The sequence below is a fragment of the Eublepharis macularius genome, chromosome 15 (assembly GCF_028583425.1).
Source record: "Eublepharis macularius isolate TG4126 chromosome 15, MPM_Emac_v1.0, whole genome shotgun sequence".
In the NCBI taxonomy this organism is placed as follows: Eukaryota; Metazoa; Chordata; class Lepidosauria; order Squamata; family Eublepharidae; genus Eublepharis; species Eublepharis macularius.
In genome coordinates, this window is record NC_072804.1 from 32,143,910 (window position 1) to 32,287,699 (window position 143,790).

Consider the following 143,790-nt stretch of genomic DNA (forward strand, 5'->3'; position numbering starts at 1 on the left):
AGTCCAGGAGCACCTTAAAGACCAACTAGATTTCCAGGGTATGAGCTTTCGAGAGTCAGAGCTCCCTTTGTCAGAAACGAAGCGAGCTCATTTTGACCCTTGAAAGCTCATACTCTAGAAATCTAGCTGGTCTTTAAGGTGCTCCTGGACCTGCCTATGGAATGAGAGGCGTGTCCAGTGAGAGAACGATGCAGTGTGTGTGTGTGCGTGTTGTTGTTTTTTAATGATGAGAAACTTTCTGGACCTAGACACTGATAGAAGGAAAAACCGTTTTTGAAAATGATGCAGGCATGGCAGGGACATCACAGGCACTTACCACTAGGTGCCCTGGCCTTGACGTTCCCCAACTACAGTAGGCAGGATCCCTGGCAGCACTCAGTGGGGCAATTCTCATGATTCACATACAGGTCTGGTTACTGAGCGATGCCATCTTTGCAACGGGCATCCCTCTCTATCGGATGGAAAGATGCTTACTGCGCCATATCCTAAGCCAAGTTACACCCTTTCTAATTCCACTATGAGCTTAGAAGGGGTGTACCATGGCTTAGGAAGGCACTGCAAGATTCCCTTGAAACACATATGAGCTAGGGCAGGGGGTGTTTCATAATTTGGAACATTGCAGGCGGCTTCCCATTCCATGCACAAAGGAAACCATTCCTCTCCCAATCGTTTTGAACCTACTCCAGAGCCAAAAGAGAGACAACTGAAGGTCAATTGATATATTATGATCGATTGGTTAGTTGCAGAACTTGCTCACAGAAGTTACAAATGGACCATTAGGCCAGTAACCACCTTCCTGCTTGGGTGGCTAAGTTTGGGCCTTTCATTACAAAGAAAGGGCTGAATTTACCAAATGGCAGACATAAGAAGAATGAGACAAGTTTACAAGGGCTGAACAGGAAAATTATATTTACTGGCCCTAAACTGCTGAACAATAACATTCAATTTATATACCACCCTTCAGAACAACTTAATGCCACACTCAGAGCAGTTAACAAAGTGTGTTATTATCCTCACGACAATCACTCTGTGAGTTGGATGGGGCTGAGAGAGTTCCGAGAAGCTGTGACTGTCCCAAGGTCACCCAGCTGGCTTCAAGTGGAGGAGTGGGGAATCAAGCCTGCCTCTCCAGATTAGAGTCCTGCCGCTCTGGCTCCCAATAGAGACCCAACGAAACATCTAATGTCCAGAGGGTCTTCAATTCCATATCCATCTCGGGCCAGGGAGATCTAGAAAGGGGCCCATTCTATTAAAAATTAATTAATTTTTACCCTTGATGCCTAACTCAATGGAATCTAGCTGCCTCAATGGTGCTCCTGGGACCACAGCATTAGGTGGTCTGATATCTACTAATGATGCCTTCTGACAACAGGAGCTGTGGCACCCCAAGAATCCAAGGAAGGTAAGCATCAGGACACCCATCAGTAGAACAATCCTCCTGCAGAGCAGCTGTACTTTGCATCTCCAGCAGAAGCTGAGCATGCATTTACTCCTCTTACAGTGATGGTCACACAGGCAAAAGCCCCTGTCCTTCCTTTAACCTGTCAACAGGACCTGAAGGGTGGTATGTTGGGCGAGTGTTGTTGTTGTTATTAATATTTATTTATTTATTTCCTTTCTCCCCAATGGGGATCCAAATCAGCTTACATCATTTTCCGCTCCTCTTATTTTATCCTCACAGCAATCCTGTGAGGTAGGTTAGGCTGAAAGTATGCAAGTGGCTGGTCCAAAGTTGCCCAGCGAGGATCCATGGCAGATTTGGGATGTGAACCTACTCCTAGATCTTGGCTTGACACTCTAACCCCTATACTACACTTGTTGGATTATTGCTATGCCTTTCTCTTGATGATATGATGGGAAAAACAGGCTTTATTGGGTATTGTATGAAAATTATAATACAGAATAACTGAAGAAAGGCAGGCCACATCACGTCATTATCAAAGACAGATTTTTCAAAAAAAAATTGTCCTGAACACACTCACGGATAATTTAGACATTGCTCTAAAGCTGCCATACCATACAGATTGGCCAGTGCAGCACCTTGGTGCCGCTGAATCACCTGCCGGCACGGGCGGCTGGCTCTGGCCAGCTCCACTAAGACGCCTTGGAAAGCAGTGACCAGTTCCAAGTCCACAGATGTTGCGGCCACGCGGCCCAGTATTCCCAAAAGCTCCTGTAGCCAGGCAGAGTGCAGGACAATCTCTGGCAGCCACGGGAAGAGTGGCACGCAACTCGCAAAGGCCTGCATCCCCAGAAACCACAGTTCGCCAATGGCTGGCCACACTGCCTCGTAGGCTGGTGCAAGTCGCAGGACCGTGTTGTTGCTGATGGGATCAGGTTGTGCGATGTGTGCTTCTGCCAGGAAAGTAACAGTGGCAGCAAAGAATCCCTCGGCTTCTGCAGTGCTCTGAAAACCTACAAGTGGAAAATGAAATAATGAAGAGAAGGAATGTACCAACGATGTCTATTTCCATCAGGTAAACATCCAGCCTGACAAAGAGCCCTGGTCGTCTCAAAAACTTGCACAAAATCTTGTGCCAATTTGGCTAGTCCTAATGAAAGGCATTGTATGGGTTTTGTTCTTGCTTGGGGATTTTGTGTGGCCAATATGCCTGCACGACTTTTCCCACATTCATCAAGGTCTGGAGAGGGACATCTCTCTCCCACTGTTGTTTAGGGTGCAAATCTTACAGATATAACTGTAATAAATACAACTCAAATGATATGAAGCAGACCAAAGTCTGCATGCCCAACAGGATAAACCTGCTGTCGCAAGCCCTGATCTTCAGCCGAGACCTATCAAACTCAATGAGGACTAAGCTGCTGCCAAGTCATTCACTTCCTGTACTGAGTGCCGTCAGCTTTAAAAGTGGAGTTCTTTCTTGCCTGGGTGAGCAGACTGCTTCCTTGCCATCATGAGCCCCAGTGTCGCCATGCTGGCCACAAGGCCAAGGTGTTCTCCCTGCGGCCGCAAAGAAGGAAGAGACTTCAGCAACTTGTCCATCAAGGCTGCGAAACAATCTTCCCGACTACAGATGGAGAGAAGGGAAAAAACAGAACAAAACAAAATGGGGAGGGATGGCTTGCGAGTTTGAACAAGCACAGTTTCATTCTGGCCCTCAGGAGCTTATGTGGATTTCTTGCATTTTTAAATTCTTGCTGCAGCCCTCCAGAGCAGGTAAGGTTCTGGAAGAGGGCCTTGACTCGGAACCACTCACCCAGTTTGCTTTGTAGCCAAGACGGAATTTGAGCCCCCGTCTCCCCAGTCCAAGGGCAACTTCACACACTGCATTTTTAGACGTATGCTTAAGATGGACATGCTCCTAAAGATATAATGTGTGGATGAAACAGATTGTCAGGCTATGGATGACAGGCTATGGCAGATAGATCCCTGTACCACTGCAGCAAGAAATCCAGGCTCTTGGTTAAATGGCTTTATTCAGAAATCAAATCATTTCCACAGATATGTCCATAGGATTACTCAGAAGCAAGGTAAGCATCTAAGCAGTAAGAACAGTTTGACAGGAATAATGACCTGCGGGAAAATCCTTCCTCTTAACCCACACGTTTGCTCCTTCCCCCTCCCAACAGTAAAACAGGACTTTTGGCATGAACTTGTCCTGAGCACGTCTCACATATCTGTATTATCCAGTCGAGACACTGAGAAAGCAAGAGATCAAAGTTGAGACATAGCAGTGCATGCGAGTGAGCAGTATACAAGGTCAGAAGCACTGAAAGTTTCTACAGTCTGTTAGATAAGGCACCTGGGGCTTCAATAAGCCCGTGAAAGGAAACAGTTACGGCATTGGTAATATGACATCAAGTTATAGCATGAAATATTGGTTCAGAAATAACAGGTCAGCAAAACAACAGGTCAGCATTAAGTATTGGCATGGATGGGGCACAGACATGACACAGATTTGTGTTTGGAAATAGGCCTATCCTACAAGAACTCTCCTCGAGGAGTAACCTGGAGGTGCACGTACTTGTTGAATGTATGCTTTGGGGCAAAAGTCTGTTTCTGTGCATTATGGTGCTATCCCAGGGATGCCAGAGTGAGCATGCAGGGGAAAACAAGCACCCACAGCAAGTTGCCTGGAGGGTAATGGGTGGCCAGAAGTTTTGATTAGGCTCCAAAGGGTGGTAGTTCTGTCCTGGGATGGGCCCTGAAAGGTAGAGATTCTGTATCCAGTCTATTCCACCATAACCCTACAAATTTGCTCACCATATCTCAAAAAGGACATCACAGAACTGGAAAAAGTATAGAAGAGGGCAACCTAGATGATTACAGAGTTAGAGCACATTTCTTAAAAGGAAAGGCTGAAGAGTCTGGGACCTTTCAGTTTAGAAAAGAGACAAAGGGGAGGGACACGATAGAGGCTTATAAAATTATGCAGGAGTCGAGAGAAAGGACAGAGAGAACCTTTTATCCCTCTCCCCAAATACTAGAACTCATGCGCATCCAATGAAGCTGATGGACAGTAGATTCAAGACAGACAAAAGAAAATACTTCTTTATACAACAAGTGATTAAAATGTGGAATATACTGCCAGAGGATGTACTGATAGCCATACGCATAAACACTTTTAAAAGAGGCTAGACAGGTCCATGGAGGACAGGCCCATCAGTGGCTACTAGCCATATGGACTAAAGGGAACCTCCATATCCAAAGGCAGTCAGCCTCTGAATATCAGTGCCAGGGGGCAACATCAGGTGAAGGCCTTGGCTTCTATCCCATTGTAGGCCCTCCAGAGTAACTGGCTGGCCACTGCGTGAGGCAGGATGCTGGACTAGATGCGCCACTGGTCTGATCTGCCAGGGCTCTTCTGTTCTTAAGGCATTTGGGGATAGGCAGAGCATCTGTTTGGCACGCAGGAGGCCCCAGGATCAACAGCCAGCGTTTCCAGTCAAAAGGATCAGGTAATGAGTGATGCGTTAGACCTCTACCTGAGACCCTGGATGCAGGAGGCAAGACTGGCCTTTGCAGGCCAAGGGCCTAGTTTGGTATAAGGCATCTTCACAAGTCCATGTGTGTGTTTCCCCATACCACAAGGCAGTGAACTGCTGGGCTCTCCCTGGTCTGAATTAACCTCCAACTCTACCTTCCTTCCCTGTAATGAGGGAAAAAAGAGGCTGTTCTCCATTTCTGCCCTTCTGGCTCCTCCCCTTAGCCTGCCCCCTCTTTCCTTCCGGAGGCCTTTCTCCCAGCTCATTCCTTTCTCCTGTTTGCTGCCATCCCTCAGAATCTCTCCTGGCTCCAAGTGGGTAATGAGCCGCCTGTGAGCTGAAGGACACCACTCTGTGGTGACTCTGTTCTTCCAGAGGCCTTTACCACCGGCTGCAGCCACCACATAGTCCTACCTTATTCACCTGCTACCTGACAGGAGCAGGTGGGCTTTGTCTCTTCTGGCTGCAGCCCAGGGGCATGGTGCTACACAAAATGCTTCTCTGTGGAATGCATGGGAAGTCCAATGCTCTCTAGCCACTTGCTAGACCAAAAGACTAAACCGGACAGAGAGACTTAGGACAGCCTGCTTACAAACCCAGGTTATATTCAAATGCTAAGGGCCTAAATCCAGAGGAGTTAGCTGTGTTAGTCTGCAGTAGCAAAACACCAACTTTATTGTAGCATAAGCTTTCGAGAGCCACAGCTCTCTTCATCAGATGCATGTTCTAACGAAGGTCTCAGATCATGCATCTGACAAAGAGAGCTACGGCTCTCGAAAGCTTATGCTACAATAAAGTTGCTTAGTCTTAAAGGTGCTACTGGACTCTTTGCTATTTTGCTAAGGGCATAAAAGTTCCCTTAGGTTTTGAACAAACAAAACAAGGTAATTACAAAACAAAATGTTACAGGAACTAAAGATCAGAAAACAAGGTAATAGCTACAACTTGTATCTGTAAAAAACCAGACGAGGTGAGATGAGGAGTTACTGACAAAAAAGCATCCAGGCGTTGGTGAGAGCAGCACACGAGGGGCCAGAGGATACACGCCTACAAATTTTTACAGCCAACTTCCTTCCCTTCAATGTATTCCTTCCTCCTCCCCAAGCCCTTTCCTCCTTGCTGATCTGTTAACAGTAAGGTTGTTAAGTGAAAGTCTCTTACCTCCTCTTTATCAAACTTCTCGAGTAATCTGTTTCTATGAGTCAGTTTAAAATCAATTCCTCTTTCATGAAAAGGAAGATTCAATTAGATCTCAAAGTAGTCATGTATCCTAACCACTGCAGTATATTGTCTCTGATAACTTCAGGAAGTTCTTAACCCCCACCCTCCACTGGTTATGTAATGGGCTATTTCCCACCCTCCTTCTCACTGCTGCCATTCCTTCCCAGCAGTTCCTTCCCAGCAGCTCATATCGATCTCTTCTCCTCCATTTTATCCTTACAACAACCCTATGAGGTTGGTAAGGCTGCCAAGTGTGTGACTGGCACAAGATCATCCAGGAAGCTTCCACGGAAGAGGAGGGAGTGAACCCAATTTGACATCCTAATTACACTGTCTCTATTTTTATCCTTACAACAATCCTGTGAGGTAGGTAAGGATGAAAGGGCTGAAATTACAAAAGGGTGCATAGAGCACCATTGTGTGGTATAAACAGAAATTATACTATCACATGGTAAGAAAGGGGGGGGGGAAACCTCAATATAAATCAATGAGAAATCAAAGAGGATCCCTCTTTTGAAAGAGGAAAAGAGAGTAAGAGGAACCAGTTGCTATATCTAAAAAAGAAAATTTCAGAAAAGGAAATCCCATCCCCCTATAACAACCCCACAGCCAGTGGTTAGTGAAAGCATATAAGAAAGAGTGTTTTAAAATGGGCAGAGTAGATACTTCACAGTTGAGGTGTGGTACAGATGGGCACAAGCTCTCCTCTGCACCCTCTCGATGTGGACAAAATCGAGAGGGTGCAGAGGAGAGCGACAAGGATGATCAGGGGTCTGGAGACTGAGCCCTACGAGGAAAGGCTGAGGACCTTGGGAATGTATTGTTGAAGGCTTTGGGACCTTGGGAATGTTTAGTTTGGAGAAGAGGAGATTGAGGGGGGTACATGATTGCTCTCTTTAAATATTTGAAAGGCTGTCATTTGGAGGACGGCAAGGAGATGTTCCAGTTGGCAGCAGAGGATAGGACCCGAAGCAGTGGGCTTAAATTACATGCACAAAGGTACTGGCTGGATATTAGGAAAAACTTTTTCATGGTCAGAGTAGTTCAAAAGTGGAATCAGCTGCCTAGGGAGGTGGTGAGCTCCCCCTCACTGGCAGTTTTCAAGAAGAGGCTAGATGAATACTTGTCAGAGATGCTTTAGGCTGATCCTGCACTGGGCAGGGGGTTGGACTAGATGGTCTGTATGGCCCCTTCCAACTCTATGATTCTAAGACTGGGGCAAGAGGTATGACTTAGTGGGGAAATACGTTTGTGTGTGTGCTTAGGAAAGGCTGGTTCATGCATGCGTATACATCCTTAAATTTCTAGTGGGTGACTAGCAGTTGAACATGTTGAACGCAACTGTATTAAAAAAGCATCTTGCCCAAGGTGGTACAGTCTCTGCTCGTCAATCTTGAGACTGCCCATGCATGCTCTACTTGCAATGACTAATATCATGTGCAAATCTGCCAGCAGAAATCTAAAATCCATTCTCTCTCTGTACTGATAATGAATAGATGACTTCCACTTGTGCCACAGGCTAGCAAGAGCTCCATCCCTGAGTCAATTTCTCTGTGGGGCTGTTAAACCTTAAAAGTGTCAACTCCTTCCGTGCACATTACCTGATCAGCTCTGGAACAGCCACAACCAAATTCAGAAAGATCGCACAAGCCGTTTGTAGAGTGGATTCTACAGCACCTGACGCAAACGGGGCTTCCAAGTCTGAAACAAACATCTCCCACTGGTGTGAGAAATACTGGCACAAGAGATCCGGTGCCCCCTCGGAAAAGAGGATTGCCCGGGGTCGATCCTCTGCTGTCAAGTGGCTTAAGCCAGGCAACAGAAACCTGGAAGAAGGAAGAAGAATAATCAGAAGTGAGAGAGTTTAATGGGCTGCGCCTACCTGTTCCTCTTCATTTCCTCCAAAGGATGCTCAATTGCCCTCGATATGCTGCCTCCAGAAGAGCCATGAGCATCCTCAAATCCTTGTTTAGAGGTTTTGCATTTAATTTACAACTAAATATGCTCCTGCATACTCATAGATAGATAGATGCAATCTCTTGCCTGCAAGTGATCCTATTTTGCTGCCCTTCAGGATGAGGACGGGACAATCAAGTTTACTATTATTATTAGGGAGAGTTTCCTAAAATGCAGTAGCGTGTAGTTTTGCCCCCACATTATTGCAGGGAGTGGGGCTGAGACCATGACGGTTGTTTGCCAAGGTCCTTTCAATAAGTCAACCACCAATAACACACTCTGAACCGGGATTTTCCTGCCTTGTGATTATTTCCTTTATCATCCCGCTATGCTTCAAATGCAGGCAAAGCACATGCACACCCCCAGTACTGGAAGCCAGACGTTCCTGTGCTTCAGCAACCAAATACAGGATTCACCTCAGAGCATCTCCCTGCCAAATGGGTGCCTGGCCGTCACCACCTCCGGCATTTTGCAAGTCGCTTCCGCCTTGCCTCCCTGCCTCGAACTGCAACTTGGCATAATGCAGGAGAAAAGGAAGGAGGTCACAGATCTCCTGCTTCAGGGAAGAGGTCTCTTCCGCCAGCCAGGCTCCCAGGACTCGAACAGAGGCAAAGATGAAAGGGTCTGCCAGCTTCTCCCACCCGGCCTGGAGGAAAGAAAAGAAACGTCATGGACCCAACAGAAAACAGGAGGCAAAAAGATACGGCAAACCCAAGTAGAATGAGTCACTAGGCTTCCTATTGCAGCCTGGCCTCTTCATGCCCACAGTGTCCTTGGGTTCAAAGGTAGATGCTGCAACTATTCAGCTAGCACAAGACATCCGATAAGCAAGGAGCATTTTTCCTTCTGCTAAAGGGGTTCCGCAATTGGCTCTAAGCCCAGGCTTTTAGCTGGAAGTCCTACATAAACCATAGTAAATCTCTGTTACTTATTGCTTTTTTGGAAGTTGTCTGCTGTGTGTGACCAAAAAAATAGTTATATTCCAGTTGTTTCTTGGAACGTAACAAACCTTTTTTGAGAATGTATGCATTTTATAATATATACAAAGATGTTAAAGAAAGATAAAGATCCAAGTCAGCTATGACTTGACGGAATTTTCCACCAACAGTAACCACGGCACTATCACACCGAACGATGTGCCAAGGAGACTGCGTTTAATATTTTAAAAATACATAATCAGCAGTGCTTCTTGTGGATAGTTTTCGAAGAACAGAAAAAAGAGAAAGGAGGATACAGTGGTTTGGATACAATGGAAAACTTCCAAAGACAGAAAATTGTCTGTCCATGGATCATGATTAGAGTTGCCAGGTCCCCTGGAGCCCAACCGGGGGATGGGGAGGTTGTAGGGGGGGGTGCACAGGCGGGACCCACCTTCTTCATGCGCAAAGTGTGCACGCACTCTGGAGCTGTTCCTTGTCACGCCAGGAATTATGTCATTCCTGGCACGACAAGAAAGAGCTTCAGAGTGCTTGGGAGTGAGCTCTGGAGCACCTGGGCCCATTCCCCACGCTTCCCCCCCCCATCCCTCCAGCCAGGTGAGTGGTGGCGGGGGGAGGGGCTGGAAACCTTAAGTGTGACTTCCCTGTTGCAGCTGACATTCCCCCTTCTCTGCCAAATAAATCAAAATGGGGGAAACGATTTGGTGCCATGGTGGGAGATGAGAAAGTCACGCTCTGCTCATGTTCCTAACCATCCAAGAACTACTGAATTCTCACATGAAAGTCAAAAAACTACCAGGTCAGCATGGATCTGCCTCCAAAGCAGCCCTTTCCAAACAAATTGTTTTTAACCCTGCTGGGAGACCGTCCCAACTGCCCTGGCGCCTTTGTCTCTAGCCCTTTCCTTCGGCTTTCTCTCTATTCAGAACATCATCCTTGAATGACAACTTCAGTTTCTTTCTATCCACAGGAAGTCTCGCCTTGAGCCAACATCCGAGTAGGCTACTAGCTGTTGCTTGAGCTCTGGAAAGCACTGGCACTGGAAGATTTGGGGAATCTTACTTTACCTGCCTCAGGTAGTAAACAACAGCCTCAAAGGCTTCCTCCAGGATTCCCACCAGCTGAACCTTTTGCTCCTCTCGAAGTAGAGACCCCTCCTCTCTCGTGCACTCCAGAATCGCATGCTCCATGAGGACGTAGCAAGCCACCACCAACTCCTGCTTCTTGTCCACCTCTGTCAGGTCAGGCTCTTCCAGAGACAGGCGGACCTCCACGCATGCCAGGTTGGCCAGCAAGGCAAAGAACTTGCCGCCAGACCTTTGTGCTGGAATCCATCCTGAGCCACAGGCTTGCATCAGGCAGGCCGCCAGTTTCAAGGCTGGATCCAGCTGGGAAGCGCTGAGCTTGCTGGCAAGGATGCTTGACAGGCCTTGGTAGAGGGACTGCACGCACTCAGAGCTCAGCGGGAGAAGGGGAGGCACAAAATGGGGCAGGACTTCGCAGATCTGGAATTTAGTTACATCTTCAGCCTTCTGGAACTCTGCACTCAGTCCATCAAGTACGTTCATGAGAGCAGAAGGGGCTCTCTGCCAGCACTTTGCTTCTGCAGCTGTCAGAAGCCCCACAAGCAGATGAAGGGCCTGATCATAACCATAGCTGTGGCTCACGTAGGCCTGACAAAGGGTTACAAGGGCCCCCCTGTTCACTAGCTCCCTGGGTCCCTTGGAAGTGGCCAGAATAGCACCAAGACACTGGTAAGCATCATCGATCATGGAGCTACAAGAAGCATCGCCAGGATCGCAAGTGGAAATCACGTCGTTGAAAGTTGGGATCTTGTTAAGGACCTGAGGATGTCCAGCTAAATCTGGATCAGTGCAGAAACAGGCCAGCAGGGTGAGGCCGAGGGCTTGGAACATGTGCCCCGGACAGCCCTCAGGGGGATCCTTGGAAGCCAGGAGCCGATTTGGGAAAGTGAAACCAACTGCATCAAAGATCCTCCGACGGGTTTTGGAGTCAACGTCTCCAGCTTTAGCTGTTTTGGTTACCTGCAAAATAAAACAGCAGCCGTCAGAAGAGTGTAAGGTACCCTGCATAACACGACTGGAGATGTATGGGCTATCCCCTTGCTCCTCAGCTGGAAGGCTGTCCACTTGATTGGATGTCTAATGGACCAATATGACCTTTTACCTGCTAGTCTCTTGGGTCTGTAAAGCATGCAATAGGTTATTCGATGCTTTGCTTTCTCCCCCTTTAGGTTGAGCTCTCTAAACTCAGCCCATGTGCCACAAACAAATAATGCTAACAGGACACAGTTATACCAGAAGAAGCTGAAGAAACTTTATCCTAAGCACTCTGAGCATTTCTTACAGGCATGAGGATTTCTACCCATGGAATGTGAATTTCTCCCTGTCCCCTATAACAGCCTGAAAGGTCCCCAAAATGCTGGGCTTATGAGACAGGGGTGTGGGGAAATCATGGTGGAAATCCCTGTGCCTGCCTAAATGTTGGTTTGGATCCAAGCCAAGAAGTAGTACATCAATGCTATGAAGAAATTAGCCACGTTCTAAAGCAGATTGAGAGTCCAGCCCTACACACAGCCAGCCAACTGCTGCACAAGACCTGGATTCTCTTTACTGCCACATCACCTCCACCCTTTGCAGAGTCAGATCCTTACCAAAAGAAGAGCAGCAAACAGTTCACTGTCATTTCTTGCGTCTTTCAGCATGTTAAGACATCTCTCCAGTGTGGGATTCTTGCTTCTCACCCCATCGTCCGGGGCAATGCCTGTACCTAAGGCCATGACACTAACCTTATCTGTAAGTAAAGGACATTAATTACTGTTATCATTCAATACGACCAGCTTGAAGCCAAATGTCCTGACTGCACTGTCTACTTACTACAGGGGATTTCTAGAAGAATGTGGATTTTGTTTTAGTATTAGCAAAGTAGGAAAGGTTCCCAATTGCCAAGGCAATTTAAAATCAAGTATTTAAAATTAATGATTACATTTATAACCTGCCTTCTTTCATCACAGAAATTAAGATGGCCATGGAAAGTTTCCCATTTAGGCGTAGACCAGAACCCAGTTTGTTTAGCTTCAGCAAAGGTACTGTGGCTGCAACCCAAAAGACACTGAGTAACATGGGACTTACACCTGTGTAGAACAGTTTCTGTATCATATATCCTTCAATCCTACTTTGTTACTTGTCCACATGTAAGAATCTAAAACATTTTTCTGTCCTGTATTGGGTTGGTATGTAAAAGTCAGAGGCTGATACTTAAGAATTCTTAAATTCCTTCTGTGTTTTACAACATGTTAAAATACAGGTTGTGAATTCTGGAACATGAAGCAAAACATTACATTGTGGCTTAATTTATTTCACTTGCTAGACTTCCTTAATTCCAAGACTCCAAATCAAGTAACAACAGAATAATATAGTAATTCCAGGGCCCCAGAAAGTTAACCTAGAGAGGAACATGGTCTTGTTGCCCTCCTTCTGAACTCCCCTCCAAAATCCTACCCCAATGCTAGAAGTGAATAGCACAGCCCTATTTAAGCTCATGGGATATACAGTGTATTAAAGAGTACATGTACCATTGAATGATAATAAATACATTAATAACCCCAGACACTGATCCAGTAGATAGGCAAACATTCATCTTACTTGACCCAGTAAGCCACAGCCCTAAAGATTAACGGTCAGTTGGACAGGTGCAATCTTGACTTCCGAGTAACCTTAGGCTAAGGCAACATCACCCAATCCTCGTGGGGGTTCACTCTTACGGGATCTCATCCCACCCAAGGCAGCTCACCTCCTTTATCTCCCTCCCCCACCCCATCTTTTTTCTCTGTCTTCACTGCACATGCTCCAACTTTGGCGAATCTTCAGGGAAGAAGTAACTTGTTCCTATCTAGCAGAAATCCCACACTCAATCGAACCAGCTGCCGGAAGGTCCCCTCGCATAGCCTTTCCTAAAAGTCTTCCACCCCCCTCACCTATCTTCTCGGCCCTATAAAGGGAAGGCCCACCCGCTCCTTTCTCGTCCTTACCTTCTGCCATCTCCCACGTTCCCTAAACTCATCACCTCGCAGTTGCCTTCCTAACCAATCAACGTGCGCTTCACTGAAAAATCGATGTGCTTTGGACGTCGCGCCGCCATATTAAATGAGGGCAACCCTCCCTTCTATTCGTAACAAGATTACGCCACCGGGACGTTGTTTGGAAACCCTCGCGGCCATGTCATGTGAGGGCAATTGCCCCTTTCTCTTTACTTAGAACAGTAACATTATCCCGCCTGTCTCGGGTTCTCTCATAAACAGACTGGCGGAACCCACAACCTGAAAGCGGAGAGGTGGGGAGGTCTCTCTATCCCTAAACATCTCTATGGTTTCATCTCTATTGTGAAAATCTCTCCATATCTTTGCCCTGGCAGCTTGAGACCGGAAATGACGGTCGATACAAATCCCCCCCTTAGCTCACATCCCTATATCCAGGTTTTGACGTGCGGCGCGCTTCCGCTTCCGGCAGCTCGGATTGGTTATTTCGCCTTAGGTCCGGCATCCTTCTCTTGTTTCCGGATGAAGACGGGGGGGGGCGGGGCCGAGTAGAGCGAGACGTAGCCTTGTGAGTGATCGCGCGCGCGCTGAGCTTTGAGTGAGGCTTTGACTGAGGAGGAGGAGGAGGACTACAACGACCTGCAGCTTGCACGGTTACTATGGCGATGGGAAGGCTCGTCGCCCGGGCCTTGGTTCTGAGGGGGATGCTGACAGGCTGACACCCACCACCATCCCTTTAGTTGAGGCTGTCAGTCCCGCCTTTCCCCACAAAATCCATCGCCTCCTGCCGTCTGTGGGGCCCTGTTAGCTCCCGTTTCCCCAGTTATCAACCTAAAGGACGCCCCCTCTCCATCCCACAGTGCTTCGTTCGCTATGGGCCCCTGGTAAGTGGTCTCTACCGCAGTTGGGTTGCAGACTGCAGTTCCTCAGCGCTTCTCTTTCGCTCCTGCTTTTCGGGTACGGTTGCCCCTTCTGGGCTGGGAAATTCCTGGAGATTTGGGGGTGGGGTTTGGGGAAGGGAAGGGGGCTCAGCGGGGATGTAATGTCACAGAGTCCACCCTCTGAAGCTGCTCTGGAGATCGGCTGTAAATTACAGGAGAACTCCTGGCTGCACCTGGAGATTGGCAACCCTATTGGGGGAGTAGGTACTGAGGTGATGGGAGGAAGGTGGTTTTCCTGCCTGTCTTTTTCTGTCTTCTTGACAGCTTCACAAAGGTAGCTGTGTCAGCAAAACTGAGCAGGAGTCCAATAGACTTTTAAAGACTAACTGAATTTATTCCAGTATAAGCTTTTTGTAAATCAGAGCTCACATCAAAAGGTTTGCGAGGTATATATCTCTAACTGATGCAGTGTTATGAGTAGCAGAATGATGAGAGTTGCTATTGGTGTGCACTCTTACACATCTGATGAAGTGAGGTTGGGATTTACAAAAGCTTACACTTATGTTCTTAATCTTGAAAGGATCACTGGACTCCTGTTTGATATTTGTCCTCTTGACAGTATCCCAAGTCTGGCTGGAAAATCTTTGTATGGGGCCAAAGCAGGCAGGTGGGGAATCAGAGGTCCTGAGTGGAGCCTGATGGGTAGTATAGAGGATTCTGGTGAAGCTAGATCTGTTGGTAACATTAATATAAGGAACTTGGTAAAACCCCAGCTTTCAAGTCTTTGTTTCCTTGGGAGTATTGTGGAGGGCATGCATTTGTGTTTCAGGTTTATGTACAGCTCATCAAGTCATTTTAGAGTTACGTCTTCCTTTGGCCTAAGAATTGTTGTATTTAGTCCTGTTCTTCCCCCCTGCCCAGCTGAAATCATAAAAATAAAGGATCGAGAAGTCCCGTCCCCCCGGACAAAATCAACATTCAAAGCAAGAGCCTTGATGAATTCTGACTGTGGTTTGGGATGGTAGCTGGTTCTCGCAATATGAAAGTAATTGTCTCTATAATTTTTGGTTATGTCTATTATGTTCACATTTAAGGACTCTGGCAAGGCAGGGTATGTGTGGGTACTTCAAATATATTCTGTTGTCTTTGAATTTGTGTCTTTTGAAATTGATTATTTGCCAGGATAAAGGGGAGGATAGCAGCCTTCCCATTCCCTTTTTTGTAACACCCTATAGAAATTCAGAGCAATAGGGATTACTTGTCCTATGGGTGTCATGGGGAAGTTTGGGATAGAAGGAGCAGAGCTGGTTGCAGGAATTTTCTTCATATATTTCCAGATGAATGCTCCAGGCACTTCACTAGAATGCTGTGATCTAGATCACAGCCAAGGAATCTTGCAACCCTGACTTTGTGCAGCGTGTAAGTGTGTTAAGTGTGTTCCTCTTGATTCCATCATTCTTACGGTGTGGGCCATGGTACTATGAGCTGAACATGCTCAAGGAGGCTGCCCACTCTGAAATATTTACAGTTCTGGCCTTTCTTCCTTTCAGGGTGTTCCTGAGGAACATAACTCTGCGGTACCTTTGTGTTGGGTATGACTGGTTGTCCAAGTATTTCTGATGTACAAGTGTAGCAAAACTCTCCTCCTTTAAAGGAGCCTGTCCTTTGCATTGTTGACCTTCCATTTGGGTCCAGGACAGCGCTCATTTTGCAAGTAAACTTATTCGGATGAGCAAGTGTGGCTCCAGTTTTAATCCTGAGGAAAAGTCTGCATCAGCTATCAGAAATCTGTGAAATATGCGTTACCCTAGCCTTCAGATATTTGATTGTTTAGGAAGGTTTGGAAGCCAGTTGGGGAGCCTTTGTATTGGACATCTTGTTGGCCACAGAAATCCAGTTTTGATTTTTAACCCAGTGCCTTGTAGTGAAATTAGAATGTGTTTCTAATGCTGTAAAGTCCTTAGCTTGATTTGGGTGTCTTGTCTGTCTGCAGCTGTAACATTGGTGTTAAAGTTAATTATATATGCTTGCACAAGAGCTTAGCAGATGTGAAGTAGGATAATTATGTGCAGCAATAATGAGCGGCCACATGCAGTTGAGTAAAGTGGGCAATGTTAGGTGTGTTTCTCATGAATACAGTGCCTTTAGACATTTTCTTGAGCCTCTTAAATTTGTGTGCGTTAAATTAAGCCAGTTGTACTTAAATACCATCTTGCTGAAGGTGACTTTTCTGTATGTTTCTTACGCAGTGAATAAGGGTAAGCTGCAAATATTGCCTGAACACATTCTAAAAGCTGATTGAAAAAAAGTGAGACCTTATCAGTAAATGGCATGAAATGACCATGAGTGAATAAATTTAACAGCCCATCTGATTCAGAAGCAAGTACTGTGGTGAGTGCCAAGGACCAAACTGGGAACACACTGTGATATGCAAATTAAGCACAGCTATCCTTATTTTCAGCTGCTGCATTTTGTACTGCCAGGTGGATGCCAGGTTAGGAACATCGTATAATCCTACTCTGACTGTTTAACAGAAAACTACAAGTTGTGTGAGAATTTTAAAACATCAGTGTTCTTCCTGGTTTGTGGGTCCTTTGGCATGTGCTTTATCATACCTTCTTCACAATGTGATACTTCCTCCTGTTTTTGTAAGATTCAAATTGAATATTACAGAAGTCGTGATAAGAGAGTCTAGAGGGAAGGACACAGCTGGTATTCAGACTTGCAACAAGTGCTCCAAGGCCTCTGAATACACGTTCTAAATTGACACCTGATGCTGCCTGTTTAACTCAACCTCGGTGTGTTTACAGCTGCTGAATACCCTATTTCACAACTGCTAAGCGCATAATCAAATAACTATTTGCTGTTCTCTGTAAACAGACTTCCACGTTGCTAGTCGAACTTTGGTCTGTTTCTGTGGCTTGAAAATGTTTTAGACAAGATGAGTGCAGCAGTCTTCTCATTCTATTTGTCATCCAGCACAAGCAATCAGAGAACAAGATAAAAACAAGATTCTGCAAGCAGGCAGATCACAAGACTGATCCCAACCTATGGCCAAATGAGGTGACTGCCTGGCACAGTTCAATAGGTAGCTGCTGCGTTGGAAGCAGCCCAGAAGTCCAGGCCATCGTGTTGCTTGTAGCATAGGCAGCTGTCAATGCGAACAGAAATTGCATGCAGCATTATAAGGAGTCTGAGATGAATGTATACACCGTTGTGCAAGTCAGGGCTTATATCACAGAGAAGTAGGAGTGTGTGTGTGTGTGTGTGTGTGTGGGGGATATAGAATGACTTGGAGTCACAATTCAAACACTTGGACGAGACAGAGTTCTCCCTTCCAGTCAGAAACATGCCTGACCTGTAAATGCAATTAAGTGTGATTCTGCTCCCCTTGAAAGCCTAGGTGCACAGCTTAAGAGTATTCTTAGATTTGCTGCTGCTTCCGGGTGGCCAGGCAGCCACTGGAGCAGGGATGCCTTTAACCAATTTTGGTTGGTTTTCTAGCTGGGCCCTTTCCTAGACAGAAGAGATCTGGCCGTGATTACCCCGATCCTTTTGGAATCCAGACTCAGGTTTCTATAATGTGTTTTACTGCTTTTTTAAAAAAATAATGTGCAGAAATTGCCATTGAACTCTATCTATGCAATTGTAAGCCACTGGGAGCATATTACTCTTAAATTGTTTGGTCTATATTTCTTGCCTTTTTGTTTCTGTACACAGTTCCAATATTTGGTTATAACCTTTGCAGCCAGATCCTATGCATACTTGCTCAAAAATAAGTCTCACTATTCGGTGGTGATTACTGCTCAGTAAGTGTGTGAATGGAATGGTAGCCTTTAGGGACCCTAAATGATCTGGGATTGTAGTATCTTCAGGAAATCCTTTTCTGTGCGCTCTCTGTATTGAGAAGAACGGCCATGAGAGAGAACGTCTTCTTTATAGCGGTGCAGTAGCTCTGCTCCCATAAGAAGTCCCACTTTTGTCCATTTTTGGTGATACTTCAACACCTGCTGCGAGTCCTTTTTTAAGGAAGGGTTTCTCTAGGCAGGCTGCTCTACTAGTCACAGGTGGCTTTTTGTATTCTTAGATTGGTTTTATCTTCTTTATGGCCTACCCTGCCCATTGAGACTCGAGCAGGATTACACCATTCAAAACTGTGCAGTTTAATAGCATGAGACGTAATAAACAATGCAATGGGAATAGGATTATGAATTAGAAACAGTGCAGAAAAAGTATCAGACATGGTTTGTCAAGCAATACAAATGTTTATAATGCTAAAAGGGGGGAATTGGGGGCTGCTTTATGGTTGGCTGCCTGTCACCATGTGTAGTCAGGAAGGCACTAGACACCTGTCCCTGTGAATGAGGCCTGCTTTCCAGACTGGTCTGAATACGCAGACTCCTTCTGCTGCCTCTCCTGTTCTAGAAGGAGCTGCTAATTTAAACTTTACACTTGGCTTGAGGGGATTACAGCAACACAAATACTGTGGGATCATTTCACAAAGCAAGGAAGCGCCGAGGTAACCTTTCAAGGAGTTCTGAGGCCTGGATGTAGTGAAATCAGAGAGTGCTTTTATTGAGGGGAATAATAATACACTCAAGTAGTCACGATAACATCAGCTATGAAAAAATAATCGCAAATATTAGAATATCATGTTGAGACGTGCTTATTCCAAACACCTACACACACTGCAACATGTACCATTCAAGGAGATACAGGGACTATGCGGTGGAGTGATTGAGGAAACTGATTGATTGTTACTTCTTAGTACAGGTCTTCCTGAGCAGAGATTCTTCAGAGGAAAGTCCCAAGCATCTGGACAGCCTATAATCCAAAAAAGTGAACCTCCATGTCTGCCCAAACCAGGAAGGTTTGGAACCAACCAGAGGGTTGCTGAGACCCACTGCAAAATTCAGGCAAAAATCTAAGGGCAGGAAGTTATGAGAAATGTGCCATGCAAAGCAGGGCTAGGTCCATCGAGAGAGATGAACTTGGGGCAGGGAAGAACACAGTAGGATTTGAGCACTAGGCATAGTTTTGGGGGAAATTCTAGCTTTAGTTACACGGCTTAAAGTTGAATAAGGTACAAAAGGTTCTTCCCACCAGCTTAGGAAAGGGGAGAACCATCCAACAAAGCAAGCTCTCTTATAGATGAGAAATGTGATGGGAAGTCTTCCAGGTAAGGAAAAGAAGTCTTGAGGTGAGCAGAAGGTGTTTTAGAAGTGGTCTTGTTTAGCTTATTGGAATGTGGGGTGCCAAATTACGTATCAAGTCTTGAAGGAAAAGCCTTTCAGCCGAAGATGCTGGAGTTCTTTGTTAGGAGTGTTAACGCAACAGGGGAATACCAGTATCTTGATTAATCACTGAGCTGTTCTGATTAATGGCTTGAAAACCCCGATACCAAGAGAGTCTGGATTTCTGAGGCTGTTGTCATATTTTTCCAGTAAGTTATGGTGCAATCGTACATCTGGCTCTGGCCTTCTCTCTGCTGACTCCCAGCCTTTGTCTTGGAAATGGCGTAAAACTGTAGGGTGTTTTTTTGAGACCTGCCTGAGTGGTAGAGGTGAGCTAGTCTCAGTACCAAGATGAAGGGGGAAGAGAGGCCAGCTGATGTGAAAGCTTGCTGGTGACAGTTCTCTGTGCTTTTTCTCGTACTGTTTTCTGTTTTTTTTGAATTGTAACTTACAGTCAACTCAAAGCTCATAGGCTGTTTTATCAACAACACTATTGACTCTTGTTTTTAAGTCCTTTTTATACTCTGGTTTGTTCTTGTTGATTTTGATCTGATTGTTTATGTTTTTATTAGTTGTTACTGGTCGTTGTTCTTTTACTGTTTTAACTGTGAACTGCCTGGAGAAGGTCTGGAGAAGCAGTGTATACTAAATAAATAAATAAATAAATAAACCTTCATAAGAGTTGGATCCCACAGTGTTTCTGCTGACAGAAGAAGTTCCCTCGATAGAAATGCTCTGTGGGATCCAATCTAAGGAGGAGTTAAAAAAATACAGCTTTCCATTTATTACCTCAAGTGCTGAGATCGGTATCACTCTGGATGTTCCTTTGCTGTATGAATTACAGAGGCTCTCTGTTGACAAAGAAGAAAAGAGAAAATATATGGCAAGTGAAAATATAATGACTTGAGACTTGTACAGCCTTTGTACTATTCATGACTCTCAGAACCCTTTTGGAATGAAGAATAGAACAGGCAAAACAAAATAGGCTTTGTAAGCTGGAGATGAATTTTAGAAGCACTCCTGGCAGTTTGGATCAAACGTCAGTGGCTCTTTTAAGTCTAGGTTTGGGTCCTTAGTTACCTAATCCTATGCATGTTTACTCTGACATAAATACCATTTTGTTCAGCATGGCTTACTCCCAGGTAAGTTTGCATAGGATTGCAGATGTAGACATTCTGTTCTGAAGAACATTTTTATTTCTTCTGGCAGAGTTGGGAAACGCTTAGCTTGCCTGATAACACTGGGATCCTTTCAGAGCAAAATGGCTGGCAAATGAAGTTCATCTGGGCTGTCTGAGCTCCTGTTTCTCTTTTGGGTACTGGCTGGTGCTGGGCCGAGTAAATAAGCAAGACGAGTCATTTAGTTCTACCGGTTAAGCAGATAGACTGAATTTATTGAGCGTACTCAGTTGGCTGCTCCTTCTGCACTGGAGACTTTCAAAACAGTGTTTCCAAAATGCACTCTTTTCCAGAGGCCACTGAATTGCTTCAGTCCCCCCCCCCCCGCATGTTGCCTGGAATGTTTCCTGACACCCCCCCCCCCACAAAAGGGCTTGTTTCTGAGGTGACTGTTTTGATTAATGTAGCTGGCCATCAGTAAACACCAAGGTTTGCCTTTTAGGTTTGCATAAGTGATTCCTATGTTCCTCAGAAGGCCTGAGACTTTGTGTAAATGTTGTAATAGGTCTACATTTCCCAGGCACCTTCCAAACTTCAAGATTGGAGTGGGGAAAAGGAAGACCAGCCATCGCCAAGCAGGCTGAGCCATGGGAGAAATAACATAAGCTCCCCCTGCCCCCAAGGGAGAAGGCATTCTTCTCCCAGGAGCCGAGTGGCAGAGAGGTCACTGCCAGCAGGAAAGGTTCTCTTGCTCAAGGAGGGTGGGTTGGACACAGGAAGGGCCAGGTATGGTAGGGGCCAGTCAGGCAGTCACATTAGAAGGCTTTGTTGTTTTCTTGCCAGTTCCTTTATGCATTAGCCTTACGCTGATTGTTGAAAATGTATCAACTGTTAAAGCTGTTGCACAAAAGTGTTTTTTTAACCTGTTTGATTATTACAAACATTGTTCAGTAAAGGAGTTTGTTTTACTTCGCCTGGATTCTCATGCCTCAAGCTCGACTGGTTGCTGGTAGAGGGGCTCTGTTTGGAAGGGTAAAAGAAGAATGGGGTACTCTGGATCCTCCCAGTTCGTACTCCCAGACCAGAGTGGTAATAGTCAGTAAGGCCCTTGCTTACTCCAGGTGTGTTGGGCTGGGTGGGCTAGAAGGCTTCTGGGAGAGGATATGCTATTAGACAAGTCCTCAATGACCCCTTCCTACCCATGACAGGGGAACTTGCAGCTCATTGTTTTGTGGGGTCCATGCTTCAAGGCAGACTGGTTTTATTCCTCAGAAAATGGTTCTAGAGAGCACCTTCTCTGATCCCAAGTAACAGTTTTGTCAAGGAGTCCCTAGGTGAAGTAAGGCACCAAGCTTGAGGCATAACAATAAACTGTCTATTTCTCTCCATGTATGTTGAGGCTGGTAAATGAAGGTAGTCCCAGTGTGCGTGCAAGGGAAAATGGGCTCTTGCTTGCTCCATCTTTCTGTATGGTGAACTGTCTATCTTGTTGTATTTACAGAATTCTGAGTCCACCTACAAAGGCCATGGAGAAGAGGCTGGAAGACAATTTCAGTATCAGCTCTCTGCACATTTTGGGACAGTTCCTTGGAAAAGCTGCCAAGTTGTTGGGCCAGATTCACCTTCTCTACATATGTGCCTGCTTCAGTGTTTTCTGTTCCTATACAGGTGATAGTTCATAACTCTTTTTAGTGATGCTGTTCAAATACTTGATTCAGGTCTTCAAACTTTGAACCACCCAAAGGTTACAATCCAAAGAGCACTTTCCTGGTACTATGCTCCATTTAATCGGACAGAACTATTCCTTTAGATTCCTCTTTAAAACTCTCAAAACTCTCAAAAAGGGTGAATGAGTTTCCATCAAGATTAGCACCATGGTCATCTTGGATGTTGCAATCACTTCAGATGTATCTGCCCAGAATAGTGGTTGCAAACATGCAAAACATTTTTAGTTGATGGCATCTTTTATAATAATAATAATATGTTTATTGCTTTTCCGGCCGAAGCCATAAGCCATACAAACACCAACAAAATATGAACTGTACACTTGAACATACCCAATTCACATGGCATCTTTTATAAAGATAATTTTTTTTAAGCTGACTCCAAATTAGAAATAAACATATCTAAAGACTAGAGATGGGCACGAACCGAACTACGAACCAAAGTTTGTGATGAACCAGGCCAGTTTGTGGTTCGTGAACCAGTGGTCCGTCAGAGCCCATTTCTGACAAAACGCCATGAACTTTAGGCTGGTTTGTTTGGTTCGTTTTTTGGTTCATCATTGCAGACAGCTTGGCACCGATCAATCAGTTTCCTAGGCAACAGGGGATGGACTTCCTGCAGACCTGGAAATGGCCTTCTGCTGGCCTGGAAGTGACCTTCTGCTGACCCAGAAGTGACAATTTGCTGACCTGGATGTGACGTTTTCAGGAACCAAACGAACCGGTTCGTGAACTGGGGCAAGTTCGTGAAAGTTTGTGGTTCATGAAATGAGACGAACCACGAACTGCATGGTTCGTTTTTTTCCTGGTTTGTGCCCATCTCTACTACAGACAAAGGGCCAGCGTGGTATAGTGGTCAGAGTGTCAGACTAGGATATGTGAGATTCAGGTTTCAGTGCCACTCTGTCATGGAAGCTTGACGTTGAGTCAGTCACACACACTCAGCCTAACCTATCTCACAAGATTGTTGTGAGAATAGAATGGAGAAAGTGAGAACATTGTGAAGTACTTTTGTTTTCCAATGAGGAGAAAAGTGGGGTATAAATCATACTGGTTATACTGTAGATCTGATGCAAATTGAAGTGACATTTGCAATCTGATTTTGTCAGTCTGGTGGCAGATTAGCATTTTTGCCTTTTTATGTTCAGGCAAAAGATTATTTAGAATTTTTTTGCATATTTTTTATTTTATTTAACACAAAATAACATTTTATCAGAACAAAAGATCAGAAACAGAATATGCCGTCGTCTTGGCTGCCATTCCTGTCATTTTTTGGATATTTTTCAGCCCATGTACATTTTCCATGCTAAGAATGCAGACTAATCAAAGGTAAAGGATGCTGTGTTGCCCAATGTTTGTCCTTGTGAAAGTGTCCACTTTTGACTGTCTTTGGGCCTAGGTCTTTCAGACTACAGCTTTTCCACTTTTTGAAAAAGCAAAACTCTGAATGAGTGCTTCTGTTTCTCATATCTCTTTTGGGTATACATATTCAAATACAACAATATAAGGATGTTTCCAAATATGAAGATTGCATGTTTGTATTATTTGCTATTTCACCCTTAGTGATATTGATCTTTCCCTGCTACTGCTTGCATTCCCTTGGAAAGGAAAAGTGGTGAAGTCACATGTCTGTGCTGTTTATCTTTGATATAGTCTGTGTGAATTTTGAACTTTGGGTATGCACAGCACAGTGTAGAAAGTAGCATTAGAAACCTCATTTCATCAAATAGTTCTTCTTTCAGTATGTTTGGTTTGCCAGTTTTCAACAGTCATTCAGTTTTTCTGGTGGAAATGAAAAATGGAAGTTTTTCTGATGCCTAAATAAAGCAAAGTATTTGGTAAACAGAATTTAAAAAGTACCTCCTGTTAATTTTTATCTCTCAATAGCAACAAATACCTGAACTGAAATGTTTGGCTTGGGGAAAAAAAGTTGTGTAGTTTAAATGTTACAATCAATCAAATGTCAAGCTTTATATGGGAATTGTTTTTATTAGAATAACATTTAAAGACATACATTGTGTACTTACCTTATACACTGTATTTAAGAAAAAAACCCAAAGCCACTGAAAACAATTGACATGCTAATTTTAGCGCACCCAAACAACTGTGCATGAGACGATGTGGATGTGATTACTAGCTCATCTAATTCAACAGAATTTAACTCTCCTACAGAGATCATGGGGACACCTCATCACTTAAGTTACTTGTTGGTTCCAGATTAGATTGGAGATTACATTATCCCTTCCACTATGTGAGTGGAGAGGCATAAATAATATTAGCTTTGGCTACTCAGGTCAAATTGAAACCAGTCAAGTGAATTCATAGTTTGATTTTTTTTAATTGGATTATTGTACACTTCTGTGGCTTTATTCTCCCTCCCCAGTTTACAAATCAATGAAATGTACATATATAAATTTCACAATTCCTAGGGATAATCACCTGAAAAACATTAATTCAAAGTTTGAAACTTCCATGCTTCCCTGATAATGTGTTAGGTATCGAATCCATTGTTCATTCATTGTTACTTATTTTATTTAACAAAGAATCTTTTAAAACAGAAAAATTTCCACAGAAAAATAGATCAATGGAAATTTTTACAGAAAAATTACTGCTCCATGTCTCTAATCCCCCCCCCCCAAGTTTTCTCAGTTAATACCCAACTCCTTCCCTCTGCTGGCTACTGTAAAATGTACTTTGTAAAATAAAACTTCCATTTGGCAGACTATTAAGGTTTTTGTAAGGAATAGCCTTCGTAAGGGATAGTTTCCTGGTGACTTATATTAGAACAGCTGCATTTGAACTCAGTAGGGTAGCAGTTAGTGAAGACTCTCCCACCCCAGCTATTACTGTTGTCTTCATAATTGTCCTGTTTGTCTGATGTTTGGCAAGTGGGAAATTTGATTAAGATGATGTGTGGTAAGTGAATCATTAATCCCCATTTTGGCTTGCACGCGTAGACAGTTGATTTAAGACCCTGGATTTATGCTGGGGCGGGGGCAGAGAGTGGGTTGGGTTGTAGAGTACAGTCACTGTGAAAGCAGGGTTAATCTGCTGGCTTGTTTTGCTTTTCTGAGATTAGTTTCCTGATTTGTTCTTCCCAGAGTTGTGTTTCAAAAGCCACTGCCTTGTTTTGTTTTCTCTTTAACCTTAGCTACATTTCAGAAGGGCTCTAAAGACAGGCATGAGACAGAGTAGATGGAATATAGCTATGTTTGTATTTGTGCTAAAAAAATGGGGGGGGGGGGTTAGCTCGCAAGCACACGTTCTTTCTCTCCATCCTGACCCCTCCAATCTACATTGTGGAAGTTGTTGGCATAATCATGTCCTTAAGTTGTTTTATTCCAGTCTTTCCCCAAGGAGTTCAGCGTGGCATACATGCTCTTCTATCTCCATTATATCCTCATAACAATCCTGCAAGGTGGTTTAGGCCAAGAGAGTCACACAGTTGCCCAGCAAGTTGCACAGCAGAGCTGAGATTTGAACTTGGTCTCCTGATCCAGTACTTCAACAATTACACCACACTGTTTTAATGTCATTGTTTTCTATCAAGCAAGCCTTTATAGGCATATATAAAATATAAAATTTTAAATACAGAGACTCCATACAAAATGAGATTAAAATACAGATAGGAGCAGGGCAACAGGGCAGCAAAACCAGTACAGAATATTACTTGTCAGGGCGTATAGCCATGGCACTGTAGAGAAACTTAGCTACTCTTTCAGGTATTTCCCCATCTTAAATATACATTTAAGAATGTATATTTTGCCCAATAAATTTGAGATTGCAGTGTTCCTGTTTTGTATACATTAACTAAATTAGTTCCAAAGATTTCCTGTATGGAGGATTTTGGCAGTATTTAGAACTTGTAAAATTGCTCTTTGTTTGAAAGATTCATTCCAAAGTAGACCAGCACAATCTCTCCTTATCTACTACCCCTCCTCCGTTTGAATATTAATGTTCTAAAGAAATTCTTACTTGCCCACAGAAGCTTTCTATTCACTCCTAGTATGTGGACAAGAAGATATTGTCTAGCTCTTACAGTGCTGAAGTTTTAAAAGCTTGCATTGTTTTGGAACAACAATGAAGTAGCAAATGGCTGGTATTAAATAGGCTTTTTTCCTCCTTTTTCTCTCTCAGCTCCACAACTGGCCACCACACAGTTTGAGAGAGAGAGAGGCATGTGACTTGACACTTGGCTGTATTTCCTTTGCGCGTAACCAATATTATTGGGAACTAGAGTTTGCATAAGGCTGTCATGCAATATGAAATCTGGGATGGACAGCTGATTCAGCACTGCTCTGGGAATGCATCATAGACCAGAGGCCCATAACTCATGTCCAATTTGGAGTTGCTGGCATTTAATAGAATACACACAGCAATGCCTTGGACGGGGTAGATTGCAGCAGTGTGAGTTTTTGAGAAGTGTATGAATCAGAAAATTTTCTAGTGCTCAAAACAGAGCATGATGTGATTTTACATATTTACTTATAAGCAATGATTAAAAGCAATGATTTCAAAATACCCCATGTTAATTTTATATCTCAATAGTAATAAATACTTGCACTGACATGTTTAAGAAAAAAAATCAGTGTTTAAATGCTCATACTAATTCAGAAGTTTATGCAGAAATTTGTTTTTATTGGAATAATACTTGTAAACATTCAAATACAGTCCAGCATGTAGTTCTCTTAAATTGTATAAATTTAAGGAACAAGCCAAAGGCACTGAAAACTGCTAACACACTAACCATGTAATCCAAAGCAGAGTTAACATAATACCCTTAAGTCCATTGATTGAAAAGGACTTAGAAGGATATAATTCCGCTTAGGATTGCCCTGGAATCTTAGCACATGCAAAGAACTATGCTTGATATGCTTTGGATATCATTGTCCGCTCATGTATTTTATCAGAATGTAACTGTGTTCTTTGGAGGAAACGGGTACTTCAGTTTCAGTGTTGTTCTCTGTAGCATCACTCTGAAGCATTAGTTATTTCCATATCATAATGGTGATAATAATATCACTTCCACCATGTGTGAGGAGACAACATAAGTAAGAATTTTAGATCTGGTTTTGATTTGACCTGTACCAGCCAATCAGGTGCATTCATGTTTTTTTTTAAAAAAATGGATCATTGTCTTTGTGGTTGTATCTCCCACCCACCCTGTTTACAAATCAATAAAACATTCATGTAAGGTCTTTCACAATCTCTAGGAATAATCACCTGAAAAACATTAATTCTAAGTTTGAAACTACCAAGCTTGCTTAAAATGGTATTGGCAATGGCACCCATTCATTGTTGTGAACTTTATAAGACTTTAGAAAGGGAAAAAAATTTTGGCAGAAAAAAAGCCTTTGAAAAAAATTCACCCTACATTGTTAAGAAAGGGTTACATAAATATTTAAGTGTTTAAAGTGCTTTTTGCATGTTAGTCATTCAGGAAATAACCCTGTAAAATAGGCCCAGCACTACAATTCACTTATTACAGATGTGGTGGGCTGGGTGATGCTTGAAGTGGGGATGTTTAGGCTTATAGCTTGTGCTTTTAACTGCTAATCTATTTGAGCTTGCAACTGATTGAGAGCACCTTGTTGTATATACCCTGATGTTTTTATTATCTTGAATTGAATGACTGTGTGATAAAAGGCCGTCTGAATGCTCTACTGTTTACCATTGCAAACATACCTTTTATTTAATCTTTCTGTTTTGCTTTGGAAGTTGTTACCCTCAATGTAACGAATATATATCCTGAAAAGATTTTGACGCATACGCTTGGAAATGTGGGACATGGGCTGCAGAATGAACCTGGCCTTCTTTTCAGCTGTCTCCTTACTTCCAAATCTTTCATGTTTTTTCACTGTAATGAATAAGACTGTGTAGTAACTAAATATAAATTTTAAAAAGTGTGTTTTAGTCATGAAGGATGGGGGGTGGGGCGGTTAACCAGTTCTCATGCTCTGCACAGAAATATTTTCATGAAGCTGCCGTATACTGAGGAAGATCCTCAGTCTATCAAGGTCAGTTTTGTCTCTGAATGGCAGTGTGTGGTGCTCCAGGGTTATAGATAGAGTAGAGATCTTTTGCAGCACTTACTACCAGTGGTCATGTGTGGCTTGTATGTTGTTGATCCCTGTATGTAAGAAAACTACAAAACGTGTGGCAGAAATTGTTTCTCTCACAATACGTCCAAGTCCAGCTGCAAACTAGCCTGATCCGGTCATTTTCTTCTTTTGTTTCCTTTCACTAACCCAGTCCCTGACACTTGTTCTAATGCTTATTCATTCTCTTGGTCGAAAATGTTTCTCCTTTTAAACTCACTTTTCCTGTCTGTCCCTCGTCTCTCGCACCTAATCGCCTAAGCTTAACCACACATGATGCACCTTTTGCAAAATCAGTTCTCAGCACTGAAAGCACATCTCCTTTCAGATACAACTTTAAGGACTCTCTTTAGAGCTGCTGCATCTCAAATACTCAGATTACATTGAATTTTTTTCCCCTGTGGGTAGAAAGTGTGCATGAGTTGTGTAACATGGCTCTTAATGGAGACGGCTTACTTCCTGCTCAGTTGTTCCAGAATTAACAAGCTGTCATATGACTACAGTACTTACAGAAATGACTTGAAGGATGCAAGTGCCATTGTTTCTTGGTGCCTGTGTTTGGATAACAAAATAAACAGTTCACTGTAGGGTTGGGAAAGTGCTCAGCTGATGTTATTTGACTAGTGAATGGTCTGCTTTTTTTGACTGTATTCTTCAGCTTTCTCAGGAAATCCAGAAAGGAAATGCCCTGTGCAGACCTTTTAATGGTCTTCCAGGAATCACTAGGGTGCAGGCACTTTTTAATTTGTACCTTGCCCTTCCTTTCAGAAGCTCAGAGCTATAGTACATCTGTGAGGTTAAGATGCAGGACAATGAGGTGATACAGCTCTGGGAAAGTCCAATGAACAGCACTGCTTCATATTATAGATAGTGGATTCTAATTTTTAATGTCCTGTCATATAAAAAGCTCCATGCCATCTTGCATCAACAAAGCTATTCTCTGCATAGGGTGAATAGGTTGGTTCCTACGTAAAAGAATAGACACAGGCAATATTCAGAAACCAGAGGGGAGAGCATTTGAACATTTTGGGAACCGCTAATCACCAGCAAATGAATTTCTAAGGGAAATACCTACTTGAAACTCCTGATTGATTAATTTTGATTTAAGGCACTTAATCATAATTGGAATTCATCAAGAGATTTAACCCAATGTCTTCTTCCCCTCTTGCTATAAAAAACTTGGGTTTCTTTAGTTAGATGAAATCTTAGAACCGTAGTAGGTGAACAGTATTAGTTAGAACCTTAACAGCATGGTGTAGCCATTATATAGAAATGATCCAGAGGAGTCCAGTAGCTCCTTAAAAACTAACATCATAAAGGCATATGCTGGAACAAAATCTTGTTGGTATTCGAGGAGCTACTAGACTCCTGATTATTTTGCTGCAAAAGACTAACACAGCCCACCCACCCCCTCTGGAATTATTACCCATACAAATGGAAAATTAGCTCACGAGAGGGAAGTTCTATCCCCTGTTTTTTACTGTGGGTTTCTATTTTCAGAGAGTCTGCTAACATTCCAAAATGTATCTTCCACCTGCAGTCTGAAGCTGTGCATCCCATTCTACAAGCTCATTCTCCTGAGTATGTGAAGCAGACCCAAGAGCCCTGGTTATGCATTGCATCTCCACCTGAGACCTGTGCCTCCAGGCAGATCTGACAGGGCTCCCCCTCTAGCAGGCAAAAAAGAGACTTGATTTTTGAATTATAAATGTGGCTCTGTCTGAGGAAAAAACGTCAAACTTTGCACTTGCATGGCAGTCTCAGTTTATCTGGGCTGCTGTTACCTGTGCCAAGCCTCCGAGCGTATGAGTGCAAAGCCCCAGGGGTGAATGCTTTTGCCCTGCTACCATCTTAAAGTCAGGCCAAAGCTGCACAGCATCAAGCCCACAGTGCAGCAGGAGCTGCTGGCTGCTCTTCTCAGTCCCAGTTTGCTTATCTGCCCTTAGGCCTATTTCCCTTAGTAAAGCAATACGTAAGACAGAGAGCATCCGAAAGAGGCAGCTGGTGGCTCTTTTCCATTGTGTGTGTGTGTAATATCTGACCCCCTTCTGTTCTCTGCCTGCCGATGGGCGGCCTTTAGTGTCCTCAGCTAGCAGGCCTCTTGAATTGGGAGTGTAACGTATAGCCAGCCCAAGGCTACCAGGTCCTCTTCATAGATGAGCTACATTTTTAATTTTGGTTTCTTGCATCCAAACCAAAATACTTTAGCAGCTGTGTCATGCTAGCATTGACCATTTAATCCCTGCATTCATTGGTATAAAGGCAACACTGCAGGCTGTGGACCAGCAGTACACAAATCCCTGGCTTGAAAGTATGACTCTGATTTTTTTGGTACCCTTGCTGAAACTGGAGCCCGAAGTGCAACAGGCAGATGATACTGCTGTGTTCATCAGATGGGTCACCAAGCCAGTTTCCCAGAACTAATAGTATGTCTTGCTGCTCCAGAGCCATTACATTGCTTTCTGGTATTTACTTGCATCATTTATAGCCCACCTTTGTCACTGAGATTCAAGGCAGATTACAAACCCAAGACCATTTAGACCAACAGGAATGGGACATCTAATAAACAATGCAGTAGAGGTTTGGATTGCAGAAATCTGAAACAGGATGATGTTGCATGTCTCTTCTTTTGTAACTGATTTGCATCTATATGACGTTCAGTCCCTGCACCCTCTCCCCTCACCACCTATATATCTCTGGCCAGTTTCTTCATAACCAACATGTATCTGACAAAGAGAGCTGTGGTTCTCAAAAGCTGATGCCTCAATAAAGTTGGTTAGTCTTAAAGGTGCTACTGGACTCTACTGTTTTGCAACTATAGACTAACACGGCTAACTCCTTTGGATCTATGAGCATGTCTTTTCTGTGGCTGAAGAAGGATCTGAGACATGAACACTTACTTGGTCTTGGTTCACCAGAATAAGCCTCAGCCATAGACCATGAGAATACCAGTTCAGACCTAAGAGTCCGTGGCACTTGGTTCTCTCTGATAAAACTTTGACTCTTCCACCAAAGCCCCTGCTCCTCCTAGAGAAAAACTGCATGTTTGCTCCATAAAGATTGAGTTCTTTTCTCTTGGAGGTTCACCAAAGCCCAATCAACTTCAGGAAAGACTGCAAGATTTTTATTTAGGCTGGAATTTAGTAACTGAGGTTAAGCATATTTTAACTGACTGTGAGCTAGGAAAGGATGCAAATAAGTAAAACGTACATGATGTTTTAAATGTTTGATGGAAGCCACCTGGCAAGGCAAAAAAACAACAAAAACATTATTAAGAATGCTTTACTTTGCCAGATAGTTTTCAAGAATCAGAATCTACCGCCTCCTCATTCTCAAAATTGGCAAGAACATTTTGTCACCTGTTTAATTATGCCATGTTTTTATGATGCCCAGAAAATTTATCCGCTTAAATGACCAATACCAAATTCGGTACAGTTCTAAACTGTGCTTTGCTTCCAATTAAATTTGATGGGTTTTTTAAATACATCTGCTGGAGGACCTGTCTGGGTGCTCTTAAGTTCTGATGAAATAAACCCCTGAAAATTGGCTCTGGGCTCCTTTTCATTTGAAAAGCCTGTTTATTGTCGCCTTTTAGGTGAACCTGGACGGGGGGAGCGTAAGCTGTTAAATCCACACTTCATAAGAGCCATCAAAACACCATTTTAATTTTTTTTCTTAAAAGCTGCCAGTACTTTTTCCATAGCACATTGGAACTATCATGGAAACTTTAGATTTGACTGACATGTCATAATTATAGTGGCACCTGCCTTTTCTCTAAATATTCATAGCCAGTGCTGGAAATACATGTACTGTTCAGTCCCTTCCTAGCAAACCAAAGAGCAGCTGGGCCCCAATGTGGAGTGATGTGGAATGTGCGACTGCAGTGTGGAACATAAACGCCTGTCTCTTGCCTCAAACATGGTCCCACCCTTGGGATTCAGTTCTACAAATGTCCACAAAGATGCCAAGTGCTCAGTGAACCAATGGGATCAGTAGCAGCAAGCATTGTGTGTTACACAGCACTCTTCTGTAGGAAGATTTCCTTCTTAATGCAGAAATATATTTATTTACCTCATTTATGGCCTGCCTTTCTCCCCAGTGGTGACCCAAAGCAGCTTGCGTTCTTCTCCTCTCTTCCATTTTATCCTCACAACAACCTTTTGAGGTAGGTTAGGCTGAGTGTGTATGATTGGCCCACAGTGTCCCAGTAAGCTCCCATGGCAAAATTGGGATTTGAACCTGGCTGTCCCAGATCCTAGTTTGACACTCTCACCACTACATCAGAGTCTTCGAAGCTCTTCACCTAGATTTTCTCAAAAATTCTTAAAGTAATTCTGTAAGGTATTCTCTGTATTATTCTCCCTGTGTTCAAAATCGGGGCTGAATTTGACCAATAGAGCTTTCCTTTAAGGCTACTAGTAAGTTGGCTGGTGGGAACCAGGAATGTCCCAGTTTATACTTTTAGGCTTCATTCAGATGTCACAAACAAATCAGGGTTCTGTGTATGTGTGAGAGAGATGCGAATGAACCTGGTTTATTGTTGGGCTAATGTATTCCTCCCCAAAACCAAAGGGTGAAATCTTCAGTTAAACTCCAGCTTGTTGCAGTGTGTGAATGTGGGCACCGCAATGGAAGGAAGCCTTAAGATGCATGTTTTCAGTTGCCTGAGATTTGTGTCAGGCATAGACTTCAGCCTGTTATCAGAACTGAGCCTTAGGTGCTGTACCTGTTAAGATGGTGCGCTGACTGCAATCAGTAAAAAGAAAGCAAACATCAGAAGGCACATACAGCTTATCTGGAAAACAGATGTTTTAACATCTGTCTCCTTTTCCTACTCTGTGTTTAAAAAACAAAAGTCTTGAGGACGTGATCTTCCTCCCACTCCGAATGGAAACAAGCACATCCTTAGGTTGCGGCCTAATTTGAATGTGTGTGAAACCTATATTGGGGGGGGGGGGGAGATTTGATGAGCTCAGCTAGACATTAGTAATTTTTTCCCTTTCATATTTAGCTGTTAGCCTTAGGTTTGATATACCTCCCTGTATACTGTGTGCTCTCTATATTTTATATTCTAATGTAGCACAATAAAAATCTTTTTTTTTTTTGGGTTAAGAACAAAGCTGTGTCAAAAGGTGTCCTAACCACTCATCCGTTTGCTAACACTCTGCATGGTCAGAGGTTCACCAGTTTCCAAATGGGGGGTGAGGGTTGGAGCCCTAAACATTTGATGGTGGCAGTTATTGAGGGGAAATATGGTTGTGGTAAATTGTGTTAAAATGAAACCTGCTGGCCCAGGCAATTGGGTGATGTGCTTTCCAGGGCTATTTTGCTTTTTAAAAGGTTTCTGCAAATTTCAGAATTAGATTTTTTTTTACAGAATAAATAGTACCAGCTGTAGAACTTAGACAGTAAAACTTTGGTTCTAGAATACCAGGGGGTGCTTTCTCTCTTGTTATTCAACTGATTCCACATTTCTTCTGCTTATTTTTATCCTCGCTCTAAACTTGGCAGTTATAGCTATTCTGTTCTAAGCAAGTTTTTAAAAAAACTGAACAAAAAAAACCCAGGGTAGTTCTAAATTCATTCAGTAAGACTTTCAGTGGGAAAATTTGCGCTGTCTTTCATAAAGCAATTTGTTGTTCTTATTCTAATGTTGCTTTTCTGGAACAGACCGAATGTCAACTAGCTTCCCTTGGAGAATTTGCACACCAGGAAAGCTTGAGACAAATTTCCTTTGTTGTTGCTCGTTCACTTCCAGAAATTAGAGGAAAGCTGATTTGCAGTCCATTTTTCAGTAAGCTGTATAAAAGTGAGCAGTAAGGCTGAGTTTGTTCCTGTTCATTTCTTTTACTTACTGTTCCTTAAGAGAACCCGTTTTGCCAAGTCATCTTTGATCGCCCACTTATATAATATTTAACCCGACTACCCTTACATATATGCTTATCGACACCCTCCAGTTTCTCTTTGTAGAAGTCATCATCATTCTTGCCTAGCACAGCTTGTTCTTGTATGTATTTTCCAGTTTTAGTCTTTAACATGGAGTGCCATACTTACTAAATTGTGCAATAGAGCCAGTGTGGTGAGGCGGTTAGAACGTCAGACTAGGGTCTGGAACAACTGGGTTTGAATTGCCACTTTGCCACGGAAGCTTGCTAGGTGATCCTGTGCCCGTCTCTCAGCCTAACAAAACCTTACAGAGTTGCTGTGAAGAGAAAATAGAGGAGAGAATGATGTTGAGAGCTGCTTTGGGGTCCCCACTGGGGGGAAAAGTGAGATGTAAGTGAAGTAAACAAATAAATGTAAATTTTCTGGGATCTTCTCACAGGTTTGTATGGAGATAAAGGATTCTCAAATGATGTTCAGTGAGACATAAGGGGATGCCACTGGAATGGGAACTTGGTAACAATACCCTCCCCCGTGCATTCCAGAAAGCAGTTTTCATGTGCTTATGGGTTCTGATCTATGAAGTCTGGTCACTTAACTTTGGCTTTGAAAGGGTAGTTCAGGTTCTTGGAGTGCAATGAAGAAGGTCTTCATTTAACAAAATCTCTTGGGGGAGGGGGCATGCATTTGCACATTTGTGTGACTAAAAGTTAGGGTTGAATCTGAGCCAGTAATGTACTCTGATATCAAGGGAGAAAAGAGTAACGTCTGTAGTTTTGTAATCACTCTTGTGTAGTTACAAGCTCTTTGTGCCTGAACAGATGGTAGTGTTACAAGCAGGTTATAGATGTTTTTGCTCTGTGCTGTTTCTATTAAAAAACCTTCTCTTTAAAAGTTAGCCATTAAAAATGCTTCAGGCTGAAATTTGATTGGCACTCTTGCAGGGCAGGTGCCTTGTGGTTTTATGTCATCTCCCCCCCTTGCCTGTCTGACCAACAAACAGAGAGGTTTGATCTAAAAGAGTGGGAGATCTTGTGATTGCTCTAGCAGACTTTACGGTGAGTGGTAGCTGTAGTAGAAAACACAGTTTCTAACATGCATTCTAGTTGGAGATCATCTTGGAGCTGTTATCCTCAGATAGAAACCATGGTGTTCCCTCAGTCCCAAACCGCAGTTGTTGCAGACCTAAGCTTTTTATGGTAGTTCGCTGTGAGTGGGATTGCGCCCTCCCCAGCTCTTATCAAGCCCCTTTAAGATCTGAGCCAAAGAGCAAGGCTGCGCTGGAAGCACATCACGTGGCCCGACTCTGGTCTGACATGTACAGGAAGTTTCTTTGGTGCTTTAACTGGTTAACTTGTAGCTCCCTCCTTGGCCAGAGTGCAGTGGTGGCTATATCCCTCTCCTTCAGGGGCCTACTGTGAACTTGACACACTGTGGGAAAGCTGTAAAATCAATTAATGGAAAGCATGACTTTTCCTAAAGGAAGTTGCTGTCCTGTTAAGGGGACCAGTGCCTTTGTGGGGATAAAACCTTTAGAAATTGTTGTTCCATATGTCTCAGTTTCTTAAAAGTTTTCCTGGTATTTAACTTGTGTAACGATCAACTGATCCAGAAAAGGCTGATTTTATCTTTTAGGCCCCTTCCAGGAATCTCTCCTCTAGACTATCAAACTTGGTCTCCATCACTCTGCTCACCATCTTGATCCAGGTGTCCCCGTTCTCTGTCCTTTTCCAAATATACAGTTGCTAAAAACATTGAGGTTTTTTGTTGTTCAACTATATAGAAAACAAAAACCATTAAGGCACGTTATGTTGTAATATATCACTCTTTTTTGTTGTTCTTTTCTGCTTGGTTTGTACAAGTTTGGATCATCTTATACATCAAATGGCTGAGCTTAAGTTTCTTATTTTAAATAATTTACATAAGGAGTTCCAAGTCTTAGCAACTCCGCTCTTGTACAAGCTCCTCTTAGGGCTCATAAACGATGCACAACCGAACTATTCAAAAAGGCTTTTTACTCAAATGGGAGGGCTGTATTATAAGGATAGGGTCTCAGATGCGTCACTAATGAGTTAAGAACCATAGACTTCATCGCTATATTGCCTACATATTATCTGCTGCTTTAAATATCCTATGTACCACCAGTGCTCCATATTGTCTAATGTTAGTCCTAGAATTGTTTATGTTCTGCTTCAGTATTTTTTCTACTCTGTATTGGATTCTTGCTAATACTATGTCTTTTAAACTTGTATCTATTTACTCTATGCCATTGTTTATGGAAATGGCCTTGATATTGTATTGAAATGTACTTGATACTGATTGTACTAATCTCATACTGTGTGATCCACCTTGAGTCTCAGTGAGAAAGGCGGTCTATAAATGACATAAATAAAATAGATAGATATGCCCAACATGTGTTAGACCAGGGGTGGGCAAATTGCGGCCCGTGGGCCACATGCGGCCCACTACAGAGTTTTTTGTGGCCCGCCAAGACAGTAAGAAAAATCCACCTTGAACCGAGTTATAGATGATATGAAATTAGCACAATAAATAAATTGAATAAAACTACCACTATTTTATTTAATTTATATTTATTGATTTTTATGATACAATTTATACCTTTTCTGAAATGCAAAGTTAACTAATGAATGCAATCATTTAAAAAGGTGCGGCCCTCCGCTAACCTCCGCTCCCACAAAGTGGCCCCCAAGCCAAAACAATTGCCCACCCCTGTGTTAGACCATGGGTGTGTGACCAAACTCACAGTCAGGCATATATTGAGGGAATTTACCTTAAACAGCACCTATTTGCCCAGCAGAGAAAGAGCTTCCTGTTTCCCCCCAGCCCTGCTTTCACCTGTACAAATTGGGCGGGGGGGGGGGCTTTTTCCCATTTCTTCTAGCTCCACGTGCCCTATGAAGGACACATGGAACCAGAGATAAGAGGTGAAAAGTCCCCCTGTTGCCATTTTCATTGGCTAAAGTGAGGAGGGGGGAATCTAGAAGATCATTCTCTCCCCTCACAGCGCTTCCTCACAAAGCTGAGTAAGCAAGCACTATTTAAGGAGAGCCCCCTTCACGTATATCTGTTGCGCATCCATGACCTGACATGTGTCAGTCATATGTTGTATACAAACCCTCAGTAGCACTGTACCCTAGTAGTGCTTGAATGGAAACTGACCAGGTTGGGGTGGAGAGGGAGAACACTGTTGGACAATAGAATAAGAAAATGGGGCTTCAGTGGAAAATCTGCTTCAGTGGTAGAGATCTCCTGACAAAGACAGGCTTGGCAGATTTGTTTTCCTTGAGGCAGTTTTTCTGTGAGTAAAATTATTATTTTAGCTGCTTACCAACTAAATGGTTAAAGAAACCATTTTTTAAACCAGGTTTCTGGTCAATTTCTCACTATTCCCTGCTTCCGAATTAAACAGTTCAACTCTGTGTTAAATACATTTTGCTGATTACAGGAAAAAGCAGGGCTCCCAAATCAAAACAGCACAGTAATAAGAGAGGACTGTGTAAATGGTTGTGTGTGAATGGGCCAGTTGCTAGCACTTCTTTGCTTGTACCTTTAGTAGATTGTGCAAAAGAAATTTGAAGCTTTGAAGATTTGTTAACAGACTTTCTGATTCAATGGATTAGCATTTCAGAACACCACTCTTTGTTTTGTTTATTTTTTTATCCTGCTTTTGAATCAAAATGGGGGTCCTGAAGTGGCCAACAGCATTCAAAAGTATTTATATATATTTATTTAGATATTTGTACCCTGCTTTCCTCACCTTATGAGTTCCCAACATAATGTACAACATATTCTTCTGTCCTCCATTTATTCTCCCAACAACCCTGTGAGATTGGTTAAGCTGAGACAGAGTTTGACTGGCCCAAGTTTACCCTGCAAGCTTCCATTGGAGGGTAGGGATTGCACCTGGGTTTCCCAGATCATATTCCAAACCCAATACACAAACCCTCCTGGGTAAATTGTATTCCATCTGCTTATTATTGTTTAGTAAAGGTGGATCACAGGCATGTTCACATCTGCAACAGAAAAGAGGGAGCTCCCCTCACCTCTAGGAACCAAAGTCTCCATATTCATCTTCTGAAATATTTACACCCCAGTGTGCTAAATTTCTCCTTAAAGGTCTTGGAATGGGTCAGCTTGGCAAACCATGCAGTTGAATAATAATGAACTGTGGCTTCCTTTTACTTGGTTTCTTAACAGCCTCTCATGTGAGTGGCATTGGCATGATTTCCACATAGAGAAAGGGAACCAGAACTGAATTGCTCCGCTGGCTTCTGTTAGTGTTGTATGCTCCCCAGATTTAAGATCTGTAAACCTGATATGAAATGGACAAAATGCCATCCTTGTGATCTCTAGGCAAAGATAAAATAGGTCCTTGTTGTTCAGACCTCTGCAGAGGATGGGAGAGTGGTTCCATGCCACTCTTCAGCCAACTCTGTTTTGGGCATGATAAGGGGATGTAAGTTAAGCATTCGTTACCATCTCAGTATTGGACAAGAGGTCCCTGGGACATCTTCCTAATTTCTTGCTCTGGCTTTGCTTTTGGGGTGGAACCCAGCTGATTTGGTTGCAGAGCTGGACCTTCAACTAGTTTTTGTTTATTTATTTGATTTATGCCCCACCTTTCTCCCCAATAGGCACTCAAAGCATCTTAACATTGTTTGCCGTTTTACCCTCACAACAGCCCTGTGCAGTAGGTTAGGCTGAGAGTGTGTGTGACTGGCCCATGATCAACCAGCAAGCGTCCGTGGCAGTGTGGGGATTTGAACCTGGATCTCCCAGAGCCTAACTAACCCATTCACCTCGCTGGTTCTGTGGTATGATGGCCTATTTGGGGTGGCAGATTTTGGTATCCCATTGATAGATACATTTCTCACTGAGAAGGAGGGCACTTTCTGCCTTGCGAACCGTAGTTTAGCTTGTCTCTGTTCTATTGGAATTGCGAAGTGTTTTTAGAAACTGTTAATGGTTTTACTTCTCTTTGCTCAGATGCTAGCTGGAACAGAAATGCATGCCAGCCGGGGAGGCCTCTGGTGGGGCAGCACTTGAGGTCATCAGATGGCGTCCATCTCCAACTCCTGGATGGATTTCATTCCATCCACTCTTGTCAAGCAGCCTGCTGTCAGAGCCCTGACTGTGATGCATTTTGGCTTATGGGCAAAATGTGCATCCAGGTGAACTGCACTACTCCTCTGGGGTGTCAAGGAATACAGACCAACTCTATTGACTCCATCTTGGTGTTTGTAAAGAAGCCTGCCCATGCATTATCCTCCCAGCCTGTAGCAGAGAGGAAAACACAGCTTCCTAAATGGTTGGATGGGAGGGAAGAACATAGAAGAAGTAAAACAAGGATGCGGAGGTCCTTTCAACAGCAGCTGACTCAGAGAGTGCACCAAGTAGATGGCATCAGTAGCTCTCTAAGGAGGGAGACAAGTTCCAGCAGTGGAAATCCCGCAACTCCCCCTGCTCCATCTCAACCTTCAGATAGTAAGGACCTGGCAGAGCCTCAGTCTTCAGGGCAAGATGCAAACCTTCCCAGAGACCTTGTGAATCCAGAAGGGGTCCTGCTGCAAAACAGTGAAGATTTAAAAGGGCCAAAATCTCAAAGCTTGTCTCTTCCTGTGAAAAGTAATGTGAACAGCCCAAGCGATCTTGTTGGGAAAAACTCTGGGGGGGTAAGTGTTTGTCTGGAATGGTAGCTTTGTTAATATCAACAGTAGAACTAATTCCAATGTACAGTCTTGTTATTTCTGTGATTTTCATAACGCCTCTGAGGGTAGGTCGTATTTTGTCTTCTTTGTCCAGTAGTGAAACCAGGAGAGAAACATGCCTAAAACTTCCATAGTAAATCAGTGGTTTAGGTGGGACGCGAGTCCATTGTCATGTTTTCTCTTCATCTAAACCACACTGACAGTTCTCAGATAGAATACTACGGTTAAGATTCATTTACCTTCTTTCTAATTCTATTTGTAGCTTTTGTCTTGGGGAGGCTCCCCTCTGGGATATTTTTGGCATCTCCAGCTTTCCCATGTGGTGGGCAGATTCATAGATGGGCTCTTTATTTCCAAAAATACATTTAGTGGGCTGCATGATGTAGCTGTGTGGTCAGGTACGTGTGACTTTTATCAGCAGAAAAGATGCCAGTTTGGATACCACCTAATTGCCATCGAATTGCTGTCCCGCATTTACTGACAAGGCTAAACCACATTTCGTTACCAAAGGAGGGTGGAGTGCTTGCTAAGAAAGAGGTCATCCCTACTACCATTCATGTGAACTTTCTGGTTTTAGTATGGTTTCACTTCCTCTTCATTTGATCTGTATTTACATTTATGGCACATTTTTATTTGGATATGTGAGCTTAGTAGGCTTGACTTTGGTATCCTGGAAGTGCCAGATTTGATGGCCAATAGGACCATAAGTTGTTACCATTCACAAGCTACATTTTCTCAGTTACTTCAATGAAGGATATTATGCCAGTATGACGCAGTTCTGAAGGTCTCTCATGATTATGTACTTATGTCTTCATTTGATTGGCATACTGCTTCATACTCTATGGATGTTCAGCCAGAGCACACATGGGGTATGCTTTGTGCTGCCTACTTGCAGGCAATCATGCATCAAAGGGTCTTGTCATAAGTATCGCATTCAACTTGAAATGATGGAACTCTGTCATTGCTCAGAAGTCCCCTAGTTGGGTGAGTTAGAGTGGAGTTTAAGTAGGTTAAGGGTTCTTGAAAGCCGATATTTCCATTTACCTGAGCAAAGTTTGCAAGTCCCCAGATCACTCCACACCTGTGCTCTTAGAACTGCCAGCCTTGTGGAACAGGATATGGCCGAGAGCCAAAGAACGTTGCTCGGAAACTTGGGAATGGCTTAGTTTATGTGTGAAAGAACCACGTGGCTTAACTTTGCCTTTGGTTTAACTTTGCTTTTGCTGATTCAGCTGTCCCTTGGTTTCTTGGATTTATTTAGGAAATGCTCATTGGTTTTTTTTGTTTTTGTTTTTTTGCTCTCACAGCAGTAGTAATGCTTTTTCAAAACCTGAATCCTCTGGCCCCCTCTTGACAGGCTGACACCTAGAAAATGATCCAGTATGACAAAGGTTTCTCTGCTGTCGCTTTGCTAAGGTTCATTCCTGCCTAATCTGAATGATGCATAGCAATTCCCTTCAGATTCAGACTTCATGTGCTTCATTCCATAACTCTCCTAATGTTCCTGCTGAGCAGAGAAAATGGAACTAGGACTCTCCATGAAGCCCTCCTGATTGGGGTGCAATTCCCTTTCCAGTTTCTTAGAAAGACTGCCTCTAATTTTGTGATTCTTTCCTGTTACGTTTGCTTGGATTTCCAGGCAATTCTCAGTTTTGTGCAGGTCTTTTAGAAACAATTCTTCAGGAGAAGTTAGGATAACAGATACAGGTGCAAGATCAGAGAAAGTCTTGTCTACACTCATGAACCACTTCCAGTGACAAATTTTCAAGCAGGATGAAAACATCATCTACATAAAGTGCTTACAAGAAAGTTGACCACCCCAAGTAAATAAATTGCTCCCGAAGCAACATGTTGTTTGCTTGAGCGATCTGGTCATGTTTGCAGCAGTCAAAAACAGCTGCCAAGAACAAGTGGTCCATTTTAAAGAATTTTTGCATATGTAAGTAGCAGCTAGCTTTCGGATACCTCCAGTGCAGAATTTTACATTCCTAAACCCATGTACTTCCTTGAATTTAAAAAATGTACCTCTGTTAAAGATTGTACTGTTAGTCTCCTGAACACTGATCACACATGCTTAAAATTTTGTTCTAACACTTCAAGCTGAAGAAGAAATTCTTGGGGGGTTGGTGCTAAATTCATGATATATCTGACCATTACTGGCTGGACATATTTGAAAGCTGAATTGAGAAGCTACAAATTTTGTTAATATCGATAAAACATAAATCAGCCCAGTGATCCATATAATTCAGCACTGTCAGCTTTCTTGGTCAGCAGCTGTTAAATAAAGGTCTCCCCTACTCCGCAGTCCAAATTTAAAGATCCATGTTGCTCAGTACTTTAAATCTAGACGTCCCTGAGCCATGAGCAGAGTCTATTACTCATCCCTGCCACCCAGGATCTGCAAATGAGAGACCTGAGCCCACAATTCAAATCCAGAGCTCCATACGCTGATCTGCTCTCCCTTCCCAAATTTCATATTGTGATAAGTCATGAATTCCTTGCCCTCAGCATGACCTTTTATATTTCACTGTTGACTTGGCTGCAGCATCTGTGCTGAAGTTGTAGCAACAAAAATCAAATGCAGGCTGAGAAGATATTTCTGTGCTACAACTGAAACATTCAGCTGATGTTATACAAAGGAGAATGGCTCAAGAAAATATGCAGCATATAAAGATAAGCCCAGTTAGAGCCAAAATGTCCGGTTCTTTCTGCTCCAGGCTACCCGTCAGAATGGGGGGAGCCTGGTAAAAGAATTTTCTGATGAAAGGAAGGAAATTTTTTTCATCTGCTCTGTTGTTTTTGTGTGCCCTTGTCTGATCTGTCTCTCACGACACTCGAAATGAAATATTCACAGGGAAGTAAAATAACCCCCATCCTCCTCCATTATGTTCTCAGCCTTGAACTTGGTGATCCTCCTTATGTGAAGGAAGTGTTTTTAATAGCTACTAGAATTAAATTTGGTCATGGCATCTTTACCAACATTTCAGAGTATTAACACAGACCTTTAGCTAAAGCACTTCCTTTTTGTATAGCCTATCGATATATTCTTGATATTACATCCTGAGAGTTGAGGGCGAGGTCCAGGGAATGGGAGATTCACACCCTTTCCTCAGATAAGATGGTGTGTTAAACATTTGAAGAGCTCACAGCACCTAATGTACGGCTTTTAATTATTTCTTACCCAGACCCCTACCCAAAAAAGATTTATTTGAAAAAAACAAGGGGAAAGATTCAACTAAACATGAAAATAAATAACTGGTTTGGAAGTATTTCATGTTTTAAAGTTTCTCTTACCTGAAGTAATATACATGTTGCAATCTAGCCATAATGAACGTGAACCAGAAAGCCCATTTATTAGACATATTCTTATACAGATAATTGCATTTATGCATGTGTACACACATGATGCCTGCCTTTCCACTGAAACATTGATAAGTGGGTTGCAACCTGATCTCAGCCATGTTCTACCAGTGGCATTGCAATCACTTTCTTTTTGTTGTCGTTCCAGGCAGTGGCTCAACAAATCACAGGTGCCAGGTTGCCATGGCACCTATTATTTTATTGTAGTGTTTCTCAGCAGTTCTCAGGGGAAGTATGAAGTGTTGGATCCAACCAGTTTTTCCCCTGGTGAAAATGGAAGGGGGGGGGGTCTTCCCTTAGACCTTTTGGTGGTCAGTGTTTGGAATCATGCAGCCTGCATGAGCAAAAGCCATGTGGAATGGGAGCTGTAACAAGGAGGCGGAATTAGTCCAGACTGAGCCAAAAAGCTGGCTGTATCCAACCCAAAGTTTATCATTTTGGATCAGAATGTTTTGTTGTGTGCTATGAAAAATGTGCATGAAGTTCTTGTTATTAATTCTTTGTATGTAAACTTAACTTTACGTCAGTGATATTCACTCAGTGGCTTAGAAGCCACATGTGGCTCTTCTGAGCACCATTCCCCGATGTGGCACCTGCCCCATGCTTCCGGAATGGGACTTCTGGTTGGCAGGTGATTCCTACCTAGAAAGTAGAAACAGCTTCCGGCAGAAGAATGTGGTAGACTGTAAACCTCCTTCAGGTGCAGGCGTCACACTGGGAATTAACAGAAAAGTGGCTCTTTTGGTAGAAGGTAGTTGCAAATGGGGCTTTCCACGAGCTACAGAGTGAATTCCACGGCTTTATACCATCTAGTTTTGGCAGATAAATTAATTTCTTTACCAGTTGCTTTCTATACTGGCTCCAATATTCAATTAAATGGATCTTTTGAAAGTAATAATGGAATTATAAAATATTAGGAAGAGGTTAGGTTAGGGTTGGAGGTTAGCTGCTTCTTCTTCTTTGGTGATGACAGCCAGGGATACATACCCCTGTATTTATTGATTTATATACTACAACACTGTTGCCAGAGCTTTAATGAAGTTATAACAAACAAGAGCTTAGGAGTAGGTTTTGTGGTCTCAATAATTAGAAAATATGGGCATTAATACAAAACTCTAAAGAATGAAAAATAAGTCTGGCTCCTAGAGCCAAAAAAAAATTGTCAAGCCCTGTGTTTTGGTTTTAAAAGAATAATGAAGAGAGAGGGAAAGAAATAGTAGGCTTCTCCATCACAAAGGAAGACAAAGACTATTATACCTATAGTAGTTATGGAAAGAGAGAGATTTCAGCATGGTGTAGCTTTTCACAACGTAAGTTGCACCTGCTGTAAATCCCTTCTCCACAACTGCTGGAGGTGCCTGCCTTTCTCCTTTTTGTATGGCCTTCTCTTCCAAGAAAAGGGCCATATCCAGAAATGAATTTAAATTAGATTCCATGTTACAGGCAGAGCGTGTCTCCAGAGTCCAATAAGCTTGAAAATGATTGCTTCAACACAAACTTTCTAGACAGCTTTTGTTCCACAGCTGAACTTATTGGTGAAATCGGAAGCATTTTGAAAATGTTTCAAGGGAAAGAAGGAGCTGCAGAAATTCTCAGTGGGGTTAATTATCGCAAGAACCCCTGTGCCTTGGCAAGAATTTGGAAGAGCTGGCAAATAGCAAAAGAAACAAGAATTGGGTCACAGTTATTAGAGAGAGGATGGATGAAAAGAGAGAAAGGGAGGAAGCACAGAAGACCAGTGTCACTACCCAAGGAATGTGCAGGAAGCAGAGGAAAGGTTGGGCTGCGTCTGGAGAATATCAGGAAGGCCTTTGCCTTGTTCAGAATAAACAACTTTTAGCAAGGAATGTTAAAGGCAACCAGAAGAGATTTTGTGTGTCTGATAGCAAAAGAAAGTCATACTTTGGTGGCTTAAGGAGAAACAGTAATAATACCAACATGGTTGAACTACACAGAAATGGCTTTTGTTTCAGGTCCAACAAAAAACAAATATGGACATTGGTGAGGTTATAATTAATAATACTGGCACAGAAGAGATACCAGGAAAAGGGTTGTGGTTCTCTGTGTGTGGATTTTCTCTCTCTCTTGGGAGAGGATTTGAGCATGTTTCAGGGAAGTTTCCCCATGTGATTAAGGCTGTGCTTGCCTTTGAACAATCTATCCGTATCTGATTTTTTTCCAACTAGGCCCCTGCAGGAGCTGCTACTCCGAAACCATCTCCTGTAGCTTCATTCTCCAGTTCTGCCGTGCCAAGCTTGATGGCTGTTGGGGACTCTGAGAAAGCCAAGCCATCCAACTCTTCCATCCAGCTTTCATCCTTGGAAGAGGCCGTTCCAAGTTCCAGCACTCTTCAGGGGAAAGATACTGTGACAGTTCAGCAGCTGACCTCCATTCCCACCGGCATGCCCACCAATAACAGTGTTACTATGGCCCCAACTAATCCTGCCATGTTACCCAGCACTGCTGCCCCAACACCAGGTAAGAAGGAGCATTTTCTGGGAAGGTACAGTAAGCCCTTCTCTCAGTGACACAGGCAGGGCTCTACCACTTCTCCTCTTAATCTAATTGTTCTCAGACCAAGAGATCTTTTTGAATAAGGGTTTCCTCTGGGATGTGTTTAAAATAGCAACTGTTGTTACCTCAGCTCAAAAGCTGACATTATCTGCTTTGAAGTTTATCATACCAGATCAGGGGACAAATGGCTCTGGAGCTGTCCTTGGACCTCAGCCTCTCTTTTGTGTCCCCCTTTTCACTTGATGAAGCCAAGCAAAATGATTTTGAGTGTATCCTAGTGGTTAGAGTCAGCTGAGCAATACTTGCCACTGTCCCAAATACAATATAGTCATCTTTCTACAACCAGGATCTCCCTTAGCCCCAACCTTCAATAGGACACCTGCTCTGCCTTTTTTTTTTTAATCTTTTGCATTCTGCTTTCTCACCCTGCCATCTGCAGTTTCCCTCCTTAGGCAGCCTGTCACACTGACTGCTGATGTTCAGGAACCCAAAAATGGCCATTTTAGATTGCTTCTGACTGCCACGTCCTCATCCTCACACATTGTACTTGAATTTGTTGTCTTTTCTGCCTTACTCATTTATACCCCTCCTTTCTCCCCATGGGGGCCCAATATGGCTAGCAAGTTGCCACATCATTCTCCTTCTCTCCGTTTTATCCCCACAACCACCACCGTGTGATGCAGATTAGGCTGAGAAAGGGTGGCTAACTCAGGGTCACCCAGCAACCTTCCAGAATAGAGAAAGAAATCGAACTCGGGTCTTCCAGATTGTAGTCTTACACACTGTTATACCATGCTGGCTTTCACTGGGCAATCAATAACAGAGTGGGTTTTTTTAAAAGCTGATGGTAGTACCAATAGTACACTTGAGATGGTATCTTACATTTATATGGCACATTTGAAGTGTTCAAAGTGTTTAATAATCCTTTCAACACCCTTACAGAACCCTTGCATTTAATAATCCTTAGATTTTTCTAATCCTACCTGTAAGGTAGGTTAAGTAGTATTCCCGCAATGGCAGACAGAGTGGAATGGGGTGGACACTGAGACAGAGAGTGTAATGGCTTGCATCCAAAACCGCAATTATTTAATTAATGGTAACATTTATTTATTTAATTTATTTACAATACTTATAGTCTGCCTTTCTCACTAAGGCTCAAGGCAGATTACATAGTATAAGTCACAATACAACCAACAGGCTGGGACATTCAGTGAACAGTGCAGTAGATGTGGATTGCAGAAATGAAAACAAGCAGAGATTTGACACAGAGCTGAAACAAAGCATAGGCATTTAAATATGCCATGTTAAACACAGCAGAAATTGCCTAGTATGAGTAATAACAGACAAAACTCAGTAGTATAGACTACAGTCCCTATTCTTTTAGCAAAGCTTCTTTCTGAATCATTTCATTACAATATAGCCCTCTTATCTGTGTAAAAAACCCTCCTGAGTAATTTAGTTTTGCAGAGTTTGTGGTCAGCCAGGAATGGGGGAGCTTTTCTGACCTCTTCAGGCAGGCCACAGCAGAGAAGACACATGTAGAAGCAGTTGTTGATCTTGCCCATCTGCTAGTGGCACCTGCAGAAGGCTCTCCTCAAATAAGCAAAGTAGTTCCACAGATATGAAGGACTGAGGCCATGAAGGGCTTTGTATGTGGTAGCCAAAACCTTGAATTGAGCCCAGAAATCGATGGGCAGTCAATGGAATGACTGCAGGATGGGAGTGTAATATGCATGCTCTGCCAGTGCCTAGCTCCCAACAGGGCCTCCCTAGTTTTGTAAATCATTCATGTACTTTGAGAGCTAATACAGCATAGAGGTTATTTTTTCTCTTCTCCACACTTCCTTGAAATGCACTTTTACTTTTTCCAAAGTTGTTACAATCCTTTATCCTTTTTGAAGCCAGAAATGCCATTTAATTCCCTCGCCCCATGGTGGCTGCAAGAAGGCTGGGGAAGATAGAGTTGTTTAAGAAGAGCTGCAAGTGAAACAGGAATCAGAGCTCAGATTTAGTGATACAACCCCACAAGCAAAGGAGGTGCAGCAGGTCAAGTTCTATGGGATCTGCATACTTGCTTCAGCCTAAGAATACTATGAATTCTTAGTATGTTTTTAAATGGCTAAGCTTTACTGCTGGATAAATAGAGGCCTTCTTTGTAAGAAAGCAGCTAGAGTTGCCTTCTTCCTTGGCCCACCATTATTAAAAAAGCAGTTTGATTGTCTACTGAAATGTATCTGGTTGAACCTTTCTTATCCTCTCTGCCCTTGGCTAAACAGGCCTCCCCTGCAAGCACAGCACAAAAGAGGCATGTTTCATCTGCCTCTATCACCTTGAGGTTAAAATCTAAAATGACATCTGCATTTGACAGATGTAATACCACAGTTTACCATTTGAAGGGGTTAGCCAAGTGTATCTGGTCTAACCAAAAGAGTCTTGTGGCACTTTAAAGTGTGACAGAAGCTTTTGGAAGCCCAGGTTGGAAGCCCAGGTTGTCAGGTGCATGACTTACAATATATGTAGGTTATGTTTAATTCTAAAGTTCATAGTTAAGAGCTGGTTTGCCCTGGGATGATTCCTCCAAGCACTTCTTGTGGTCAAGATGATAGACAGCATACGGCTGTCTTCTCCTCACAATCCACATGCTATATTATTCCAGACAGCAGCATATTTCAATTTGATCCTGACAATGGTAATGTTTCCGTGCTTGCTTGCTGTTTGAGACTGCTGATGTGCTCTGTTAAACTGATGCTGCTCAGGGATTTTCATTCCTTTGTATTGTTATGATGGTTGTATGTATTGTATTCTTTGAAGCATAAGTCACACTTGTTGTCAGTGTGGCAGAGAATATGACTTCTGCTTTGAAAAATTGGTAGTTTGTAAATTTGTAAAGCTTAATTGAGAAGCAAATGACCCCTCTGTGCAATTAGTCTTTCATAATGTATCCAATTAGAGGAATGAAAACCGTAATGTGACTTGTCTCCACCTTTACTCTGTCTTTCCTTTCTAATTCACTTCCACAGTTATCAGGAAACTGGCTGTTTCTGCTGGAGACAGTGTACAGGTGACGCTTCCAAAGAATGAAGTGGAGCTGAATGCATATGTCTTGCCTCCGCCACCTGAAGGTAGGATTTAAGCCTATGCCAGTCATTACGGAGCAGGAAACCCTGGGTTTGTTGCTGGCATGGCTTACAGGGGTGTCGGTTTATTTACCAATTAGGGTTAGTGATAAAGTTGAGGCCTCTTAATCAGCCTTACTTCTTCAGCCAGGGCCTAATGTTATGGCTGTGGCAGTTTCAGGAAGAAGCCAGTCTACATTGAGCTGTCCAATCCTGCTTTTGCTTGGCTTTTAGCATGGTGTGAATATGAAAGCATCTGGAAATCTCCATAACGTGGCCCTTTCCCGTAGTGGCTAGGTGCTGAAAATGGGTTGTATGAATGTGCATCAGACTGTCTTTATGTTCCAAAATGACTCTGTTATGGCTCTTGAAAACAAAGTTTAAGTGTCTGATCTACTGTCTTCCATTTTGTAACGGTGATTCTTCTTCAACGTAGGAAATATCTACTCCTATGACTGGAGGCTGATCACCCATCCCACTGATTATAGCGGAGAGATGGAGGGCAAGCACTCACAGATCCTCAAGTTATCCAAGGTAAATACTTTGCTGCCTTTGCAGAGGGCAAGAGAGAGAGAGAGAGAGAGAGAGAGAGAGGTTTGGCACCTATTGATCTGAAGGAAGCAAAAAACCCAGAGGGTAGTGAAAGAATGAGGAACAGGTTATACGATTAAAACAATCCTTTTGTAAGTAGCATGTCAGCTCTTTCATTGCAACATGCAGGTCAGTGCTGAAGGTTTCCCGAGGAGAATTTCAAGGTGCACAATGGTGGCTAGTGAATTTTGGAGTTGGTAGAGCTAGGGTGGTGTGCACTGGGGGGTGGGATTGCATGTGTGTTAAGCATGTTTTCTTCACATGCTTCTGCTATAACAACACTCCTGTGTGTTGTCCTTGTGTGTGTCCACATGGTTTTGGATGTACCCGTCTTCTCAATTTATCATCACAGCCACCCCTGATCTCAGTTCAGCAGGTGCCTTAATGTTCTCTGAATGCTTTTCAGGCAGGAAAATATGTCTTAACATATATGCAGGAGGTCATTCTGCCCCTCCTCACTACTGAATAGCCAGGCCTTTATACTGTTAGGATGAGGCCAGCAAAAATCCCTAGGCTGGAACAGTTTGAAGGATCCAGTGGCATCAAGAACAACAAGAACAACAAAAGATGCCTGTTGCAACCTGATGATGGAAGAAAGTGTTTTTGAGTCCTCAGGAACGTATGAAGAAGCTGCTTTATGCAGTCAGACTGTTAGTCTAGCAAGGTCAGTCTTGTCTGCTGTGACTGGCAGCAGCTCTCTAAGGTCTCCGGACAGAGGTCTTTAACATCATCTGCTATCTGATCTTTTTACTGACGGTGCCAGAGATTGAAATTAGGACTTTTGCATGCCAAGCAGTTGCTTTATTACTAAGTCACCACCTCTATCCTCTTTTCTTCCTTCTGACAACTCATTAAAAATTCTTCGCTGTAACTACACAGATCTGATTTTTAGGATTGCAGGTGCGAAAGTTCCCCCTAAGTAAGTTGTAGGATTGTAAGTTGTGAGTACAACATATGAAGTATTACATTTCTTGTATGTTGTGTTTGCTACCGAGGGCCTGTCTCATCTTAATAATTTAGTATCGTATGATTCCTCGTGGAAATCTGAGAAGACAAAGTGGGAGGGGGGAGATAAGATTCAAAGGTCTGAAGTTTTGAGAATGTGAAAGGGCGGAATCCTCACAAGCAACTTTTTCCGGTGACAGCAGTAAAGGTTAGGAAGCAGTTGGTCTTGGTAACTGGAATTGGAAAGTTTTAGATTATTTGTAAATTGCCTTCATTTATGCCCCGCCTTTCTCCTCATTGGGGACCCAAAGCAGCTTACGTCGTTCTCCTCTCTTCCTTTTTGTCTTCACAATGATCCTGTGGGGTAGGCTAGTTGGAGTTCCTGTAACTGGCCACTCAGGAAGTTTCCGTGGCAGAGTGGGGGTTCGACCCTGGTCTCCCAGATCCGAGTATGACACTAACCACTACGCTGCATTGGGGAGTGTTCTTTGATAGCCCTTTTCAGCCATTACATTTGACTGTGTACGTTAGGAGAACTCACATTATGTGGAATCACCATTTTGTCTAAAAGGAGCAGTGTGAGTATTTTCACCCAATACACACGTTGGTCCTTTCAGACAAAATGGCGATTGCATGTAGCGCAGTCTCGCCACTCACACACTCAGGGGGAACACCTGAAAGGTGCTAATATTTAATCATATTATGTTGCCTCAGTACTACAGAAGGTTGATAAATATTGGGTGGTGCTCTAATTGACATGGCTAGTAGTTACTGATATGTTTGGTTTTGCCTAGTTGGCTCTTCCCCTACCCCTTTTTTATCATATGGTGGTAACAGGTTGCCCAACTTATGTCTAACTGTGGCTTGGATCCAGAGAGGCCATTGCTCAGGGGCTTGTACGATAGAATTTTTGACTTAAACACAGTGGTTTGGATCCTGACCTGCATGTTGAAGGAAGTGTATGTTCAGAAATATTTCTATCCCCCCTCTCCCCCCCCCCAAAAAAAGGAAACAGAAACCCTTTTAAAGGGTTTGCCATCAAGGTTACCTTTTCTAGCTTCTTCAGCCATTCAGGATGGCTTACAGTAACAATTTGGAAAACTACGAGAAGTTACAATGACAGCAGATCAGTGAATCACTTTCAGTCCATTAGATATGACAGAGAAGTTCCATAATGTGGACTCTTTCTGCAAAATATTACTTAGCTGCCTGATTCAGTTACCAGCATCTTCTCAGCAATGTAATTTTTGTCCCACACAATTTTACATTGAACAGTCTGATGTTCCCTGCTTTTGTTCTTCAGCTCACGGTTGGCCTGTATGAATTCAAGGTGATCGTTGAAGGTGATAATGCATATGGTGAAGGAAGAGTGAATGTGACAGTGAAGCCAGGTATGCCCAGCGTCAGCATTTTGTCCTTTCAGCTTACAAATTTGATGTCCTTTGGGCTTAATCTTGGAGAATTAACTCTCCATGCAAGCTTGAAAGAGAAGCAAGCTGTTTGGTGTATTCAGAAGTGTGCTGTTCTAAAAGCTACCACCTTTTACCTACAGAACCATTAGTGGGATGGGTGTGCATGCTATGACTAATGGTTCTGGTGGTGTCCCACCTTCTGTTCTCTGAAAAACCATTGATGATTTCCACACAAGGATGGACTTGTGTAGTTTCTCCATTGCTGACGTGACTACTGTTAAAGCGCAGCAGCAGCAGGCTTCCCCCTCAGTTTCTCTGCCACTACCAGCATTCCCACCACCACTATGCCTTTCCCCTTGTATCACTGAAAGGGAAAGGGTTACAGACCTAGTTATTTTACATTGAAAACTGGAAATTCAGAGAACCTGTTACGCTTATTGTTATAACAATATGAAACTGCCAATTTTTTTAAAGAAAAAAGTTGTAGGGGGAGGGAAAATGGCTGCCAGAGGGACAGGGTCAAGAAAAATGGCTGCCATGTGGGCAAGGAAATCTGAACTTTCCTACCCATAGGCCAGCCGTCCAGGGTTTCCCAAAACGTCAGAGCAAAGCAGGTTTAAGAAACATCAGAGAAAAACCAGGGAAACCCCGGGAGGTGCATGTGGAGAAGCAGGAAAAAAACCGCTCCCCTTCAGCACTAAATTCAGGGCATTGCGTGGCAATGGCCACTGTCTCCAGCTTATGCCCAGGCACTGTGTGTGGTGGCTTGTTTCTTTGAGAGGACAAAATCTTGCAAGGGAGGGATGCAGCCACTTAGACTGTCTTTGTATCTAGCACATTTTTATCTCACCCTTCCTCTAAAGATTTCATCGAAGCATACCTGGTTCTCCCTTGTCCCCATTTATCCTCATGCTGAGAGAATGTTCTGGCCCCTGGACACACCACAGGTTTCATGGCAGTGGGGGGGTTCAATCATGGGTCTCCCAAAGCCTAACCTAACATTCTAACCGCTAAGCTACATTGGCAGGGGAAAGTGGCAAGTAACACAGCAGATGCTAATAAGTTAGCAAGTCAAGTGGAACGTTGCTTTTAAAGGGAGTGCCTGTTTCTTAAACAAAAAAAGACTTCCCAAAGTACTTTAGGTCTAGTTGGGCCAAAAACTGAAGGGCGCTGTGTGGGTCTTAAGTTGTGGGAGCTATATTTGTTGTGTTCTCATAGATCAGGGGTGGGCAATTGTTTTGGCTCGGGGGCCACTTTGTGGGAGCGGAGGTTAGCGGAGGGCCGCACCTTTTTAAATGATTGCATTCATTAGTTAACTTTGCATTTCAGAAAAGGTATAAATTGTATCATAAAAATCAATAAATATAAATGAAATAAAATAGTGGTAGTTTTATTCAATTTATTTATTGTGCTAATTTCATATCATCTATAGCTCGGTTCAAGGCGGATTTTTCTGACTGTCTTGGCGGGCCACAAAAAACTCTGTAGCGGGCCGCATGTGGCCCACGGGCCGCAATTTGCCCACCCCTGTCCTAGATGAAAATGCCACTGGAAGGAGCAGTTCTGCAGCAGCATTTTTTCTTCCTGCTTTTCTTTGATGCTTGGCAGCGTTTGACAGTAGTCATTCTTTCTGTTAGCACAGCTCTTCTGTTGCTTTGATCAGTACTATGACAGCACTACCCAGGTCCAATAGCTTCTTTCGTTGTTCATCAGGCAGGGCATCCCCTGGCAAGATCAGGAGCTAGGGAAAGGTTAGGGTAGCCTTGACCATAGAATTTGACATCCATGGGAATTTGACATCTTTGAGAGTTGGTGGAACAGTTGCCATGTTGAAAGAATTGTTGTTTCCCCAGCCATTTTTGCTAGCCTTTCCAGAAAGGGGAAGAGAATAGGCCTGTAGCAGCCAGTGGTTGACATCCAGGAAGAAAAGTGCCAGGACTAGATTTTCTGACTGACTGAGAGGCCCTTTCCCCTAATCCCAATTGAGTGAGAGCATATGGTTCTTAACTGGAATGAAAAGGCTTTCTCTGCAGGGTCGAGGCCACTGCTGGCCACTCTGAAGAGGACCCTTCACAAGCCCTGGTCCTAATAAGTCCTGTTAGCAGCCCCTAGAAGTTCCAGGAAGATAGCTGTGTTGAGTATTTGCAGCAAGAAACAAATCTTGCAGAACTCTGAAGACTTAACAAGGTTTTTAAAGTGTTTCTTGAACTAGGACTTTGTTCCCATGTAACTTTACACCCCAATTAACTTGTTCATCTTGAATAAGCTACTTCAAGACTTTCTGTTGTTTTAGCAGCTCCTAGTGGCCTTTGGGGGAACTGCTGTGCCAAGAATAGTAATAGTATAGTGTTTGTTTCCCCAGAAACATTCAGACAACTTCACCAGTAGTGTATGAGTAGTTTTATGCCCACATTGCAGATGGGGTAGCTGATGTTGAAAATGATGGCTGTTCATGGCTGAAGAAAGTTTGAACAGCAAACCATAAAATAATACCATTTCTGTAGTGTTGAATGAGTGTTCAGAACACTTCACGTGCTTTACAACAATCCTATAAGGTAGATCAGTATTACTACTGACATGAAGAGGGACTGAGCTAGAGAGCCTTGTTTAAAGCTGTCTGATGAGTTTGTGGCAGAGGCATGGGCTTTGAGCCCAAGGTGAGTTTCCTCTAACAGGGGGTTTATTTTTCCAAGTTCCCCTCTCCCATTGCATAAGACCAACTTGTGCCGTTCCTGAGAATCCCTTCTCCCCCAGGAGCAGCATTTCAGGCCGAATCAGGGTGTGGGGCAGGGGTAGGCAAGGAAGTCTCATTCCACTTATGGAAACACCTTACTTTGAGATCCAAGCCAAAGTTTGGAATTAGGGACTTCTGATTCATAGCTCAATCTCACAACCACTGTGCTATGCCAAAATAACTGTGGTGACTCTGCGTTGACTGTCATGCTTCTGTTGTCCCTTTTAGAGCCTCGAGTAAATCAGCCTCCTGTGGCTATCGTTTCTCCCCCATTTCTGGAGATCTCATTGCCAACCACCTCTACGGTAATTGACGGCAGCCGTAAGTACCCTCCCCGGCCAGCATCATCTACTTTGTGGAGTAGTAAAGAGAAACGGGGAAAGGCAGAGCGCCTGCTAGAGAACAGGGTTCTGGATGACCCTGGCTGATGTCTCATTGGGATATTTATTTATTTCAAGTATTTCTATACTGCTTTTCTGTCACACTCTCAAAATGATTTGTCCTGTCATAGCCCACTTTTCTCACTGACACGCAGTGCAGATTACATGGTGTAGAACAATGCAGTCAAATAGCACGAGGGATGTAATGAGCAATGCAAAAGGACTAGAATTACAAAAATTAGAAACAGTGCAAAAAAAATCAGACAGGATGTGCCAAGTGATGCAGAAAATGGAATTACAAAGTAAAGAACTATGTAGTGATGACAGGATAATACATACAACAAATACCATAAGTGATGGGATAAACTGAAGTCACATTTATAAAAGAGAGAGGGTGTAAAGATTTCAAGTAAATGTGTGCATGTATCTTTAAATGTTTGGTGTGAGATAGGTGAAGAGTGGGGGTGAAAGAGAGAGATGAGTGAGTGATATGATTGGTTGATGACTGAGAGGGTGGGCGGAGTGAATGCAGTTTAGACTGAGAGTAGAGAGCAAAGTTTGAGTCAGAAGAAAGCAGGCAAGCTGTGTGCAGCCTGAGCAGTTTAAGCATTTCTGTGAAAAATATTTAGTGAGGAAAAGAGAGGCTAGCTGTGTGCTGCCTGAGTGACCTTAAGCACGTCTGTGAGAAATATTGGGTCAGAGAAAGAGGCTAACTGTGTGTGAAGCCTTAGAAGAGATCTGTGTGAATGAGTTTAAATGAAGTAACTTTAAGAACCGAGAACTACTTTTATGAAACCAATACGCTTCTTGAAAAAATAAACGTTTATTTTGTTTTTGTTATATCCCAAAGTAGCTGCCATTGCTATATCCCATACCCATGCATGCTCAAATGTTAATTCCCTCCCTCCCTTTTGGTGTTTGTAAAATTAGCAGGCTTGCAGGAGAAACACATGGCTTGGATTCTGTGCTTTTCTGTAGTAAAGTTGACAAGGCTCATCTCGATGATTGTGTCTGTTCATGCACATGGAAAGGCACGTGTTCACAGAATCATTCTGATTGCATGAAACTGCTTTAAAGTTGAATCAGACCCTTGTTCCACCTAGCTAACTATTCTCTGCTCTGGCTGAAGTCTTGGGCAAAGAAGTCTTTCCCGGCCCTGCTCTATGATCCCCTTTTATCTGGAGTTGCCAGAGATTGAACCTGGTACTCTGGCATTGAACTTGAACCCCTCTCGTTTTAATTCAGCTGCCACATTAATTCAAATTAAAAGTATCAACGTCTCATATTATTCATGACATTAACCAAAGATTTGTTTAACCAGAGTTGAAAAATACATGACATTAAACCAAAGTTTAAAAATATTTACTTTTGCCATTCGTCAAAAGTGGACATGCCTGAATGACAGCCTTAAATTGGTTCTTAAAATAGATTTTAAACTCTACTCTGGCTTCTTTATTTGCATTTATTGGGACTGCCTTTGTTCAAAGGAAATCCTAATGAGTTGATTTTAATGCATTAGAAAGCACTGATGATGACCGGATTGTCAGCTACCACTGGGAAGAACTGAAGGGGCCCCTGCGGGAAGAGAAGGTGTCTGCAGACACTCCAATTCTGAAATTGACCAATTTGGTACCTGGAAACTACACGTTCAGGTAAAGTGCCAAGTATGGGCTTGCATCTCTGGTCTGCTAAATTCTCAGGGTCCAAAACCCAGTGCTGATGCAGATTACTGAAATCAGTGAATAAAATCAGATTTCTTTTGCGTTTTTCGTTCCCACATACAGGAATGGAGAGGCTAAGGGCCAATTTACAGGGTTTTTTTTGCTTTTTCCCCCCTTAACAGTTTGCAAAATAAACCACAAGTAACTTTTTCCCCTTGTGTTTTGTTTCCCCTGATCAGGGAAGCTGCTGCTGTATTCATAACGTTGCAAGCTCTTCTCTTAAACAGAACACACAAGTAGACCATGCAGGTGATCTTGGCAGAAGGTGTAGAGAAACGTAACATAATTTTGTCTCCCTCTAAAAACTTTTTCCCCAGGCTACATCATTTAAAAATGAGATTTGACATATGCCTGTTGAACTGCACCAGGGATATCATTAATGGATTACTGAGTGGGGATAAAAGGTTCAAGAGCTAACTGATTATTTTATAGTCCTAATGTATCAGCGCATATGTGGATAGCTTGAGATGAGATTCTTTTTTCAGTCATAAAAGGTTCAGGTTAGCTACAGGAGAGTTGTCCTGACTCTTGCAATAATTCAGTTTTCCCTGGGTTTAATTTAGTGTAGTCAGCATCAACTGGAATGAGGATTATGAGTGTGTTGCTGTTTGTTTTGGGGCAGAAATATTCATATCATGAAAAGGGAAACCATATTGCTGATAGATGTGCCAGTGTGAAAGCTAGCAAAAAATCATTTTTTCCAGACTGCACCGTGTAGAGCATCAGTGGTCAAATGGTTGAGTTGCCCCTTTGAAAGTTTGTGTTGCCTCCTGTGTTAGTTCTTGCTCTCTGTTTCCAGGGCTGCTTGGCCAACAATTTTAAATAATAAGCCACTTTCAGGGCTCTTTATTTATTTGCTTCATTTATACCCTGCCTTTCTCCCCAGTGGGGACCCAAAGCAGCTTACATCGTTCTCCTCTCCTCCATTTTATCCTCACAACAACCCTGTGAAGCAGTTTAGGCTGAGAGCACGTTACTGGCCCAAGGTCACCCACCGAAGAGCAGGGACTCAAACCTGGGTCTCCCAGATCCCAGTCTGACAGCCTATTCACCATACTGGGTCCCTTGTTCTAGATCTCCTATAGAGAGGGGTAATAGAACCTCCATCATTCAGGAAGAGAACATGAATCCAGGTTGTAAGGGCTTCTCTGCTCGCATTTGCTAAGTCTGCTGTCAACTGTGGCTTGCATTTTTGGTTGTCTATGTCACCATGCAGGCAGACTCCACGATGTTCATGTTAAAATGCTTATTAAAGTTTGTCAGTTGTTTATGATAAGGGTTTCTTTTAATGCTCTGAGAGCCTTTTAAAATGTTGCATTCAGTAATGAGTGCTGGCTTCAGGGTCAGCTGTTTATAATGGCAAGCAGCTGTTACATATTTGTGAGTAGTCTGATTGTTGCTCCCACTTTGCAGGCAGTTTGACACAAGCGCTTAGGAAAGACTCCCTTGAAATTACATAAGGCAGAGCTACCCACGCTAGGGACCTAGCGCAGCAGATGGAACTTTAATTTTCACCCCCCACAAACACACACACACATGCAAAAGGCACATTGCCTTGCTCAGCAGCAGTAGCAAGAAAATACGAAACACTGCAAATAACCACCCACACTTGGAAAGCTGCCTTGTACTGAGTCATACCCTTGGTCCAGTAGCCCAGTACTTGCTGCAGCTTGCTAAAACTTAGAGGGTCATCTTGCCTATCTTGCTACCTCATATTCTTTTTCAAGCCAAACATGAGGATTCAACCTGGCGGCTTCTGCCTATGAAACAGCTTCTCTGCCAGCTTTTAGGCCCTTTCTCATGAAGAGGTGCTACCTGTTGCAAAGAACAACCAATTTCCTGGTTCAGTTCCAAGCCCTTCCTTCTCTTGCGGACTTGTCCAATGACTCCAGCTTGCCTCCCCCCAACATCAAATGGACTTAAAGAACTTGAAAGTTACTCTGTGGAGGCTTCTGTCAAACATGTGGTCTTCAGACAGTGCAGCACAAAGGAGCTGTGACTGAAGGTGACTCCTAAGTATTTTAAATAAGTTGCCTTTTCTGAAGCAGTTTGTTTACTTTGACTCTCAGAGGCTTATACTCTGAAAGTCTTGTTGGTCTCTAAGGTGCTACTGGACTCGAATCCTGCTGTTATGTAATATCAGATTTATGCTCCACTTTAACTGTGTGAGGTGAAGTGGATTTGTTTTACTGAGTGTTTATTTTGACACAGTCACAGGATTTATTAATCCTGTACCCAAAAAGCATGTTACGTTTAAATCTCCACCCCTTTCCCTTGGGTTCTACAGAGAGTGGAATCCATGGAATCTGTGACTATATCTGGCATTGATTTATGTTTATTTATAATTACAGTTGTTTCTTAGCTTTATAAACACATTGTATATTTTCAGAGTTTTGATGTCTGTGAATATTTTCACAGAGATTTTCCAGGCTTGGCTCCTCCTCAATTGATTTCTTAGCAGTTTAAATTTTATCAACTATTTTTTTTCCCAAGAACCCTCAGAAATTCAGACTTCTATATCATTCTCTACCATTCAGGTTGAGATCCAACCAGTTTATCCCCTTGAATTCTTCAGTCCTGGACTTTAAATTTTCTCTTTCTTTAGCCTCACTGTGGTAGACTCAGATGGTGCCAGCAACTCCACAACTGCCAGCCTGACTGTGAACAAAGCCGTAGATTACCCACCTACGGCGAATGCAGGTCCTAACCAAGTGATTACTCTACCCCAAAACTCCATCACTCTCTACGGGAACCAAAGCACAGACGACCACGGTATTGTCAGCTATGAATGGTCCCTAAGCCCCAACAGCAAAGGAAAAGTAGTAGAGATGCAGGTGAGACGTTTGTGCATTCAAATCATGTCCACTCTGAGTTGAGCCAAGACATTTCTGGAAACGCTTGCTAATGCATTTTGATCCTCCGCTTGAAGCCAGCTGGGTGACCTTGGGTCAGTCACAGCTTCTAGGAGCTCCCTCAGCCCCACCCACCTCACAGGGTGATTGTTCTGGGGATAATAATAACATACTTTGTAAACCGCTCTGAGTGGGTGTTAAATTGTCCTGAAGGGCGGTATATAAATCAAATGTTATTATTATTATTATCATATTCATATAAAACATTATTCTAATCCTATAAACATCTGTGTCCCAACTGCATTCAGTGTTTCATTGTTTAACATTTGGAAATACAAATATGCACTTAAACATCACATTCTAATAATTTCTTAATGAGTTTTGGTGGCTAGTCTGGTAGCTAAGTTTACAGTGCAATCCTAGGCAGAGATGCTTCAAGCTAGATTGATTGAAACCAGTGCCCTTAGACTAGAGTTGTTCTGCATAGGATTGTTTAGTGAACTGTATGAATCTGGGTGTGTATTCCTGTGTGTGTCATTTATCAAGTGTCATAGGGTACCAGTATTATCCTTCCAGCTCATTTTTTGCTAGTTCTGATTCATCTTACTTCCCCAGGAATGTTTTGACTCCCCCCCCCCACCAATAATTTAAAATATTCCTAACAGTTGATTAGGTGCCTTTCATTTTTTGCTTCCAAAGCAGTCCTGGAAAACAAAGAAGGCAAAATCCTGCTGGAGTATCTTAAAGTCTGAAAAATAGTTGTAAGCAGCTGGAGTGGCACACATAAAATTCAAAACAAAAAGCAAACCATATAACGTCCTTTGTTAGGGCCAACCAATATGACCCAAGGCATTGTGCCACCATTCGAGCTCCCCAGAATTTTTCATCAAGCCAAACATTACAGTTTTTTTTAAAAAAATTGAAAGAGCAAAAAAGCAGATTTTTCAGGTCAAAATCTTGAGACCCATTCATAGTAGCTGACTGGCTTGTGATTTTACTGTTGCTGGGTTACAACATTTGCATTCTGGGAAGAAGAAGCCAGCAATGGAGAGTTGTCTCATTTGAAAAAATAGAGTCTAGCAAAGTCCAGATATCACCCAAAGTCGTCATAACGTGTGCTGTCTTCAGCAAAACCTCACTTTGTGTGAGGCAAATAGGTTCTTAGTAAAGTTCACCCGGCTGTCAATGCTGATCTTTAAGGCTCTAGAATTCTCTGTTGTGGCAAAATTATATAGCTGTTCCTCTGGAAGCTGAAGTATACTTATATTACCAGCAAAAGAGGAGAGAAATTCAGGAGCTAGCAATGCCCTTGGGCACTCAGTAGGAACTTAATCTGGTAAAGGAAGGATCTGGATAAAAGTTCAAAGGATGGAAATAGACAGTAGTTGATTCTTTGGTGGATGATAGAAAGAAATTTCAAAGGGATCCCTGCTCCCTTTCATCCCACTTTCACCCTCAGGTAAAGTGCTCTGGCAGGTTTTTATCTTGTTAGAAGAAAACTTTTTCAGTGGAAATGTGTTGGGCTCTTTGGGACTTTGGTTCCTTTGATTTCCCTCCCACCCTCACCCTTAACTTGAGGGTTGCTTTTTCTTACCTTCCATTTTTAGTACCCTCCCTATCCCACCACTTTACACCTATATAGCTCTGTCCATAGTTAAGAAATTCCATTTTCTCGTCTATTTCTCATTTCTTATCCAAGATTTTTCTGTATAATCTCAAAGTCCAAACAGGTTCACAAAGGCCTAGGAACTTAGTCTTTCTTTAAGTGCATTCCTTGTCTTTAGGATAAAGCAGATAACTGCATTTCTTTGATGTGGGGGTTTCAGGTTAATCCTAAATATCCAAGACAAATGCTCTGAATAGGTAATTTAAAAAAAATCTCTTGTTCACTCCAGTATCAGATGGAATTTATCCTGCCCTGACCTAGAATGTCAGTCTGAGATGCTCAATAATATCTGAACAAACTGGGCTATCTCTCACCTCTCTGTTCTTCTCTGACTTTGCAAAGTGGAGAATGTAATTTTTTTTTTATTTATTAAACTTTTCCAAACAAAAATAACATAACATTCAGCCAGCAACAGTGGAGAATGTAATTTTTGGGGTTGTTGACTTGCTTCCAAGGGAGTGAGGACGTCGACTTTGCAGCTCTCTGCAATGCGTGAAGGTGACTACACCTACCAACTGATGGTGACAGATTCTGCTGGCCACCAGTCCACTGCTGAGGTGACCGTGATTGTGCAGCCCGGTAAGCTTTACCAGGAGGTTTGGGGAGTAATATCCTAGCACTCTGTGCATGGAATGCCATTGCTTAGGTCTTCATAGTCCGTTCCAGGCCTCGAAAATATCATTCCTGGAGTCAGGGGGCTGCACAGAGGAACAGCTGGGAAAGATGGGGGTGGGGGCTGAGGGCGGAGAACAGAGGTGACATTGCTCTTCCTTCCACTTCCGCAAGCACAGTTCCACCAAGGAAAGGGGTTGACTTTATCCCCTCATTCCTCCTTGCTCCAGCCCACTAACGCTGGTGGCTTTTTCTCTACAGTTATCCTGTCAACCCAGGAACGGTCATTCTGGGAGTCAGAAAGAGGTTCAGGAACAATAGGAACATGGAGGAATGAGGCATTCCATACGCAGAGTAATAGTTTACTGTTCATTGTGTGTAGTGTTCCCAAGTGTTGCCAGAGCAGGATAAAGAGGCTGTCAGTATAACCCTAACAGCACTTTCCTGGGAGTAAGCCCTATTGAATAAAATCATATTTACTTCATAGTAGACTTACTTAGGATTGCTTGATGCGTGTAGTAGGATCAAGGGAGGACAACTGAATTTCATGTGAAGATGAATAAATTATGTATTTGCTTACTTCGTTTATATCCTGCCTTTCTCCCAGTGAGAACTTCTCCTCTCTTACATTTCATCCTCACAACAATCCTGTGAGATAAGTGAGGCTGAGAATGTGATTGGTCACCCAGCATGCTTCCTTGGCAGAGTGGGGATTCAAACTGTCTCCCCCAGATCCTAGTCAGACACTTCCACCACTATTCCATGCTGGCTTTCAAATACATATTTGAAATGTTTAAATCCCATTATATCATGTCCCAATTCAGTATGTTGGACTGTTTGGTTACAATCCCGCATGCTCTTTTAACCAACTTTGGTGAGTTGTGTGCACCCCATAGAGCATGATCTGGCCAAAGATACCATTGATTTCAATGGGAATAAGTTAAAATCATTGCTTTACTGATTGTTTACAAAAGACCCATGGTTAAACGTTTGGTACATAGAAAGTCCCAGATTCAGTTCCTCACAGCAGGTGATGAGGAAGAACTTTTTTCTGCCTAAGACCCTGGCAAAGACATTGTCAGCCAAAACAAAGCTAGATGGAGCAGTGTTCTGATAACACAAGGCCAGTCCATATGAATTGTCCTTGTTTGGTCCCCTCCCTCTGTCTGCCTTTACTCTCATCTCATTTTTCAACTTTTTGCCCAGAAAACAACAAACCTCCTGAGGCAGATGCTGGTCCAGACAAAGAATTAATCCTCCCAGTGGACAGCACCACTCTAGATGGCAGCAAGAGCTCAGATGACCAGAAGATTGTATCTTTCCTTTGGGGAAAAACACGGTATGTTTCTCACTTGTGCATTGTGCACATGCCTGCTCTTGCACACAAAAAAGAAGAGAATCTTACAACCTGCTTCCTCCCAACACTCATGTCTGCACAGTCAACAAAAACAGTATTTGTCCTAAGCTAGGCCAGCCCAACCCTATAGGCAACACTTCTGGCTGTGTGGAGTGGCAGAATTGCAGGGGCTCCAGTCAAATTGGGGGGAATCCTCTAAAAGAAACACCCTGGGGCTTGGCCTGAATTGTGGGAGCAGTTAAGTTTCTCTTTTCTCCATTGCATCTCCCGCCCCCCCCCCCCCGCCCCAGAATTTTCAGTATTCTCAATTTACCTCACATTGCAAACAAGGGAATGGAGCTTTTATTTATTTGGTCCGTTGGTTGTTTATTTCATTTATACTCTGCCTTTCTCCCCAATGGAGACTCAAAATATTGTTCGTTGTCTGTCTTCTGTGCAGTCCCACTGGGGACTGCACATGCTCACAGGCCTTCCAAGCAGTAGGTTTTAAGCTAAAAGTCCGCTGGGGGGAGGGGCACTCACCTCCCCAGTGTGCATGCGTGGCTTTTCCCGCCAAAATGGCACTGGGAGGCGGCGCCCCCCCCTCCAGTTCCTTCTTTGTCACCAACTGGAAAGGTTCTACTCGTTCCACTCATGCTAGAAGAGGAAAAAGAAAGGAAGGAAATGTGAGAACTTGCTAATTATAACTTTTTAAGAGGTGCAGCACTTGTGCCACTAAGATGACCAGAACAGGCAGTCCTTCTGTCTGTCTTGAGTGCCTGGGGGAAGGGCATAACATGCAAGTCTGTGAGCACTGCCATAAATTTACTCAGATTCAGAGTTGACATGGATCCGTCACCCTTCTGCCCAGCATCAGACCCTTCTCCCGACAAAGCGGTTATGGGAACTGGCCAGGTGTCCCCTAATGAGGACTAACATTTGTACACAGAACAAATGTTGCAGATGGCTCACTTGCTAGAGTTAGAAGTATCTGCTGTTGACCCCAAACCAAAGGACAAGCTACTTCAACACCTCTGTTCAGGGAACCCTTCTAATGTGATGTTTCCTATCATAGAGGGCCTGGTGGAGTTAATCAACACAATATGTGAAAAGCCTGCTTCAGCTCACCCTACGTCCAGAAAGTCAGAAGGGCTCTATAAGACCAGGGAGGATATCTGCACCTTCTTGTTCAGTCACCCCCGCTCCATCATTGTTGGCAATGGAGGAGAGATGCCAGAGACAGGGCTCCCATACTGCCCCAGCTGACAAAGAAAGCAGGAAGCTTGACTCGTTAGGTCGGAAATTTTCCTCCTCTGCTGCTCTCAATGTTAAAATAGCGAACTACACAGCTATTATGGGAGCCTACCAGATCTTTCTTTGGAACTGACTGACATCGTTCATTGAAAAATTGCCTGAGGATCAGAAGATGTTAGCCAAAGTCTTCCAGGTGGAGGCCCAGAAACTCTCCAAACAACAGATTAATGTCGGGCGTAACTTGGCTGACACTTCTGCCAGGGCATTGGCATCCTCTGTGGTGTTACGGAGGCATGCTTGGTTACGTGCCATGGCTCTACCCTTGGAGACAAGGAACAAAATTGAGGATCTTCTGTTCGAGGGATCAACTTTATTCTCCACTAAAACTGATGATTACCTTTCTCAAAAGAGAAAAGGCCGCCAGACAGCCCGTTCTTATGGCGTACTTCCACCTAAGCAGCTACCAACTCAGTGGTACCAGAACCGGCTACAGCAACCCTATAGAGGGAAGTCATATCACTACCTGCCGTATCCTCAGTATCCATACAGACAGTCTCAGCCTCATCAGGGACAATATCGAAGAAAGCAGTCTAACAATCACACTCAACAAGGCCAGCAGTCAAACTCCAGTAAGGAGGTGCAATGGCAGAAGCAATTCTGACTAGGCCTGGATCAGCCAGTCACCTTTGGGAGTAGACTGGCTGCTTTCTTGTTGGCTTCGGAGATTACCTCAGATAAATGGGTTTTACAGATTGTTAAAGTTGGTTATAAAGTTGAGTTTGCCTGTTACCCAGCTCAGACTCTCCCTGATTTTTCTTCACACTCCCCTTCTGACAAGTTATTAGCAGAAATAGGGAAACTAGTTAAGAAAGGGACTGTGGAACAAGATTCCAATGATGAATCACAATTGAGTTTTTACTCCAAAATGTTTTTGGTCGATAAGAAAGATAGGGGTGTTAGACCTATCTTAGACCTTAATAATAATAATAACAACATTCGATTTATACAGTGCCCTTCAGGACAACTTAATGCCCACTCAGAGCAGTTTACAAAGTATGCCATTATTATCCCCACAACGTAACACCCTGTGAGGTGGGTGAGGCTGAGAGAACTCCAGAGAACTGACTAGCCCAAGGTCACCCAGCTGGCTTCAAGTGCAGGAGTGGAGAATCAAACCCGGCTCTCCAGATTAGAGTCCCACGCTCTTAAGCACTACACCAAACTGGCTCTCTCTTAGGGGACTAAACAGACTCATCCATACTAAGAAGTTTAAAATGGTGACTCTCAATATGGTCTTACAGTTATTACTACATGATACATGGTTCGCAGTATTGGATTTAAAGGATGCATACTTCCATATCGCTATACATCCATCCCACAGACGGTTTCTGCATTTTATTTGCAATAACAACATTTTCCAGTATCAGGTGTTACCTTTTGGCCTCCATGGCCCCGAGGGTTTTTACTAAGTGCATGGTTGTTGTAGTGGCTTACCTGAGGAAGCAGGGGTGCGCCATTTATTCCTATCTTGATGACTGGCTTCTGACAGCGTTGTCCAGTGAGTTTCTACAGAAACATATAGACCTCGTAGTTAATACCTGTACCAAACTAGGTCTAATTGTGAATTTTAAAAAGTCTTCCCTTATACCATCCAGTAGGGTACAGTTCATTGGGGCTATTCTGGATAGCAATAGAAACAGAGGTTTTTTACCACAAGAGAGGGCAGATAGAATCAGGAAGATGGTAGAGCAATTGCCCGTTGCGGATTTCAATCAGCTTTAAATATCCAAACCCTTTCGGGTTTGACGGCTGCCACGACCTCGGTCACCCCATTGGTAAGGTTGCACATGCGGAAACTACAATTATGGTTTTTGGCTGTATACGACTTTGAATCTCATGGTCTGAATAAGAGGTACTCAGTACCAAGGGCAGTGGTGAACTCTCTAAATTGGTGGAGGGACGATAGAAATTTACTGAAGGGTGTAGAATTCGGTTCAGCCCAGGTGGATGTCACTGTTTCTACTGATGGCTCAACAATGGGTTGGGGGGCTCATTGCGGCACTCTCAGTAATTATGGGAAGTGGCTGAAACATGAAAGTCAGTTGCATATTAATGTTTTGGAGTTAAGAGCAATTCTCTATGCCCTTATTGCCTTTTTAGATACCATACGTCAAAAGAAGGTTCAAGTACTGACAGACCATTGCACAGCCATGTTTTATTTAAACAAGCAAGGGGGCACCACTTCCAGGATTTTGTGTGAGGAAGCCATGTTTCTCTGGGAGTGGGCAGTAGAGAGAGGCATCTCCCTGCAGGCAGTGCATATACCAGGAACTACAAATGTGACAGCAGACAGATTGAGCAGACTAAATTCAGAGAATCACGAATGGTCTCTAACAGTCACTTACCTGGAACCAGTGTTCAGGAATTGGGGTCACCCCAAAATAGACCTTTTTGCAAAGGAGAGAAACCAGAAGGCACAGAGGTTTTGCTCCAGAGGGAGAATAGGATGTGAATCGTTAGGGGATGCTTTCCAAATAAGAGACGTTTGTGTGTTATGCTGGGCCTAAGAAGGGCAATAGTACCACAGCTCAGTAGATAGCACAATGGGTGACATCAACCATAAGACAATGCTATGCTATGGCTAATTTACCATGTCCGTTGGAGGTGAAAGTTCATTCCACAAGGTCCCAAGCGTCTTTGGCTGCGTTCTTGAGGGGAGTCCCTTTATGCGATATTTGCAGTGCAGCTATATGGTCATCTTCGGACACGTTCGTGAAGCGCTATTCCTTGGATGTGACGAAGAGGAGAGAATCAGCGTTGGGACAGGCTGTACTCCATTCACCAGTTCAATGAAGAACACACCCACTTCTAGGTAAGAAGCTTGTGAGTCTCCCGTGTGGGACTGCACAGAAGACGGACAATGAAAACAGAGTTGCAGTTACCGTAACTGCTGTTCATTGACGTCTTCTGTGCAAGCACACATACCCTCCCTCCTACCCCGCTGTGCTCTTCAATACTTACCTTTTTGTGGGCCAGTGACTCAGGAGAAACTGGAGGGTGGGGGACGCTTCCTCCCCGTGCCGTTTCAGTGAGAAAAGCTGTGCATGCGCACTGGGGAGACGAGCGCCCCCAGTGGACTTTTAGCTTAAAACCTACCGATCGGTAGGCCTGTGTGCATGCACAGTCCAATGTGTGCCTGCACAGAAGACGTCAATGAACAGCAGTTACGGTAACTGCAACTCTGTTTTCTCCCCCCTTCCATTTTATCCTCACAATGGCCTTGCAAGGTAGGTTATGCTGAGAGAATGTGACTAGCCCAAGCTCACCCAGCAAGCTTCCTTGGCAGAGTGGGGATCTGAACCTGATCTCCCAGACACTCGAATCACTACACCAGAATGCCCTCTTTACATTAATGTATGTGGGAGTTTAACATATTGTGTGAGCACCCAGAGAGCTGCCCCCTACCCTATTGCTTTTTTTTCTCTAAAGAGTTTTTCCAGTGTTTGGACCAGGCTAACCCTTTTGAGTTTTGGCTAGGGGTCCAGATGGTGTGAAACTGGAGAATGCCAACAGCAGCATCGCTACAGTCACTGGGCTGGAGGTTGGCACGTATGAATTCACATTGACAGTCAAAGATGAGCGGAACTTGCAGAGCCAGAGTTCGGTGATGGTCATCGTCAAGGAAGGTGAGTAGCTGGGAAGTGCAGAGGTATTTTGGGGCTGGCCCTTGGTAAAGGATTGATTTCTCACCAAGGGGGTCAACTTGTGTCTAGGCTGTACTGTTTTGCAGACAGGGTTCAATATCATGAATAAGGGAGAATAGTTCTAGCTCAGTCTTCTCCCCAATTCACTACTTTTTTAAGTGCAGGGATTTTAAAAATAGCATTCCATAATATAAGCCTATACTTGCAATCTGCTGTACCAGATAAGTAGCCTCAATAAGAGCAAGGCCTTGGTGAAGGAAGGTAGTCTGTTGAATACAGTCTCCTCCTGGTAGCAAGTTTGGTCGTGAGTGAGTTTATGAACCTGCATGGTGGTAGAGAATGGAGAGAGAGAGCCATTTGCTCACATCTGTCCATCAAGCTTTATGGCCAAGCAGGTGTTTGAATCTAGCCTTTTCAGTCCCATACTCATCATTACATTCTTTTGACAAAACTGATTTGTCTTCATGTAATTGATTAAGGATTGCTAAAAGCATGATTAAGTGACACCTCCTTGAAAGCTGTTACATTTTTAGACAGTTGGGCCTGTCTTGTTCAATGACGAACACGGCAGTGGACTGAGCCAAGTCTTGCATCTCATGGCTGGCAAAAGATGCGGCTAATGGTAAACCCACATCTGCCACTTTACCATTCTAACTCCCAACTCTGTTCTTCTTTGTTTTCAGAGATAAACAAGCCCCCCGTTGCAAAAATCGCTGGGAGCATCATCATTACCCTTCCGAACAGCACCGCTGAGCTTGATGGGTCAAGGTCCACAGACGACAAGGGAATCGTCAGTTTCCTCTGGATTCGGGATGACAGCAGCCCTGCAGCTGGGGTGGGTAAATGTGAAATGGTGCCTCTCTGTATTCTGCAGTGTTGACATGTCTGTAAAAGATCTATCACACAGCTTAGCCAAAGCTCAGAGGATGTAGCTTGCACTTAGCTCATAGAGGAAACACAGTCCTGAGGGCTGGAATTGTTCTTTAGAACCTTGCAAAAACTTTCCATAACCTGTTCCTCTGAGTAGCCCTGTAATGGGGGCTGTGCCTTGCATTATATATTTGGTTTGATTTTTCACCCTGTCTGCAGTTATGTCAGGTGACTAGGATTTTTTCTACTTTTTAAAAAAAAATCTAAGTTCTGAATGTCTCCCAGTATCAAAAGCTGAACTCTGCTCGTCCAGAGTTACAGAGGTAACAGCACTCGGTCACTCAGCCATTCCCTCCAAGTCCTGGCTACAAGAAAAAGGCTTCCAGATAGGAGGAATTAAGGCAAGTTTTGTGTCCCATTCTGAGCACTGCTTTTAAGAAGGTTGTTGACAAGCACATTCAGAAAATGGTGACCAAGATTGTGAGGAGTCTGAAAGCCCCAGCCCTGGTGATGAAGAAAAGCTTAAAAGTACTGGACATGTTTCGCCTGGAAAAGAGAAGACTAAGGGGCTGTCAGGAAGAGGGTGCTAGGCTTGTTTTCTATTGCTCATGAGGACAGCCAACCCTTGGTCAGATTGGATTTTGATGTGTATACCTGCATCAAGAGGTGATGAGCTGGATGACCCCTGGACACTGTCCGTCTCCAGGACTCTCAAGCTCCAGGACTCTGAGCTTGCTAGAGCCCCGCCTCCAGATTCTTTCCAGAAACAATAAAAGACAACCCAGCTTCCAGTTCTCCTCTGTATGAAGAACTCTGATACCCATTGAATGAGACTGTCTTTGATGTGCTTCTGTGTATTGCCTCTGTGCCTGTCTGGGGAGGGGAAACTCCCAGTGGGCCTCTAAACTTCTGGTGCATTCTGCTATATTGTATGGGGATGAAAAATATGCTGCCCTTGCATATCTTTTAATATGCAGCATGCCCTTTTTTTAAATGGCAGGAGGTGTTAAATAATTCGGATCATCACCCGATACTTTTCCTTGCCAACCTAGTGGAAGGGATGTACATGTTTCATCTGAAAGTGACAGATGCCAAAGGAGAAAGCGACACAGACAGAGCCACAGTGGAAGTGAAGCCAGGTGAGGATCTCACCCTAAGGGGTGCGCAGCAGCTTGTTTTCTGGGAAAAGTTGTTATTGTTCATTTATATAGTACTTCTCTGGGTGTTCACAGCACTTCACAACCTTTATCTCTGTGATCCTTGTAATAGGAAGGTCAGCATTATGACTCCCTGTATGGATCAAGCCTCCTAAACCCCTACTTTGGGTGCTGAAAACAGCCACACCGACACTCAGGCAGGAGTGGAGCTTGACCCTTTTACTTAATTTGGGGCTGAGAGCTCTGCTTTCATCAAGGCCCTGACTCTCCAACCCCCTGGGTTTGTGTTTGGGGTGTACTCACATCTCAGTAAATCTAGACATTGCTTGAATAAAATATATTTTATTAAGTTTAGGGAATGTTGCAAAGCATGAAACACACACAAACAGGCAACAGATACAAAACAACCTTACTGTTGCTGAACTAAAAATCTGTCTAAAACTTTAAGAGCTGACTAACTTAAAATTCTCTGGTTGGCATCTAATAGCTGTTCAGCTTACTCATCTGGTAGCATATAGGCCCTCTCCATGCTGAGTTGGTGCAGCATGGAGGCTTACCACCGTGAAGAATAGAGAATGGTAGGTAGGTAAGGTGTACTCAGAAGCCATCTTTTCTAACCCTCAGCACATCACCAGGCGACACAGGAGCCAATCCAGGCAAAGCAACTAATTGACAGTACTGCTATGAGAACGTTCAAGGAGGATAGATAGGACTTTTCTGTGATTGGTCTTGAAGGTTCTTTCACTAGAGGCTCAGAGACTGTTGTTGATTAGCTAAGCCAGCATGTTTCAGCTAGGCCTGGCCCTGCAGACGCTTACTACATTGACCCAGGCTGAACTAATGTTCAGCCATTCTTGCTGGAATTCTATACATTAGGTCCAACTTAAGACACTCTCATACTGCAGATGATAAGGCCGAGGAGGAAAAACGGGTGTGCATGCCTTAGGCTACCTTCTGTGGGGACATTTGAACCAGGGACTTCCAAGCTTACACTGTTTGGCACTACATCCCACCAGCTGTACCCTTTACCTTTTACCCACCAGCTGTCCAGGCTAAGGCTCTGTATCAGTCTGGTTATAAGACCCAAGTGACTTGAAGCCTAGTCCTATGCATGTCTCCTTGGGAGTAAATCCCACTGTGCCCACTGGTGCTTACTCCCATTGCGCAGTATGTGGCATCCAATAAACCGTCAGTAGGGACAAAGGCAGGAAGAGGTGAGGTTAAAGAGTGTTCCTTGTTTCTGATCATTCCTACTCCAATCACTGTGTTTTACAGATCCGAGGAAGAATAACCTTGTTGAAATGATCCTTGATGTGAACGTCAGCCAGCTGACGGAGCGGCAGAAAGGCATGTTCATCCGTCAGATAGGCGTTCTGTTGGGGGTCTTGGATTCGGACATCACCGTACAGAAGATTCAGCCCTATACTGAGCAGAGGTAGGAAGCCGTGGGGGGAGAAGCTGTAGCCCTCTCATGGAATTTTGTTGCCAGTGTCACATTCCCAGTGGACGCTGTTGGCAATTTTAAAAAAAAAAGAGGTGGCAAAAGTGCTGATAATAGGAGGATCAGTCTCATTATCTCCATATTGCAGTTAGGAAGTCTGTAAAGCATCAGATTGCCTGAGGCAAGATTTGAATTGCAGACTTCTTAGCCACTGTATCTCACCAGCTCTCCAGGTATTTGAAGGGTCTGTGTCTGGCTGGCTGTACGATTGAACAGCTTAGAGCCCACTCGCAATTGAAGAATAAAGAGTTGGGTCAGTGGCCACCGGCACCAGTGTCCTTAACAACTATTTTGCTGCAATTTGAGAAATGGCAGAGGAAAATATCAGACTTTGTATGGGCAGGCAAGAAGCCTCGAGTGAAAATGAAAGTTTTACAAGATGCGAAGGAAAGAGGCGGAATGCAACTGCCCAATCTAAGACTTTACCATGACGCAATTTGCTTGGTGTGGTTGAAGGAGTGGATGACGCTAAAGAATAAGAAATTACTAGCCCTAGAGGGATATAAAAAAATATTTGGATGGCACGCATACTTATGGCATGATAAAGTAAAGGCGAACTCGATGTTCCTGCATCACTATATACGGAGAAGTTTATATATAATCTGGAAGAAGTATAGAATCTATCTGGAAGAAGGAACCCCTTTGTGGGTAGTTCCATATGAGGTGATAGATCCGAGAGCTGTTGATAATGAGCAACAATGTCTAACTTATAAAGAAATAACTAGAACTGAAGAATCTAAACTCAGAATAAAGACTCAGGAGGAACTATCACCTTATTATGATTGGTTCCAGTATAGACAGATTAGAGATTTATATAACTCGGACTCTGTAAAGGGAGGTATACGAACAGAAAACTCGGAACTAGAGCAGACCCTTCTTAAAGAGGACAAGAAAAGAATATCTAAGGTATACCAAGCACTGCTGAAATGGTATTCTGAGGATGAAATAGTTAAAGGACAAATGGTGAAATGGGCCATAAATTTCAACAAAGAAATAACAATGGAGGCATGGGAATACTTGTGGAAGACTACAATGAAGACAACGACATGCACTAGTATTAAAGAGAACATTTACAAAATGATTTACCGTTGGTACATGACACCAAAGAAGATTGCGCTAGGGAATTTGAACACTTCTAATAAATGCTGGAAATGCAGGAAGCATGAGGGCTCCCTCTACCACATGTGGTGGACGTGTGAGGTAGCTAGGCAGTACTGGGGGGAAATAATAAGAGAAATGAGTGAGATATTACAATTTCAAATTAATAAGAACCCAGAACTCCTGCTACTAAACTTGGGAATGGAGGGAATTCCAGCCCATCATAGGACGTTGATATTTTACATGACGGCAGCAGCTAGACTTTTGTATGCGCAAAAATGGAAAATACAAGAAGTGCCAACTATTGAAGATTGGATCCACAAATTGCTGTATATGGCAGAAATGGACAAAATGACAAGAAAATTGAGAAACCTGGACTCAGGACAGTTTAACACAGACTGGGAGAAGCTGAAACAATATTTGGAGAAGAAATGGGAGGTGGGAGGAGAACTGTGGCAGTTTGAGAACTACTGAAGTACAATAAAATGTAGAGGGGGGTGACTTTACCGGGGAGGAGAAGAGGTAAAAGAGAATTTCTAAGCAGTTATGATATTAGATTGATATATATAGAATAATAAATAGAATATTGATAGAAAATAATTAATCATAAGGGTTAACTATAAGGATTGATTAACTAATAATATTTTCTTTTTGATTCCGTACAGTGTACCAAACTGAATATGTTTATTTGAAGTTGTATATGAGTCAAATTGATTGATATCATATATAGACTTATGACTGAAGGGGAATAGAAATACTAATGTAAACAAATATAACTAAAATAGAAAGAAGAAGATAGAATGAATAACATATAGAGTATAAGTTAAACTGGTTGATTTATATGAATGTATGGTTTACATAGTTTATGATATATAGAAATATTTGAAAGTGAAATAATGAAAAATGGGATAAATTGTTTATCCATTATGGAAAATGGGACTCATAGTCAGGGTACAGAGTATTAAAAATAGTTAAAGAAGTATTGCTTAGAATAAAGGGAGAATATATATTTGTTAGATAGAGGAGATTAAAAGGAGTAAGGGAAAAGGGACAAAGGGTTGGAAAACTGTTGGAAGTCAACAAAAAGGGGGAGGAAAGGGAGGGGGTTAGAAATTGGGAAATGGGAATATTGACTGTAATGTGTAAACATTTGATCCTAACCCAATAAAAAAATTTTCAAAAAAAAAACCACAACTATTTTGCTGAATCTCCTCTTCCAAAGTTTGGCGTCTAAGCCCCACCTCACTTGCAAATAAATCCTTTGAAGGGGACCAAAGAATCAGGATAAGGAGGGGGAGCACCTGCACTTGGAACCTTACAGGCTCCATAGTCAGGGAAGAGGAAAAAAACCATCCTTCCGGAACAGCCACAATTTAAAGTAAAGTAGCCGAGGCAGTGTTCAGAGGTAGGAGGTCACCCCAGTCTCCCTTCATGTTGATGCTGCTATTGCCAGTCAGTTCCAGATTTCCCCAAGATGACCTTTCCAGAATCTGTCAAAGTGAGCTTTGACTCACAAAATTTTGTTGATCTTTAAGGTGCTTCTTGACTAGAATTTTGTTACTTCTGGTGTAGTAATGTGAAGGTTGTTTTTCTGTGACGTGGATGAACTTTTCCCTAAAAGGCTTGAGCAGAGAAAGAAATGGAGGTGTTTAGATCAGTTCTGATGTTGTCGCTGTCTCTCCTCCCACCCTAAGGCCCTGTCTAAGGCCAGTTATTTACTGATATTTCCCAAAATGTGAGAGGAAGAAGTTTGCTTCTGATCAATTAGAGGCTTGGCTGCAGTAAGAAAAGCATTCAGTAAATGGATCGTAGTTACATTCCCCCTGTTCATTGGATAATGTGTTTGTTCTCTTTCTTCCCCCCACCCCCTTTGAGTAGTTTTACCATGTGCCAAGAAGACATTGTGGGGTTTTGTAAAACTTGTCTTTGCAGCTGCTTGTTTGGGTTACTGGTTAAAAAAAAGAGAGTGTGGGGGAGGGAGGGAGACCTGCCACGCATTGTCCTTATAAGTAGAGCTATGTATTTTCCGCCTGGAAAAAATCTTGAAGTCTGCAATGTAAATAAATTATGCAAGTGGAGCAGATATGTGTGTGCACAGCTCCTTGTTTTTGCTTAAGTATTTGGCTTCCAATCATTGATTTCTCTTGTATTGGCAGAAACTTGAGCAGTGATTGGAGTGGAGGAGGGAGCAGAGCAAGGGATGAGAAATGCTATGTAGGTGGCTGAAGATTTTGTATTATAGGAGCCTTTCTTTTGTCCTTCTGCAGTCATAATTCTGGCAAGCCGCTTTCTGTTTATGCTGCCTGAATATCCAATTTCCTTGTTCATTGCAGCACCAAAATGGTTTTCTACGTGAGGAACCAGCCTCCTCGCCAGATTTTCAAAGGGCGCGATGTTGCATGGACTCTCAGGAATGAACTGCGGAAGCAGCAGTCAGACTTCCTCATTTTCAGAGCACTGGAGATTAACACAGTCAGTAAGTTGAAGAAGTGGCTGGGATGGCTGCCTTCACCACATTCCATCTCTTTCCAGTGAATGGTTTTATATTTTCCCTTCCATGGTTACCCATAATGGACAAATCTCAACCAGAAGGCTCCTTCCTCCTTAGCCCTTGACTAACATCCCAGGAGACTGAGTTAGGTGTATTCTGTTCTAAGCTGTTCTAACAATAGCACTTGAGCCAATGATTTTTTTTCCTCAGAAAGTTTGAGTTGATAGAAGCATTACTATCCATTGCATACATACATACTTATCTCCCCATTCACAATTTTGAAACTTCTGCAGGTTTTGAACAAATATTAGATCAGAAATGACACTGAGACAAAGACCTAACTCTGATTTGAGGCAGCCAGATTGCAGGAAGTGGCAGGGGTGGGGGTGGGGCTCACAAGATGAAATGCTCTTCCATATTTTAAAAAAAACCCTCTGCATATAAAATAATGTGTTATGCTAGAGATAAGACTAGGACAGGTACTGTTGAGTATGCAGAATTTTGTGTGTGTGTGCATTTGATCCCCTGCTCTGCAGCCTTGGAGTCCAGGCACAAGTTCACCGCTTTTGCGAAACTGAAGCCAAAGAAATGAGTGTGCATATGCCCTTGGACAACAACGGCTCTGTCTGGCCGTCAGCCCCATTAACTGACTGTCTGTAACCCTACTCGGGTTTCAGCCAATCAGAGTGTTTCATATAAATCAGCAGTCTGTAGCCAGCAATGTCGCTCCTCCAGTGCAAGGGTGTTTCCATTTGTGCAGCAATTTCTGCTACTTCCCCCATCCTATTGCTGATCTCTGCTTTGCCATTAATGCTGTTCTTGTGGGTCCTTCAAGAACATATTTGGGGGGGGGGGGTCTGCTGAAGGAGACGGAAGTATGAAGGTTGCACTCTGCAAAATCCTCAGATGGTTGGACACATGCCACTGTCTTAGTAATTATTACAACATCCCTTCCTGGTAGACCACTATTATCGTCTCCGTATTTGTGGAGGATGGCTGAAGGATTAGAAGTCTGCTTAAGAGCATCCTAGGGAGTTTGTGCTAGAAATTTGTACTGGATGCTCCCCCATACACACTTTTAAGTCGGCCTAATGTATTTTAAGTCACCTGTCCTCCATGAGGCTTTGGGTAGCATGTGTGGTTCTCCTCTCTTCCATTTTATCTTCTCAGCAATCCTGTGAGGTAAGTTAGTTGAGAGAGAGACCGGCTGAAGGTCAGCCAGTTGACTTTCTGGCAGAGTCACATTTTGAACCTGGGTCTTGCCGGTCCTGGTCTGGCACACTGCTATTCTGCCATCTCTCCAGATTGTAAGAGAGCAGCCAAGTGGGTTGGGTTCCTGGCTCGGGAGTGAGAAATGTGGTACCTCTAGATTTGCCCGGCGAAACCTGCTGATGTGTAAACCCTGTAAATGATCTACTAACCAGTAACTTTTGAACAACCTTGCAAATGATCGGCAAATATGATTGAGTTTGTCACTAACGTGGCAAGCCCCCATGTGTGTAGCCTTTCTGTGTGCCACATCAGTGAGCCTAAAATAAAGGACAAAGTGAGGTTTGAGCTCAGCTCCCTTGAGGCTCTGTAGTAGATAGGCCTTCTCTTTAATTCTCAATCTTCTCCACTTCACTGTGCCACTTGGGCACTCAGCTTCACTCTGATAATACTTCTGTGTCTACTCTGTTGCCTTCTCCACCAGCATGCCAGCTGAACTGTTCAGATCATGGGCACTGTGACTCCTTCACCAAGCGCTGCATCTGTGACCCTTTCTGGATGGAGAACTTCATCAAAATGCGGATTGGTGATGGTGAGAGCAACTGTGGTACGTACACTCGTGTCTCTCTGCCCTTCTTGGGACAATGGAGTAGGCCATGCAACTGCATCCTACAAAGAGTTTTTTTTTTATGAGTGCTCGTCTGAGTCCTTTCCCCTCTCTTGCTCCTGCTGCACTGCAGAGAAGGAGCCATCATTAGGGGAGAGTGTCGGGAAAGCACCCTCTTGCCACAACTCAGGGATTCCTGACACTCAGATCAACTTCCATCTTTCTGCCAGAATGGAGCGTGCTGTACGTGGTCATTGCATCCTTTGTCATCGTGGTCTCCTTTGGGATCTTCTCTTGGGCTGTGGTCTGCTGCTGCAAGAGGTGAGCGATGATGCAAGCCCTCCAAATGCACCTCTTTGCATCTTCTGTGTGGGGAGGTGGTCTGGCTTGTGCCCAGGCACCAGTGGGCAGTTTTCAAGGGGTTGCAAAGGGGTAGCTGTTTTAGTCTATCACAGTAAAATAAAACAAAAGTCCAGTGGCAACTTAAAAACTTAAGAACATTCATTTCAATATGAGTTTCGGTCAGTCACATCTTCAGATAGATCACTTTTAAGCGGCCTTGCCATAAGGTAGTGGTCTTTCTGCTTTTTAGAAACTGCAGAGAAAGCCCAGGATCCACATGGAGGTTGATATATTCACCTCCCAGGGCTAGGTCTGCTGTTCTTCAGCCTAAATTTTTCAACCAAAGGAACCCATTTTCCTATATAAATTGGCAGGCCAAAAGTTACATGTTAATGACTGATACAAAGCAAGACTCTTTATATGCAATTCTCCTCTGCTGTTTGTGAACACAGTAGCCTTTACTTAGTAAATGCAACTGGAAGGTTTAAAGTTTTTGCTTCTAGGATTCTTTCAGTCCTGGATGGGTCTGCAAGCAGCCTCCCAACATGTTCAGCATGAGGCTGCTGATTTGAAGATTTTGACACTCTCGCCTCAAGGCCTGTCTTAATGTTTGTAATGAGATCTGTCAAACTCTTTCAGTGTCTTGGCAACACCTTGCATGCAGACATACGTTACCAGACCCCAGTATTTTACAACTAAGAAAAAGGGCTTCAGGAAAGCGAAGTTTAGAGAGGAGGGGCGGCGTGGGGAGATACTGAACTGTTTCTCCTCTCCAAATCAGCCTGCCCCATAACTTTCCTCCCTGTGTGGGTGCAAGCTGTGCATTTGTATGTAGTTAGCCAGCCGTGCGAGGAGTTGTGCAGATTGAGCCTTGGCCCGCAGTTATTGGATGTGTGAGGGCCCACCTTTGGGGTTGATGAACCCTTTCCACTGAATCTAGTGTACTTGAATTGATTGGCATGTACATGATACCTCGGATTCCAGTGGATTTAATCCAGACTAGGTGTTTCTGCGGATGCAAAGATTTCCACTCATGGAGTGCAGTTTTCTTGCCTCCCCCCTCCTGTGGCAGCCTGAAATACTCCTCTCCCTGAATCTTATTCCGGTGTGTGTGTGTGTGTGTGTGTGTGTGTCTCATCTCCTCCAAGAACAGGATTTCAGAAGGCATTTTGGGCGGCTGCAGGAGGAAGGAGGCAAGAAAATCACATTCTGTGAGCAGAAATCCTTGCAACCACAGACATTTAATGGTTTAGATAAAGTATACTCCCAGTTACAAAAGCCTGTGCAGCTGTAAATTTTCCTTTAAGATTGCATGAGACAGTTGCTTTGGCAAACAGTTTGAGACTTGGAATAGCTGCATGATAATTTAATTGTCTTGACTGTTTGGTGAGGTATTCATCCTCCATAGGAACACTTTGTCTCATCTGACCTCTTTCTTTTTTCCCATATAAGACGGAAAGGAAAACCCAAAAGGAAGAGCAAATACAAGATCTTGGATGCCACAGATCAAGAGAGTCTGGAGTTGAAACCAAATCCCAAAGCAGGTAAAATGTAAGGCAAGAGGTTAACCGAGTGCTGGCACAGGCCACTTTCTATTTGAGAGGGTTTATTCATTAGTGAAGCTTGCAGCTGTGTGGATGATTTTTTGGAAACCTGAAATTTCAGTGATTCCACTTAGAATATGTGGACACATCTGTCCCCCACCCTTATTTGTCCATCAGGAGTGGCTCTGTGTATGTATGTAAAATGCCATCAGGTTTCAGCCACCTTATGGCAAGCCCATAGGGTTTTCAGGGCAAAGGTGGTTTGGCATAGCCTGCCTCTGCATAGAGACCTTGTTCTTCCTTGATGGTCTTTCATCCAAGTACTGCAGGGCTAACCCAGCTTAGTTTCCAAGATCTGACAAGATCGGGCTAGCCTGGGTTATCCAGGTCAAGATTGTTGGGTGGTTGCTTGCTAGAAAATACTTGCTATAAAACTGGGAGAGTCACTTTTTCTCCCTCGGCAATAAGTATATCCAGTGATAGGGCATTTCCAAGAGGAATTAAGAAAAAATTTAGAGCACGAGGGGGTTGGGGGAATGTGTCTGACTTTCTTTTTAAGGTACTCGTCCTGGGGTGTGTACCAGCAGTGTGGCAGCTAAGCCCTACTGGCAGTGGCCTGGATATGCCCAGACGGCTTACTCGCCAATCATCATGTTTTACAGAAATTGAAAGATCCAGCTGCCCCCTCTTTCTCCACCCACAGCTATGGCACAAATAGAAGAACTTGTTGCCTTAGCAGGCAATTAAAAGTAGGCATGTAGGAAAAGGGGCAACCTGAAGGCTACCAGCTCCAGACATGAATGATTTGCTCCAGGCAGTGGGGTAATTTTCTTTATCATATGGACCACTATAATGATTTACAGTCGAATTGTTTGCTCTTTTAAAAATTATACAAGGTACTGCTCCAAAGGGCTCCTCTACAGAACTTGTGAAACATTTTTTAAAATATTGTTTGTGGGGGGACAAACATAAAAAGTGTAGTGGAGGAAACTGAAATATTTAAAAGCTTCATGTAGTTGTGGCCAATAAATTTGTCTTAGAGGATTTGTTTGAGCAAAAACGGGGCGGGGGGTGGGGGACAGCTCTTAATCCTTGTTTGCTTGCCAAAAGTAATGGATTGTTCTGGTGTTCATCTTTGTGGCTTCTGTGCAGGCACACATTGGGACTTCGCATGCACAGGCCATTCACAGAGAAGATTTCCAGAGCTTTCTAGAAGACTAGGAGCGCCCCTCCTCCCTTTGGTGCTTTCCCACCAAAAACATCACTTGATCAAGAGGAGGGTCGTTATTCCCTCAGTTCTCTTTTTGTTGCCGTAGAGAGAGGATCTCCATTGCTGTTCTCTGCTTTTTCCTCACCTCATCCTTGAGGCTGAGGAGTATTATTTCTTTTAAAAGTTTTTAACCATCAATACTCATTCTAGTGAAAAATAAAACTACTTTTAAAAAGAGACGTTTCTGTCTCTATATCATTATGGCTCAAGAGAGGCCTTTTTAAGATGCTGGAAAATGCCATCCTGATTAAAGTTACCATCCCCTCCCTGGCACCCTTGATTACCAAAGGCTAAGTAAAGCTGTGGCCTGTCAGAGCCTCCACACAACGGGTCCTTCTCCGTTGCGTGCATGACTGTTCAGTGCCCTTTACCTAGCATGGCTTTCCCCACCAAAGTGCTGTTTTTCCCCTGCTGCATTGCTCCTTCTACTTTGACAGGGACACTTTTAGAGAGCTCCCAGCTTCTTTAGAAGCACCTTTGGGTTAATGTCAATGAGAGGCTAAGCAACTGTTGGGAAGGTGGTCCTCAGTAGTCTCTTTCACATCCACCTCCTTCAGTCAGTGAGCTTGCTACTCTCCCAATGTAGGACTGCACAGAAACCACAAAGATGAAAACAGGGTTGCACTTACCTGTAATTGTTGTTCATTGAGTGGTCTTCTGTGCAGGCACACTTCTCTTCCTCCTGCCCCGCTGTGAACTCTCTGGAACTTTAGTTTCTGGGGGGTCTCTGGAGGTAGAATGGAGGGAATGGTGCCCCGCCCCACCTCCTGGTCATGTGATGTTTTTGGCAGGAAAGTGCCAAAGGGAGGAGGGCCACTCCTAGTCTTCTAGGAAGCTCTGTAAATCTTCTTTGTGGCTGGCCTGCAGGTGAGCAGTCTCAATGCGTGCCTGCACAGAAGACCACGATGAATAGCAGTTATAGTTAAGTGCAACTCTGTTTTGCAACAGTTCTTTCTTTTACCAAGAGTGAAATTCAACTTGAAATGCCTTCTGAGCATTTCCTTTTGCCTGTCCAGGCATTGCTTTAACTTTTTGGTGCTGCTGCAGTAAAAGATGTTGTCCATTTTCTCATGGATTCCTAAAGGATTATGGATGGGAGTTTTTTTACACTACAGAGAGCCATAGTCCTCCATTGGGTTATAAGGACCATTGCGAATACCAGTGAGGTGTGGTGTTCATGTTTTAGCTTGTGAGTTCTTTGGGGAAGGCACTTGTCATCTTGTTACTTTAAAGTGCCAAACATACTCATTTTGCTACATTAAAATAAATAAAATATGTATGCCTAGGAACATCTAACTTACAGGTTCCTTTTGTTTGTTTTTCATTTTTTTAAAAAAGGCAGCAAACAGAAAGCTCAGGTCCAGAACACCAGTCTGATGCATTCGGAATCCGAGCTAGATAGTGATGAAGCGATCTTTACTTGGCCAGATCGGGATAAAGGGAAACTTCTGCGCAACCAGAACGGTTTCCTGCGCAATGGGCAGGTGACGCCCAAGCCGAAGAATCAACGGGAAGAGATCCTATAGCCACAGGCTGGCCTTAGCTAAGTTATGGCAAGCGGTTGTAGGAGGCTGTTCTGCCCTTCCGTTGCACGAGGAACCAATGGAAGCCAGCCACACCATGTTCAGGGTAACGCTGCTAACGTATTACGTGACGACACCTTTTGTTTACTGCTGATCTTTTTCTTACTGCTTGTACTTGAATTTGGACTTCAAGGGAAACTTTGGCACAAAGAAGCTGTGAAACAAAGACTGTGAAGGGCAAGCGCTCGTTCTGAAATACCATTACCTCCTCTCACGGAACTGTAAAAGCTCCAGCCTGTGCCGTGCACCTTTTCCTACCAGCCCTGAAGTCTGCCTGCTGTGTGGGGTGGCCCTTTTCACCCCCACACCTCCCTTTTGTGGAGGGTGGTTGGTTGTGTTCTCAAGAACTGAACTTGGCTCTTGCCTGCCTCGAAAGCCAAGATGCCTCAGACTGCATGTTGGGGGGAGGGTCTCTTTTTTTCTAAAATGCTCACTTCAACTGTAGGAAAGCAATTTTTGTTCTCTCTCATCGTTACCAACGAGTTTCCAAGTCTTTCCACACAGGAGGAGGAGGCCAGGCTTTGCAGAAAGCAGCATTTTGTGGCCTCAGGGGCATGGAGGGGGAGACACTTTTGGGTCATGTTTATGATTGTAAACCGTTATTTTTTGTTCGTTTGTTTTAAGTTATTGTTAGTCTCACCACTGGGAATGGAGGCAATGCTGCCATATCTTTGAACCCCACCCCCAACACTCCCTGTCAGTTCCTAAAGCTTGCTTCTTTGTAGACTTTAGGATATTAAGTTCTTATTCCAGTTGAGAAATACCTTTGACAATGGGAAAATCTTTGCACAGTTGTTAAGGGGAAGGTGGTTCCAAGCCACATATGGCTAGATCGATTGATTACTTTGATCCCCAGTAGATCAGTGCCTCCACCACCTCTACTTTGCACTTCTTCTTTGTTTCCTGTTCATTGTGTGCTTGTCTTAGGAAGTATTGTTTTCTTATCAGATTCAGAGAAATGTCTCATCTTTTGCTGTCCTAAAGTAGCTTCTGTTGAGCCTCCTTGCTTGAATGACACTAACTTTGAAGATGGAGAGCTTCTTCCACTGTTCACACCAACCCTCTCCCCTTTTTGAATCAATGGAATGCAATGATTGGGTTTGGTTTTTCTTCCATCACCTTTTCCCCTGCTTTATTCTCCCTGCCTTTTACCCACTACGCTTGGCAAACTATGTGCCTCTCCTGAAGAATAATCACGTTTTGAGGGACTTCCCTCCCTCCTCTGTTCAGTTCTGCTGCCCTTTAAGTCCCAAAGGGGAGCCTTCCTGCTGCTCGTACTTTGAAAACTAAAATTTAATTGTGCTTTAGATTAGGGACAGCATTGCCGAGAGCCACCATGGGTCCTCAGACAAAGATTGCACCTGCCCCCCACCCATTTGACCCTGCTGAAAACAATTATTGATTTGCTGTTAACCATGAATAGAATAATAATTGTTGATTGGGTAAGAAACATTAAAGGGAAGTGATAGGATTATTAAAAAACAGACTTTACTTAATAAATGATTTACACAGTGTACATTGCAATAAGGTATTGTGCAAAACAACACTTTCAAATAACAACCAGCTAGCAAGAAGAGACAGACTTGAAGAATCCTAGCTCAAAGCACTTTGCAAGCTTTTTGGCTAGCAAAGAGTTCAATAACACTATCAAAGTCAAGGTTTTGAGCAAACTGTGCCTCTGTTGCCAAGGTTCCTGAGCTGACAGATGAATTTGGCTCATTGAGGATCGTGGGCAGTTTTTGATACGTGCAAGGCTACTGAACGATCGTTCAGCTTGGGCAACAGTAACAGGTGTAGAGTGCAGTAAATCCTCAGAGCTATTCAACAGTCAAGAAATAAGTTTGCAGTTCCTGAAGTTTATTTAAAAGTTGAAGAGCAGCAATATTTGTAGTCCCAGATTGGCAGAGTACACAGCCTTCAAATGTTTTATTTCTTCACCAAGATCTTCTGATACGTCACTACAATATTCAGCACAAAATGCTGTGACCAGATCTTCCATTTCATTGTTTTCAAAATTTGGGTATTTCCACAAGGAACCAAATGTAAAGTCCATCTTTTTTGTTGCTTCAAAGCATTTTATTGTGTCATCCCATTATGCAGTCAAGAAGAGCATAGAAGACTTGCCTCTTGAAACACTCCTTCAGATCAGATTCATGTAAGTTTTCATTAACACTTGAAATCCTTCAGTGGATCCAAACCGCTAACGCTTCAGCCCAGTGGTGTTTCTTCAAATAGGCCAAGTCTTTCCTTTGACTGAGAGATGGGCCAAGTCTTTCCTTTGATTGATCTGGGCCCTACACAGCTGGCACTGTGCAAAACATGGATCCTCCATCATCTGGAAGAGCACCACCCAAGGTGTCTCCTTTGCAGGGATTGGGACAGACACACTGTGTCCAGGGGTGGGAGGAGATGCCCAGGAGAAAAGGGACTGAGATGACAGCACAGTGGGTGCGCATCCTCCTGTGGCTGAGTCACAACAACTTGTGCAGTACCCCCCTACAGGCACCTCTGCAGGCAGCGCTCCAGCATCAGCCTCGATGAACAAGGCCTGGTGAGGCTTCTTCATTGCGCCACCCTAGCCAGAGGATGGGGTGGTGTGAGGCAGCTGTGGGATAGGCCTCCACACAGGTTTGGGGGGCAGGAGCCGCAGCCTCCCCTTCACCCTACTACTCTTCTGCTTAGCTTCTCCACAGGGTCCCACTGATTCCCTGCATCACTCATTTCCCCTCCCCTGGACTACTTCACCAAAGTAAGTTAGCTGCACTACAATCTGACTCACTAAAGTGCTGTTACTCTTGACTTTTTCCTCCACAGCGCTAACCTGTAATAGCCTTTTTTATCGAGCCTTCATACAACCTAACTTTTTGTTTTGTAAAACTACTGCTAGTCGTGCTTCAGTTAATTTTTTTAAAAAAACAAACAAACTGGTTCTGTCTTTCTAGCCTAAAAGCTAATTTTTTTGTAACTAACCTAGACATGGATGTATAAACTCTTTAAAACCCTTAATTTATTTTATTTTGTTTCCTTCCTAGCCTACAAGCAAAGCCTAACACCCCCCCCCCCCCAAATTAAGCAACTCCCTTCCAAAAACATAAAAGACTAAAAGAACAGCCTAAAACACCATTTAAAAAAAACCTCTTGGCTTCAATTGAGTGAGGTAAGCCTAATTTTTTTTCTAAGTTAACCTATGTTTTAATTAGAAAAAAAAACACCTGGCCTCTTTTTAATTGACTGGGAGGGGGACTTGGACCCCTAAGTTGAAAATTTTGTGTTTTTTTTAAAAAAATACCTAGCACATAAACCCTCAGTTTACTGTTATTAAAATCTGACAAGACATTTCCCTGAGAACAATTAAATTTTTTAAAACCAGGAACACTCCAAAACTCCCTTTGGGTGTGGCCACCACCATCATGGACGTTCGCAGTGCCAACTGGGTCAGGGTTCAAAACAGGCTTGGAAAGGGTCAGCCATCCATCCTCACCCTTGCAACATGATGACCAGACCTGTGGTTGTGTTTGGTCACAGATGTACATATGACTGCGTTTGGAAAAGCTTCTCTTAATTGTGTAATATAGGATGTTGACGTTTCTTCAAGAACTGAAAGTTCAAAACACAACACAGGAAAAACCAGAAGAAAGCAACCAGAAAGAATAAACTTTTTAAAAACCTTGCAACCTGGACGCCCCCCCTCCCCCCCCCAGCCCTAGGAAAGGTCCTTGTGAGAAAATAAGATACCCTTTTTTCCTTATTTAAGGTTTTCCTCCATGTATTTTAACAATGTACGCATGACTGCATTCTATAAAAAAAATTCTTAAATGTAAGAGTAGTCCCCTGTGCAAGCACCAAGTCATTACTGACCCATGGGGAGACATTGCATCACAACGTTTTCTTGGCAGACTTTATGGGGTGGTTTGCCATTGCCTTCCCCAGTCATCTACACTTTACCGCCAGGAAATTGGGTACTCATTTAACCGACCTCAGAAGGATGAAAGGCTGAGTCAACCTTGAGCTGATTACTTGAACCCAGCTTCCGCCAGGATTGAACTCAGTCATGAGCAGAGCGTGGGCTGTAGCACTGCAGAGTTTCTTCAGGAACTGAAAGTACATGATAAGACTATCGAGGTATTGTTGCAAGTCAGGGTTTCCTGTTTAGCTACAATGAATCTTTTTCTGAAAAATGATATTTTTTTCTAAATTCAAGTTCCTGGCTGTTAAAAACTCAATTGTTCACAATATTCCTTTCCCCATATATAGTGCATGTTGATAATGGCCATATTTGCACAAATTGTGTTTCAGTGCTTCATGTTCCTGAATGCTCAGGTTGCTTATTCCAATACAGCACCTCACCTTGGATTTTTCAACCATAACTCTGGGTCTGTGGTGCGTGCACACCTTTTGGATTTGGTGCGTGCACACTTTCTCTTTGTGTCTTCCCTTTACATCTGTGACTTCACTTCAAGTATTTCAAGATAATCATAGATAATGTTCAGATATGAAAGAATATACAACATATTTATTTTTATTTTAAGTATTTATTAGCCATCTTTCTACTTTAAAGCACTCAAAGCGGCTTACTTTTTCCCTGTAAGGGGATAGCTACTTGAAAGTTTTTCTTCCTCTTGAAGTAGGTTGTTTATTGTTTGAATGGTCACTTCTGGTAACCAGTTTGCTGGTTTGTTTTTTAACCCAGTACACTAACGTCTTTTGTTAGTGTGATTTGGAATCTCAAGATGACATCGATGAGATGTAACATAATTTTAAATATTCCAGTTGCCGTGTTATACCCTCCAAACCAGGAACCAGATATATAGTGCTGAATGGATGCTCAAGTGACACAAGTATGTTGTTGTGCCCCACTTGCTTGACCATGCACTTTTATAGGGCTAGGATGAGATCAGAGCCACAGTAGTTCAGACTGAGAGTATGGTAGAGTAAGTGGTGTTCTGAAAACACTGTTCCTCTATGCATAGACAGAGGTTTGTTCTTGCCTGCAGAGATCGGGCTGAGTCAGCTGGGTATGCAAATGTAGGGTCTTTTTGAGACTTTAGAATAGTTAAATAGCTGAACAGCAGGATTTGAGTCCAGTAGCACCTAAGAGACCAACAATATTTTCAGGGTGTACGCTTTCAAGAGTCAAAGCGCCCTTCTTCAGACACTTGAAGAAAAAAGTTTCTGAAGAAGGGAGCTCTGACTCTCGAAAGATTACACCCTGAAAATCTTGCTGGTCTCTAAGGTGATACTGAACTCATATCCTGCTGTTCTACTGCAAACCGACATGGCTACCCACCTAAAACTAATAGCTTAATTACCAAACTGGATTCTCAAATAATGGCCACCATAAACCTCCCTCTTCACAAGCTCTAGGTCTCACAAGCAGTTCAGGGCAGCGACAATTCACCAACTGTCTAGTCCCTATTTATCAGGCTGAGAGTCCTGACCCAAATCCACACAGGGTCCCCTCTCTCTTCTTCCCAGGAACTTTACCAGACAGGCAGTCAATTTCCTACATTCATTACCCCTTACCCAGCCAAATGCCTGGGGCTGTTGCAGTAAGGGAACTCAATATTTCATCTTCGTATTTTATTGTGCTGTCCCACATTGGGACTGCACAGGCACAGGCCAGCCCTGGAGAGAGCTGACAAGCTTTAGGACCTTGCAGAGGGGTCGCTCTCTTCCATAATGTACATGTATTTCCTTTCCCACCCAAACCGCTTGCATTCTTGGGTGGAGTGTCCCCTCTTCCCTTAGTTCTTTCGCCATTGAGAAAGGTTCTTCTTTCTTAGCTCCCTGCTCCTTTTTCTTCTATTGTGTGAGTTCTATTCAGCTGTTACTCTGACCAGTAAAACTTCGGAATCTCCCAAAAATCACTATTTAGGAAATGTTCCAGATGTGAAACCAAAATGCCACATTCGAACGACCATGACCTCTGCTACTGTGCCTAGGCAAGATACATATGATGGTAGGATGCACATACTGCCAGTGATTTACACAAAAGGGCAGAAATGACAGGACTTCCCACCTCAAAACCGCCCTGTGGGAAAAAGCATTTTCTGGTTCAGAGACCCCAGCAGCAAAGTTACCTGCCACGTGTAAACCAGCATCTGGATCTGACACCCCACCTTTGGTTCCTATCTTGAATCTATCCAAGCTGATCTTGATTCAGACCTCGGTTCCGACCAAGCATCATTCCCCCATTCCAAGAGTCAAGAAACCAGGCCAACATCGATTTTTAGAGCGCCCAGTCACCAAACGGGCAGTCTCTGAGTCTCCTGCTAAGAAGGCAAAAACCAAGAGCAAAACCTCCAAACATCCTTCCTCGACCTCCTCTCATAAAAGGGACAGGCATTCCACTCTGCAATGAACTCAGCAGCATCTACCAGGAAGAGGATCTCATCCTCCCACATACTCTATTGCCACCCCGCACCCTGCCTCTGTACGGAGGGGGAGGAAGAAATGCTGATATCTGATGATCTGACTTCCAATCTGATGCCAGTTCCACCCTCAGTTCCAAGGGTAACACTTGCGATGAATCCACTCCAGCAGCCAAGACCAACCTCCGTTCTATGGGCACCTTAGTCCTTATCTTTCCCTTCAGTTCCATAGCAAGCCTACCCAGCCCTTCATCCTCCTCAAACAGCCGACTGACAGGACTTAATCAGACTCCTCCAGCAAGCTGCGGCCTATCAACACAGGGCCCCTCTACTGCCCCATCAGTTCCAATGGCATGGCTTCTCAATCCCTCATGACCCTCTTCTCCAGGGAGATGGCACGTATTATTCTGAATGCCTACAAGGCCTCCATATGTACCTCCTACATCCACAAATGGAATCATTTTTTTCTCATAGATTTCCAGGAAAGGGGAATCTCCTTTTCTGTGCCCTTTAAACACAACCTTTGACTGTTCAGTTACACTAACCAAGGAAGGTCTTTCAGTCACATCTATCAAGGTCCACCTAGCTGCTTTATCAGTTTTTCATGAACCTATAGATGGGAAAACTGTGTTATCCCATTATGTTTCCAAACAGTTCCTAAAAGGGCTCTTCAACACGTTCCCCCCTAAACATGACCCAGTCCCTCAATGGAGTTTGACCCTGGTTTTAGATAGACTCATGCTCCCACCTTTTGAGTTTATGGCATCCTGCACACTAGTTCTTCTTTCTTGGAAAATCTGTTTCCTGGTGTCACATCAGCCAGAAGGGTGGGGAACTGATTGCACTCAGGAGCAATCCTCCCTTTACCCAGTTTTTCCCAGGAAAAGTGATCATGCATACAAGTATGGAGTTCCTACCCAAGGTTGTATCAAGATTCCATGTTACCATCATGTACCAGTATTTTTCCCCTCTCCTAGCTCTGACTTGGAGTGTACACTACACAAATTAGACACGAGGAGAGCTTTATTGTTTTATTTACAAAGAACAAAACAGTTTAGGAAGACAAAGGGTTTGTGTGTTGTTACGGCCCACAGAAGGGCCAGTCAGTTTCAGTACAGTCTCTATCAAGATAGATAGTAGCAACCATCAGACTATGTTATCCACAAGCTGGCATTCCATGTCCTGTTGGTGTCAAAGCAGAGTGCCCAGGTTTCATCTGCTGCCTTCATCAGAGGAGTCCCATTTCACGACATGTGGCAGGCTGCATCATGGTCACTGGCAGACACCATCAGGCATTACTCTGTCAACACAAATGTGAGACAAGAATGAGCAGTTGGAACGGCAGTATTCCAATCACTATTTAACTAACAGCCCCCCCACCACCACCTCTGGTGAGTAGCTCATCAGACTCCCAATGGGGGACAGCCCAGTAAGATATGACAACAAAAACAGGGTTGCACTTACTGTAATTGTTGTTCATCAGGTATCTTCTGTGAACCTTCTTCTTTGCTTATATCCTTGTGACTGGTTCTGGTGGCACAAGAGAACTGAGAAAAAGAGGGTGCTCTGTCCAAGGATGCATGTGGTTTGGGCAGGAAAGGAAACACACATGCACTATGGAATGGAGCGATACCTCTGCAGGATCCTAAAGCTTGTCAAATCTCTCTTCAGCTGGATTGCACCTGTACAGTCCTGATGTGTGCCTGCACAGAAGATACTTGTAGAACAGCATTTACGATAAGTGCAACCGTGTTTTATTTCCCATATACACTGTCACCATTTAGTTCCTTCCAGCCAGCTGGGGTTAAACAGAAGGGGGAAAGTACATTTTTATTTACAAGTTTAACAGAGCTGGAGTATGTCAGACATATGGATACGTTGCTCCTAACTTACGAACTTCTAATCCCAAACTTTCATAATAGTGGATGGTCACGATATACCAGTTGTCAACAGCCAACTGTACATGCTATTTCTACTACAAGCTTAAAATCCTTCTCTCCCTCTAACTGTCCTAACAGATTTCAACTGCCAGCAGCTCCAATATTCCATCTGCCCCCATTGGCTGTTCATTGGGAGAGACAGGACTGGACCTGTCCATTATGGATAAGTTAAAATTGCTCAAATAAATAAATTTATTTTTCTTGCAGCTCCTGATTTATCTTGCTAAGGAGCTCTATCACAAAATTTTGTTCCTTATTAAGGTAGTTGTCGGGCAGGCAAGCCAGCCTGCCTGCCATGACTGTGAATGCATGTCTACTGGGGGGAGGGATGGGCTTTCTTCCTGTAGTGTAGCTTCCTTCACTATGCCTATGCTTTGCTAGGAGACCTTATCAGTGCAGCTGGTAGTGTGTGGGAACCAGGCGTGGGAACTTCGGCTGGGCATCTCTTGCAGAACTTTTGCTGACTTCAACTGACTCGTTTGGACTGGGGGAGGGGAACTGGAGTATAACCTCTTGGGGAAGACTGTACTTCAGCATTCTGGGCAATCTCTATGTATCAGTGCACTTCTAGGGAGTTTTATCTGAATAAAGACCCTTTTAACTCATACCACTGTGTTGGATGAAGTGGGGAGTCGGAGAACCCCCTAGCCAGGACTGACAGTTGTTTTTCTATTTTATTCTGCTCAGCTGCCAGTTTTCTTTGGGGAGAATCAGGATATGAATTACCTTCGATCTTTTCTTTTTTGAGCTAATTTTAACATTGGGTCTTCTCCTGAGAGCATTTAACTGCAGAGAAGATTGTTGGACCCTCTGTGCCTTCCTACCAGAGACCATCTGGATTTGAAAACTCTTGGGCTGGAGGGTAGCACTGGGTTTCAATTAGAGCACTAGGGGATTTAAAAGTCCTTAGTTTGAAATAGGCAATGGCCAATGCAGAGGTGGGCTGCCTGTTTCTCCATGTCTGTGTCTGCTCAATTGAGCTTACTCCACCATAGTGATACGTGCTCATCAAGGGGGTCAGGTTTCCTATCTTGGAATTCTGATTAATGTTCTCCCTGGTCCTGCCTGTCTGGGCAGTATTGTTGAGGTCTGTGTTGGGGGTAATTTGAATGTACAGCGGAACCTCCGTTACTACCAGTCTGTCCTAATGAGTAACATTTATTGATGGATATGCCACTGTAGTTGTTGTGCTGGTTGTAAGGGAGACTTTGTTGCGTGGAGGGGGGCATTATTATTCTCACTGATATTATGCCAGCCAGTTTTCACCTTCTTTATGTTGATTGCCATTATTAAAACTTTGGTTCCCTTTTCCATTATGTGGTTGAGGGAAGTGTTCTTGTTTAATTTTGTATTGTGTGTGGGGTCTGTGTAAAGTACAGACATTATGGGTTTGGGAGGACTGCACCGTGGAGGTTTGCTTGTATTTTTCAGAGCTCCCATTTCTCTGAAACAGAGCTGCTACTTGTCTTTTCGGACATTACACGCAAGTGGTGCTTGTGATGTCTAGTCTGTGCATATGATCCTGCATATAGTGGGCTTTTGAAAGCATCATCATGAAAATCATAAACACCTTACACAGAATTAACTTTTTCCATGAGAATGGCAAGGAGATTTTTCCTGACAGGAGCTTGCATTTCCATTACAAACAACATTTCTGAATTCTGCCCAGGCCAAAGCCATGTTACCATTTCCCTCGTCAAAGGATAAGTATCTAGTGCAGTTAAGTTCCTAGAGGCACTCTTTGCTTCAGTTGCTCGAGAATCAGTTCCAGGAAGTACCCGATCAAGCCAACTGAGTCAGTCCCTCTTGCAATGAGGTATATTTGCAAAATAGCTGCTATCCAGGCTATTTCAGTGTCCCTGGTGAGATTACCAAGCTCTCAACAATTAGCAATCCCTTCTGCTTCAGTGGCAACCAATTAACTGATTCCTTACTTTCCTGCCTTTTGACTTGTAGTCGCTAGTTTCCAGTTCTTTTTTCTTAAGGGGGTTACTGGGGTACTGTCAGCCCAATCAGAATTGTGAGCATGTTTGGCCAAACCAGCAGCAGGGACACTGGTTGGAGGAGAGAGCTCTGGCAAGTCTCAGGGATGAATAGGGGCGATCAACCCTCTTTGCAGTCTGAGTTGACTCTTCAGTATCCATCATACAACAAACCTGACGGTTAGCTTTAGATCTTTGAGTTTTAACTTGGATAGCTAAGCATTTAGGGCTTGCTTTGCATCCTCTTACTGATGTTTGTAAGAGGTTACATAATTTGGGGCAGCTGTTGCTGGATTGTTGGCCTGTTCTAATTCTTCCTAAGTTCTTTTAAGGGTAGAGGCTAGGCTTCTCTTGTCAACTAGTAGATTTCCCTTCTCAGCCAATACAATCTAGTAGTTGAGAAGGGAAGTATAGCCTCTACCCTTAAAAGAATGTAGGGAATGATTAGAACAGACCAAAACTACAGCAAAGGCTGCCCAAAATAATGTAGCGTGCATCCTCTCAGTTTCTGATCTCTCACTCACATCTACATACGATCAGATACATATTTCTCATTGTCATGCAAAGCCACCCACAAACCTCATGCAGCATAAGCTTTTTAAAATTTTGCACAATACTCCACGGGATCAGGTCCAATGAATGAGCCAAGGTCCCAGGTGTTCCTTCCTAACTTTCATAGTCATTTGTCCTGGATAGGGGTTTGCCTCAATTTACCTTCCATACTAATGTTTACGAGATCATTTACACTAGATTCTCTAAAATCTGAGGAAATTGTACCATTCTGGGGATTCTACAATCCACTAGGTGAAACTTAGTTCTGCTTCTGATGTTCTAAAATCAGAAGTGAAAGAGCTGCCGCAGGAACGTGAAAGCCTGCAAAAGAGGTCTTGATTACTGGAATTAATCTGTGTGTATGTAATCCCATAACAATCAAATGTCAATTAAAGGAGGATTCAGATACTGTAAAATCTGAACACAGCACAGGGATACTATAACGGGGTGGGGGATTTAAGCTTTAAGCATAAATGGCTGAAAAGTCAGTTATTAGTCAAGTATTCTCAAATGTTTTTTAGTCTTAAGACTAAAAATCGTTAGCTAAAATGGGGGTGGGGAGAGGAAATCTTGCCTCTAATTCAACTTTGATTTACCACTGTAGTGACTAAGGGGGAAAACCTTCCCAGAAGGAAGATACCAGGTTTCTTTTAGACAGGGAACTGTCAGCTGGCTGCCTCCAACTGAAGTAGTCTGAAGTGTCTGGGGCAGAGGGAGAAGAGGCGAAGCTAATAATACTGCTGAAGAATTTCCTCCTCTCAGTCTGATTCTGTTGCACCAGCGTATGCAGAGCAGCTGCATGCTGCACTCGGGAATACAAATCCTAACTTGAAGCGAAAAGGGGGGCGGGGTGAAAGCATATGTCTCTTGCCTGAGAGCATTCCCTGGAGCATAGACCTAAGAGGATTGGACTATCACACACATGAGAATCGCATTCACTTCAGAGAATCACTGAAAACAGCACCACACCTGAGCTTTTCCCCTACATACTGTGGTTTTGACACGCGTGCTGGCCAGTCATGAACACATATCAGAGCCCTCCATTTCCCACCCTTAAACTGTTACCAAAGCCAGTCTCAATGGTTGGGGTGTCGTCATCCCCCACCCCAGTGCCGTGAGCCTTCTAGGTAAATTTTGTATTGGGATCACTGCTGTATGTATACCAACTTCCCAATCAGAGTGTATCATTTACAAGTAAAGAAATGTAAATAGATAGAAACAAACAGATGAATTAAATACTTTACTAGAGAACAGAGAGTACAAGAAAATAAAAGTGAGGTAAATGCAAATTATGTACATACGTACAAAGCCTGTTAAAACCTAACAAATCCTGTTTAGTACCTCAATACAATACTGGGGAGGAGGTTGCTAGAAGGGAGTAAAAGACATACAAGACTGGTCCTGAAGATGGGCTGATTCTGGTGAATCTTGGGAGCGGCAGCAGAGGTTGGAAAGGACATAATCGGTCTGAGTGGATCACAGTGTTGCATCCCAAGGGCAGTAGAGAGACAACTACTACACCAAGTCAGCCCTGAAGGACACCACTGACTGAGAATGATACCACAGATAAAGGACTGCAGCGCCCAGAACATGGTCAGCACCTATTACCACTGAGAAGGACCAGTCAGTTCCAGTCGCTCATTAAACAGCTCCACCTCAATGTCAGTCAGAGCCGCCTTCAAAGAAGGCTAAGCTCAAACCAAAGCATGCTGATAAACCAATGACTTCAAAGTCTCAAAAGAGGAAAAAATCCTCCAGTTCCGACCACGTCAGTTGCATCGAATTCACCCAGGGTTCTGAGAACTCCCATCTTCAATCCCCAGATGGTGTTCTGCTTCGGTTCCATCCCTTTCAGAGGGTGAGGTTCCAGAAGTCGTAAAATTGTCAAAAGCCATTTCTCCATTGCCGCTATCACCAGTATGGCGTGTGGAAAGACAGGTGACTTCCTTGGGTCCAGCTGAGAATGACAATCATTTGGAACCAGCTTCCCACCACAGACACCATCGGTTCCATTATTCCCCATACAATCCCTCTTACCATTACTATGCTTATGGGTCTGAAGGATCACTGGGCATGTACCCACTTCCTCATTATTTCTTCCATGCTGAGTGCTCATATGTATCCATTTGCTCAGAACCAAGAAATGCTAAAGCCAAAACCTACATTGATTCTGGCCACAGTTCCAGAAGACAATGCCATCCCAGAACAGACGTTGAATCCTGCTGCTCAATATGATGACAACTCCGATGTTGAATTGGATCTTGCATCAGAGCCTTCTACACCAGAGTTTCTGATGGAGGATTCTGCTGTATCCCTGAGTGAGGATCTCTACTTGTATATTGAGCAGTTAGTCCGGATGGCAAGATCCCTAGACATTGAGGTGACCTGCTCTGCTCCGACCTCTTTGGATCCAGTCTTCAAGGTCCTTCACTCAGAAGTGGCCCGAACAGTGGCTTTTCCAGTCATGCAAGACATGTGACAAAAGACCTTTGGTCCAGGCTGGCCTCGACTCTGGTGACGTTTAAGGAGGTGGACAATATGTACAGGGCAAAACAGGAAGGTTCAAGCTTTCCATTTACTCACCCTCCTGTCAATTCTGTTGTCACCGAGATCCTCCAAGGCAAGAGTCTCCAGAAAAGCACGGGACATTCAGCTCCGATCAATAAAGAAGGCAGGAAGCTGGACATACCGGGCAGAAAGATTTCTGCCTCAGCAGCCTTAACCTTTAGAATTGGTAATTATGAGGCTATCAGCTTTTCATATGGGAAAAGATTGTCCCATTGTTATGAGCCTGGGCCTACATAGTGAAGCCTAGTGGCTCCAGGGAAGCCTATACTAGAGTGACTACAGGGCCCTTTGGGCACTGTGGTTTGGAGGGGAAAATTGCACCAACAGAGAAGCAGGGGAGTGGTGCCTGAGAAGAGAGGATAAAAGTAGAGTTGCCAGGTCCCCCAACCCCCTGGGTGGGAGGTCAGAGAGCTGGCACCTACCTTGTTGCTGTGCCTTTCTTGCACATGCAGAGTGTCCGCGCTCCTGGCCTGTGCGATTCTGGGATGTCATCGTGCAGGACATGTGCTGCCCTGGGAGCACTCCCATGCTCCGCAGAGGGGGCCAAATTGGCCTGATTCAGGACAAATCGGGCCGCTGTGGTGCCCAGAAGTGTGCCACACTGCCTGGGAGTGTGCCCCAAGAGGCACGTTCCTCCCGCCAGCCAGGTAACTGGGGGGTGAAGTGGAGGGTGGGAATAGGGGATCCCCTGCACCCAGCAGGGGACTAGCAACCCTAGATAAAAGTCCCTGCCCGAAGTGGGAGAGGGTTCACTCCTAGGGAGCAGACCTGAGGAGAAGCTGCTGCAGACAGAGGGATCTCTCATTCAGAAAGGGAGAGACCGTTTGAGTCAGTCACCAGGAGACAGATAGGAACAGTCTAGTTAGACGCGTTAGGATGGTTTGTTTTGTTTGTTCACCAGCCTTTACTGTTCTCTTTAATCTACAAAGTTTTGAAAAGCAGTTGTTATTAAACCTTACATAAAGTTGTTTATTATTCTGCCTGGATTTTCACACCTCATTTGGTCACATATAAAGTAAAAGCTAATGGGAAAGTTAAAAAGGGGGGGTCAGTGGAGTGCTCTGGGCCCTTCTGAGGAAACCTGTACCAGAGTGATGGCAGCCTACAGAGAACTTCCCTGGGCTCCTGCTGCGATACCCATACTTAAGTCTAATCCCAGACGATAAACAAAGGCTTAACAACAACAACAACATTCCATTTATATACCGCCCTTCAGGATGACTTAACACCTACTCAGAGCAGTTTACAAAGTATGTCATTATTTCCCCACAACAGCAAACACCCTGTGAGGTGGGTGGGGCTGAGAGAGCTTCTAGAAGCTGTGACTGACCCAAGATCACCCAGCTGGCTTCAAGTGGAGGAGTGGGGAATCAAACCCAGTTCTCCAGATTAGAGTCCCATGCTCTTAACCACTACACCAAAGTGGCTCTCCCAAACTGGCTGTTAAACTGGCTTGCAAAAATTCTGCAAGGAGAAGCTTTAAGGCTCTCCAAACAAATTAATGCGGTCGGACATATTGGGGACTGCTCTTCCAGAATGATAGCCTCCGCAGTTGTACTTCTCTTGCCCCTCACCATAAAATGAGGGGCATTAGATATATGCTTCCTGGTCTGAGAGGGAGAGTGGGGTTTTTCCTTACCTTCCTTCTACACCAGCAGTTTAGAGAATTGAGGGCAGGAGCCACTCGCCCCACCTTTTCAAGCCATGCCTGGGGGGAAAGCATGCAGAAAGGCTAGGTGAGCATCCTGCGCCTTTAGGAGTTTTAGAACGCTTGTGGCTGGCCTGCGCATGTGCAGTTCCCATGTGTGCCTGCACAGAAGGACCACTCAGTCAACAACATACAGGTAAGTGCAATCTTGTTTTCCTACAAAAGGGGGGGGGAACTGCCCCAGATACTAGCTACAGCATAAATCAATACAAATTCTGTTGCCAGAACCTGTAGATACCCTCAAGGAGCCCCCGTCTGTGACAGAACCATCATACTGAGATGGACAGGAAGGAACTTTCTACCCAGCAGGAAAATATACAAAAGTGGAACATGGCCATTTAGCCAGAGCAGCTCCCTACTCTGGTCTTCCAATTAATCAGACATTTTATATTCATTGTATATTCTCTGGGATTTTTTTAAAGAAGCAGGTTTAATTTGAATGAAAGCTAACTATGGCTCAAGCCCTGAACTTCTTTGCAGTGCCAGGACTTAGTCTAAAAATGTATGAAACAATAGGACTTCTGAACATATGCCAAGCACCTTTCACTAGGTACCCATTTATATCTAACATATCGGGTGCTTCTAGCTCATTTGACATGGATTTTAGGCAGGTGTGAAGTATGCCATTAGTAGAAACTGAAACAGGAGGTGTTCTTTGCCCACCCCCCAAAGCCAAACCTGTCCCCTTTGTGTATATAGGAACTGTGAAAGAACATCACATAGTTTGCAAAGAATAAGATTATGCTTGACTGTCAGCGTAATCTAGTTCAGGGATCCCCCAACCTTCTTGAGTCTGCAGGCACCTTTAGGATTTTGAAAGTGCCTGGTGAGTTCTGAATGTGGAAGTTCCTGCAAGTCAACAAGCCAAAGTTCCTGCAAGTCAACAAGCCAAATAGCTATTAATAGCTATTGTTGTTAATTCTGCATACATGTATAATTCCTCATTAAAGTCATCTAATTTTCAGTTTGAAAATATTCAAAAGAACCCTGCACAAAGGCTTACAATTCACTCAGAACTTTAAGACCCCAACAGCAGACTGGGGGTGGAAGTAAGAAAATTGTGGCTTGTCTAGTGCCCTAAAGCCACTTAGTTTTTGTTGATAAGATTGGGGGTCTATCATATGACCTCACAGGACTGTTGTTGTAAAGGTATAATGGAGAAGGGGAGAACAATATGAATCTCCAGGGCTTTTTTCTGGGAAAAGAGGTAGTGGAACTGAGTGGGTTGCCCGCGGAGAAAATGGTCACATGGCTGGTGGCCCCGCCCCCTGATCTCCAGACAGAGGGGAGTCAGCGCGGAGGGCAATCTAAACTCCCCTCTGTCTGGAGATCAGGGGGCAGAGCCACCAGCCACGTGACCATTTTCAAGAGGTTCCGGAACTCCATTCCACCACGTTGCAGCTGAAAAAAAGCCCTGTGAATCTCTATCTAAAAGAGAAACTGTTTTTTATAAAATATCGATTTGCTAGCCTTTGTAACAATCACAAAACTGCTTTCCCCATCACTGAAGAAGAATCTAATTGTGTGAGAGAGTACTTGCTAATTGCCAGCTCTTTGTTCAAAACTACTTAACGCTGAACATTAACTACCTTCAGAGTGGTCGGCCTGCACATGTTAATCAGTGCCTGTGTTGCACTGGTGGCTGTACAGGTGTCTGCTCTGATCTAACTACTGTTCCACATCTTTTCAGCGGGGAAAAGGCGGAGGAGGATGCTTGCCAGGGAACTGGTGCGTCAGCAGGTTGTGGGTTGCCAGGAGCGCTTGGGGAGTAAGTGCCTTCCTTGGCTTCCACTTCATCTTCAGTGGAAGGAAATTACTGTCAGAGGCTTGGTTTAAGGGAGTTATTCCTGCAAGTTACTTTTACAATTTCTGGATGGGAGGAAAGGTTGAGCCCTACTGCGTGAGACACAGCTTCAATTATGGTGCAAGCCTTTCCTCAACCAATCCTTTTATATTCACCAAACAGGGCAGGGACCTGTTTCTGAAAGTTGCTTGTAACACCATGCAATCAATTAACAACGATGCTGCAATCTTGGGTGGTCTTTGTATAAGCGCTTAGTTCTCATGGCCCCTTCTTACATGCCCAGGGTCAGGCTGATCGCCACCTTGGGGTCAGGTAGCAATTTCCCCAGGCCAGTTTAGCTAGAGATCCTGACGGCGCTTTGCCATCTTCTGGGCATGGATCAGGAGTTACTGGATCAGGAGTTACTAAGCTTTCCTTAGCCTCTGTAGCAATCTGTGGGCCGTAGGGTTGCCAGCTCAGGGCTGGGCAATTCCTGGAAATTCGGAGGTGGTGGAGTCTGGAGAGGAAACTCAGCAGGGAATAATGCCACAGAGTTCACCCTCCCAAAGCAACCATTTCCTCCAGGGGAACTGATCTCTGCAGTCCAGAGATGAGTTGTATTTAGGGGTCTCCAAGCCCCACCTGGAGGTTGGCAACCCTACAGGGTAAGTTCCCAAGGGCATTGCTTGAGTGCACACATCTAGCTCTTCCAAGACTGGTGTGGAGTCTTGGATAAATTGCCTGAGTGACACACACACACACACACACACACAGGAAACAGCCTATACGCATTCCCCCCTCCAACCATCCTCTGAACTCAACACTACATGCAACACAAGCCACCTTCACCTGGAAACCTTGCCTCTTCCTGGAGGGTGCTTGGGGACTTGCCGTGCTGCGAAGAAAGCACTCTGGTGCTTGCTCAGCACCACATCAGGCCTGGCCTGGGACACACGGGTGGGGTAGAGAGGGCAGAGGGACTTGCCATTTTTAAGATTTCTGGCCGGGTGGGCAGCAGTTTTTGGCTTCTTGCGAGAAAAAAATCAGGTGAAGGTAGGAGTAGGAGCACTGACTGTGCCCCAGGAAGGCAGGCTATGGATGGTTTCTGTTAGGCAGAACAACCGAGCTCCAGCAGAAACTCTATTCTTCAAAAACTTGGCTGGGATTGCCTGGCTTCTGAGCTCCCATTGGCCTTTCAGGCTTTATCTCTTAAGAAGCTTTGTTTGCCGAACCTCCAGTGCAGCTGGGCATCATCAGCAAATGGTTTGGCAATGCTAGTGTTAAGGTGATGACAATTAAATATGCTGCTCAGCTGGGAGAGGAGGGGCTCTCCCCATCCCAGGAGCCTCGCATCTTTTTCTGTGCAGTTGGATGGGGCGGGTGTTAGTCAGCATATGTTTTTCATTTGCAATCTGAGAGCTACCAGGAAGTGTGCATTTTGCCCTGGTCCTGGAAAGGCAGTTTGCTGGCAATGGCCCCCCTGAAAGCAGTTCAGCTGGTCATAGGCCTGGAGCCAGGTTGGGTCTTTAAGCTGCCTGTTGGCCCAGCTTTCCAGCAGGCACTATCATGGGATTGCTGTAAGACCTTTCTAGATCACCACATGCTAAGTTGAGGGTATCCAAAATGTGTGGTGGTAGAGCTACAGAGTCACAGTCTATGGACTGCAGAAACGCAGAGGTTAGGATCTGACATGCCTAGAGAACCTGCATAAAGTACAAGGGGAACGCGTCTGTAAGAAATGGTGTTGCTAACACTGCCACCTGGGAGTATCTTCCTTTTTTGAGGTTTTATTATGTAAGATTCTGTTCCACAATAGGCACCATCCATACATACCTAGCAACCTACCTTTTTCTGATCCTTGCAAAAGATGCCACAACAGGCCAGTACCAGCTGACAGGTTTGCTTATAGTACCCTGCATGTACACTGCCATTAAGGAAACTTGGTAGTGAGGCCTTAGGATATTAACGGACACCCCAAATAACAGAGGCCAAGGATGGGGTTGACTCACTTCCCAATCAGAGCTGCACTGCTGTAGGATGCGGGATGCCCAAGTTACTTCGCAGGTTGGGAGCCTGCAGGAGAGAGGGAGGTTAGGACCCACTGACCTGGGATGGGTGGGTGCCTTTTGTCTATGAGGGCCGTCTTTGGAACTGGCCGAGAGTTTCAACAGCAGCCATTGGAGACTGTGGCTGTGAGGGGGTCACATGCAGGATCCTTTGCCCCTTTCTGCTGATGTGGCTCTTCCTTGGCTTACAGACAAATTCTCAGTCTGCAAAGGGTTCAAAGCCTTCGCACAGGGCATGCCAATGTCCTTACTGCTCATCTATCTTGTAATTCCTGTTTGATATTTTTAAAAATATAGCTGAAATAGAGTAGCATCAGGGCTGCCAGACCCCACAGGGGTCCTGGAGTCCACTCCATTCAGCTGGCATTTCCCACTGCTACTCAGCTGCCTGGAGGGGGGTGGGAGAAGAGCAGTAAACTGAGGGGAGGCCAGCAACATGGTAACACACTGACATCAGTCCCTGTGCTCCTAGTATCTGGGCAGAGTTTTGCCCAAATGCCGGAGCGGTTCTAGCAGGCTGGGCAACATGATAGTGTCACTTCTGGGAGTGATGTCAGTGTGTTGCTGGCAAGCACGCCAAACATCTGGTAAGTACTGCCCCCTGACAGTTGCCACGGGGGACCTGGCAACCCTAATTAGCATAAAAAATTTTCATGGATCTCCCAAGTACAAAAATAAAGGAACCTTGATCAGAAAGCATGAACTGGTTCAGTCTACATCCTATAGAAACTGTAAGCTTTAGGATGGATGCCAAACATCCATTCTGCTAGCAGAAGTGCTTTCCTCCAGGGAAACCAAAATGCTCAGAGCCATCCCCAGGAGTGGGTCAGGTCTATGAGATCAAATGCATTACATATATTGTGATAAAGTTAAATTCAAATTCAACAGAAGACAGATCACCTGGTCTGTTTTAGATCTGAACTTGTGGAGTTTATACATTCATCATCATATGCAGGGCTTTTTTTCAGCTGGAACACGGTGGAACGGAGTTCCGGCACCTCTTGAAAATGGTCACATGGCTGATGGCCCTGCCCCCTGATCTCCAGACAGAGAGGAGTTTAGATTGCTCTCCACACTGCTGGAGTGGCGCGGAGGGCAATCTAAACTCCCCTCTGTCTGGAGATCAGGGGGCGAGGCTACCAGCCATGTGACCATTTTCACCGAGGGCAATTTAAAATGTAAAAAACTCCTCCCTTGTTCCACTGACCCAAAGTGACACCATTGTGCAGTCCTGGGAGCATGCGCACACTTTGCGTGTGCATATGTGGTACCAGGGGCACCACCGCCCACCAAGAGTTGCTCCCTGTGCTGGCAACCCACTGAGTTCCACCACCTCTTTTCCCAGAAAAAGAAGCCCTGGAGAAGATAACGTTTTGAGCTGATACATGAAGAGTTCCTAGGTAATTTGTGGATTTTCTAGTGGCATCTTGATAAACGGAATAATAGAACCCGTTGATTTCGATACAAGCTTCACAACCCTCTGTCTGAGAGCTGAACTACAAGTGACAAAAGGCACAGGTTGGACACTTGTCAGCTTCCCTCAAGTTTTGATGGGAAATGTAGGCAGCTTGGCGGCATGTTGGACAAGTGACAGTTGAAAAGTCCATTGGACAGCAGTCGGAGAGCCAAGCTGCAAGACTAGGATGCCTACATTTCCCATCAAAACTTGAGGGAAGCTGACAAGTGTCCAATCTGTGCCTTTTGTCACTTGTAGTTCCGCTCTGAGTCCACAGAACTGTTTCTGTGTCTGTACCAGTAACAGTCTTGATAACAAAGTGGGCAGAGTATAGCTTATTTATTCCCTTTAGAAATGTGTGGACTGAGTCCTAAGGTGTTCCGCACAGATTTTTTGCCCTGCATTTAATGCTGTTGGGAAGCTTTCCCCCGCCCCTCTGCTTCCTCAATGTCACGGTGCATCCATGTAACTCGCAAGGTTTCCCTGGCTTTTCTCTGATCTTTCTCAAACCTGGTTTGTGGGGAAGTTTTGGGAACAATCACTCCAAAGCCTGGGTGGCTGCCAGTGCATGAGAGAGTTCAGATTTTCCTGATCCCACCCACACAGCAGCCATTTCTTTTTGATTTAATAATTTAATCATTATATCTAAATACCCTTATACTGAAATATTTTGAAATTCCAGCTTTCATTTTTAAAAAAGCAAATCTCAAGCTCCTTTCCTTGCAGAGATATATGAGAGAAAAGCATATCTGCGACAAAATGAGCTACAGACTTACTTTTTTAAAAAAATTAAAGCTGGGAACTCAGAGAACCTGATACATGTTTTAGTAATATGATGTATTGATATAGCACTATTAAATCACCAATTAAAAAACTACTAAGAAACCTGCTGTGTGGAAGCCCCGTTGCTACTGTGCTGTATTGGCAGTTGCTGCAGCAACAGGGAACTACACAAGCCTGTCCCTGAGCAGAAAACAATCCTATTCAAGAGACACAAATGAAGTCCTCACAACTATGTGACTATTTTAAGGCTTTTATAGTTGCAATAATATTGCAATAATATCATCAGGACTGAATGTCAGACAGGCAAGCCAGCCTGCCTGCCATACCTGTGAATGTCTATCTACTGGAGGGGGATGGGTAGTAGTGTAGTTGTTTTCTTGCTTCACTGTGTCTTTGCTGCACTTTGTTTGGGTCAAGAGGTGTTATCAGTGCAGCTGGGGCTGGGAACCCATTGACCTTGAGAAACTCTGCTCTGCATTTCTTCCAGGACTTTCACGCTTTGCAGCTCTGCGCCAACTGCAACTGTCGTTTGAACTGGGGGGAAGAGACTGGGGGTATAACCTTTCTGGGAAGACTTTGCTTTGGCATTCCAGGCAATTACTATGTACAGTGTACTTCTAGGGAGCAATCTCTGATAAAGACCTTTAACTCATACAACTGTGTTTGATGAAGTGGAGAGTCTGAGAGTGGAACTACAAGTGACAAAAAGCACAGATTGGACACTTGTCAGCTTCCCTCAAGTTTTGATGGGAAATGCAGGCATCCTAGTCTTGCAGCTTGGCTCTCTGACTGCTGTCCAATGGACTTTTCAACTGTCACTTGTCCAACATTCCGCCAAGCTGCCTACATTTCCCATCAAAACTTGAGGGAAGCTGACAAGTGTCCAACCTGTGCCTTTTGTCACTTGTGGTTCCGCTCTGAGAGAATCCCCGAGCCAGGCCTGACACTGATAGAAGTGCAGGTGCCCACCCCCGAAGCTGAATTCAGCTACTGGCCCTATTGTAACATAAAAGGGGCTTTAATATAACGAGACATTTAAGTTCTCCAATTTGAGACTGTTGGTCTCTTTATGTAACTAGTTACCCTGGAATTAAAACAAAAAAATTGCACCGAAGGTACCTGGCCGTAACGACTCCCTTTCACTGAGGATTGAATCGCTGGTGCAGTAGGACATCATCGCATTGACCTCCTCCAGTAAGCTGATGCAGCAGAACTCCAGTCTTGCTTGGAGAAGCCGTTTCAGCATTCTGGTTCTCATGATCGCCACAAAATGTGGCCCAATCTGTCCTTGAGTCGCAGATTTTCCACAGCTGCAAGAAGGATGGAACATCTGTCTCCACAGATGAGCTGGGTCAGGCACAGTTTTTTCTGAGTGTGCGCTAACTTCTGCTTTTCTTCTCAAGCTGCTACCACTGTGAGGTTTTTTCTGTGGCTGCTATAAGAAACCTTCATTCTCTTACCCTTTTTTCTGGGCATTTCATAAGTGGTGAAAAATGCCTCAAAGTTTCTTAACATTAATAATTGGTTGTTGTTACAATAATTATTACTTATAGTCCGCCTTTCTCATTTAGATCCAAGGCAGATTACACAACACAAGTTAAAATACAATATAACCAACAGCTAGGACATTCACTGAGCAAAGTACAATAAGGAACAACAGTTAGGACATCCAGTGAAAGAGACACAATAGGGTGTGGTGGAAGAAAACAAAAAATACAAGCATAAAAGCCAAGCACAAAGATGAACTCTTTCTGAAACAAAGCGTAATTAAGTTACATGGCGTATTTAACCATGTGGAAACTTCCTAGTAGGCACATGTCTACATCAGCAGACAGTACTCAACAGAGTAGCATACAGTCCCTGTCCCTACCAATGCATCTCTATGAGTTATTTCTTACGACATAGTCGTATAATCTGGGTAAGAAACCCTCCTGAATAATTCAGTTTTGCATAGTTTGTGGAAAGGGAGGAGAGTGGGACCTTTCCCGACAACCACAGGCAGGCTTTCCATAAGGTGGGGGCTACCACAGGAAGCATGTGTGCAGGCAGCAGTTGATTTTGCCTAACTGCAGAGTAATATCCGCAGAAGGGCCTGTCCAGAGGAGCAACCTGCTGTGGTGGCACATATGGGAAGAGGCGGTTGCACAGATATGAGGGGCCAAGGCCATGAAGAACTTTGAATGTGATAGGCATGACCTTGAATTGAGCCTGGTAACTGATGGGAAGCCAATGGAGTGACTGCAGAATGGGAGTTATAGGCATGCTCCATCTAGCTCCTTGATAGTAAATGAGCTGCAGCATTCTGTACCAGCTGGAGTCTCGGAGTCAGCTTTGAGGGGAGGCCTATGTAGAGTGCATTATAGTAGTCTAGTCTTCATGTTACTGTAGCATGAATCCAGGTGGCCGGATAAGCCATGTCAAGGTAGGGGGTCATCTTCCAGGCTAGTCTGAATTGTGAGAAGGCCTTTTTTGCAGCTTCATTTATTTGTTTCTGTAGCAGTAGTGTTGGGTCTAGTATAACCCATAGGCTGTTAACTGAGTCAGCCAGGGTGACCCGAACCCTATCAAAGACTGGAAGTACAGTGTCCTTCAAGATCTTTGCTTTTCCAACCAGCATCACTTTGTCTTGTTTGGGTTCAATTTCAATTTGTTTGCCTTTAGCCAGTTGACAACAGCTGTCAAGCAAGCTACTCAGTACCTCTACTGCATTACCACAGTGTTATGTATTGGCGTATATAATACACAGCATTTGGATAAAGAGATATAGAGCTGGGTATGATCCTACATATTTATTGATGGCATCCAATTCCATAGCTACAATTGAGTTTTCCTAAAGGATTCCATCCATCCATTCATCCATTCATCCATCCATCCATCCATTCAATGTCATTTATGGTCTGCCTTTCTCACTGAGACTCAAGGTGGATTACACAGTGACAGTAGTACAGTCAGTATCAAGGACAATTTCATAAACAATGCTGTAGGGTAAATAAATGCAAGTTTACAAAGACATAACATTAACAAGAATCCAATACAGGGTTGAAGAAATGCTGAAACAGAACATAAGCAATTCTAGAGCTGATATACGAGCACATATTTAAAGCAACAGATAGTATGCAAGACAATATAGTGGTGAAGACGATGGGTGAAGTCTGGTCTCTAACTTGTTAGTGGAGCATCTGAGACCTCTCACTACAATCCAGAAGCCTTGTAGAATAATTCGGTTTTGCATCGTTTGCAGAAAGCTAGGAGAGTGGGGGCTCTCCTGATCTCCTCAGGCAGGCTGTTCCACAGGGGAGGGGCCACCACAGAAAGCCCACATACAAGCTGCTGTTGATTTCGCCCACTTGCAGGGTGGCACCTACAGGAGACCCTGTTCAGATGAGCAAAGCTGCCGTGGAGGAACATAGAGGGGGAGGTGGTCCCATAAGTATGCCAGATCAAGGCTGTGAAGAGCTTTGTATGTGATAACCTCTTTACATAGAGGTTGAATAACATGGTGGATAAGATTGCACTTTGTGGAACCCCACAAGATAATTCCCACACTGAGGTAATGTGTGCTATGCAAATAAAACTAAGGTAAGGTCCCAGCTGCTAATTTATAATCTAAATGAGCAGGAGGGTGACTTTGAGGAGCCACAAATTCTTAGAAAAAAATTGTTTAGTGCAAAGTATACAACCCTGATTGTAAACCAAAAGCAATAGTGTGAGATCTTCCAGTCTCCTCCAATATACTATCCTTATTCATTTACCTGGAGCCTAATTTGACCTTGAGAACCATTCTGCATGGCTATGCATTATGATTTCCCAATTAAGAGACTCAGTGGTTACAATTTCCCTGTATGTAGAAGCTAAAACAGCAGAGGTATCTGCTTTGGTTAACGATGCTTTTCTCGGTCAAAAATCATATTGTTTTGTTTTATTTCTTGTTCTCCAATGTTCAGGCATGTGCCTTTTTTGAAAACAGCAAAGATGGTTAAAATACCCCTTTTATTTAAATTTCAGATTTAAACTGTTCCTATTATGTTCTTTCTTTTTATCTTCTGAGAGCAGCCAAGCTCATCGTTGGTTAATTATGTCTTGGCTTGCAACAAATCAGAACTGAGAACTAAATCCCACCCCCACCCCATCCCCGCTTCAATCTTACCTAGAAGGAATGGCGTTTTCCTGCTTGGCTTGTCCTTCGCTTGATTTTTTCATAAAATAGTAGATTTCAACACTTTTTAAGGAAAACCACTGCTAAAGGATTCTCATATGCAGGGCTTTTTTTCAGCAGGAACGCGGTGGAACGGAGTTCCGGCGCCTCTTGAAAATGGTCACATGGCCGGTGGCCACGCCCCCTGATCTCCAGACAGAGGGGAGTTGAGATTGCCCTCCGCGCCAGTAGCGTGGAGAGCAATCTAAACTCCCCTCTGTCTGGAGATCAGGGGGCGGGGCCACTGGCCATGTGACCATTTTCGCAGAGGGCAATTTAAACTTTAAAAAACTCCCCCCTTGTTCCAGCTGACCCAAAGTGAAATCATTGTGTAGTCCTGAGTTCTACCACTGAGTTCCACCACCTCTTTTCCCAGAAAAAAATCCCTACCTAAATGCTGTATTGTACTGCCAGTATGGGTGGTTGCATTAATTCCTTTCTTCAGCAAATCGCACAGTAACCCACCACTGAGATTTCTGCCATTTTGTGCTTGACTGTGTATGTAAGACATTCCTTGTGCACAAGTGGTTGCCCTTAATGAGAGAGTATGATGTTATTTGTAAAGTTTTTTTTAAAAAATCCCACTTTAACAGTCATGGCTTTGCCCAAATAATCCTATAAAGTGTATGTTTGCTATTTTTAAAGAGGGTGCTACCTACAAGATTCCTGGTCTTCTACTCACAGAACTACAATTCCCAGGGGGCCTTGGGAGAAAGGATAACTATTCATCTAGCATTTCGGCAACATTTTCTGGGTAGGAAACTAAGTGTTAATATTGTTCCATTCTTATCTTTTCTAACTTTTTTGTTTTAATTGGGGTTAGTAATTGGATGGAAGACCTCCAAATAAGACCAGGGTCACAATGCAGGGGTTGGCAATGGCAAACCACCTCTGATAGTCGCTTGCCTTGAAAACTGCAGCAGGGTCACCGTGAGTTGGCTACGATTTGACAGCTCTTTCCACCACCATGTATTTTTCCCTAGTACAGCAGGTTGGGGGGTGGCAGTTTTCAGCAGGGGAAATGCTGTAAGGGAAAAAGTTAAATAACTTTTCTCCTCCCTTGCTCGTCTACTACTTTAAATCACAGACCCTTTGACTTTCTTCTGTTATTTTTCCCTAGTTTGTTTTAAGCAACTGCATCATACGCAGTCCCTAACTCCTCAAAGGACATCACAGCCATTATCTCAGGGTATTTGGCTAGGGAAAGTATCTCCTTATGTGTTAGAGGCACCATCAATGAAGGCCTTGGCCTCTCTGCCTTGTTCGTTGGCCACTGAGGGCCAAGCTACAAGTGACGAATTACAAGCGAGTCTGTTCACTTGCCATTCAAGTGTAATTCGTCACTTGTAGCTTGGCCCTGAGTGAAAGAGGATGAAAGAGGATGCCAGAATCAATGGACCACTGGTCTGATCCAGCAGGGCTGCTCTTATTGTAAACTACAGCTTTGTGCAGAGATTAGGGCCGTCGTCACACGGGCATCTCTTCCGTTAAATTTACAGCATATAGCGTCCTACCTGTTATCGGCACAGTATCGTTTCTTTGGGTCACCTAACGGCTCTTCGCGCCACCAGCTGTCCACACCGAAGCACTCTGTTCTGTTCTCTCTAACTGCGCAGAAGCAGCTCCTCCCCCCCTTTTTTATTATTCTGGCGTTTAATTCCGATATAACGGAATAACAGCATATAAACATTCCGTTAGAGGAAAACATGACGACCCTTTTGTTTTTCCAACTTTGAAATTATATAAATAGCCCTTTGCCCGCAGAAAACTCCCTGTCTGACATGATCCCCATCGCTGAAGACTCTGCCATGGCGATTGAGTCATTTTTACTTCAGCAGAAAGTTTGCATTGTGTTATAGCATTATGGCGTTATAAGGACATGATAAAATAAAAAAGGGGAGTCGCAGGAAGAAATGGATTCTGGGATTGAAGGGAGGGCATAGGACGTTGCGAGGCGAAATACGTCGATGTGAGGCATTCACACTGAGGCACAAAATAGCGCAACTATCAAGCACAAAGCAGAAGAGAGAAAATCGCTACAGTGTTGGAATAAGGTGGGTGTTTGCCGGGAAATAGCGCCATTTTAGCGCTAAATAAAAGCCCGTGTGACGACAGCCTAGGATTGCCAGCTCCAAGTTGGGAAATTCCTGGAGATCTGGGGGTGAAACTTGGAGAAACCTGGAGAAAGTGGGTTTTGGAGAGGGAAAAGACCTTGGCATGGCATAATTCCATAGAGTCCACCCCCCAAAGTAGCCATTTTCTCCAGGTGAACTGATCTCTGTGGCCAGGGCCGATTCCAGACGGCCCTCCCCATCGTGAAACATCGCGTGTCGTCGCGCAGAAAACGCGAAATATCGCGTTTTCTCACGCGAGTTTTGCGCGACGTCGCACAAAACTCGCACGAGAAAACGCGGTATTTCGTGTTTTCTGTGTGATGACGCGCGACATTTCACGATAGGGAGGGCCGTCTGGAATCGGCCCTGGAGACCAGTTGTAATTCCAGGAGATCTCCAGCCATTACCTGGAGGCTGGCAACCCTAGCAGAGATAGGAGCTGCACCGGCATATCCAAGAGCCACTCAAAAATCCTCCAGTGCAAAGTCCTCTTGGGACACCCTGGCCACTTCCTGGCTTGTGGAACCTGAAGATCTCCCTGAATTATAACTGTTCACCAGAGGAGAGAGATTCATTCCCCCGGGGGGGGGGGATCTCCCCTCCCCAAATTCTGTCCTCCCAGGCTCCCCTTCCAAATCTCCAGGAAATTCTTAACCCAGATTTGGCAACCCTAGCCACTGGCAAAAAAAAAAAAAAAGGCTCTTTGCACAAAAGCCCCTGAGTGGAAATTGGTCTGAGAAGCAGCATGGCAGCAGATTCTGATTTGGGTTTGCTCCCAGGAAAGGGAGGGGGGGATGCAGATGAAGGCTATTGATTTCGCAGGGAGGAAGCAAAAACTGCTGAAACGTCAAGGCTCAACCTTCAGCAAACCACCCCGGCCCATAGGATGTCACAGCCTCTCAATGAAGCCAAAGAACCTTGATTAATTAGCAGAGTCCTTGAAGAAACTTCACAAAGGCTGCCCAGCCTGCCAGTTAAGCAAACACGGGCCAGCACTGCAGTGGCCCAAAGGAAGGTGCTTGAAAACAGCTTTGGGAGGAAGTAGGGTTGCCAGCCTCCAGGTGGTGGCTGGAAATCTCCCAGAATTACAACTGATCTCCAGGTGACAGAGGTCCGTTCCCCTGGAGAAAATGGCTGCTTTGGAGTATTGATTCTATGGTATTATACCATTCTGAGGCCCCTCCTCTCCCCAAACCCCACCCTCTCCAGGCTCCACCCCCAAAATCTCCAGGAATTTCCCAACCTGGACCTGGCAACCCTAGGGGGAAGGGAGGCTCGGGTGGATGCTCCAGTCGTTATTTTCCTAGAAAGATCATTCCGCTTTATTGGGAAGAATTGCCCAAAATAATAACGTAGCATTTGTATGGCACATCTCCAGTGTTTACCTTGCATGTGCTATTGTGGTGCTCCTTATACCAGCTCTGTAAAGTAGGCCAGCCTTGTTACTCCTGCTAGCAAAATGTTGTTATAGCAGATAAGGAGTGTGTAGGGAGAAGTGACAGGAAAGGAAGAGACCACTGTTACATTGCAAGCTTCGGTGGAGGATGCAGTGTCTCTCTCCAACAATCTGTACAGAGACATACATTGCACCTCCTGCAGGTATCTTATCAGGCCAGACTGCACCATGGCAGTAGTTGTAGTCTTGCTCTGACTGCAGGTGGGGCCTCAGAGGTGTGGGCTAAAGCATTTAGGGAGGGCACTTAGGATGAGGCCCAAGTCTGGTTCCTGCCTCCAGAGTCAGCATGACCACTAGGCGAACCTAGGCGATTGCTCAGGGCGCCAGATTTTGAGGAATGCCAAAAACCTCTCTCTCCCTTACTGGCTTGAAGGAAACTTGCTGTTAACAGGCTTCTAGAACCTCCATATCTGTTGGCTCTGGTCTTCTATAGCTGCCATGATGGATCACGGAGAGCTCTGGAAGAGCCTGGTTTTTTTAATTTTATGTTGTTCCTTTTGAATGCCCAATAAATAAAATGTTCATTCTAGACTTTTCACTTTTCTCTCTATAGAATGGGAGGGGGGCACTGAAATGGTTAGAGTTGCCAGTTAACCTCCCAGTGAAAGGGGGAACCTGGCACTTACCTGGGTGGTCTTCTCATATGGCCAAAGTGCACACATGCTCCCAGCAGGCGTAATGCTGTCACTTCTGGAAGTGATGTCATCGCATCCATCACGTGGGAAGTGCACCCACTGCACACTGGCCTGGGAGGCTTCTTGCCTCTTGGCCCCATTCCTGTGGCCCTTTCCCCCCTCACTGGTCAGGGGAGTGGCAGTGGGAGGAAGAGGCTGGGAGTGCAGATCCCCCATCCCCACTGGGAGATTGGCAGTCCTAGAAATGACAGTTCACCTTGGGTGCCAGAAAACCTTGGGCAAGCCCTGCCTGCTTCTACCTCAGCCAGCACCCATCATCTTTGACAGATGAGTGAAGTCTGGAGAGTTCTAGTCCTTTCATCTGGGGTTGCCAACTCCAGGTTGGGAAATTCATGGTGATTTGCGGAGGGATCCTGTGGAGGGCAACATTTGGAAAGGAATTGCACTTAGAATCTATTATATACTTAGGTTTGTCAACTCCAGTAGGAAATTCCTGGAGATTTGGGGGCACAGCTGGGGAAGGGTAAAATTTGGGGAATAGACGAAGCTCAATAGGGATGTAATGCCACAGAGACCACCCTCCAAAGCAGCCTTGTTAGTGTTGTAGCTCAGTGGTTAAGTGGTTGGGATGTAAATCAGCCCTCTGCTGGTTTGAATCCCACTGCTGCTATGAGATCAGTGGGTGGTCTTAGGTAAGCCGCTCCTCTCAGCCCCAGCTCCCCACTGACATTATTCACTGCTCTGAGTGGGGCACTAATTTTCAAGCATTAGTTTTTTTAAAAAACTTGCCTGATCGAGATATATCACTATAAGAAGATACGTATTTGCTTCCTAGAGCTTTCAGAAGCATGGGTGCTCATTGCTCTGTCCAGCCACTGTTTGCCTCTGTGTCCAGCTCACTTGATATCCCCTGATGTCCTCCATTCCCACCCACCCACCCCACACAGAAAAAATTTTTTCCCTTGCCTTGGCAAGTGTTTGATTTTTTATCTTTTAAAAAAAACCCACTCCTCGATAGCGATATATTGCTACAAGACATGCCTATGCCTTGATACCCATTTGTTGACAAGAAAACTCTTAATAACCATTTGCAGCCTCAAATATCTAAATGTTGGAGTGAATGTTAGAGTGGAGGGCATTTTTCCACACTTTTTCCTCAGGGACAATATGGCGATTCTCAAGTATGCCTATCCCCTCTTCTGGCAGTACATTGTTAAATTGATATAGCACATGCACTACAAAAAGGAAAAGGGAAAAAAGGAGGTTGGTGCCAATTCTGCTCAAATATTCTGATTTTAAAGGCATGTTTGTAAGAAAATAAACCATTGTACCAACTGGTAAAATGCAGAGGGAGGGAAGACATGCAGAACTCCCGTGCTCAATGTGATTCCAATGCTAGTAGACGAACTGCTAAGAAAAGCAGGCATAACTCATGCATGTGGGAAACTACTAAAAATTAAAGGGCACTGTTTCACCAAATTTCATTTGGTTACAATGAAATCATAGATTTTCCAAAATTACCTACAAGGAGAAAAACTAGATGTTAGGAAGACTAGGCCAAAACTCTTCTCCCATGTTTTCTTAGAGCCAAGCTACAAGTGATGAATTACACTTGTCTGGCAAGTGAACAGACTCACGTGTATTCCTCCCTGTTCACTTGATCAAATGGAGCGCAAGTGAATGGCAAGTGAACAGGGAGGAATACACGTGAGTCTGTTCACTTGCCAGGCAAGTGTAATTCATCACTTGTAGCTTGGCTCTTAATGGGGGGGGCAGAAATGGGAGGTCACCTGCCATGCCAAAGCAGGCAACCTGAGAATTAAGCTGCAGTTCTAGGCCCATAGTGTCTGAATCCATACAATGAGGATTGTCCTTTTTGCATTTATTGCCGCAGCTAATTAAGAGGTGCGTGCATCAGCAATGGAGTATCTCTGTGGGGATTTTGGAGGGCTATCATGATTACTGATTTGGTTAAAAATTGAAAACGTTCATCAGGGAGCGAGGGAAAGAAAATGCCCCTATTGTGGGCAGGAACTTGGAAAATGGACATCTTTCCATCCAGATGGGATGATAACACACTTGGACAGCACTCTTCCCAAAAAGATAGCCAGTTTGGTGTAGTGGTTAAGAGTGTGGGATTCTAATCTGGAGAACCAGGTTTGATCCCTCACAGGGTGTTTTGTTGTGGGGCTAATAATGACATACTTTGTAAACTGCTCTGAGTGGGTGTTAAGTCATCCTGAAGGGCAGTATATAAATCGAATGTTGTTGTTGTTGTTATTAAAAGCAGATTTGGGAAAGAGCATGCTGAGGATGAGGAAAGGATGCGAGGAGCCTGGTTAAAGCACAACCTCACGTGGACGCTCCAACAAGGGTCCAGTTCAGATGCCAAAATGGAAAGAAGACTCCTTATGAAATCAGTCTACCTCACTAAAAGGCGCTGTCCCATTTTCAGGCAGAGTTTCAAAGAAATGAATGGAAAAGCTGTGACTTTCTCAGAACAGAATCTTCTAAAACAAAACCCAAGAGTCCCTTCCTATTAAGTCCACTAGATCCCAATCCCCTCAGTTATTGGGGTCTACATTTGACCCTTGCAGTAAACTGAGCAATAGTTTGATTTCAAATGAACACTAGACCATTCGATTCACTTCCAAATGTTCAAGGTTAAGAGTCGGGGAAGCAGGTTATGTGTGGTTTTGCTGGGGTGATTCCGTTAAAATATTGATTTGTCGTCAGCACGGAGGCAACGCAGAGGAACAGCTGTAAATTATTCCCAGATGGCAGCTGCTCTAATATTCTGGAAGGAAAGAAATTTACAGCTGAAGTTGGTGCTTGAAAAGGGAGGTGTGAATCCTGGCATGTTTCAGTCTTTAACTACCAGCCACAGTCCTTGCTTTTTGCTACTTCTGCTTGGTAAATCACTGACCCTAATTTTTCTCTGTTTTGAATTCTTAGGTGATGAATGATTGAAAAAAATTAATGCAAATTGCTAGAGTGGCTACATTTCTGCTGTTTCCATCCTTCTCCAGAAGCTAGATCTCTGAACGGTGATACAGAATAAATCTTGGCTTTAGTGTGCATGCCTGGAAATCCATGGACATGAACAGTAAGACCTCGGGCAGTGATAATCGACACACTATTTGACAAGGCTTATTTTGAACAGATGAGTAATAGGATGATAATGTTTCCTGTGAATGTCTTTAATAGAAAGGAAAAAACCAGCCCTGCGCCTCTAAATCCGATCAAAACAAGCTCCTTGCAAAAAATAAAATGAATGCAACTTTACTGCAGGTAGGGAAAAAAACTCCAAAGTCATGAGTAAGGGTGGGTGCATGGGATTCCTGGAGCAAGAACAGGGGTATAACCTGTTTTCATCTGCAATGTTTTGGAGGGTACAGAATGCACGGGTGTTGAAATCTAGCAAGGAGCAACACGGGTAGGCAGTCAGAGGCTTGTGCAGGCACTGGGATAATGCAGCATTGGCTGTGAGTCACAAATCGTCTCCCTTCACACACACAAGCACACAGTACGTGCGCAGAGGGGCCTGTCTTTGAATTGTCCTGACACAATCTCTTTTCCACACAGTGTGCCAAAAGCGTGGCTGCCCCCTCCCCCTTTCTCTCTCTCTCTTTCTCTCTCTCTCTTGCTTGTTCCTAGTATATTTAGCTGTGAGGGACTTCTTCTACCTTTCCTTATATAGCAGAGGCCAAAAGGATTTCTCACTCTCCATATTCATAGGCGGAGCAGAGTTTTGAGGGCCCTGCCAAAAATAGCAAGCAAACATTGCATGGTGTGGGGAATGAAGAGGGGGGGGCAGAGAAAGAAAGGTATGTCCCAGCCTTGCTTTGCTTAAGCAAAGTGATTTCTCTGACCCAGGACACAGCCCTGCAAAGGCCTTTCAGTTTAGGTTGAACATTGAATGTGTTCGAATTTCTGGCAGAACTGGCTTCAGTCCCCATGGTGTTCTTTCGGTGATGGCAGGGACGAGGAACGGAGAGGTAGGAATCAGGGTTTTGCAATGACCAGTGTTTCCTTTTAGGGGTATGCAAAAGGGTTTTCTCTCCACAGAATACTTCCCCTTGAAACTGTTCTATGAGGCAAATTGTTACAGACTCAGAGTAGGGTATATTGGAAGACTGAAAGCCAAACTACATGTCAGCTGCAAGTTCCAAGTCCGGAGCTCCCAGTAATTTTTTTTCATTCAGTTTTTTAAACCTCATGTGCCAGAGAATTGAGTTTTCAGAATTGCTGGGAGGGCATATCTGTTTTGGCTCCAAGGTTCAGTGATAAGCGACTTGACTGAGGCTGCTGGGGGGAAACCACAAACAAGCAGAAATTTGAACTCAGGTTTCCCCCATGTTCAAAGAGGGCTGCCAAGTTTTGCCTTCAGCAGGGTAAAAAGAGACGGGGGGGGGGGGGGAAGAGAGGAATATCCAGAGAACATCATTATTTAGTGGTGCTGCTGAGGGAGGAATTCTCATTTTATTTTTGCAGTTATAGATCCAGAGGACTTAGCCGTGTTAGTCTGTAGTAGCAAAATCAAAAAGAGTCCAGTAGCACCTTTAAGACTAACCAATTTTATTGTAGCATAAGCTTTCGAGAATCTCTTCGTCAGACAAAGAGAACGTGATTCTCGAAAGCTTATGCTACAATAAAATTGGTTAGTCTTAAAGGTGCTACTGGACTCTTTTTGTTTTTGCAGTTATTAATTCTCACTGGTTTCAAAGGGGCAAATGATTTGATAAGAGTGTGATGGAGGGAATACTTTCCCTAAGGAATTGGGATAATGTTGGCTCAGACTTTTTAAGCTATAAAGACCCTCTAGTTATCTGGACAGGGAACTGAAGCCCATCCTGAGAAGGGCAGAGGAGAATCTGCAAATTGAGTAAAGTTCTGAATCGGCACAGAGGATTTCTGGGATGTGTTTTTTCCTTGGTGCCAGACCTGGCCAGGTTAGATGCTGCATTGTGGCCTCTGGCTGGACTGTGGCCTAAGTGAAATCTACAGTGGTGCTGCCTGCTGGCTTCTTGGTTGATAAGACACCTTAAATAATGTTGGATTTTTACAAGCACACATCCCCATTCCCCACTACACTAGTAGCTGATCCATAAACACCTTGCCTCACTCTCATGTTATTTTAGCCAACCTGACAGGTAATTACTAATCCTCTCACTCACTGACTGACATGCTTCCCCCTTGTGCCTTTGGTCATCTTACAAAACTATGCTGCAAGTGCAACAGGTATCCGAAGTTTGACTGCTGACCACAAGAAGCAGGGCCTTCTTTGTTGTGGCACCCAATCTGAAGAACTTTTTTAATCCTTCAGAAGTCTAGTTAAGCAGAACTTTTTAATCTCAAAAGTCTTCCAGGTGACTTATGGTTTTAGCACTGGTATTTGCGGTGGCTTCTTGGGAGTTGTAAAATGGTTTAGAGATATCTTAATGTGATTCAATATTTTGTTCTGTAGCTCATTTGTTTATTGGCGGAGTAAGTTGTATTGCTAGCAGGACTGCCAGCATTATTCTTATATTGTATTGTCCCATGAACATGTATAGAATCAGAAAAAGTAACAATACAAAGACAGTCCCTGCCCCAAGGTCCTTACAATTTAAAACCTGGCAATGGAAATAAGGGAGGAAGATAGAAGCAAGCTTATTAAGGGAAAGCTCAGTTCAGCTTCGTAGCCTTCATTTCAGTTAAGACTGCAGCCTTGGGGGCTTCATAACACTACTCCAGCCACTTATGTTGGAAGAAAGCTTCAAACTTTGCTGAGCAGAGTGGCAGGATACAGGATGGCTGGTGGGTTTTGAGGAGGGATTTGATGGACGAGACAAAGAAGGTATCATGGCTGGGCATTGCCTCAGGTTTTGTGGAATACACCAGGAATTCTGCGTCAGGAGAGTGTGAGTACTCCCCCCACCATCTGAATCTGCCATGCCTGTTCCCAATGCATCAAAAAAACCCAAATCCTGTCACCTGATCTGCCCAAACCTACCCCATGAGTTTTCCCCTGAAGTTCTTCTAGTTCTGCCAAGTGGGTACACATTTCTAAAATCTCAATTTGGCACCCAATGCTGGAAATCCCTTTGTGGGTCTTGCCATACATTGATAGGCAGGAAATGTATGCATATGCTTTTCATAATGAAGGCTGTGGTAGGGTTACCGCCTCCACTCCCCTTTATAACAGGCTCTGGGCAGGGGATGGTCCAAACTTGTGACTTGAAACTCCACCACCACCCCCTTCTCGCTTTCTCTTGCCTTAACTACTGTGCAGCCTTCCCTGGAAGTGCTGGTGTTTGTTCTTAAGGGCTGACTGAAGGGTGGCACATTGTGGTGGCTTATATTGAATCGGAAGAGAAGAAGCAGCCAAGCTACTAGTAGAAATTCAGTATTGGTCAGATCTCAGGCAAAACCAACCAAACCTTGAGATTGGAAGGCAATGCCTGAGATGGTATCACACCTCTCTGCAAGGATGCTGAATTAAAGAGTGCTCTTCAGTTTATCTGGGATGTGGGGGACAAGTGCAGGAAGGGCCCACTTCAGGTGCCTGGCCAGGGTGCAGAGAAGGGCTTGCATCTCATGGTTGCTGTTGCATCCTGCCCAGGCCTTGAGTTCTCTCAGTACAAGATAGGTCTACTTTTGGTTAACAAGACTTTATTACAGAACTTAATGTGGAGATGAAGGTCGCATTTCTATTGGGTTGCACAACTGTGGATCAATTGATTTTTTTTCTTCCTCCAGTGGTTTCCTTTCTTCCTCTTTGTGACAAAGCAGTTTTCTGGTAATGCACTGGTGTAAAACAGGGGAACAAGAAGCACAATTTCCCACCCCTCCCAATTTCCACATCTCTGTATTTTCCAAAGTTGGATTTTGTGTGCATGCAGAGAGAGAGAGAGAGAGAGAGAGAGAGAGAGAGAGAGAGAGAGAGAGAGAGAGAGAGACAGCATCCACACACCTGATATTGCACTACTGTTGTACTGCAGCAATATTTCACAATTGGGTTGCCTTCTCCACACATGAAGTGTGAATGATTGTTTGCGACAGCTGTGGATGCAGTAGAGTTGCCAATCTCCCGGTGGGGGTTTTAGTGCTCCCAGAATTACAACAGATCTCAAGACAACAGAGATCAGTTTCCCTGTAGAAAATGGCTGCTTTGGAAAGTAGACTTACTTGGCCCTCCCGAGGCTCCACCCCAAATCTCCAGGAACTTCCCAACCTGGATTTGGCAACACTAGGATGCAGCCGTAGATGCACACATTTGGCAGGAGATGCCCAAGTTCCTACTGCTGTTCCTGACACATGTCCTTCCTGAGGGAGGAAATCTGTAAAAGTTCTACTTCAGCCATAGGGGCAGGGCTTTTTTTCAGCTGGAAAGCGGTGGAACGGAGTTCCGGAACCTCTTGAAAATGGTCACATGGCTGGTGGCCCCGCCCCCTGATCTCCAGAGGGGAGTTTAGATTGCTCTCCGCTAAGCAGCATGGAGGGCAATCTAAACTCCCCTCTGTCTGGAGATCAGGGGGCGGGGCCACCAGCCATGTGACCATTTTCTCCAAGGGCAACTCACTGAGTTCCACCACCTCTTTTCCCAGGAAAAAAAGCCCTGCATAGGGGAGCCAACTTCCAGGTGGGCCTGGAGTTCTCCCAAAGTTACAATTGGTCTCCAGCCTACAGAGATCAGCTCCACTGGAGAAAATGTCTGCTTCGAAGAGTGCTAAGCCCCTCCGCCTCCCTAAACGTTTCCTTCTCCCAAGCTCCGCCTGCAAATCTTCAGAAATTTCCCAGCCCGGAGTTGGCAACCCTAACCATGACAGAGATGCAAAGAAGAAACAGGAAGTGCGAGATTCTTGGACATCCTGTTCTCCTACTTCAGTGTTCTAAATCATTCACCACAGGTAAAAAGCAGCCATTTTGTCTGCCCCTAAGCTTATGGCATTCGTTGTGAGGGCTTGAAAGCAGAGAGGTCTAAGCACTTCAGCTAGAGCACCATCCTCACAGCTAAACAAAATAGCTTCTACCCTCCTCAAAGCAACCGACTCCCAGGGGACACAGTTTGTGGGTTGTTACTACATCACAAGGCAGCCTGTTCTAGTCATAGGATGCATTTACTTAGGAAGTGGGTAGCTGATTGTTCATTCCCCCACCCTCACCCCTCCATATACATATTACAAATTCAAGGCATTTCCCTGTCTGGAAGAGACTGGTTTTCTTTGTAATAAAATTGTCCTCCTTCTGGATTATCTTGACACAATCGGGACAGTTGGCAATCCTCTCTGGTTTCTGGCAGGGTTCCTGGTCTTGTAGCAGCATAAAATTCTGAAGTTTTGAAGTTCCACAGGCCAAAGCTGCCTCTGTTGCTGTCTTTTCTGGCTGGGAAAAGCTGTACCTGTTGGATTTCTGCCTCTTATACAGTTGTCAAAGGCATTGATGCTCTGAGAGAAAAATGAAACCATAGCTTCATCCACACACCTTTGGACGTTGCATAGGCCTTGCAAAATAATTCGCAACTGCATTGACTCATCTTCACAGGACAGTCCAGTTGAGAATGACTCCATTAGTACGATCATACAAGATTTAACTATGTCAATATAGCTAGCCTGGAGTGGGGTGGACTCCCTTGCCCAGGAACCACTTCCTGCTGCCCCTGTCCCCTCTTGCCAACACTACTGTCACCTTTCTGCCTTTGTCCTTTTGCATACAGTGTGTATGATAGTGAATTAAGGTTGCCAACCACCCGGTGGGACCTGGAAATCTCTCAGAATTACTACTGAGTCCAGACTACAGAGATCACTTCCTCTTTATCAGAGGAATTCTATGGCGTTATAGGTCCTGCCTCTCCCCTAACCCCACCCTTGCCAGGCTCCACCCCCAAATCTCCAGGAATTTCCCAGCCCTGAGTTGGCAACCTTAGTGTAAACATATTAAAAATGCCAGAAGCCTACATTTCAGCTGATACATACAGTGCCCCTACAACAGCTCCCGTGAGTGTATTGAATAGAGAAATGCAACATGTGTACCCTGCAATACTAAACGAGTTACACCCTTCTAAGGACCGCACTGATTGTTTCTCGGTTCACTACACGGTTGTGATAGGAAAAGCTGCATCATGTGGAATTTTCTCTTCAATGGATTTGTAAAACTACACAGGCCCCTTTCAGGGGTTGGGCCTGTCAAGCTTGATGCACCCAGGACAGAGCAGAGGATTATTCAACATGGGCAGGGAAATGTCAGCAGAATTGTTAAAGTCTGGAAATGGAGGGCTATCAAGGAAGGGGGAAGGATCCAGCAGGGTACACTGGGCCTGGGTTCAAATTATGATTCAGCCATGAAGCTTGCTAGGATTCCTTGGACCAGTCACTGTCTCATAACCTAATGTATGCCAAAGTATAGCCTAACATGAGACACTAAGCTGTGGCTTGGTGGTAGAGACCTCTGCTCTGCATGTAGAAGGTCCCAGGTTCAATCCTGGACATCTCCAGTTAAAAGGATCAGCCAGTCTGAGTAGACAATACTGACCTTGGTAGACCAATGATCTGATCCAATATAAGGCAGCTTCACGTGTCCATCCCACATCCACCTTCCTGCACTCCTTTGAGGAAGCATGAGACACCAACATCATCAATCTTTGTGAGCACTTACACAAAGATTTGGGTCAGGTGCTTGATTTGTCCTAACTACATGGATCTTCTTTCCCGAAACCAGAAATGGCTTCATTAGCAACTATTTTTCATTTTTCCTCCAAGGAGCAGTGTTCCATTTTATCCTCACAACAACCCTGTGAGGTAGATTCATCTGATTGTATATGACTGGCCCAAAGCAATGTGCATTTTATCAGGTAGGTCAGGCTGTGTCTGGCCCAAGATAATCCACTAAGTGTCAGAGCAGGAATTTGAACCTCCGTCTTTCTGATCCTGAGCTGAAACTCTAACCACCAAACTAGACTTAGTCTAAGAGGGACGTATATCTTTTCATGGGAGAAAGGAGAGCATGACGGATAGCAAATATTAGGTCCAGAAACAAAACCCAGGTAGATTTGAATCGTTAAAGTGGTGATGGGTGTTAGAGCAAGATCTCACGTTTCTTCTTTGGACTTCTGGGAAGAAAGGAGAGGAGAATAATGTAGAAAATGTACAAACCAGAGGTCGGTCCAATATCTAACACCAAACTTTTGCATGTGGGTTTTGCTTTGGACTAGGGTTTCCCAACCTTGGGCACTTTTGGAATGTTGTAGGTGCCCCAATAAAATAGATACTATGGAGGGGTGGGAGTTGATCAATTGCAAAATTGTTGGGAAGTTCCACAAAATGTTAAGAGGCTCCACGCCAAGCTTCCTTCTATGCTGGAGGCAGCTGTTTCCCAAGTGGGTGCTCATTGTAGACATGGAGGTGGGTCCTCCTGGGCTTCTATGAAACAGCTCCTGTCCCAGCAAAGCACAGGAAAGCCAGAACTGGCTCTTGGCTTTGCAGAAGAAACAAGTGTATGCCTGGAAACAACATGAGCAACACAGCGAGGATCGCTGCTTGAGACTCATGCGGCTATCTGCCATGCCGGTCTGGAGTGGGATGAAAAGGAGTGTGCTTGTGCAACTATTCCAAGGCCCCAGAAGCCCCTTACACCAACACAAGAGACCATGGGACACTCTTTCTCTGACCCCGCATCAAGGCTCAGCCATCAACGAGTCCCTGCAGGGCCCACCTGTTTGCAGAATCCTTCCAAAATATGAAGCGGTGTTGAGCAACTGAAGTGGCTGTTCTCGACTCTGCTTCCCTCCCTCCCCCTCCCCAGCATCCTCCCCATCCCCCTCTTCTCCCTCCGGGTCCAGCCAGGATAGGGTTGCCTACCTGGAGAACTCCCGGAATGACAACAGACTTCCAGGCTACAGAGATCAATTTCTTTGGAGAAAATAGCTATTTTGGAGGGTGGGATCTATCGTATGGTAGATTAGTCCAGGTTGGAAAATACATGGAGATTTGAATGATGGAGCCTGGGGAGGGTGGCAGGCTTGCTAGGTCCCCTGGATCCAAACTGGGGGGCAGTGGGGTTGGTGGGGCTTTGGATATTTTCTTAGTGTTTGGGGCCAACTTTTAGAGACCTCCCCCGCCCCCGTGTGACTTGCACTTCCATTTTGTGCTGAAAATGACGTCATCAGCCAGTGACGCAGGAGTGTGCATGCTCCTTTGGGCTGCAAAGGCCCCAATTCTCGGCACCATGCCTGGCGTCTCTTCCTGCACTGGTCACGTGAGCTGTAGCAGGGTGGCGGTTGGTGGCAGGCAGCTAGGGATGGGGACTCTTCCACCCTCCACTGGGGGACTGGCAACTTTGGAGGGTGGGGTTTGGGGAAGAGAGAGACCTCAGCAGGGTACAATTCCTTAGAGTCCACTTTCCAAAGCAGCCAGGGGAACTGATCTCTGTAGTCTGGACATCAGTTGTAATTCCTGAAGCTCTCCAGGCTGCACCTGGAGGTTGGCAACCCTAACTCTATGGCGTTATACTCTGCTGAGGCCCCTCCCCAACCGCTACCCTCCCCAGGCTCTGCCCTGAAATCTTCATGAATTTGCCAACCCAGAGTTGGCCACCCTGAGCCAGCAGGAGCAAGAACAGCTGCCCCTGCCTCCGTTCACTTGCCCAGCTCCGCTTTTGCCTGCTTCTTCTCTTCCTGTGGAGTCCCAGGATATCCAGCCGCTTCCACACCACCGCTGCCACCATCCCTGAGCCCAGCGGGGAAGAACAAGTGAGCGAAAGGAAGCAGCAGCAGCCACCAGCGTGGGAGGGAGAGGCAGGACCCCCAGCACCTCTGTGGCCTGGGGTAGTGGCGGTGTGTGTTTAGTATGGGAGGAGGGTGGCCTCTGGAGTGCCCCTGCCTGAGGCCCAGCCCTTGAGTCAGTGGAGCAAAGGCGACGTTCCCAGTTGGCACAGATCCCAGGCATGCTGAAAGTGGCACAAGCCTGCGCCAACCCCAAGAGACAGCCAAGATGGTGTCTCTGATGTTCACCAGGTCAGGTCTGGGTCCCCCAGGACTTGCCTGATTTAGTGATCTCAGGCACCTGTCAGGCCTAGAGGCCGTGTATTTGGTGATGCTCTTCAGGTGCGTAACTGTTCAGTTTTCATGTACAAGTGGTTTTAATGTTTCACTTAATGAGGCAAAATCCCTCAGGTCTGCCCAGGATGGAAAGGCAGACAAGCTGCAGATGTATCCCCCTTTCTGCAGTTTGTGTGTCAGGGACAATATTTGCCGATTAATAAAGGAACTGAGGATTTTATTAACACGAGTCTGTGCAAACTTCCATTTCTTGAACAGCTGGAATGTGTGTGTGTGTTCAGGGAAGGTGGGTGGTTATAATTATGATTTGGGATATTTTTAATTTAGGGGAGAGCTGCTGCAGAGGGGACCCCCCCAAAGTGTATTTAAAGAAGCATCTTTCAAGATTGCAAAGCTGGCAGAAAGGTGGTATGTATATGTGTGTGGGGAAGAAGGATCTCACCTCCTTTGCACCTGAAAACCCCTGCAAAGCCCCACTAGCTTGCTTCTGTGCCGGTTTTTAAATCCCTCCCCTTCTTTGCAAGGAAGGAACTTCTCAAGCTGAACTGCGAGAGGATTCTTGCTGCTGCCGGCTTCCAGGGAACAGAATGCAGGCGAGATGTGCTGGGAGTTTTCTGTGGCAAAGTCAAGAGCACCAAGATGCACCAGAGCATCGTTTAGAGGGAGGGAGGAAAAGCTCGTGGCAGGCTCCAGGGCACCCATCCCTAAGGCCCACGGCCAGAGAGGATGGGGAAATCGCCTCCAGGACTGTGAGTGTTGCTGCGGGTGGGGGAAAGGGAGCGGGGATGGGGAATTTCTGGGCACTGCAGAAGTGTGGGGCGTGTTTAACCTTCACTGGTACAGAGCTGGCGGTGGGAGGACTGGGTATCACAGAAGAACCTTTTTCTATCACTGGGCATGTAGGGGAAGGGGGAGTCCCCCATAATTTGGACTTGGCGTGATTTGCCAAACCTTGGGTGGGGGTGTCTCTGGGGAGGAAGAGGGAATCTATCAGTATCCTCAGAGGAAAAAAATTGGGTTGGCATCTGCTGTAGAGAGTTGTGATCTTCTCTCTTCTTGGGTGGGGGGTGGGTGGGTAGGGCAGAGACTACATCGTCTATGGTATTGGCAAGGATTAGGGTCAGCGGAGAGATTGGCGGCATGCTTTCCAAAGGGAGGGGACTGTAACATCGATCATGGTAAAGATGCATCTCTCTGTCCCTCTTCCTCTTTGCTACACTGTAGAGTTTTAAAGAGGAAAAAGTGTCACTGCCAAGTCAGGCATGGATCAAGTGTCCAGTCAGTTCAGGCTTGGAACTTTGGGGGACTTTATTGCCTCGCATCCAATTTAAAAAGCAGAAGGTATAGTCCTGTGTGCCTGTCTCCATGCAGATGGACTGGAACAAATGACCCTTTTCAACCTAGAAAAAATACAAGTCTATCCCCTTCTGGTGCCCCCACCCGCCCACACATCGAAAGTGTGGCATCACTGAGTCTTTAGCAAAGCCAGAGTAACTTACTTTCAGGGTTCCCTAGGTCTCAAATTCTGGGGACTGGGGTTATATACACTCTCAGTGAGATAAACCTCTTGCATTTGAAGTGCTGCAAAATGTGTCCTGTAAGTATTCTTTTTTTAAAAAAAAAATCTATATCTCAGGACAACATTTATCATATTGCTGTAAGATTTCTTCAGTTAGCCATTTAATTAAAAAATTGGTCTGGATGCAGCCTAATCTAGCCCTGTTTAAAGTAGCACAGCTCCACTGTGCTCGTTATTCAGAGATTCTCACTCCCCTAATTTTACAGCGTAAATGTAATATCAGGCCTGGAAGAAAATTGGAGGTGTCGGCCTACCCTTTGATCCTAAACATCTCACACTGATTCCTAGAGGTTTGAAATATTTTTTCTTAGTTCGGCACTCATGGAGGAATGGAGAATGCGCCAATCTGGGAAGGTGGCATTTTGTGAGGCGGCTGAATGTTGGTACGGTGCCTTTGCGGTCTCTGAGATCCCAACCGATGTAGTGATTTTTCAAGTGAAATTGTTTTTTGCCAGAGTTGGGGATGAACGAGTTAAGGCTTTCACTTGGTAATCAACAAACCCATGTTGATTTAAAGCAGGGTGTGGGTTGGAAGAAGTTCCAGACTTATTTTCTTGGAGGCACTCTGTTGTTGGGTTTTTTTTTTCCTGTGTTCATCTGATAAAGTGGCTAATGCAGTCACTTTATAATGGGATCGATGGAGCTGGCAAAGGAGAGAGCAGAGGCAGGAATCAGGCCAAGCGATGGCAGTGAATAGTGAAACTCGGAACATCTCTGTTAAGCGAGTGACTGCAGGAATCCTGGGCTACAGCTGGAAGCGGTGGGATTAAAAAGTCAGAGACTTCCTTTTATAGCAAATGCTGAGCAGCAAAAGGCACGTGGCTCTGTGTGTAAGTGTGTGCGTGTTTGTCCAATCTGCCCTTGGCATGTTCCCCAAGAAACTTCATCAATGCCTTGGCTTGGCTGAATTCCCTGATGTTCCACACGCTACTGAACCCCAGTTGCAGTGTTCCAGGGCTGCAACCTGAGTTGGGTACAATCAACAACATGTCCCTCTCCAGCATCTTTCTGGACCGATATAAGGCTATATTCTCTCTTTCTCTTCTCATAAATTTCAGCCTCGGTCAGGGGGAGTATCGGCTTTGAAATATGCCAACACTAGGCTGCTTTTAGGGTTGCCAGCTCTGTGTTGGGAAGTCCCTGGAGATCTGGACGCAGAGCTTGCAGAGGTTGGAGGCTGGGGAGGGGAGGGTGTTCAGCTGGGATATCCACCCACCAAAGCTGCCATTTCCTCCAAGGGAACTGAACTCTGTAGTCTGGAGATGAGTTGTCATTCTAGGAGAACTCCGGGCCCCACCTGGATTTGGCAACTTGCACTGGTTTGGACTTGGATGTACATCCCTTGATTATCACGTGGGGCCAAACTACACATTAAAATGTATGCAGGTCTGCCACAGGAACTCACAGCCGTATTGTAGCTGTGAGTTCCTGATGCGAATTCCATTTAAAAGTGTTGTGGGGCCACAATTTTTATTGCGACTACAGCACAGGGGAAGAGGGGCTCCTGCCTCCGCCCCCATTTTCCCCTGCTAAAATGGCACCAGAGATGCAGCTATCAGGAGGTTTTACATGGCAAGCATTCAGTCCCCATGACAGAGCCAGTTTGGTGTAGTGGTTAAGAGCGGGTCTCTAATCTGGAGAACTGGAAGAACCGGGTTTGATTCCTCACTCCTCCACTTGAAGCCTGCTGGATGACCTTGGGTCAGTCACAGCTTCTAGCAGCTCTCTCAGCCCCACCCACCTCACAGGGTGTTTTGTTGTGGGGATAATAATAACATACTTTGTAAACTGCTCTGAGTGGGCGTTGAGTCATCCTGAAGGGTGATATGTAAATCAAATGTTTATTATTATTATTATTATTATTATTATTATTATTCAAGTACATTGTAACATGTAGTTTGGCCCCTGAGTGATTGAGTGTGTTGCTAAATGTTTATCATTTCCCCAAAGCAGTGAGAAGTCCAGTGATAATGCTACAGGATTATTTTTCTTTAAGATGATAGAGACACAAGATTTGTTTTATTTGTGAAATGTGCAATCAGAGCAGTGTATGTCCAAAAGGATTCTTACAGCAGGCAATAAAAACCACCAGCCCTGCATCAGATTCCCCCGAATTTAAAAAATGCTTGGACTCCTGTTCTGACGCACTCGGTCTCCCAGCATTTCTCCCCTGCCTTTTTTTGCTTTAGCTGATGGGTATTACCTCTCAAAGACGGGGGGCGGGGGGCGGGGAGAGATTTCCAGCCCTTAGCTCTTACTTACGGAATATAAATTGAGTGTCCCTGATCATCAGCAAGCAGTGGTCCTTTCAAAAGATGGTCACACAGCATCGTAACAGTGTGAAATGATTCCACTGAAAAGCAGAGTTCTGACATGAGGGCCAGTTCACACATGCAAGTCAATATGTGATGGAAATGAATGTGTGTACCAATCCTTGCTGTCTGTCTGCTGAAAGCTGGGCTCCATTTAAGAGCATTGCAGTGGTATAGAAGTGTCACCTGTGAGAATCACCTTGCAGTAGCCCATTCACACATCACCTGATGTTGTGATTGAATGATTAATTACTTCAATGTACAAATGAGCATTTTATATATATCTTTACCTCTGTCTGCTGAGAGCTGTTGTAGCATAGTGGTTAAGTGGTTGGCCTGCAAATCAGCATTCTGCTGGTTTGAATCCCACTACTGCCATGGGTCTTGGGTAAGCCACTCCTCTCAGCCCAGCTCCCCAACTGTATCATGGAGATAATAACCACACTGACTTTTTTCACTGCTCTGAGTGGGGCACTGATCTGCCTAGAAGAGCAGTATATAAGCGCTTTTTGGAAGGACCTGCTGCTACTGTGTGTGCGTAGGTAGGGAAGGTGCAACACCTCCTATCTGTCTTTGCATGCATGCTAAGAAGAGCAACAGGGCGGTGGGATGAGGTCACTCAGTGGCGGTGAGAATTCCTTCATAGCTCTGACCCATGACTTGTTTCTTACTGTTGTACACCTCCTGGTGTGTCTGCAGCTTTCTTGGTCTGCTGCCCATGGTTCTGTCCTTGATACGACTAAGGTCATAGTTCTGTTTCTGTGTTGTCCAGTTGAAAGCCCCTGGTGTCACGTGACATCCTGTCATATGCTTGCCGCTCACAAGATCCCACCAGGGATGGGTCTTGCATCTGGAAAGGTTGAAGACGGCTGTTTTAGGCTGGCTGCTAGAGGACTTTTCTCTTACACTTGAGCCATTTGTGGGTGAGCATGATGATTACGAGCATGCAGAAAAATTGGGAGCAATGTGTATAGATGCAGTTCTACAGCCACAGGAATCAAAACTGGTTGTATCTGTGTGTCCCTCCCCCAGTCATACATATGTGTTTCTGCTCAGGTTGGTGTGTGAGCTTGCCTCAAGATTAGGCCTGCAAACAACTGACTGCCCTTGGCCCCAATCCCCCAGTCTTGAGAAACTGAGGAGTTGAGAGGGGGCGGATGGCTGGAAAACGTCCTCTATACATTTCAGGGATTTCTCCATGTCTCTCTGGTCTTTACTACAGAGCTTAGGGGAAACTCCTAGCACGTCACCCAGCAGTGACTAGACATCTTCCCCAAACTCCACCCCCCCAGGTGTCATCTTCAAAACTTCCTGGCTACCCTACTCAAGACCACTCCCTTTCCCACTGTTGGGACCCCTACGGCTTTTCCTCCTCTCTATGTGCTTCCTGGTAATGATATGAATGTTAAGGGTGGTGGAGACCACACATGATAGTACCAAATCTACGTGTCTGAGCATCAAGTTGCTGTAAAATCACAGTAAAGCAGTGTATGTGTCGAGGGGGCGTATTTTAGGTGGAAAAGTGGGTGGAAGGGCATGCTGTCATTCCTTCCCTACAACTCCTCCCCCCTTACCATTCCTAGCCAGACATGTCCTGTCTGGGGGAAGTGGCTGGAAGGAGGATAGGGTGTGCCCCCCCTTACATTGCTATGCTTGAAATCATTCACCTCAATCTGAAACTTTAGTTACAACCTGCAGTTCTGGCACTGAATTATAGAATTGCCAACTCCTGCCTGGGAAATTCCTGGAGATTTGGGAGTTGAGCCTGGGGAGGGTGGAATCTGGGGGAGAGGGGGAACTTAGTAAAGATGTGATCCCATAGATTCCATTCTCCAAAGCTGCCGTTTTCTCCAATGGAACTGATGTCTGTAGTTTGGAGATCAGTTGTAATTCCAGGAGAACTCAGGCCATAAGTCAGCAACCCTACTGAGGACTTTGGCTTTAACTCTTCAAAAGAAAAGGAGTTAGGAACGAGCTTCTTTCACATATAGCAGGGTGCCTAAATCAAAGAAGGTTACTTGCAACGTATATCTGATTCATACCAATGTGGCTCCCCCAAAGCACTCTGGGAGTTGTAGTTTGGAGAGATTGCTGTGCCTTTTCTGTTTGAGATCCCTAACTCTCCTTCAGGCCTGATTTAAATGTGAGGGGAAATTTGGCACCATGTGCACAGGCTCAGAGTCTTGCAACCCATGCAAAGTGACACATGCGTAGTGTGCATGACAAAGAATTTGATATTGCAGTGGTATGCAAACTAAGCACACATAGGTGTTTCGCGCGGATTGCGGCATATTTTAAATGAGATGCTGAGCCTGTGCAAAGTCAGCCTCAACAACATCACATTTAAATCAGGTTTCCTGGTGAAAGGGAATGACGATTAAACCAATTCCCAGGAGAAGAACTTCAAGAGAGGTCCAACAGAGAGTGCTGAGCTCTTTTTACGCTATACAGGGGAGCGTAGCATAACAGTGAATCAAATCCTGGCCAAGGGCCTGAGATAGGGTTGCCAGCTCTGGGTTGGGAAATTGCTGGAGATCTGGGGGTGAAGCCAAGGGAGGGTGGAATTTGGGGAAGAGAGGAAGCTCAGCAAAATGTGATGCCATAGAATCCAGTCTCTGCAACTGTCATTTCCTCCAGTGGAACTGATGTCTGTAGTCTGGAGATCAGCTGTAATTCCAGAAGAACTCCAGACCCTACCTGGAGTTTGGTAACCCTAGTCTGAAATGGAAAGGGCGTGACTTGGGCAGCTGAACTTTGTTCCCAAACAGGACAAGATGGGAGGGGGAGAAGTGACAACAACAGGACAGATAGACAGCGACTGGATTTTTTTACCAGACCCAGATTTGTAGCAGTAGCAGCGGGATCGAGGCAGTTAGTTGGCTGCTGGAGAAGACTGAGCCCTGCAGCTGAGGGGGAAGGTGTAGCATCCAGTTCTGTAGGGTGCTTCATTCCTGCCTAGGAGAAGGAGGTGTCAGCAAGAGATGTGGCCATGACTAGCGCTCTGTTGGTTGATATGCTACATAGACGTGTACATGATGAAAGCTGGCATGGCCTAGTCAAGAACATGTCGGACTAGGACCTGGGATATCTGGATTCAGATCTTTGCTCTGCCATGGGAACTCCCTGAGTAACCTTGGTCCTGTCACAATTTTTCAGTCTAAACCACATCACATGGTTGTTGTTGTGAGGATAAAGAGGAGGAGGGGAGAATGATTCCCATAAGTAGGGGAAGTGGGATAGAAATAAATAGATGTGAAAAGTAAGCTCAAAGTGCATTCATAGTGTTGGGAGCCTCTTTTTATTGTACACTTGCTTCTACCTAAGATGGCTGTGAATTACACATATGACCATCTGCCCCCACCCACGTATGATGAGCTAGAGTAGAGTTATAAATACACCTCCACCGTTTTCTTATGTGTATGACATGTAGGGAAAGGGGAAGGGGGCTCATCTAGATTACTGGTAACTATGCTGTGGTACATAAGTTCTGCGATTTTTATTTGTTGTACTTTTATCTATTGCTGTAAACTGCCCTGAGCCTGCTTGCGGGGAGGGTGGGCTATAAATCAAATCAACAACAACAACACAGCTTCTGCTCCATTGGTCCCTATCAGATAGCAATCCCTGATCACTCACTGTCCCTGTTGGTGTTTAAAAATGTCGCTGGTGTGAACTGGAAGTGTTGCCATTCTTTGTCTTTCAGTTCCTCTTCGGCTCTGTAGAAGTTACACTTTTCTCTCTGGCTGTTTCCACATGGAGGTTTCGCTCCAGTTTTGTGTCAACCAGTGTACTGTAACCACAACATAGAAAGCCTCAGTATCTGTGTAGTCAGAACTATGTGCTGTCCCTTTAACAATTGGTACTCATGGGAATTGTAGTCCCCCTCCAATATAGAAGTTTATTTTAGATTTTCTGTGAAGGTGTTAAAAGTTTATGGTCCTCTTCCTCCCTTTGTTCGGCATCTTACCCCCTCAAGCAAGGATGCAACAGCTATCATGAATTTAACGCAAGTCTACGAATAAATCTGGACCAATAAAGATGTATCTTGCTTCTGATTGAACCATGTCTCGTTCACTGGCTCTAACTGTAAGTAAGGATTCCTTTAAATCTGGGTTGAAAGAGGCTGCGCGTTGAGCTACCTGGAAGCCAGCGGTTCTTCTCAGCTGCTTCCAGAATAGTAAATTCATGATAGCTGTTGCATCCTTGCTTGAGGGGGTCATAGTGGGGAATGTGTGTGTAGATTGCTTACAGATGCCAAACCAGATGAGCATCTTCGCCACAACCATTATGGATAATGGACGAGCCTCACACTTGAAGCCATGTCCAGAACACTTCACACTAACCGAAGAGGACTATGGCCTTGGAACTACAGTGTTCCGAACAACCAAAGATGATAACATGCTCACCCCATCTATGGAAGACAAGTAATTCCTACAACTAATGGAAAAGGAGCTTCAGCAAGATGACTCTGGAAGTTGGATTGCTCCACTCCCTTTCCGCACACCTAGACAGCGATTGCCCAACAACTGCGAACAAGCCCTATCTCGACTCAACACCTTGCGCAGAATCCTGGCAAGGAAGCCCGAGATGAAGGCCCACTTTGTGGAATTTATGGACAAGATGCTGCAAAATAAGCACACAGAACTTGCACCTCCACTGAGAGAGGGAGAGGAATGCTGGTACCTGCCATTCTTCGGGGTATACCATCCCCCAAAGCCCGGACAGATCAGAGTGGTCTTCGATTCCAGTGCCCAATTTCAAGGATTCTCGTTGAAAAAGGCCCTCCTAACTGGACCGGATCTGACCAACAGCCTACTTGGTGTACTCATCTGCTTTAGGAAGGAAGCCGTAGCCGTCATGGCGGACATCCAGCAGATGTTCTATTCCTTCCTCGTTAGAGGTGGTCACCGCAACTACCTGCTCTTCTTATGGTTCAGTGATGAGCAACATAGCCAGAAGATTACCGAGTATCGCATGCGAGTCCACGTGTTCAGCAATGGACCGTCCCCAGCAATTGCCAACTATGGGTTGCATCAAACTGCACGCATAGGAGAAGGAAAGTATGGCCTGGACGCAAGGCGATTCGTGGAACGGGACTTCTATGTGGACGATGGACTGAAGTCCTTACTCACTCCAGAAGAAGCTGTGGACCTGCTAAAGAGAACACAACAAATGCTGGCTGCAGCTAATCTTAGGCTGCACAAAATTGCATCCAACAGCACGAAGGTGTTGGAAGCATTTGCTCCAGAAGACCATGCCAAAGGACTACAGGACCTAGACTTGGGTGGTGACACCCCCCTCCTCCAACGCAGCCTTGGATTGAGTTGGGACCTGAAGAAGGACGCCTTCATCTTCCGAGCACCAGCCCAAGAGAAACAGTTCACACGACGAGGAGTCCTGTCAGAAGTGAACAGCTTGTTTGATCCCTTGGGGTTTGCTGCACCAGTGACCATCCAAGGAAAACACCTCCTACGCTCTCTCTCCTTAGGTACCAAAGACTGGGATGAGCCTTTTCCCCCTGACCAGAGAAAGGAATGGGAGGTTTGGAGAGGTTCGCTCATCTGCCTGCAAGACATCCAGATCCCACGCACCTATGTACCAGTCTCACCTGCCGCCACCGCCTCCCACAGAGAGCTACACATCTTCTCAGATGTGTCCACGAAAGCGATTGCAGCTGTAGCATATCTGCAGGTCGTTGGCGGGAAGAACCAAGTCCACGTGGGCTTCATCCTGGGGAAAGCTAAGTTAGCCCTGCTACAGGGACACACCATCCTACGTCTGGAACTATGCGGTGCTGTGCTTGCTGTGGAGCTTGCAGAGATAATAGAGAGAGAGATGGACCTTACCTTTGATGCCACTACCTTTTACACAGACAGCACAGTAGTGCTTGGATACATACACAATCAAAGTCGTCGGTTCTATGTGTATGTCAGCAACCGAGTAGAGCGTATTCGACGATCCACATGCCCTAGCCAGTGGCGACATGTCCCTACGGATCAGAATCCGGCAGACCATGCAACACGGTCTATCCCTGCCTCACAGCTGGCTGAGTCCTCCTGGCTGAAAGGACCTGACTTCCTCCTGCATTCGGTCAATCCAGTAGAGCACGAGGAGGAACACTACGAGCTCCTAGACCCAGACCAGGACAAGGAAGTTCGGCCTCAAGTCACCTGCATGAAAGTGGGAGTCGAGGCCGACCGCCATCTAGAAGCAAAGAGATTTGAACGATTCTCCAAATGGAAGCCACTTGTTCTAGGGATGGCACGCCTCATCCACTTTGCTCGCCACCAGAATACAGAGCCAACCTCGTCAGAAGTACGACGCAGGGCAGAGCTCCTGATTTTCCAGAGAGTACAACACGAGTTCTATGTAGAAGAACTCGAAAACACCAAGAAAGGGTGGCCTATACCCAAGAACAGTCCGCTACTTAAGCTGAACCCCTACCTCGATGATGATGGCTTACTTCAGGTAGGAGGGCGTCTGAAGGCAGCTGATGTAGGCTCAACAGTAGTGAACCCTATCATCCTTCCAGCTCAACATCACGTGACTGTCCTCTTGGTGCGCCACCACCACGAGCGGGTTCATCATCAAGGACATCACTTCACAGAAGGAGCCATCAGAGCAGCAGGCCTATGGATTGTGGGAGCGAAAAGATGCATCGCTGCAGTCCTACAGACCTGCGTACAATGCTGGAAGCTCAAAGGTTCCCATCAGCAGCAGAAGATGGCCAACCTGCCACCAGATCGACTCAGCACTGAGCCCCCTTTCACTAATGTTGGACTTGATGTATTTGGCCCCTGGAATGTAGTGACATGCAAGATCAGGGGAGGACAAGCCAACAGCAAGAGATGGGCAGTGCTATTCACATGTCTGAGCATCCGAGCGGTACATATCGAAGTGATTGAATCCATGGATGCCTCCAGCTTCATAAATGCCCTCAGAAGATTCCTCGCCATACAGGGACCTGTCAAGCTACTGAGGTCTGACCGTGGCACGAACTTCATCAGCACTTGCAAGGAGCTGGGAATCAATGGAAGCCCAGATCTTGATCCAACCCTCAGCAGCTACCTGAGTGACCAGAATTGTAAATGGATCTTCAATCCACCCCAAGCGTCTCATATGGGAGGAGTGTGGGAATGCATGATTGGCATTGCGCGCAGAATATTGGACTCTATGCTAGCAGGAAAACCTTCTCTCACTTATGAGACCTTGGCTACCCTCCTGGCAAAGGTGTCCACTATCATCAATGCCAGACCTTTAGTTCCAGTATCCTCTGATCCTGAGAACCCTACCATCTTAACACCAGCCACCTTGCTGACACAGAAGACAGGCACCTGGCCTGCACCTCAAGGAGACTTCATCTCTAAGGATATGTTCAAGCAGCAATGGAGGCAAGTTCAACTCCTCGCTAACACCTTTTGGAAGCGATGGAAACAAGAGTACCTCCCAACTCTGCAATGCCGACGCAAGTGGGAGAAGTCTGAGCCCAACCTACGAGAAGGTGATGTCGTCCTCCTGAAAGACAAGGACGCTCCTAGGAACTCATGGCCCAAGGGACTTATAGATCGAGTTCTACCCAGCGTGGACAGGTTGGTCCACAAGATTGACGTTCGTGTAGCCAGACACGATGGCCCGAAGGTTTTCACCATACCAGTCACCGAAGTGGTCCTGCTTGTTCAGAAGACTGATCTTGAAGACTGAAGCTCAAGCTTTGCATGCCATTTTGTTGCTTATATGCTATATTTAGCCCTTATTACCTAGTATGAGAATTGTGTAGCATGACGTATATGCTTAGACTTGTTAGGATACTCCACTAGCTTGCATGTTGGGGTGGGATCCATAGGATCCCAGGTGGGGAGTGTACTGTAACCACAGCTTAGAAAGCCTCAGTATCTGTGTAGTCAGAACTATGTGCTGTCCCTTTAACAATTGGTACTCATGGGAATTGTAGTCCCCCTCCAATATAGAAGTTTATTGTAGATTTCCTGTGAAGGTGTTAAAAGTTTATGGTCCTCTTCCTCCTTTTGTTTGGCATCTTACCCCCTCAAGCAAGGATGCAACAGCTATCATGAATTTAACGCTAGTCTACGAATAAATCTGGACCAATAAAGATGTATCTTCCTTCTGATTGAACCATGTCTCGTTCACTGGCTCTAACTGTAAGTAAGATCAAAAAGAGTCCAGTAGCACCTTTAAGACTAACCAATTTTATTGTAGCATAAGCTTTCGAGAATCAAGTTCTCTTCATCAGATGCCTGATCAAAACTGGGCAGATACAGAAGAGGAGGGGGAAAGAGAGAGAAAAGGGAGGGGTCATAAATCACAAGAAGGCAGAATGCAATTAGCATAGAGGCAATCAAAACATTCCTTTGCTTGGAAATGTAAACATCTCCTTTTGGTGTGCAGTCAGTTTGTAGCAGTGAAGGTGTCCAATTCCTATGTAGTATAAGCCTTCGGTAACCACAGCTCTCCCTGCCAGTTGCATCTGACAAAGAGAACTGTGGTCCCCGAAAGCCCACGCCAGGCGTCACTGGGCTCCCCCAGATCACGCCTCTGTAAAGAGAATCTGTTACCTGTGGTAATGTGATAACCATTCATAGTCTCTATTCAGTCCCCGCTTGACAGAGTCAAATTTGCATATGAATTCCAATTCAGCAGCCTCCCGTTGGATTTTGTTTTTGAAAGGTTTCTGTTGAACCACAGCGACCTTTAAGTCTTTGGTGGAATGTCCTGGTAGATTGAAGTGTTCTCCCACTGGTTTTTGGACGTTTCCATTTCTAATGTCAGATTTGTGTCCATTTATTCTTTTGCGTAGAGGTTGGCTGGTTTGTCCAATGTACAGAGCAGAAGGACATTGTTGGCACATGAGGGCATATATCAGATTGGAGGATGAGCAGCTGTAAGAGCCAGAGACAGTGTAGTTGATGCCATTGGGTCCTGTAATTGTATTCCCTTCTGCTCTGTACATTGGACAAACCAGCCAACCTCTACGCAAAAGAATAAATGGACACAAATCTGACATTAGAAATGGAAACGTCCAAAAACCAGTGGGAGAACACTTCAATCTACCAGGACATTCCACCAAAGACTTAAAGGTCGCTGTGGTTCAACAGAAACCTTTCAAAAACAAAATCCAACGGGAGGCTGCTGAATTGGAATTCATATGCAAATTTGACTCTGTCAAGCGGGGACTGAATAGAGACTATGAATGGTTATCACATTACCACAGGTAACAGATTCTCTTTACAGAGGCGTGATCTGGGGGAGCCCAGTGACGCCTGGCGTGGGCTTTCGGGGACCACAGTTCTCTTTGTCAGATGCAACTGGCAGGGAGAGCTGTGGTTACCGAAGGCTTATACTACATAGGAATTGGACACCTTCACTGCTACAAACTGACTGCACACCAAAAGGAGATGTTTACATTTCCAAGCAAAGGAATGTTTTGATTGCCTCTATGCTAATTGCATTCTGCCTTCTTGTGATTTATGACCCCTCCCTTTTCTCTCTCTTTCCCTCTCCTCTTCTGTATCTGCCCAGTTTTGATCAGGCATCTGATGAAGAGAACTTGATTCTCGAAAGCTTATGCTACAATAAAATTGGTTAGTCTTAAAGGTGCTACTGGACTCTTTTTGATTTTGCTACTACAGACTAACACGACTAACTCCTCAGGAACTGTAAGTAAGGATTCCTTTAAATCTGGGTTGAAAGAGGCTGCGCATTGAGCTACCTGGAAGCCAGTGGTTCTTCTCAGCTGCTTCCAGAATAATAAGAGTGGGTAATTTTGGAACATCCACACAACATTTTCTCCTCATCACCCACACTCCAGGTTTCCTCTTTCTTTGCTGTGATCTTTCCTGGGTTTGGAACAAACTTTTGGCAAAGACTGCCATGGAAGAACATTTGCACAACTCTGTGCAGATGGGAAGGTGCACATTTTTGCAGTTCCTGTGCACATTGACGCCATTTTTTTTGCCCTGGCCCAGTTCATGGACACCATTGCCCCCACCCCACACACTGCTAAAGGGCTTTCCAAGTTTAAATAAGGTCCATAATTGACATGTTGCTATAGTTTTAAATCAGTCATTGACATATCACTATACTGTTGTATCAATTACCTTTTTTAAAAGCCCCCCAAAACCCTACAATGTCTGTAAGGACGAACTGCTGGCTGCAGGAGCTGCTGCAAGGAAATGCGGAGAAAACTACCATGCGGATGCTCTGTTGCCACAGCAAATGCTTCTTCGTTCATAGGGACAATGGAAGGAACACAGAAAAGCATTGCCACTATCTGGTTACAGTGTGTGAGGGGAATGTATCTTGACTGTAATGTGCATGCACGCAACATGCACGTACCTGAACACTAAGGCATCATGTGGAGCTGTGCATGTACAGCCTTCTGTTTCAGATGTTGGAGCGGGTAGGGTTCGTTTTGAATTGAGGACAACTCTTTAAAGGGCTATGACGTTTTTCTGGTATATCTTTAACCGAAAGAGCAAACAGGTTCTTTGTGTTCAAACCACGGCAGGACAAGCTGTTGCAAAAGGAATGAATAAAGTGTGTGTGAGAGCAATATGTAACCTTATATGTGAGGTGGGGGGGAGAGTAATATTTGCTGTGAGTATTACTGTACAAATATACGCTGCTTTCCTCTGAAATTTTGAGGTTAAGTGTTACAGTGCTGGTGGAATCAAATGTACTTGGGAGATTATACAAACAGGTTCCCACTCCAGAACTTCCAGATTTTGCAGGTAGGAATACGTGTTTTGTGTGCATGCATGTGTGTACACTGTGTTAAGATAGTAAGCCATCATCCATTCAGTATCTAAGCCCCACTGCCCCCATAAGGCTCTGTGGTTGTGAAGCTGCCAGCTCCTTGCAGAACTTCCGCTGCCAAGAATTTCCCAGCTTCTGTGCCCTGGATAGACTGAACTTTCAATACTACCCACCCACCCCCAACCTCATCAAAAAAATTTACTGGACCCCTGCATTTGGGTTATTGGTATCACATATTAAGACATGGGTGTCTGACACGCAGCCCATAGGCCAAATATGCCCTTCCTGACCCCAGGCTACAGCCTGTCTTTTGAGAAAAATAATTTTAGAGCTGTTCAAGTTTAATTCCATTGCAATTACATCACGAAACTTGGACATTATGAAGAATTACTAACAAAGGGAAAATAGGGCCGAATCCACACCCACTTACCATCCACTTATCTTGCGCAGTCATGGCAGTTGGTTTCTTTCCACTACCATGCTGTGCATCATCACATTCACCCTCCCAGTGCATCTTTGTGGTGCAATCAGTTCTCCACACGCCACTGAGTAAAGCGTTATAGTGGGCGGTTCCCTCCTCCATCATCAGCGTTGACGGCGCACGTCACTTCCCTTTTTTTTAAAAAAAAAGTTAATTTTGCACTATACCGATATTCTGACTTTTAAAAAATGGCAAGGTCCCCTGTAAGTCATCCTGTAAGAGTTTCGCAGGGTGTGGAATGCTAATGGGGGGAAGCTTCACTGTATCCTGAGGAAGTTCTTTTGCATATGGATTCGTGATTGATATGCTAATCTTTTCTGCAGGGCTATTGTAAGATGTAGAGTATTTTGTTAGTCTGGTGTTTTTCAGGACTGGAAACCATGCCCTATTCATTCACAGGATGACTCAGCCCAAACCCACCTTCCTGAGTAGATATAAATTACCTGCTAACATCTTCTCCACACACTTACACTGAGAGATCTCTGTCTTTCGGTGCTACACCTCTGAAGATGCCAGTCACAGCTGCTGGTGAAACGTCAGGAACTACAATGCAAAGACCACAGCCATACAGCTAGAAAATCTACAACAACTAATGTTCTCCGGCCATGAAAGTCTTTGACAATATATAAAGTAAATACTAAATACTAATACTTTGATCTCCGTAAAATGTGAATTGCTAAAACTGGGGTTATCATCTAGGGAAGGGATGATCATAGGGGTCTAGCCCTAATACAGAATGAACCAAATGCTTTCTGTAGGTTGGTAATGGGTCAGCTGACAGAAAGTAGGGCTGTTCAAACACCCACTGTTTGGGCTCCTGTTCTGCTCACTGGTTGTAAGCAGAATTTATCACACAAGTGCAAAAGTAACAAGGCAAAAAGAACTGAAACTCTATCACCACAGTTCCTGCACAGCCTCCAAGCTGTTTGATGGCTCCTTCAATTGTGTGGCAGGAAAGCAAGAAGAGCTGAGGCTTTGCTCATGAAGGATTGTGGCTGCTGAAAATGGCATGGTCCTTTGCCAAACGTGTTTGCTGCAAAGTTCACAATGTCTCTGCTACCAATAGTTAGCAGGTTATCATCACCACCACCACCACCACCACCACCACCTCCTCCTCCTCCTCATTATTTGATTTTGCTCCCAAATGGAAATATCACATCATTCCTTGTAACTAAGGTTGCCAACTAGAAGTTGGAAAATTCCTGGAGATTTGTGGGTTGAGTCTGGGGCTTCAGGAGGTGGGGGACATCAGGAGATACAGTGGCATAGAGTCCACCTTCCAAAGCAGCCAGTTTCTCCAGTGGACCAGATTTCTGTAGTCTGGAGATGAGTTGTAATTCTGGGAGATCTCCAGGATCCGCCTGGAAGATTTCAACCCTATAAAGACTTGATACTGGGGGAGAAGACAGACTGGCCCATTTCTTGCAGCCCCGGGTGAACATCATCCTGAAGCATGGGTTCAATAGGAGTGGGCCAGCCTCTCAGGAATGCAGCCTACGGCATCCCATAAAAACTTGTTTTGTGGGGTCACATCAAATGTGTCTCTTGTCCAGTGGCCCTCAGCTCACACATTTGGACTCTCAGGTAGGCTGTGGAGTTCCCCATATGCTGGGTCACAAGTCCCAATAGGGATAAAAAAAATGGGGGGGGGTTCTTTTTGGAAGAACCTGTTATCTGAACTGATAATCTAGTTTGTGCTTGACTGAGTTCCCAATTGGCCATGAACCACGGTTTGCAATCCAGGTGCAGCTGGAAAGAACGGTTTGTTGCAAACCTAGGAAATAAGAAGCTCTCTGTCTGAGAGAGCAGGTGCAGCAGGGATCACACAAGTGCTCTCCCCACCACCATGGCTTGCCATTATGATTGAACAAAACCACTGCATACAAGAGTTCTGTACAAGGCTGTGCATCCTTGAATCAGGCCCCAAAAGGTAATTTGGGAAACAACTTGAAGCAGCAAGCTTCTGCTCTGTATTGCTAGATAAACAATACCAGAGTTTAAGATGAAATTTGACTCATCCTAGACTCCAGGAAATCAAGTTCAGTAGTTCATCCTGATTTTTGGCAATGGATCTTGTTACTAGTGTGCTTGGGTAGAGAGCAGGGACACCACATACGGTTGACAACTCCAATTTAAGAAATTACAGGATTTTGGGGGGCAGTGCTTAGGGAATGCAGAGTTTGGAGAGGGAAGGGAGCTCAGAAGGGACGTGGTGCTATAGTCTTCCCTCTAAAGCCACCATTTCATCCAAGGGAACCGGTCTCTACCATCTGGAGATCAGGTTGGAATTCCAGGAAAAGTCCAGGACCCACCTGGAGATTGGCAACCACACCTCCTGCTTTTCTTTCCTTGCAAGCAGCAGGACACCAAGGTGGGAATTCTACCATGTCTCCATCCTTTGGCTTGTTCTTCATGATGGGGCATCTCCTGGTGCTTCCCCCACCTTTCCTGTCCCTGGTCTGCTTCCTGTAGCCTTGGCACTGACCTCTGTCCCTTCTCTTCCTGTCACATGACTGTGATGTCCTGTGTTGCAGCTTAGTCATGGGTGCCATGCTGCCACCTAAGGGCTAAAGACAGGTCATGGGTTCGATAAAGTGTAGACCACTGATCTAGTCTGCCCATATTTCCCCTTCACGTAGAGCTTCTACTTAGCTAATTGCCACTGACAGACCATATTGTCTGTGAACATGTCCTGTTGCAGCCTGGTTTGCCTTCTCTCGGCAGCACGTCCCTTTGCAAACAGGCTGCACTTAAATGGGCAGCTGCAGAGAGCCAGGATCCCAGCCGTCTGAGTGCCAAAACTCTTGCCGCGGCATGCGGTCCTGTCCTGCGCCCTGTCCCCTTGAGACTGCAAAGTTGGCGACAGCAACTTCTCTGCAGGCAAGCAAGGGCTGCGGCAGAAGTGAACACAAAAGCAAAGGCTCCTATAGAAGTTGCCACAAAGGGATCTAGAGTAAATTTTCTGCCCATGGAAGGCACTTCCTTAAGTAGAACAGGTCTGTCCTGCCTCCTCCACCCCCAGCTGCATCCTCTTGATCTTCCCTGCAGAAGGAAGGAGGAATTGGTGGAAATTACATCTCCCCTTTTGTTAGCAGAAAGTTTAGTTTGGATCCAGTGCAATGGATTTCCTCCATGAAAGGCTTTCGGCACTACATTTGCCAGGTAACAATTGCGACCCTCTTCAGGCCCTCTGTTCTCTCTGTTTTCACACCAGGAATCACTGTCCCAGTGGTCATCGTGCTCCCAGAAGGTCCTCTTTGGCCCGCTATAACATCGAGCTGGCCGAAGAGGAGTGAGTTTTGTTTTTACAAAGTCAAAATGATGAACCTCACAAATAATCTGGTTGTACTCACAGGAACCCTGTGACACACTAGTGTTCGGCACTATCTTTAATCTGGATAGCTATGGGAGGGGGTTGGGGAGTAGCACACAGATGAGTCCTGTCCTTGCATTTATGTATCTGTACAGCAGAGTGAAGATGCATCAACCTCTTGCTTTGGGCTGAACTGCATCTTAAGCATGAGAGTTGTGACTGCATCTCCCAGCATGCTTTTTAATATAAAAAAGCAGCTGGGATGGTGTATGTGATTTAGACCAGGAGTATTGCATGGAGGGGGGAGGGTTGAGTTTAATCCATTTCCCATGCATTGTTTCTCTAAGAGAGATCCTCACCATCTCTGTGTTACTATTACATCTTGTAGAAAAAAACTCAGGCATGTACGTGTTTTTCTCCCCATTCTTGACCTGAGAAACAAAGTTGTACATTTTTTCCACACCAAGACAGGCCTGTGTAGTGTCTCCTTTGCTGCTGTGGCTGCCGATGTGTGTGCATGTGTGTGGTGCCGTCTAGTCACAGCTGACTTATAGCAACCCCTGACAGGGTTTTCATGGCAAGAGACTAAGAGTCAAGCTACAAGTGATGCCTTACACAGGTTGGACACAGGTTGGACACTTGTCAGCTTGAGGGAAAGTTTTGATGGGAAATGTAGGCATCCTGGTTTTACAGCTTGGCTCTCCATTACAGCTGCAAGACCAGGATGCCTACATTTCCCATCAAAACTTGAGGGAAGCTGACAAGTGTCCAACCTGTGTCAGGCATCACTTGTAGCTTGGCTCTAACAGAGGTGGTTTACCATTGCCTGTCTCTACAACCCTGGTCTTTGTTGGAAGTCTCCCATCCAATTACTACCCAAGGCCATCCCTGCTTAGCTTATGAGATCTGATGAGATCAGGGTCACCTGGGCTATCCAGGTCAGGGATGTGGCTGCCAATATAATACAACATTAAGAGGTCTTCCATGTGGCAGGTTTCCCCTCTCTTGCTCTGCCTTGGTCCCCCAGCATCAACCATGAAGCTGAGTATTTAGGAAGGGCCTGTCTGAGGTGGTCAGGAAGGCACCCATGGTTCTGTTGTTCTCCAAACTACATAAAACTGAATTATTCAGGAGGGCATTTTTGTAAAGTAGTGTATGTGTGTGTAAAGTGCCATCAAATTACACCCCACTCATGGCAAATCCTCATGGGGTTTTCAAGCCAAGATATGAGCAGAGGTGGTTTCCTATTTCTGGCCTCTGCATAGCAACCTTTGGCTTCTTGGTGTCTCTCATCCAGGGCCAATCCTGCTTTGCTTTCAAGATCTGACAAGATTGAGCTAGCCTGGGTCATCCAGTCAGGGCATAAAGGTAATAGGACTACACAATAACAAAATGGCCAGGGAAGGTGGTTTTATAAAGGAAACGAGACTGTGAACTGTACTACTGTGTAAAGTACATATTATCTGTTTGCTGTATGTATTATCCTGTTCTCACTGCACTGTTTTATACTTGGTGGTAGAGAGTGCCCTCAAGTCATAGCTGACTTACGGCGCCCCCTGGTGGGGGTTTTCATAGCAAGAGACTAACAGAGGTGGTTTTTCATTGCCTGCCTCTACAACCCTGGTCTTTGTTGGAGGTCTCCCATCCATTTACTAACCAAGGCTGACTCTGCTTAGCTTCTGAGATCTGACAAGTTCAGGCTCACCTGGACTATCCAGTTCAAGGTGTTTTATACTTATGTAATACCATTTCCTGCATTGTTTAACATATAATGTCAAATAATCTATGCGTCGTTTCAGATTTATGTAATCCTAGTCCTATTGCTATTGCTTATTAGATGTCTCATATCATTGACTGCATTGATTTACACTGTGTAATCTGCCTTGATCTCGATGAGAAAGGCAAACTACAAATAAAGTAAAAATCAATAAAGACAAGCATGTCAAGTGGTGATGGTGGCTAAATTTCCATTGATTTAAACAATCCAGAAAAGTTCTTTGGCTTTCCGTGTCCTGGAGGCCATGTGATTCT

The 143,790-nt window shown here is 44.5% G+C and overlaps 3 protein-coding genes across 4 annotated transcripts in view; 2 read left to right on the forward strand and 1 right to left on the reverse strand.

The window, feature by feature from the left end:
- Positions 1 to 1,951: 1,951 nt before the first annotated feature.
- Positions 1,952 to 13,337, reverse strand: NCDN (neurochondrin). The gene is made up of 7 exons (XM_055000037.1): positions 13,114 to 13,337; positions 11,737 to 11,876; positions 10,130 to 11,107; positions 8,541 to 8,770; positions 7,770 to 7,994; positions 2,887 to 3,029; positions 1,952 to 2,415 (listed from the first exon to the last, which is right to left on the reverse strand). The coding sequence occupies exons 1-7, from the start codon at positions 13,121 to 13,123 to the stop codon at positions 1,979 to 1,981; spliced, it is 2,163 nt and encodes a 720-aa protein (XP_054856012.1). The 5' UTR covers positions 13,124 to 13,337; the 3' UTR covers positions 1,952 to 1,978.
- A 341-nt stretch (positions 13,338 to 13,678) lies between these two features.
- KIAA0319L (KIAA0319 like) lies at positions 13,679 to 85,738 on the forward strand. Of its 2 annotated transcripts, XM_054999254.1 has the most exons (21): positions 13,679 to 14,003; positions 21,854 to 22,020; positions 39,065 to 39,750; positions 45,333 to 45,624; positions 48,681 to 48,782; positions 49,213 to 49,310; positions 51,616 to 51,703; positions 54,687 to 54,779; positions 56,358 to 56,490; positions 59,165 to 59,393; positions 61,533 to 61,656; positions 62,896 to 63,028; positions 67,817 to 67,965; positions 68,667 to 68,818; positions 69,854 to 69,992; positions 71,286 to 71,445; positions 74,943 to 75,085; positions 76,794 to 76,916; positions 77,147 to 77,237; positions 78,711 to 78,802; positions 81,411 to 85,738. In XM_054999254.1, the coding sequence occupies exons 2-21, from the start codon at positions 21,879 to 21,881 to the stop codon at positions 81,596 to 81,598; spliced, it is 3,357 nt and encodes a 1,118-aa protein (XP_054855229.1). In that variant the 5' UTR covers positions 13,679 to 14,003; positions 21,854 to 21,878; the 3' UTR covers positions 81,599 to 85,738. The 2 variants fall into 2 exon arrangements, with proteins under 2 accessions (XP_054855229.1, XP_054855230.1); XM_054999255.1 differs by lacking the exons at positions 13,679 to 14,003; positions 39,065 to 39,750 and having other exon boundaries at positions 21,958 to 22,020.
- A 29,438-nt stretch (positions 85,739 to 115,176) lies between these two features.
- Positions 115,177 to 143,790, forward strand: part of GALE (UDP-galactose-4-epimerase) — a 57,877-nt gene continuing 29,263 nt past the window's right edge. The window contains exon 1 of the mRNA XM_054999763.1: positions 115,177 to 115,262. Within this exon, the coding sequence (XP_054855738.1) occupies positions 115,239 to 115,262 (24 nt within the window). The 5' untranslated portion in view covers positions 115,177 to 115,238. The remainder of the gene's footprint in view (positions 115,263 to 143,790) is intronic.

What these genes read in the sequence shown, in the direction of transcription:
- KIAA0319L (XM_054999254.1), top strand. Translation starts at nt 21,879, where the DNA reads ATGGAGAAGAGGCTGGAAGACAATTTCAGTATCAGCTCTCTGCACATT. An exon ending in TGATGGTGAGAGCAACTGTG is followed by an intron (nt 76,917 to 77,146) that starts GTACGTACACTC and finishes TCTTTCTGCCAG; the next exon opens with AATGGAGCGTGCTGTACGTG. An exon ending in GAAACCAAATCCCAAAGCAG is followed by an intron (nt 78,803 to 81,410) that starts GTAAAATGTAAG and finishes TTTTTAAAAAAG; the next exon opens with GCAGCAAACAGAAAGCTCAG.
- NCDN (XM_055000037.1), bottom strand. An exon ending in TGTTTGCTGCTCTTCTTTTG is followed by an intron (nt 11,108 to 11,736) that starts GTAAGGATCTGA and finishes TTTATTTTGCAG; the next exon opens with GTAACCAAAACAGCTAAAGC. An exon ending in GCTGTTCCAGAGCTGATCAG is followed by an intron (nt 3,030 to 7,769) that starts GTAATGTGCACG and finishes CTCCATCTGTAG; the next exon opens with TCGGGAAGATTGTTTCGCAG.